The 144,179-nt window shown below is 42.6% G+C and overlaps 3 protein-coding genes across 7 annotated transcripts; 1 reads left to right on the top strand and 2 right to left on the bottom strand.

The window, feature by feature from the left end:
* The first annotated feature begins 11,517 nt into the window (after positions 1-11,517).
* SMAD9 (SMAD family member 9) lies at positions 11,518-54,792 on the top strand. 2 transcript variants are annotated; one of them, XM_074859803.1, is made up of 7 exons: positions 11,518-11,613; positions 26,074-26,697; positions 33,260-33,517; positions 36,349-36,486; positions 38,262-38,483; positions 42,892-43,148; positions 47,520-54,792. In XM_074859803.1, exons 2-7 carry the CDS (start codon positions 26,286-26,288, stop codon positions 47,661-47,663), a joined length of 1,431 nt encoding a protein of 476 aa, XP_074715904.1. In that variant the 5' UTR covers positions 11,518-11,613; positions 26,074-26,285; the 3' UTR covers positions 47,664-54,792. The 2 variants fall into 2 exon arrangements, with proteins under 2 accessions (XP_074715904.1, XP_074715905.1); XM_074859804.1 differs by having other exon boundaries at positions 36,349-36,459.
* A 1,413-nt stretch (positions 54,793-56,205) lies between these two features.
* RFXAP (regulatory factor X associated protein) lies at positions 56,206-64,004 on the bottom strand. Its single transcript, XM_074860787.1, has 3 exons — positions 63,417-64,004; positions 60,658-60,765; positions 56,206-57,829 (listed from the first exon to the last, which is right to left on the bottom strand). Exons 1-3 carry the CDS (start codon positions 64,002-64,004, stop codon positions 57,719-57,721), a joined length of 807 nt encoding a protein of 268 aa, XP_074716888.1. The 3' UTR covers positions 56,206-57,718.
* A 57,858-nt stretch (positions 64,005-121,862) lies between these two features.
* SERTM1 (serine rich and transmembrane domain containing 1) lies at positions 121,863-140,431 on the bottom strand. Of its 4 annotated transcripts, XM_074859808.1 has the most exons (4): positions 140,090-140,190; positions 132,888-132,986; positions 127,574-127,662; positions 121,863-123,037 (listed from the first exon to the last, which is right to left on the bottom strand). In XM_074859808.1, the coding sequence occupies exon 4, from the start codon at positions 122,859-122,861 to the stop codon at positions 122,538-122,540; it is 324 nt and encodes a 107-aa protein (XP_074715909.1). In that variant the 5' UTR covers positions 122,862-123,037; positions 127,574-127,662; positions 132,888-132,986; positions 140,090-140,190; the 3' UTR covers positions 121,863-122,537. The 4 variants fall into 4 exon arrangements, with proteins under 4 accessions (XP_074715909.1, XP_074715908.1, XP_074715906.1 ...); XM_074859807.1 differs by lacking the exons at positions 127,574-127,662; positions 140,090-140,190 and adding an exon at positions 140,413-140,431; XM_074859805.1 differs by lacking the exon at positions 127,574-127,662.
* Positions 140,432-144,179: the final 3,748 nt, after the last annotated feature.

Raw genomic sequence — 144,179 nt, forward strand, 5'->3', positions numbered from 1 at the left:
ATCCGGATACCAACAGTGGTACAGCAAACCCTTGCCCCATTCATATCGGAAGTGTCACCCTTCTAGGCAGCCCTTCATTTCCCAGGACTTCCCCACACAACCTTCAGAAACCAAGTAAACCAAAAATCACACACCCCCAGGAAGCCTTTAAAATCTGGCAGCTAGGGCATACATTTCCTTAACACCTACAAGGTGTGCCAATTCCTTAACACCTACAACCTAGTTTTCCAACACAGCTGGGCTGCCAGTGGTCTAGATCACTAAATGACCTAGGTGCCTTAATGCAGGCACATGTCAATACAGGCCAACATACACTGAATTACACATACACTCCTTGGTACAGCAAGGGTTAACTGAGTTGTGGCACTGCTGCAGTGTATATTAAATATAAGGCATCTTTGCCTGGGACCTGGTATTTTACACAGTGTTGTGATTTGTTATCCACACCAAGGCAGAGATGCCCAGACCACATCATATTTTCTCTCTAGTAAGAGCTTAAGAACTCTGGCTTCCCTAAATGTAAATGGAGAGTTTGAGGAAACACAAGCCTTTGATGTGTGTGGGGAGATGTAATGCATTTAGACAGAATATTTTAATTATGTGAATTACAACAGGACAGCCTGCTCTTTTTCTTTTTTGCATGCTGAGTCATTTCCACTTGGAGTCTGCAAACATGGACCCATGCACTGAGTGTTTAAGTATTTGGAATAAACTATTAATGCTGTGCTCTAGCTTTGGCAAGCCTTAAGCAGAAAAAAGAAATCACTCCTTTTCTTCTTTATTTCCCTGCGCTTGTTAGTGCCTCCTTTGGAAGAGACTGGAGCTAGCTGAATGTCCCAGTTTGAGATACACAGTGCCAAGGGCCAGTATGCTGAAACTATCTCACCCAGTTCCCAGGGACTGACTTCTGAAATGTCTCGGAGGCTTTCAGTTGCCATCCAGTCTCATTTGTGTACAAAATATGGAGAGATGAGTCAGAGTAATTTCTTGCCCTTTATGAAGAAAACCTGATACCTTGTGCATAGTTGTGGTATTTCTATACACAGTTTACATACTTGCCACCAACCTAGTTTTATTTTTCTTTTGAGTCTTTTGATTTTTTCATACAGTAATTGTTCTGCTGAAGTCTGTAGCTAAATGAGGTGTTTATTCAGCATCTGTGCCTTCTAAATATTTACTAATGAAGATCTTTTTAAAAACTTTTTCCCTCAGTGTGTTCACTAGGCAGTGTAACTTTTTCCATTTCTTTGATCCTGAAGCCCCCCTTATTTTTAATTATTCTTCCCTTGGCAGCTGAAGGAAAATGTGGCAATATATACCAAGCCCTTCCCCACCCCTCCAGTTAACAAAGATACCAGTTGTAGATCAAAGAATCCATCAGGACAAACTGCTTCCTATGCAATAAGCCCTCTGTCTCTGAAATAAGCAAGTTTATCTTCATTGTGCATTCCGATAAGATGTTATTATAGTAGTGACTTTAATTACATTTCTCATTATTACATTAGTGTGCAGTAACATAGTGTTTCACTGAATCTAAATGTGTTAGTTTGTAGAATATGGTGCCCTTAAGTCTTGTGATGAAGGGAAGTAAAACTTCGTAAGCCACAAAACAAAAACCAAAATGTTCATTTTACACTTAGTTGGGCAGATGTCCCTGTGGAAGAAATGAGGAAATTTTTATGGAATATGAACTGGAAGGTGGAAAAAAATGAAGAGACATCATAAGAAGGCAACAGTGTATACACCCCTGTACATCCCTGTAATGCAAATGTGGTAAGATTCTAGAAAATGAGTAGCTGCTTTATGACTTAAGGAATAAATACTTTTTTGTCTGAAGTGATATACCTAGAGGTATATTTTAATGGCACATCTTTAAACGTTGATCTATTTTCCTCCATAGGAAAACAGTTTCTTCTCCCCCTATATCTTTTTTTAATGGCAAGACTAATGCGCTATCTCAAAGTATTTCATCTTAGGCATTGAGTGGGTTAAAAAATCTTTGTAGGTATAAAAATATTCTTTAAGGTATGTACATTTTAGATATCTAACAAACAGTCACTGAACTGATACTCAGCAAAACAGATTTTCATGTAACTCAGTTTCTCTGATAACTTGATTAAATGTGAGGCCTGGTATTTGGTGCCAGGTGATTCCCAGGGGAGTGAATTTATCACATGCTTAGTCTTGCAATCTTTACTCAATAACTGCTTGATCTATAACTTACTGAAAATGGTGGTAGTTCCCATGAACTGCAGACAACTTTAAGACAGGGCATAAATTACCAAATGCATCTCCCTTGCAAAGGCACAAGACGTCCAAACACACCATTGCTGCTGGTCCTACAGAGTCGTAATAACTTCATGATCTCCAAGGCAACTGCTATTAATGTATTTGCAAGGAGTGGATTGGAGTGCAATGGTTTTCTTCTCAGAACCCCTAGGCAAAATATTCAGTCGGTCCCCAACTTGTTTTAAAGCAAACACATGGTAAAATGATGCATTGCTTGACCCCTATTGCTTGAAGCAACTATAAGTTTATGAGGCTCTTTTTACTTCTGCCAGATAGTGAAAATACAGATAAATCTGATCCATATAAATCAAGTTTTAATTAAAATACAGTGGGTTTTCTAATACAAATGGCATTTTCCCTTCTACTCACTGCATCCTGCTTTAATGCCAACACTGAACAAATAAACTGTGCTTATCAGTACAATGTTCTTGTCTGTCAAATATCATTAAGGTTTTTTTTCTCCTCATTATATTTCGAGTTTTAAATAGTCTAGTTTATAAAGATGTCTTTTTCCCTTCCCCAGAACACATATATACTGTCTTTGTTTAAACCATGGGAGTATTTTAAAATAAAACATTATTAAGAAGATGTTTGCCATCAACACTAATTGTGAACATCTTTTCATGTTTTCATCTGAAGAGGGAAGTCGGAGGACACCATTTAGTGAAGAGAGCTTCAAATGACATTCCAAGATGGGCTTTCTCAGAAAGTGAAACAAACCTTTACAGTCTCTGTTTTGAGACATTTGTTAATGAGGTAGCAAGTCCATGAAAAAAGGGGAAAAAAACAGTGTTAACTGGCCTGTTGTTGTGACTGTTATTTTCCCTTTCTACAGCAAGAATATGAAGAAACCACATAAGCATGTGAGGATCCAAATAACCATACCTTCTAAATAAACACAACATGCAAGGGCTTTTTAGGGATCACTGCTGCACTATGGCTGTTTTTTGAAGATAAAACATAGTGAGAACTATTAAGCAGTTCACAGGTGACTAACATAATGCTTCCATATGCCCATCCCTTAACATTATAAAGAAAAAAGTTTCTATTTTTGCACCAAACTTCTGTAGATGAAACTTTCAGCTGCATTTCAAATGAAAAAAAAGCCAGTTAAGAACTGAAATTAGCACATTAAGATGACCCCACTCTTAATATTTCCAAAACATGATGATCTTCTTCATACCTCTTCTTCACTGATAAGATGACCAAGTGAAAAATCTCTACATGTACTTTCAGGAAGGGTCAGGAGGAATATCCTGTCTGGTCAATAATTTGTTTTGAAAAGTTCTCCTCACTAAGGATGGCTTCCCTAGCCCTAGAAATTCTGCATCTAACCTGAAAGGAATATGTGTAAGACTCAGTCTTGACTGGTAGAGAAATCTGTCACTAAATTAAAGAGATTGCTTAAGTGCAAGGTATTGTGACTTGACTGCATTTGTGATGTGTGACCAAAAGATAGTTCAGGCAGCTATGCAAGTTCTTGGTCATTTAAAAAAAAACCCAACAATCCAGTCTCACAATGCTGAAAACAGTTAAATCAGCTGAAAAGAAAGAAAATAAATAGAAAAGGGAATAATAATTAGGAACTGCTTAAAACATTCTAAGAGATGCTTTAAAAACCACAATCCAACTGAGAATGAAGGCTATTCTGGTTAACAGAGAACAGACGGACTCAGAAGGGGTATGAATACAAATATATTCTATAAAACATGGGAGACAAAAAAGAAATAGAGATTTTAGAAAAAAATATATAATAAAAAAAAAAAAAAGGATGAGAAACCCCTGGCTAGCAGAATTAACAGTAAGAAAGGAGTTAAGCATTCCAGAAATTAAAGTAATTCAAACAATTATTTGTATCTGTACTAGGTGGAAGTGGTAGAACTGTGAATAAAGGAAAGACTTCAAAAAGCATCTGGAAAAAAAAAGTTAAATGTTACATTACTTATACTACAAAGTAAAAACTTATTTTATATTTTAACAATAACTGAAGATGATGTTAAAAAGCAAATCCTAACTTAAGACATTTTGAAATCATCAAGTCCTGACACCTTGCTCTCAAGAATTTTAAACGTGAGCACTGAGAAGCTCTCTGACTGATGTATGCTGCTTCAACAGATTTTGGAAGGCTAGGAGCATTAAAGCGGAAGACAGCTAATGTTATGCCAGCATTTTTAGAAATATATGGAATAGGTGGTGTAATTAGAGGTCTTTCAGAGCTAAAACCAATTCCAGGTAAAACAGTGGAACAATTTACATAGGTCATAGTCACTAAAGAATTAAGGGAGGACAATGTAAGTACCACCAGTCAACAAAAATGTCTGGTGAAATTAAAACTGAATTTAAAATTTAGCTGGTAAAGGAAATGGATTTGATATTACAGACTTTTCAGCTTCATGCTACCTGACATTTTAATTAGGAAACTAATGCAAGCTGTATTGAATTTGTATTATTCTAAATTGATTAAAAACTGACTAGTTCCTAGGTCTGAAAATGTCACCATAAATGGGGAAAATTTTATCTACTCGATGAGTTTTTAATGAGGGCTCAAAGAGATAATTTTTTGACCTCGCAGTATTTAACTATGTTTTTAACAATGATGCAGAACAAACTATGAAGTTGTTACTGAGAACTTTGCCAATGACACAAATTATGGCATTGTTGAAAAGGAGAGAGAAAAAAAATCAAGGGGAAAATGTAGTTAGATTGTCAACAGGGCAGGTGAGAACCTCAAGGTCACTCCATCCCTCCCCATTTCCAAGGAAGGACCAGCTGTTCTGACAGATTTTTGTCTAATCTGGTCTTCCATAGGGAAGTTATTCCGGTATTTGCTTGTAAACCTGGTGCAAGAAAACAGTGCATGTTTCTGCACACTCATTCAAATGTAAGTTGACATACAGGAATGAAGAACATTTTCAGGCAGAGGTATGAGAAGATGGGGTGTCTAACCTGGAATCTAAAGAGTTCTTGGGCATCATCTCAGCAAGAGCTAAAGGTATTAAAATGCTAATGTGATCTCTATAGATTGAAACACAGACATAGTAAACAAAGCTAAAAAAGTTGGCTGAGCTCCGTGTATGTTCCCTGATGTCTGGTAGAGCTGGACAACCCTGGGTTCTTGCTGCTCACAATTCAAAAAGATGTTGAGAATTTGGAAAGGGCTCAAAGGAGAGCCCAGCAACTCCTAAGATGATTTAATCACCTGATACTTAAGGGTCATTCTCAAGTGTGTGAAGGAAAAGGTAGCGTAAGCACAGGTTGTAAAGGAAAAGACATATAGCAATAATGAGGTTTTAGCTTCATATATGAAGATATAAGATCAAATTGCTGGAAGCTGAAGCTAGAAAACTCCAGAGCAGAGAAAGCCATTTGTTTTTTAACGACAAGGATAAATGTAACCATGGAACAACACAGCGAGGCTTGTAATGGATTTTCCATCACTAAAGATTTCAAAATCTATGTTTTTCCAGAAGATTTTCTCTGGCTCAACCATAGCTATTGGCTTTGATGACAAAGTTCAAGGAAATCGTGGGACCTTTGGGTATGTGTGAAGTCAGAGGACAGTAGTTCATTCTTACTGTTTATGAATCTTTGCATACTGTTTCTTTTCCATACTGTTTCTTTTCATCCAAGCAAATCCTCAACAAGAAAACTGTTCAGGATAGTAAGATAAAGACTAGACTCAGATGAAACAACTGACAGTTCATCTGATTCTTTCCAAGTTTAGGGGTGAAGATCAGAAGGTGAAGTGAAGGCAGGGGATTACAGCAGTTCTTGAACCAATGACATCTAAGATGAGGCACATAAATATTTCAGCCAGGTCAAGCAAACAGCAGGGAGGTCATTTCTTATTACACATTTCAGCCAGTGTTGGCCAAAAAGAATGGAAACAGAATCCTTCTAGAGTTTACCTTCTAAGGTTTACTAAGTCATCAACACTGTTATGCAAAATGAACAAGTGCAAAAGCAGGTTGTCTCTGTCCTCTTCGTCCACATAGTCTCATGGTTTTGAGGAGGAAGTAGTAGACCCTGTCAACTGGAAGATCTTGTACAGCAAACTAACCCCAACTAGTCTGGGAGCAAGCCACATCTCTTGGAATAAAAAGACATCCCAACAGTCATATTGATCTGAGTATCTCAGAGTCTTATTCTCTACAACAGAGAATAAACTCAGCACAAATAACAAGACAGGTAGCTGGATCTCAATGCATTTAAAACTTTGGTGGATTCAAGTCTTTGTATGTGGACCAAAGAAAAGGAAAAAAAGTGGTGAGTCTATGGAGTTTTGGTATAATAAGATGATGACAAATTTCACTGGAATTACTTAAAATTTATGTTCTTGTAGCTCAGAGCAGAATTTGCCCCCAGAATCTTTAATCACAAATACTATGACTTCATTCTTGTGCAGCTACTTCAGCAGGTACTTACATACACACGATAACAAAAATCTTTCATTCAGTTACAGTGCTGGGTAGAAAACTATTCTTTCCAGTGCTAAAAACTATAATAACCTGACCAGTTGAAATATTCTCCTGAGTCTTTTTTGGTTGGTAATTGAAAGGTAGCAAGAATGTTTTAAGTTCATTTGTCTGTATTACAGTGTGCCCATTCACTTCTTGACACCTCTTTCAACTCTGGATGAAAAGTGTCATGAAGCCAAATGATGAATTTTAGCATTTACTGGTTGTCTGACCCAAAGGGGACAGAATCCACATTCTGGTGGCAGTACATGAAGCCACTCAGCCTGCTCACTTCTATGTCTCCCAGTATTTCTGAACTACTGCTTTACAGTCTTCTCAGGTGCTCCTTGTTACATGTCCACTCTACTGCTGATTCCCTTTTTTCCTTCTCTCCCTTTAGGCACGCATCTCCAAACCTGCCTGCTTACCTCCTTCTTCTGCCTCTTTGAATTTATAGCTTCACTTTCAGAGTCTGAAGCAGAGTAGTGAGATGAGCAATTCTAATGCCTTTGCTGTGAGGGAACAGAGAACCCAGCTGCCCAGCACAGTCTCTGCAATGCTGCACTCACCAACATGTTGCACAAGATTGCAGCTGCTTTTTCCACCTGTTTTTCTTCTGAGAATTAGCATCTTAAGCCACAAACATGCAGGAAATGGATGTGAATAGCATGAAACATGTTTTTACGGAGCAAATGTTTTATCCTGCTTGTGCTGGAAAAGCACAGAAGACTCCCTGATGGTTCAAGTGTTTATTGCTAAACCTGATACAGATGTGTCCAAATTGTTCAGACCATAGTTAGGATACTGAGATACCCAAACTGCCTGTGAGTAAGAAGCAGGGTAAACTGAGAAAGCTCCAAGCTTCTAGACAGCACAAGCAACGTCAAACTCAGCCAAACCCGAGGGTGAGGGGTTGGGGCTGGCCCAGTCCTACCCTGGGAAGGGGAGCAAAAGGCGTGTAGCTAGGCATCCTGGCAGGGTTTGGGCTCATTGTCCATGCACCCACTGAGGGAGTGAGATAGTGATTGCTGCTGCTTGAATAGTCAGTGTCTCCTTCTCGGCACTACTGCCCTGCACATCCGACTCCACCCTGCAACACAGGGACAGCCCTCACTTTCCAGGGCTCTGGCACAGGCAAAGCGGGCAGCAGAAGCACAGCTATGCTGCTGTGCCCAAGAATCTGCTGCCAGAAGCAAGTGCTTGTTGTGCCTCTGCCTAGAGAAAGCCCATGAGGAAAATGCAACTCACACAGTAAATCCATGATACTGCAGCTAGAAGTCTTCTAGTGCCCGCGCCAGCACACTTGGAGCCGTTAGAGGCATCTCCCTCGTGGGGCGCAGGACACTGCTGTTGTAACAGCTATTTCTTGTTCAGTGGTGGACAGTGCCAATACTTCACTGGAGCTCTGGAGCAGTACATACTGAGTCGATGTATTTAGAGCTCTTAGGAACTTGCAGTTCCCTCCAAGTGGAAAATTCATGTTATTCTATGTGTTTTACACAGTTTCAGTGCTACAAGAAATTAGAACCCTTCCTTCCCTTTTACAGCTACATCCAGTCTTTACTATTTTATACATATCCTTTTATTGATTATTTTCTTTACAGAGCTATCCAGCATAAAAAGACAAAATACAGACCAAAAAAAACCCACTGGAGAATACTCTCATTTCAGGTTTTGGTTTATGAGTAAAGAAGGCTGGTCCGTGTTTTATGGGATGGGTTTTGAGAAAGAAAGTTACACCGTGTGCAGGCTAAGGGAGGGCGTTTGCACTTACAAGGGGCAGGATGGGAAATGAGGCACTCGAGAGGCATAATGGCAAATGAGAAATGGAATTAGCAGAGCCCAGGCGGTGCAGAGGAGTGACAGGTGATGAGTCACGCCAGCGGGAGGAGGGGAGAGCAGAGCCTTACAATGAGGACACAGGCTTTGAAATCCACATGGATGAGGATTTGGACTCAGGGATGGGTCTGAAAGTCTGTGTGGAGACAGGGGAAAGGAGAGGTGGGATATACGAGCCCTGCTCCTGAGAAGATACATAGTTCAATAGGTTTAGCAGATCACAGGTAACGCCAGCATATATTCAGCCATTGTAATAAAACAGCTATGCACACATGCCACATGATCTGAAATACAACTGTACGCAAAAAAAGTGTTCCCTGGTGTATAATCTGTACTATACAAAACTCTAGTAATATATATACCATGTGATCTCTTTTAGCTAGACTTTTCAAAATGGTGCAGTTAAAATTGGCACCACACAACTATGAATGCAATGCAGTCATTGCACAAATAATTTATGCCTATTTAACTTGAAGCTACTATCAAAGATTTAGGAAATGACTGATAAATCTAGGCAGTGGCTCTGCCGCTATCCCCCACCAGTTGGGATCGCTCCAGTAGCAGAATTGCATTTTAATTCACCCTACCAATGAAGATGGGCTGGAGATAGCACAGCAGGCTGTGCACCAGAGAAGTAAGAGTACAAATCCACCTTCTCTCGCCACCTCTTTGCTGGCAACAGCAACTGTGAGCAGAGGCATGAGAAACTGGAGGTTTCAACACCTGAAATAGATGCAGTGAGACCCAGCAGAACTTGGGTATGAGAGCCCTCAGATTCATGATCTCGAGCCATGCCTCAGTAAGCTACACACCACACCTCAGCCGAGCCACCCTAACTGTCCGCGTCTATAGCATTCGCAGTAGGATGTCTTAAGTGCGTAAGTTAAAAATAAACAGCATTATGGATATAAAATCTCCAGTCATGCTGAGTTAGACTGTGTGATTGGCACTTTATAAAGCTTTACAGTGACTTATAAATAACAGAATCTCTTCTGCCACTCATCTGTCGAGAAGTCTCCTGTAGGAGAAGGGAGACAGCAGTGGGGAAGCCGCTGGTATTTTAAGACCAGCCAAAGCCAACGACAGAGGTATTTGGGGCGTTACTTTGTATCTCCCTGCTCCACCACAACCCTCACACACACATGCCCTGATAAATTTGCCCTGTGGAGCTGTAATTCCATTGTGGCTTTTTGACGTCTACTCAAACAACATTAGCTTTTCTGTCATGTTTTACAATGTAAAAAATTTTGGCGAAAATGTCAGCAGGATGGTATCTTTAATCATATTTATTGATTGACCTCAAAAGGCTCAGTGCAATTTAACTGGAACCCTTCAATGCAATGAGGGTCAGGTTCAGCCCGTACCTATTCCCAGCGCTGCCCAGAGCCCCAGTTTCATGAGTACCTTTCATTCCTAGTGCCCTTGAAGCCACTTAACTTCCCTGATACTTCTCTTTAAGCCCCTCCTTACTACAGCTAATACAGTATGCTACGTGGCTAGAAATGGTTACTCATAGGTAATATGAGGGTTTAACAGGTAATATCTAGAGCAGAAAATACATCTGCTCACCAATAACAGCTGCAGTTTGCTGTCTGACCAGTCCTATAAACTGATGGGACCATTCAAAAATCCTCTGCAGGTATTACTAATCCTATTTACTTTTTTTTTTTTTTTTTTTTTTTTTTTTTTGCATTGCAGTTAAAAGCTAAATGGAGGTCCTACAAGCCTGGCTCATGAAATCTCCAGGAAGATTTTCAGGACAGCCAATTCAAGACGCTGACTCTGCAGTCAGTGGGAGCCCAGCAGCTGCCTGCCGGGGCCCCACACGCTGGTGCAAATGCCGGGCGAAGGGGATTTTCAGAGGACGCCCCACGCCAGTGACAGCCCTGGTGTGGGGTCCAGGCGGAGAAACCGAGCGCACGCCTGGGGAGGGCCGGTGGCCTCTGCACAGCCCGGTGTAGGAAGGCTCAGCCTGTCTCCCAAATCTCTCTGGCTGCTGTCCAGCCGCCCCAGAGGGACATCTTCTCAGTCCCTCCCCACAGCTGGCGTTTGCCCCCTGTGCCCGAAAGCCGGGTCAGCACCACCCGGAGTGGTGCAGGACGGAGGAGATGTTGCCCCACGCCTCGCTTGGCCACCGTGGCCATCCTCGGGTGCTCGGAGGCTTGTGTGAGGGGCCACAGGCGAAGGGCTGCTGGCTGTGAAGGCACCGGGCAGAGGCTCGGCCCCGGGGGTCACATACAAAAGCCCCGCCGCCCCCCGCTGCCCCAGGCCCAGCCTGGGCTCCACGCCGCAGGGGCAGGGCAGGGATCGGGGCGCCCCCTCAGCGGGGAGCCGCGGGGCGGGGAAATGGCGGCGCCTGAGGCGGCTGCTCTACGGCGGGACGCTGGGCTGGGGGCGAGGGTGCGGGTGTGACGGGGGGCGAGGTGGAGGGGGGGTGTGTGTGTGTGTGTGCGCGCAGCGTGGGTTCTGCGCGCGTGGGTGTGTGTGTCCGTGCCGCGGTGAGCTCCGTGAAGGGGTGACCGCGTCCGTGTGCTGGAGGGGGTGAGCTCAGCCCCTGCGGGGGGGGAGCTCGGGGAGGGGCGGGCAGCCTGTGGTGGGGGCGCGCTCTGTCCGTCCGTCGGTCCGTCCGTCCGTGTGCGTGTGCGTGTGTGTCCGTCCGTGTGTGTGTGTCCGTCCGTCAGTCCGTCCGTCCGTCCGTGTGTGTGTGTGTCCCCGTGTGTGTGTGTGTCCGTGTGTGTGTGTGTCCCCGTGTGTGTGTGTGTCCCCGTGTGTGTGTGTGTGTGTGTGTGTGTGCCAGCGCGGGCGGCGCGGCGCGGCGGGGGGGGCGCAGGGGCGGGCCAGCGGCAGCGGCGCTGCTGGCCGCGGTCCAGCCCGGCGCACTAATACAGCCTGGCGGCTCCCGCCTGACTGACGCCGGCCGGGGCTGCTGCTGCCGCTGCCGCTGCCGCTGCGCCCTGGCCCCGCCGCCGCCGCGCAGCTGCAGCCCCGCTCCCGCCCGCGGCGCGCCGAGACCCCAGCCCGGTGGCAGGTAAGAGCCGGGGCTCCCCGGCCGCGTCCCGGGAAAGGCGGGCAGGGGGAAGAGGGGGGACGGGGGACAGTCCCGCCGCCGCTGCCGCCGCCGCCCCAAACTTCCCGCCGGGGCTGCTGCGCATCCTTCCCTGTGCCGGTGCCGGGGCGGCGGCGGGCCGCAGCATCCCCCCGTGCGGCCAGCGGGGCAGCGGCGGCGGCGCCCCGGGCCGGTGTCCCCGCGGCCGGCGGCCCCGGCCCCGCTGCGCCGGGGCGATGTGCGGGCGGGGGCCGGGGCCGGGGCCGGGGCAGCAGCGAGATGAGACAAACCGACGCCAGGACTGCAAGAGAAAGGAGGAGCGCGAGGAAAAAACAGTTTTATGGATGGCTAAGCGCTGACAAGTCTTCCCGCTGCTAGGATTTCTTTCCTTCTCGTTTAAGTAGGAGGAGGAAAAAAAAAAAAAAAAAGAAAAAAACAAAACCCCACATGACACGTTTGGAAATACTTTTCCTTTCAGAGGTTATTTTCTGTTCAAGAAATCCCGCTCCTGGACACGCTCCCTAGCAAAACGGAGCAGAATTGCTGGGATTTGGGTTTGTATTCAAGCTACAAACGGGGACTCTCCTTTTTTTTGGCTCCGGAGTTAAAACGTTACTTGTTAGCAAGTAACCAACATTTCCAAAAACAATAGCCCGTGATATGGCAAATTATGAATTATTGTAATTTTATCTCCATGCCCGGGCAGCTCTAAGTGGAGGGAATTCAAAGTTCGGCTCATTTGTAACAATTCGGATATTGTGCGGTAACTTTGTGTTTTCCTGCTTTGATTTTATGGGTAAATTTATTTGATGCTAACCAGGTCTGCCTTAAAAGAGGCATTAGTTGGAATAAAAATAAATAACACATACACGGACCCATACGGACACACATACACACACGTGCTGTGTTAATTACTTGCGTTTATAAATTACTGAAAAAAATTTTCAGCCCAGAATGGTCAACTTTTCAGTGAATGAGCTGTTCCTTGGCAGAAGTGGGAAATGATGTGCACGGCTCGGGAATGTATTCAAGTTTGCAGTGGTTTGGGAAGGACACTGCAGATAACGCAAGTTTCAGTACTTTGTATCTCAGATGTGTGGAAATGTGCATCTTTATACACGCGTGTATTTGTGCAGTAGGAGTAATATTCTCATCCTGAGGAGTATAAGCTGAAGAAAGCGCTGCAAAATTCTTCCCCTCAGCGATGGTAGGACAAATGTCATCACTCAAACAAACCTCATCCGTTTTAATCCAGCCAGACAACTCCCTTCTTTCAGATTTGATAAGTACCAGTGTCTGGCTGGTTCGTGTTTGCTTCCTGTTAGGTTTTAAAGCAGAGGCTGGGGATGTTTGTGGTTTGTTTGTTGTTTGTTTTGGTTTGTTTTGTTTTTTAATATTGAGTTAATTTGACATAGTAGCTAAAATAAATGTGCCCCAAAATATATTTGAAGTGAGTTGTATCAAGGATAATTTGTACTATATTTACTGAGTTTGTCAGTAGTTCCCATTCTCATCTGTCCTTTGTGATGGAGTTAAAAACATTTTCTTCTTCACTTTAACTTGCACATAAGCTGATAAACAGTAATTCTGCAAAAATTACTGGAATAAAGTTTAAGTGTATTTTATCATGAATCCTTATGATAAGCAGGATTTGTAAATTGATCTGAGTTGGAGATAGAAGCTTTTATTTACGTGCAGCAACTGAAACGATTATGCACAAAGCTGTCAACTGCACAACTTTGTGAAGAAGTTGAGTATTAATATTTTATTAACACACTTGCCCAAGGCTAAGAGGCGTGTAGACATGTGCCAAATATCTGCAGAAGGTGGGGACATGTGTAGAAGAACTGGGTAGCACCTCAGGTTTGGAAGCTGCTCTCACAGAAACTGGTAGTAGTGCCTCATGTTGTCTTCAGTGGGTACAAAATGAGGCCTAACTCACTAAACAGGAGTGCAGAAGTGTCAGTGTAATGTATCACGTAATATCTGGACAGTTAATCCTCCTTTCTCTCCTTTTATTCTTTAACAGACTCTGCATCTCGCATTTGAATCCTTAGCTATCTGCTGTTATCAGCCTGGGAGATAGTGTGTCATGTAATCCTCCCTCCTGAATGCTAAAGTGCTGTAATTTTGATGGCCAGGCTAATCTGTCTCTATAAAGTTTTTTTTTTCCATTGTTAAATTCAAAGGACAATGACTACTAATTACAAGTGACCTCTAACCAAAACACTAGCTAGAGTTTATCACCGGTGCTGATACTGGCTAACAGTAATTCCAGCATCAGCAGTACTAGGCACCCCATTTCAAAGAAACTTAACAGAATAAGGGGAGCCAGAAGGAAAAAAAAATATATGCTCTGGGTAATTTGTCTGCCGCAAAAAATATGGTGAAAGTGTACAGAGATTCCATTTGCTGTGCAATATACCCCTTACAAATAATAAGTACATGGATGGGGAAGAAAGAAAAAAAACACATCATAAATATTTTAACTGAAAACAGCACAGCAAAAACATACATAGGAAAGGTTGTTCTGGTAGACTGCCTGGTTTCCTGCTGCAGGCAGGTATAAAGAATCATTAGGGTTATTGTACATTAACAGCAAAAGATAGTAATAACTATGACAATTTGAGAGAATCATTGCTGTCCTATTACTGTCTTTGAGAACATTTATTGTAAGGCAGAATTAGACTCTGAATACAGTATAATAAAATTTTTCAAAAATAACCCAAATTATTTCCCATCTTATATTTTGTCTGTAATGTTTGAATGGTTAATTCTGTGGGAATTCTACAGCTGAAGAGGTGCAATAAAGAGTCTAGGGGCCTGTGTATTTATTATAGTCGCTGAAAACCTTGCTGTGCTTTTGCAGATGAGTGGATCTAACAGACCGTGGGATCAGAGCCCAGACTGAGATCTTGACTAATACATGTGTGCATTTAAATCGAAGCAGGTGAAACATTATCTGCCCAAGTTTTGTGCAGATACCTGTGATTTTTAGACAATCGTTCCACAGGACCACTTGCAGGTTTCTGCAAGAACTATTGCAACATCTTAGACAGATGTAAGATGGAGCAGTTTGCTTTGAGGTTCAGCTTCTCTGGACAAGGGCACAGCAAGGACACGGTGGAGGTGGACACAGAGTGGAGTCAATTTCCCAGTTTACGCAGTCGCTCCTGCATAGAAACACAAACCAAAACAGAAGAAGAAAATCTGATAATTGATCTCTATTTTTCTGAGACAGCATTAAGATCAAGGTGTGTTTCTGACTGGGAGGAGGAATGCCTTATCTTTTCCACATCCTTCTCTCCAGAACTTGTTTCCTTCCCACTCTTTTTCCTTGTCGGTAGCATCACCATCGTCCCCTCTGCCAAACTTAGCATCATCTTTGACTGTTCTGTTTCCTCACAGGTCTTGGTACTCCCAGATATCTCTTGACACTTTTTCTTCATGTTACTTCTTACATTCCTCCTTCCTTTTGTTTGCAGCTGCCAAAGCATTAGTCCACACTGTGGCAACCTTCCAGCTTGATACTGCAACCTCCCGTTTCCCAACAAGCCCTTTTCTCCCACCTACGTTGTGCTCCCAGTCAGCATGACCCCTGCCAAAATCATGCGTCTTTTTCTTTTCTTTCTGGAACGTCTCCATGCAGACTCCCGTTCTGGAGTCTCTCAATATGCCTGGTCTTTGTTTAGGCTTTGAAAATGTTCCCCACTTCCAGAGTTCCCCAGAACTATTGGCCTCAAACTCTCTGTCCACTGAAAGAAAGAAATGAGGAGAAAAGAAAATTTAACAGACTCTTGGGTCATTACAGTTTGTTCTGCTTCAGGCTTCCTTTCACCCTCATTACCTGGCTACAATAGGAGGCAGATTGGCCATTTCTTGATAACGGTTATTCTGTGTTTGTTCGGTCTGGTGGTGTACTTGGTCATGCAGCTGTGCTGTGAAGAACAGCAGGCAGAGAGCTGGCGGTGGTAGTATCCTGTCCAGAAAGTGGTGTCTGCTAATAGCAAAGCTCCGTCTAATGAAGAATCCTTTATAACGCAAATAACCCTGCAAGTGAGGTCAATACATTTCAACAATACTTAATCTTTTTTGTGTGTGTTTTCTTGCCGTGCCTTTCCTTAACAAAAAATCCTTCTTTTTTTTTAAGCATTCCTGTGCAGGATTTCTCATCAGAAGAGTTCATAGTGCTTTACAAAGCTGTCCCCATCAGGGTACCTGTATGACAGATGCAGAAATCGAGGACCTGAGGGGAAAACCATTTACCCAGAGGCCTGTGGCAGGATGCGATCCCACACACTGCCCAGTAGGTGCAGAACTGACCAGAGGCACAAGCAGTTCACATGGCTTTTCAAGACTCCCTTACAGTTACTTGCTGGCCTGGCCTATCCAAACCTACTTGTCTCCGTCAAATTACTTTTGCCCAGCTGCCAACGTTCAGTTTCTTACCCTGCAGCACATATGAGGTAGCTAATTTATCTCTCTCTCATCAACAGATCTTGAATTACTTCATACAGGGCATGAGGCCTCCGCAGGGACATCTAGAGTAGAGAAACCAAAATTTATTCCTGTGCGAGGCAGCAGCCTGTGGCTCCCATGCCTGCCCTGCTGCACGTCCTACAGGACTGATGGTGGGACCAAGGCTTCTTGGTGGTAACCTGCTTGGGACTCTTGGGCTGGAGGGGCTGCATGGAGCAGACCTGAGTGCTAGGAAGGGAGAGGAAGGGGAGAAACAGCCCTGGAGAGATGGGGTATTCCTCAGACTCCTGGGTTGGGTCTGCAGAAGAGACATAGGTTTCTTTTAAAGACTGAGGGCCCTATTTCTGCCTTTTGCTCAGTGTTTTCTGAAGCTGGTTGTTAGCATGGCATGCCATCTTACACGCTAAAGAGAATCTAGCCCTCATTTTATACTCCCAGGCTCAAATGTAGGCATATGATGCCTGTTTAATCTTATAAGCAAGTGTTCTGGTTTACAGAGAAGCTGAGCACCCACATCTTCAGCTGAAGTCACTGGGAATGGCCAGCCGTCTCCTCCTTTCCCTCCACAGGAGGGAACTAGATAGACAAGTTCTTACTCCTTTTGTTCTTAGTCCTGTTGTGAAATAACTTCCACAGGGAGTCCAAGCATATCCAGATATTTTTCATGAAAAGTGCCTCAGTGATGTTGCTTGGGAGCATTGGCCCCTTGACCAAGGCAATCCCTGCCACTGAATCAGATCTTTAAATGGATAAAACACACTAATGTTAGTGCTTACCTGACTTCCACACTCTTTATTTTTTGCAGTTCTTCAAGACGTAAGCCCTCTGGATGCTCCACCCTTCCTCCCCCCTGCAGGGTTTCACAAGCCACTGAGGGCTCAATTAGCACAGATTACTGCGGATGTTCATGCAGGAGAACCTCTATGTCAATCTTATTGCATTAGCAATTTCCCACAGTGATGCAGAATGAAAGCCTTTTAGAAAAAACAGCTTTGAATGTGATATGGTTTGAACACGATGAAATGCTAATGTGATTCCATGGAAAACTGCTAACATGTTGTATATGGAAAGCCTTTTGTATGTGACACATATGCCCCCATATGCACTTGGTCAGGCTTTCTCACCTGGGAGGAAGGAGAGGTGGCCAGCAGGACTGCTGCTCCCTCTCCAGGTCTGCTGTCAGTCAGAGAGGAAGCACGTCTGGAAGTTCTTCCTTTTGAGTATTTTACTGATTATCTAAATGATCTATTGAACTATATTTTACTTGCCAAGCTGTGTGATGCTATATGTTCTGCAAAAGGTGTCTGCTGTGTTAACACTGTAACTGAGTTAGTAACCCTTCAGGCAGACCTCCCAGATGTTTCTCTCTGGGACCTTGGGTGTTAGGCAGGGAGCCTCCATGCCAGGCTACAGCTAGGAACATGGCTGGTGGTGCCCTGTCAGCGTGGGGTGCTTAGAGGCAACAGACTCCCCAGCTAACTCTCCATGTCACAGGTTGTCTCTGACTTTGTGGCATTAGATACCTGGCACAACTAGACAGCAGATCTCGAAAGCATGAGTCCTTGCATGGGGAGAACCAGGTACCAAAGTTTCCATCACTGGGAGCAGACCTTGCAGATCTGCCAGCTTCCTGTCAGTTCTGTGCATTCCCTCAGGAAATGAAGGTATTCAGCACTGTGCTGAACTTCACCCAGCTGGCCTTCAGGTGTCCTGTTAGGTAGATGGGATGTGCTACCATACAACACAAGAACATTTGCTTTATCCTTTGTGCACTGTAAATGTACAACCAGAGCTCCAAAAGTGCATTCCTTTCTAACAGTTTAAGACACTAAACTTTCAGGATACGTTCCCATCAGACTTGAGCGCCACATCCTTGGTGGAGTAGTTGTTCTTTAGATGTATCCTTATTCACAACATTCTTAATGTCTAACTCTAAGCAAATCCTTTTCCTAAAATGGGTATTTGGGAATGGCTCCAAGAATGCCAGTGATTGATAACGAGGATTACAGGATCCGATTAGTGTGGATATAAACTTTAGGCTAGCAATGAAGCTGAAATTCTTTTCTAGTCCCCTTCTTCCTTTGTGAAGTGTTTGTTCTGGAGGCACTTGGCTACATGCTTTGTATTAGAGACGAGTCAGCGTTTATTTTAAAAGCAGGAATTCTATTTTTTGCGTATTTCCAACCGTTCCATTTTTAGAAACACTGATGGGCTTTGCTACAGTTTCTCTGGGAATGGTGGGTATGTGAGGAATGCAGGACCGACTGTCTATAAAATGGGGATAACCAGAGCCATGAGAAGACATTTTGGCTCCCCAGGGCAGGTTGATGCACCTCCTCCCCATCATATCCCACTGCCTCCTGCCTTCTCCCACAAATATATCCTTGTGGTCCTCCATGGCAGGTGTGTGCTCCTTAGCTTCTGGCTCTGTGGGAGGAAGGCAGCTGGGAGAGGGGGTCTTCCTCAGGGCTGCTGGTCTGAGCCTGAGCAAGGCAGCCACAGGAAAGGATAAGGCAGGGAATGGGTGCATGGGTCTTCCTCCTGCCTGCGGGGAGCAGGGTGTGGGGCAGAGAAGAGGATGTGTCCCTGTGGGATTGCATCTCAGAAATTTCAGTGTGGCCCAGCCAGGGAACACAGTGCAGTTCACTCCATATAAACATCACAGTTGCTGGTTTCCTTTAAAAATTAATACCAAGGAAGGAAGTGCAGTCAAAGAGAGATCACAGTGATAAATTGGTCCGGTTTCATATTTTTGCACAGACTTTGATTGTGGTAATTTTGTGGGGTGTCTTCAAATATTGTGGGAGATTTTCAAAGGCAAAAATCAGTGAGAACGTCTAGCCCTCTGGTTTGTGTTTACCCTGAGCAGCAGCATGCACGTAACCTGGGAGCCAAAGCCAGTGTAGCCACGTTAGCCTAGTGCTGCACCTGAAGAGAGGGGCTCTTTTGTTTGGTCATAGCAGGGGACATAGGGTCAGAAGGGCTCATCTCAAGGGGTTTTCCAGTCCCTTCTTCCTCCCCAAGGCCAGCACAGTTATTCTTGAAGAAAGCTGTGTAATTGGCACTCACAGACCTCCAGCAGCAATAACTATCCCAGTGCATAGCTACCTTATACCTATGTCCCATTTCTTCAAGTGGACATGAAAGACAGATTGCCCCTATCCTGCTTGCAACAGCCTTTTGCACATTGACGTACTGTTACCATGTCCATGCCCCTCTGTTCTCCCCATCTTAAGTCACACTAATAAAGCTTTGTTGAAGCATCTGTCAATGTGCTCACCCAGAGCGGTCCCACCGCAGGAATTGGTACATCCCTTCCCAGTCAGGCATTGTGGGCATACCAAAAGTGAGCTGGGTACTTAATTTTCTTTTGTGATGGAATTAACGCCTCTTAAACACATCTGCAAGTGTTTGATCTGTGGAAATTTCTGTACCAGTGTTAAGGTGTGCAGCTTATATACTTGAATCTTTCCTTCTTTATATCAAATGAGAAGGTGTTACTACTGTCAAGAGAAGCTGAACAATGCTGAGTAGATGAGATAAGATTTGAATGATTCCACAAGCTCAGATAAATTATTTGGATGTCATAGATTTTTAGGCACTGGCATCAAATTTTGTCCTTATTTTATCTGGGAGGCAGTAAGTTTGGTGAAGACTCCACAATGTGGACAGATGGCCAGAGAGGCATGAAGCCTTGTGAGATTTGCCCTTTGATATTGATGTCTTCACATAAAGTTCAATGTAGAAGGGCTTTCAGAACATACTTGGAAAAAACGGAGAAAATTAGTTTCAGAAGTTTTCATTATTCATTTAAGCTTATAGGAATAAACAATGAGATGTTGCCAGGGCTGTGTGAAACATGGACAAATTTGAGTCTCATATACTTTACCTCCTATCATTGCAGCTGTTTTCAATTGGAGCAGTCCAGGGTCAAACCAGGAAGAAATTTAGTTTCTTAATTAAAAAAAAAGAACAACCTTCTTTACATCCCATTTAATTAAAACCTTGGGTGTCAGGTTTTGTGGTTGTGGAAGAACTTGGTAACATTGTAATGAATAATTCATTCACTGTATTTTGTTGAGTGCAAAAGACAGTGGTTTCAGATAGGTTCATAACAGCACCCTTGTCTGGCAGGTCCCAAGCACAGCAAGAAGCCCCAAGGGATCCCAAATGATATTGTGGGTGCCACGAGTGGAACATGAGTCTTTTCAAGTGATTTACATGCACCAAGAGTAACATGTGGCCACCGTTCCCAAGCCATGAGCTGGTTACTGAAGCACCAGCAGTAGCTGTGCAGCTCAGGCGTGCACTTCCACACTGCTCTTTCGGAGTGAATGCACGTGTGAAACCTCTCCTGCCCAGCTCTGATCTACTGTGCCTGCAAAACCCTGGTGTCAGGGTTGGTGCTTTGGGCTCAGGGTGTGGGAGCAGGCCCAGAGCAAGGCTGGTGGGATCCCTTGCTCATTTGAGGGCCAAGTATTTGTAAACACTTTTGTTGGTTTGTTTATTTATTTATTTTTAAACCCTTTCCCCTGCTAAGGTGTGGAAGATCCCCATAGCGAGTGGCAGTGATGATGTGACCCAGGAAGTGCTTTGCCAGCCCTGGGTGCACACTGGCTGCTGCCAGCTGGGCACTTTTGAAACCAAATCAAGACTCAGTTACACTGAGAAAACTCTCATGCTTCTGTCTTTCATAGTAGGTAGAAATAACCAAGTCAATGCTAGGTAAAAATAACTAACCAAGTGCATGTTCACAGCATTCCTCTTTACGTTGTTTGACTGAAATAATTTTCTCCTTTCCAACTCTGTTGTGATTTAGTCATCGAGCGGCAGACTTCCAGATATAATTGTCTTACTACTCCATTTTCCAGCTGCGTGCATCTCCAAGAACTGCACAGCTTATGTCTAGACGACCCTCTGAGAAATGTCCCTCTGTGGCCTTACTTAGCTGTTGCAGTGACAGCAAGACTGATGATGTCAGCCATTTTCGAGACTGATAGCCACTCCTCTCACAGCTCAGTTAGCCAGGGCAGGCACTCTGAGGGAGACAGCATCTTGGAGGTTTATTCTGAGATGAGATGCACACACACATCTACATACACCTGTGCTTACACACATGTGCACACATTCGCTTTTGAGGGAGGATGGACACTGTGCTTTTACCCAGTTGTGTTTTACGCCTGTTTTCACTAGCATCCATGCAGTCTTCCTTTTTGACTTCTGCATAAACCTTAGAGCGAATTGTAACTAGGACTGGTACAATTTCGCTGCTGTGCCCATGGGAATTGAATTAGAGGGACCTTCATCAGCATGTTGGCCTGCACAGACATTCTGCTGATGGGTGATGCAAGTCTTCCCCGACACAGTGGATCCTTTTTACATCAAATGAATTCTAAATTTCCTAAAATCTTTCCATAGTGGAGGCATCAGCATGCTGCCACGGGAGACACAGAGGAGGACATGTTTAATTTCCATGAGCTTTGGAAACCCTCTTACTGACTTCAGCAGGACCTGGCTCCAGTTAGGAAACAGTAAGCCCACAGTGATGGTGTTCCATCTGCTTTTCTCTGCTCTCGGTGTGTCAGGCTCTTTAGTAGCACAATGGAAATTACTGTAGTGAAGTTCCTGGAGGAACATACTCCTGTTGACCTGAGGACCTGCAAGCTAATTCTACACTGGAGGGTGAAATATGGACTTAGGAGCAGGAGAAGGTATCCTAGTCCCTTTCACTTTTGTGTCCATGTTGCTGGGTCATAGCCTAGTAGTCATTCAGACTTGAGGTGAGACTCATCTCACTCAGCATGAGCTGTATGCAGTGCCTGATTTTGCTATTTTTTTTCTAGTTGTTTCCTTTGAGGTGGAATGGTCCATGCCATGTACACACCTGTTTTTCTCAAGTAGGTATTTAGGGACTTGAGTGTGAGTAGGTCAGATATGAGTGTCAACAATTTGAACATGTTTATGTGGCCAAGTAAATTCTACTGAAAGGCTGCTTCCATACTAATAGATTAAACATGCCAAGTACTCTTCTTGGCCTTGAGGCCAACTGGGATGGAGAGGTTCACTTCCATAAAACGGCTGTCTTGCGCTCCAAAACAGGGTGGCTCTATGCAGACTTCTTATTAGGAGTTACCCCATGTCCCTGCTAACTCCTGAACTAAACACAAGAGTTATTTGGGAGAGTGCTACTGGCACAGACCAAAGCCGTTCCAGATACTGTGGTAATAATTTATGCTGTAGATAATCAAGTTTCCATACCCAGAAATGTTCCCCAGCAGTAGTGTAGCCATAGCTAAGGCAGACACCCTGTGTTTAGGGAGAATGGAGCCAGTGAACTGGGCTGAAGCATTTCCAGTCCCACCTTATCCTGCAGACCACAGAAACGAAAGGGTGGGTTCATGCTCACGTGCCATAACTCTTCTGCCTCTTCCCTAAAGCAAACTTCAGACCTTAGGCTAAACTCGGTGATGGAATAAAGATTTACAGCATGGAAGATTGACTGTGTTTGGTGTTGTCCAGTCACCTGACAGATAGACAAAGCTTCCTTGTAGTCCCAGAGGAGGCAATCATGTTAGGGATGTACCCTGAATGATGCCTGACTTACACTCACGATAGCACATCATACTGTCACTGAGGGAGACACAGGTGATCAGACCAGAACTTCCATCATGGTATGGCCCAGGGCTTGATACGTGTGCTGTGGATATGGATCAAAACTCTAACACTTCCTTCCCCGCTGCTACTCTAAAGTGAGGAGCATCGAGAAACATGATGGATCATCAGCACAGAAAACACATCAAACACGGTTTTGAAATGTTTCAATGTTGGAAGTTTCCAGTTGGGTAGGCAAGTTGCCTGTTACAAAAGGCATACAGCTTAAGCAACTGCTGTCCTGAAAGATTGTTAAACTGTGAATCGACACCTCTATGATTACAGCCATGGAGGAGAATGGCTGCCTAGGTGTTTCATAATGGAGTATCTCAGCCTAGCAACACAGGGCTTATTCTGCTGAATAGTGTGCAGTATTATGTAATTTAATAACATTAAACTAGGATGTTTTGATAATATTATTTGAAAGCTGTTTAGTTTGTATGTTAGTTAAATTTGGGGAAAAAAATATTTTAGAAGAAACTGGGGGGATCGTGGTAGGAAATTGTGCAATGTACTTATCTGAGACTACATCACATGGTCTGCAAAGCACGGCTTTTGCTTTTATACACATAGTCTTGGCAACTCTCCCACTAGCAACAATAGTACTCAGACTCATACTGATGTCACTGTTGAGTTATTTAATTTGACTAAACGAGATTAATGTGTTTATTTAAAACCTTCGTCAAAATGGAAAAGAAAATCTCAGGACAATACTTTTATGTGAACATGTATGTTTTCATATCTGATGATTGTAATGTTGCATTAACTTATCAGGAGCAGTTGTTTACACATGCTAACACCCAGGAGACCCCCTCAGATAAGAAGTGTGAGCCATTTTCCCTCTCAGCCTGGAGTAGAGACTTTTACACCACTGCTGGTCCTGTGGGCTTTCATCCCAGGCTCTCCTTGCTTCCTGTTTCTACTTTCAGGGCTGATCCACAGAGATCCTGGCATTGTTTCATTTTCTCGTGTGAGGATGGGGTTTGGTGCCACCAGGCAATGACAGCAGTGCCGTGGTAGATTCTCCACAGGTTCTAACTGGGACAGCAAGGGACAGACACCTCCACTGCATGGGATGCCTAGATGGGGCTGGTGCTGGGCTCTGTAGTCTGAGCCTGCTCCCACAAAGGCTGGAGGTTGTCTGCTTAAATTTTATCCACATTATGTTTTACAAGCAGCTTGAGGGTTTTTTCCTGTGATAAATCATTCTGAACTTACTTCATTCTCACATGTACCCTCTAAGTGTTTGGAATAGACTTCGGTTTTGACTAAGAGGCATTTGTAACTATCCAGTTAAGTGTTCGAGGTCATTCAATTTTTACTAATACAGAGTGAGGAAAAAATCTGGAATCTGAAGTTTCTCTTTGCATGGTGGGACAAGTTTGAGCAGCTCTGTGGAATTGATCACTGATTGTTGAATGGTGCGAGTGAGGGGATTTCTGCTGTGTTCTTGTCAAGACCCTCTCTTGACAGTTGAGGACAACTGGATGTACACATAGATTGATAATGTAGAAATTGCATAAGCCAGAGCTCAGTGCTGTGATGGGTGCCTGAAGCAAGGTGTGCCTGCTCTTCCAGTTTTGTAGTGCCTCCATACATATTTTCATGTAGCCTCCTGTTCACTGGTGCTTGGAATATGAATCTCTTGGGGTAACAGCAGCTGCTGCTGGGGCTTGTGACATGCCAAAGTGTCATTTTTATGCTTTCTCTTCTGTGGGACCAAGTGCTTCTATCTCCCTGGCTTTGTGGAATGCATTTTGGGAATTTGAGCCCCTGCCCTCATCATTGCTGCTCTCATGGAGGAAGGGAAAAAGTGCCTTATGTTTACATGTATCTGCACTTCTCAGGGTGCTGGGCATCTTAAAGGGTAACGCAGTGGGGCAGAGGAATAGGCATGAGAACAAAACAGAAGGGCTAGGAGGAAGACGGCTCTGAGTGGTCATTGGCCCTCAGCAAACACTGCATGTTGTCTAGGTGGCTCTGATGCCCTGGACCATGTGTGCTTACCCTGTGGCATGCTCCAGAGCTGTGTGATGCTGAGGGTATCAGACTATGCCAAGGAACCAGTCTTTTGGATTGACCTCCTGTCTCAATATGTTGTGCCTGTGCCTGCTCTTGGTGTCCCCAGGTGCCCTTTGAACTCTTACAAGAGCTGTGCATTTAAGGAAACTGCAAAATAATATGGTTTGTGAAGCCCTGCTGCTCCCAACACTAGGCAACATCTGTCTCCTCAGTGGCTGCATATAAGCAGTGCTGAGGACTACGTCCAGGCCTTTACTGGTGGAGGGCAAGAAGGACCCAAGTCCTTCAACAAGGGTGGAGTAGGGCAGTCATCGAGCTGCTTCTCTGGAGGCATCCATTTAGAAACTGCCCCCACCTTCTGCTTTATGTGCCATCTGTATAGTTCAGACTTTTGGGCTTGGTATGTACAGGGGGCCCATGAAGTATAGTTAAAGCAGTAAAGAGCTTGACATACAAGGACGTTTTTCCTCAGAGTTCCAGTCAGTGGAAATATGTCATTTTTAGCTAAAATTAGACTGGCTCCAGCTACATTTAAAAAAAAAAATAAAAAAGAAAAACCCTCAAGAACTAAACTCTTTCTGTTGGACTTTGTCAGATGTAGCAACTCCTAGCAGAAGTAACTCAGGATCCATCCAGCACAAACCGTGTCCAAAAGTCTGTGATTTTCATCCAAAAAACTGTGAATTGTTAGAGAGAGCAAAACAGACTGGCTAGGCAAACAAGGTATTTCTCTTGCATGTCAGAAAATGTAAATAAGCTTAGAGAACAGTGATAGATCTTTCAAAGTCATTAAAGGAAGTCTGGGAGTAGCTGAATTCTAAATTAATTTTGCAGTTAGTATTGTACAACTCTTGACAGTAGAGTGAGATTGGAGGGGCAGAGAGGGAGTTGAAATCAGAGAAATATTCTACTCATTACTTCCATAAAATTTGATATTACAGATTTAATTTCATAGAAGATGCTTGAGCTGAACCTACAGCTATCACCATAAAAAAAAGAGTACATTTTCTTTTATAGTAAATATAACCCCAACAATTTGCCTAGTTCATTAAATTCTAAACAGAAATTGAAGTGACTGGACACTTAATGCTTTCTGAGGTCCAACTCTAAAATGACTGTGGAGGGTAGTGGGGAGAAGAGGCTTGGACCCAAAATAAACAGCAAAAACCAAACAGAAAACCATTGAAAATTAAATGCACATTTTTAATAATTTCTCTTTGAAAAGATTTTATTGAAGGAACAATGAAAGGAGTGTGTGAAGCCTAACTAAGTATTGTGTTGTTATTCCAGGCTTCATCAGCAGTTTCTTGATGTTTGGAAAGTTCTGAGGCCCACCCTGTTGGACTACTTGTAACCAGTGGCTAAGACTACAAAAACATATGTGTGGAAGAACCTTTCATTGAAGGAAGCATCCATCTCAATATTGAAACTCCGTGCAAGCCTTGCAAGGCAGGAGAGCAATTTGTGCTTCCGTTGACGCTCGTGTGTAACCCCTGCTTCTTATGCACTCCAGCACCCCTATCAGTTCCTTGTTCTCCTTCACCAGTCCTGCAGTGAAAAGGCTGCTGGGCTGGAAACAAGGAGATGAAGAGGAAAAGTGGGCAGAAAAAGCTGTTGATTCCTTGGTGAAGAAGTTAAAGAAGAAAAAAGGTGCCATGGAAGAACTGGAAAGGGCTCTGAGCTGTCCAGGTCAGCCCAGTAAATGTGTCACGATCCCACGTTCCTTGGATGGGCGGCTGCAGGTGTCTCACCGCAAGGGGCTTCCCCATGTCATATACTGCAGAGTGTGGCGCTGGCCTGATTTACAATCTCACCATGAGTTGAAACCACTGGAATGTTGTGAGTTCCCGTTTGGCTCAAAACAGAAAGAAGTGTGCATTAACCCCTACCATTACCGGCGGGTGGAAACCCCAGGTAATTATATCATCTGCAAATGATTCACATTTCTATTAGCTCTTGCACTGGCAGGTCTAGTCTTGGTGCATCCTACTGAGTTGTGCTCTGAAATCTGAAAAGGCAGATTTTGTTTTGATGGAAGGATCCTGGATCTTCCCCTGCCTGGTGGCATCACAGCTCCATCAGTCAGCAGTAAGAGGGGAGTCAGGAGCGCCCGACCCGTGGGGTCTGCTCCCATCGGACCCCCAGGGGCACCTGGATCTTGTCCAGGGTGCTGAAAGCGAGCCTCGCCCCATGGGCATGGGTGCTGGCTGCCCTCTGAACTGCCCCCCTGCAAACTGGTGTCCATTTACATGAAGTCTAGGCACCATCGTAGACTTACCACCCTGGCTAGATTTATGTCTCGTTGTCTGAAAACCAACAATCGACTCATTGATCCACAGGAAAAATGTATCACTAGCTCTCTCTTTGCAGATTAGAGTTGCAGTAAGATAGCTTATTTTGCTGCGGATATGAAGCCAGGTCAGTTGATTCTACCTAAAATGCCTGGTGGCCTGCCTTCAGTGGGATTTACTTACCTAAATAAATAGTTTATGTGAAATAAACCCACCAAGTTCCCATAAAACTCTGAATTTTTTCCAGTGATGAACCTCTTTAGACTGGATTTGATCAGCACTGAAAACTTATGACCTCACTGAAGGGTCGTTTAATTGGGCTTTGTGTCAGTGAAACAGCTGTTAAAAAGTTATACTGTTCAATCCTGCCTTCTATAGGGATCTTAGAAAGTAGGGCTGACAGAGATCTTGAGCAGTTATCCTGTTCTCCTCTGCCCCTACTCCCAAACCAAACCAAATTACCAGGTACATTCCTGACAAATCTTTTTCTAAAGAGCTCTAAAAATCTCATGTGGTAGAGCCTCCACAACCTCCCCAGGCAAGTGAATCTATTGCTTTGCTATCCTTACAGTTCAACATGATTTCTAATGTCTAACCTAGCTCTCCCTTGCTGCCAAAAATCACAGTAATTTAATTTACTAATGGATATGGTTGGTAAGTATATACTTATTATTCTGTGATTAGTCTTTGTCTGGCATGAACTTTACTCTGTGGTGACATTAGGATCAGAAAAGTGAACTGTGGGATGCTTCTTTTCACACAGATGAAATAAGGGAAGGACATTTGTTAACAATTGTTAAACAGGGGCTGCTCACTTTTCTGATCATCCTTCCACTGCAGCAGAGCTGTCATTTTGAAGTTGTATCTCAACTGCTGTAAACATTGTCACAACTAAAATTTTACAGCTGCAGTGAGTGGTGCTTGTTGTCAACAGTTTTCACTGGAAAGAGATGATCTCCTGCCTTGCTAAAATAAACTCTTCAAGAATCTAAGAAAATATGCTCATAAAATATCCCATTTTGTGTATCTTTCTCTTTGAAGGCTTCAGTCTTTAGTGTCTTCTCATTTCTTCTGGTGTAACTCTGGTGTGGTTAATGGAGTCTTCTCAGCGCGGTAGCTGATAGCACTGCACAGTGCTGTTTTCAACCCTGGTCTCCTGATCTGTTCAGTGCCAGCTAACAAAGGCTAGTACTGGGGTAATCCAGCAGCTGCTAAGTGGCTGCCAAAGCTTGTTGTTCTGACCCTGAAACTTAGAAGGTTTCAGCTGTGAACATGTCTCTACCATTTGTCTCTGCAGCAGACTGACTACATCTCTGCTAGTGAATGAGATGGGGCCACAGTGCAGGTCTGAGTATTGCTGAATTGGTAGCATGCTCCTGGGCACAGCTTTGACCCATGTGGACTCACATGGACTAGCATTTCTCAGGGTTCAGGGGTTAGCCCACAGGAGGCACCTGGGGCACTTTGGATGTGACCACCTTGTTTTTGAGGTCAAAGAGAGTGCAGCTGTGAGGATGGAAACTGTGCTGTGCCAGTTCCCCACAGGACCCAGGAATTGTTCTTGGGCTGTTGTATTCATTCCTACCGCTGTTCTTATGGGGACAGCTTAGAAGCTGAAGCTCACAAGTGAGTCTCCTCCCTGCTAAAGATGAGTCAGTGCAGCAAGAAGTATAACCTATTCAGGTGTGCTGGGGCAGCAGCAGGAGAGATAACTTACAAGTGGCAGTAACGCAGCTCCAGGCCAGAGGCAGGCAGAAAGCAGTGCTGTGAGGAGGCGGTAGTGAGGCAAGAGAAGAAGGTGGTAGCAGTGAGATCACCACAGAAAAGGCTGGGAGCAATTGATGTAGATGCCAGTCTGTTTAAACAGTCCTCTTTTAACTACAGGAAATCTTCTGCATCTTGGCTGTTGGTGATCTTTGGCTTATGTGAGATTCTCCGAGTCTCATCCTCTGGAGCTAAAGAATCCACCCATGAAATTAGTCAGCAGTGCATTTTTTTATAATCCCCAAGCCAGTATTATTTTCATACAAATGTCCATCCTTTTGGGGCTCATTTTCCATCACTGCAGTCTCTCTTACTGAGTCAACCACTCTGCAACCAGATCAGTTAACTTTTATTCAGAATGAATGAGTTGGGTCAAAGATGGGAGAGCTTCACTCGTTCTTTAATGGCCTGGCAGATCCCTAGACTTCTATTACTAGAGAGCAGCTTTAAGCTCTGGTCTGAGATTCATTGCTTCTGCTGTGTCCTCAGTCTGCCCAGCCACATCCTAGTCTATGCTGACCAACACTGCACAGTTTATGCATAGCTTTTATTGCTGCTGTCAGTGTCCCCAGCAGACTTCAGCTCAGGTCTGCTGAGCAGCAGGTGCCATTTAGAAAAAAGAAGCAAATATTTCCTCTATTTGTGCAAAATCCTACTGCAGAGAGGGGTTAGGCCACCTAGCCTAAAGGAGATAGGTATGGTGGTTAGGCTCTGCTGATCCCTTCACTGTTTTGTCTTGAAGAGCTGGTCAGAAGTCTCAATGGTTTGTTGTCAAGAGAAGCTGCAGTTTCAGAAAAATACAGAAGCTGCCTAAACATGTACCCTGTTATTTTTATATGAGATCATTCATGTGTAGATATTGCAAATTCTAGTGTGCACCATTGATGTAGACAGCAGGAGCCTAAATGAACTTTTGACTTAGACTAACTGATTTCGTCAAGCCTGAGTGGGACTAAAATGCAAAATTGCTTCCCAGTTGGCAGACCACCTGATGATCTCACTGTTGGCCATGTTCTTGGTGTTTGTGAATGGTCATGGATACAGGGAACAGATGGATCTTACTGGAGGGGAGGTCTCCAAAGGTAATAAAGTCTGCAAAGATGGGCTGTTATGTGAGAAATCGTAGTGTGGATGTTGTACCTGAACTAAACTGTGAGGCAGATAGTTTACTTTCTAGCATCTGAAGTCACAGGCTCTGGGCACAGACAGACTTCCAGCAAGAACTTTTGCAGCTAAAAGGAATAGGAGGAAGCTTAGTGCAGAAAGGGCAGTGGCAGGACTTGGGATATGACTGTATTTGTCTTCAGTTGAACAAAAATCATCAACACTTGGGCAGGCATAGAAGGAAGGATCCACCCCTGGCTTGGTGGAGAATTGTAAGTAGAAAAATAGAAAGCAGAAGAATAGTAGAAGGATAGAAAGTAAAATAATAGCAAGTAGAATAAAAGGACCCCATTGAGTGCAGGCACCGCAGGTAGATTATGAGGACAGACAGGTCCCAATGCGCTCAGTCACCCAGTTTTTTGCCTCTGGTCATACTTCCTTCAGAGTGATTGAGCCCTGGAGAGTGACATCTGTTACCAAAAGAACAAGGCCCTCTGGGGAACTTTTTAGCCACAAACAAGAAAATCTCTGAATTCCTCACCACCACAGAGGCTTTAGCCTCTAGGCAGCCACAGAGCAGTCAGTGGAAAGATTGAGTGAGGTGGCAAAAACTGTACAGCGGAGCAGAAATTAAGAGTACCCTGGTCAGAGCTGGGAAGGAGTTCAAGGCTTGAAAATTCCTCTTGCTGACTCACTCAGGGCGAGTCAAAGGCTTTCCCTGGCAAGTGCTGTCCATACATCCAGATTCTCAGCTTTCATTTAGAGAAAGAGTTGCACTGAGTTCTGACAGGGCTGAAGAAAGCTGCTTCCTTAGCAGTGGTACCCACAGCGAGGTGCCAACCTCCCAACACTGCACGGCATTGCTGTAGCACAGCTGTCCCTTGCTCAGCACCTATGCTGGGTGGAAAGGGATCACCACTTCCCCATTTTCTAAGGCTGCTGGTCAGAGCTGGCTGAGCAACAGCAGACCTGGCAAGCATCATACCAGTTTCATGGAGCAGCAGAGGCAAACTCCAGAAGCAGCTCACAGGAGCATGGGATGTGAGGGATCCAGCTCACCAAAACCACATCTGCAGTGGTGGTACTGGTCTTGTCCCAGGATAGAGCAGATGAACTGAGCAATAAAAGAGTCTGTTTCTCTCCACTGGCTGTGAAGAGATCTGTGGGGGACTGGGCAATGCATTTCAGATGTGAATACCTGTATTGCCTGTATGAGTTCTACCGGGAGAGCGTAGGAAATGCAAAAAGCTAAAGAAGCGGTAAAGAAGCAGATTACCTTTCTCTACCAAAGAACTTAAGAGGGTGGCAACAAAGTCTTCATCCCACAGGTAGCGGCATATCAGAAGCAAAAGGAAAGAAGGTAGTCTCCAAAGTACCATCCTTGTGCTGGCCAGAATATAATTAGAAATGCATTGGGCCAGAGAAGAGTCTCTTAACAGATGTCCCAGTGCCTGTGTTTCCAGGCAGGCAAGATGACTTCTGCAGTGAACCCCCTGTCATCAGTCTGATCTTTTACATGTCTTTAGGGCTTGGTTCTTCAGTTCATGGGTGACTGGCAGGTTCCCAAATGGTATATGCCAGTGGGTGGGCAGGAGCATGGTTTAGCCCTGTCCCAGCTTCAGCATAGTGCTACATCAAGCAAGAAGCTGTAAACCTGCCGTTGGTACCAGGCACTGGTCCTCCTCCTCCTGCTTAAACTGCCCCAGCTCTCTGAGCAGTTGATGTGCACTGAGGGTGCACTCCAAGGAGGGTGTTCCTACAGCCTCTTCTCATGCACATGTTTTGCATTATCTATATATTATTTACTTTATAGCAATTATTCCACTCTTTCATTATGCTGGATAAATGAGAGTTAGCTGTAATTAAAAGCTGTTAGCTAACCTACCTAAAAAGAATTGGCCTTACCTAGACAGAGCTTTTGGGCCCAAACAATATGTTAAAACACGTTCAAACCATATATTCCTGTCAGCATTTATAACCAAAAGCACACATTGCTATTTGTTTCCATAAGCTAGTAAGGATAGACTGAAAGATTACATGCCGCTGGGTTTTAGGCCAGAGGAACTGTGGACACTAGGTCAATCAATACAAGCCTGCTGAATTGTTCCCTGTGTTGGGACAATTTATCCTTGTCACAACAACTCGAACTGCCTCCTTATCTTCTCTGGTGGCTTTTAGATCTGCACGATAGCAACTGGGGATTCATTCTCCCTACCTGTGTTTAAGGCCTTAACTAAGATAATTAGGCACTATTTGAGCTAGTAACTAATAGAGATATTTTGGATCACCCATTGTAGGTGCTGTTCCCCCCCCAAAGACCATGGAGGACCCAGTTAAAGCCTCAAGTTGAACTCCCATATGCAGAACTATTTAGCAAGCCTCTTTGTGTTCCAGCCTAAGGGCTGCATCTTCATAGGTAACTCACTAGTCAGGTTTTTTGAAGTGTTTTGGCTCCAATTCTGCTCTTGCTCCTGATATGTCAGAATCCAAAATAATTTGGGTCAACTTTAGGTTTCTCAATTCAGCAGTGCTGTTAACAGCACTGACAGTATGAGATGTACGTGAAGACAGTTTGTGAAGAGAATTGATATCTTTTATTAGATCAGTTTTTACATGGATGAATTTGGATTTCAGTTTTCTGACCTGCGTTTTTCATGACTTAACAACCAACCATTGACATTTGCCTCCTCATGCTAGATCTTTTCTAACTATATTGCAAGAGCTAAATTAATATTGCTGCAATATTTGAATTGCTATTTACATTTCCTTTTAAAGATCCCACTGTCTATCTGGCAGCATTTTCAAGTACCTGAAAACCTTTTAAATCTGGTGTCTAGATTCAGGTCTGTGCTTCCTTTTGACCATCTGTAAAACACTGATAGTAAAATATGCAGTGCATTGTGGAGCACTATTAATTATTATTAAACTTGTCTGTGGTTTTGGCAAATCCTGTTGATAATAATTAGCAAACTCCTGACATGTACAGTCTTTCAGGAAGGAAGGAATAGGTAATTTTGAGATGGAGAAATGTGCCACTTGCATTTCTGTAAGACTCTGTGCATGTGAACCTTATGGTATCTTGCTCAAGTCAGGAATGAGTCCATCTTTTGCATATGGAATTGCTGCAACTGGCTTCAAATCTGGAAACAAAAGGTCCAAGAATCAGCTTTTGGTTCTTGGTTTTGGACGGGTTTGTTGCCCTTCAATGACAGCAGTATTTGGGCAGCATGGAATATGCCTTTTTTAACTTACAAAGAGATATAATTTCAGGAGTGCAGTTTTAACCAGATATTTTCTGTTCTTGTTTTTATTTTCAGTCCTACCTCCTGTACTCGTTCCAAGACACAGTGAGTTTAACCCTCACCTCAGCCTCCTCGCCAAGTTTCGAAACACTTCTCTGCACAGCGAGCCGCTGATGCCACACAATGCCACCTATCCTGATTCCTTCCAGCATCCTCCATGCACCCCTTTTCCGTCATCACCCAGCCACATGTTCTCCCAGTCACCTAACAGCATCAGCTACCCCAACTCACCAGGAAGCTCTTCTGGACCAGGAAGTCCCTATCAGCTCACGGGTAAGAATGAGCTTTCCTGACTGAGGCAGTCATGTTCTTGCCAGGGCCTGGGGTCAGGTGCCAATTCCGTGTGCTCCCCCCAGGCTGTAGCTACAGATTGAACTGTTGGACAGGATGGATTTGGAACATGATTTCTTGTGACTGTGTCCTATTGTCTTCCAGTCCTTGAGACAGATGCTGAAGGGACTAAGTGTTATAGTCATCCCACTCCTAGAAGTATCTGGATGAGATTTCATGATTACTGTAAGGGGAAAGTTGAGGAGAGGAGCAGGTGAACCAGGCCACCTTCTGCCTAAAGCTTCCCATCCAAGTTTCTGATACAATGCATGGAGAAGAGCAATTGCAACACCTAAGTTAAGCGCCTCTAAAAGAGATGGTCAGGGTAGGGACTTTTAGAAACTCCATCAAGAGAGACAGGATAAAATGGGAAAATTGGTATACAGAAATATTTTTTAGTGTATGGTGATCCCAGACGGTATAAACTTCAGGAAAGTAAGGTGTTTAACAATCTGGCCCAACACTTGGTGAAGCCACCAGGCAAATTCCTATGACTTTGGAATGTGTTTCATCAGCTCCACAGTTCTGAGGTCGACAGGGTTATGTCACTCAGATTGTTTGCATTTTGAACTCCTTACTTAGTACTGCTCTAATTACCTGTGAATTTAACTATGCTTTTGCTGTTAAATATACCAAGAAGGCATCATGCAACACAGCTGAGAGCTAGCTTTAATATCAAAACATGGTTCAGATTCACTTCTGCACTTTGTCGTAACTCAAATAGATTCAATGATCTCAGCTTTTTCACAAAGATGAATTCAGGTCAGAATCTTGTAACTTAATGTTTTAATGTCTCAACTACAAAGCATTTAAGTTAATGTCCTTAATGATGTGCCTGTTGATTTTAAGTGCAAGAAAGGTGTTTATTTTTACAAGGTATTCGTAGTTTTGAACTTCCTTTTAAGCCGGACACTTTCAAGACAGTGTGATGTTTTTCCTTCCCTCTCTATTCATTGAATGGACCTTCATTCATTTCTTCTCTAGATCTATACTTCAGATTAAATCACATTTGGCAACATTGAAACATTTCAGCAAGTAGTAGGACTTGTTTGTCTTCTCCCATCTTTTTCTTGCACCTCTGTGTAACCAAGCTGGATTCAGTGGAGCTGGTCCTGACAGGTAAATCAGGTCCATTGTAACTACGTAATGACTCTGGCTTGTGCATTTAACCGAACTTGGGACCTTGCAAAGCTACTTAAAAATGGAAGTGGCTCAACCTGAGCTTCAGTATATCACAGCACACAGCATGCTGATAAGCATAATTTGCCTGTGTAACAATCAGGGATGGAAGACTATCTAAAGCAAACTGGAATGACATCAAGAACCTTGAGTGGGATTGTGTGACCAAATATAGATGTCAACAATGCAAATTTCTGCATCTCATGCAATTGTCTATACTCTCTCTGTAATCAGTGGAGAAAAACAGGCACTCCTAGAACAAGATTCATTGCATCTTAAGGTGTATGTCTAAAGTAGGTGAGATGCACCATGTCTGCAGGTGCCTATTTTTCTTTAGTGGCTATAAGGAGACCTTATGGTGACTAGCTTGGGTGTAGACATCAAAAATATCTGTATAACCACATTATATTCTTTTCTGTGACTTGTATTCTCTTCCACTCTTCCTTAATTGTGTTTGACTGTTCTTGCTTGTTGCATTTTCTTTGGGAGGGTTATGTCATCTATATGTTAGAAATATGATATAGTGTATGACATTTCTAAATCCTGATCAATCCTTAAATAAAATAAAATTCCTTACTTGGAAGATTCAATGATTGTCTTATGAGACAGTCCACATTTATCCACTCTGAGTGAAGTTGCTCTCTTTTGAGGGCCAGCCAACAGATCTCAAACACAAGAGGAAATTTCAGCCCGGAACCAAATTAAGCCCTGGTCTTCTTAAAGAGACCCTTAGTCCTGCAAGCTTGTATATGGCTGTAATTTACACATAAGCCCACTGAGTTTCTGTTTAAATGAATGAAACTACATGCTTTTAGTGCTTATGTAGTGATTTTCGACATTTTCTAATACAAAAATGAAGTCCCTTTTTCTTTGGCTTTCTAAAGCCTCCTGTCTTTCTTGAGAATCCCCACTATAGAGTCACCTTCTGTTTTCTAGCTTACTGTACCATAAATAAAACAAATCAGGAGCTGGGTAGGTTGTGAGTTGATACTTTTTCTCCATAAATTTTGTCACATTCATTGCTGTTTGATGTGAGACTGAACAAACCAGAAGAGGCCCAGCCTTCCCTTGTAGGACAGAGGTACAAAGGACAAATCTGGAGGGAGTTTTGCCAACTCTGGTTTTAGAGTGCTTTAAAGGCTTTCCGTAGGCTTTTTTTATAAACTGTGAAGAAAAAGAGCTTTCTCCCAGAGGATCAATTAAAGTTAGCTTCTGTTCTTAAATCATCCTCTTCAAGTTTTAAATTTGCAAGAGAACTCTGGAACTGAAGAATCAAACTGCATTACTTTCTTAGGGTAACAACTGGTGTTAACAGAGAGCTTGACTGGACACCGCTCTAGGCTTGAGGCCCAGTTGTGACTGTTCCTCTCTCTTTCAAGTGCAGCACTTCCTTCCTGTCCTTCCTGAACATGTAATGGTCTTAATCTGGAGACTGAAGGGCAGTCAGGTTCAGATTTGTGCTCTGTTTCCAGCCCTTCTCTAGCTAAACAATGATGAAGAAGTTAAGTATTCACCAGGAAAAGCCAGGGAGAAATTACCAATGTATTGATTTAGGTGTTTTTTCTTTCTTTTCTTTCTTTCCTTCTTTCTAATAGTGGAAACTCCACCCCCACCTTACCATGCAAGGGAACCTCCAGGAACCCACAATGGGCGGTCAATGGATGCAATAGCTGAAAGTCAACTAGTGCTGTCTTTGCCCAATGGAGGTAAATCTGCCGATGGAGAAGCTGAAAGTAAATAACCATTTGTACTATTCTTCAAAGAAAAACTGTTAAGCAAAAAAATTGTTATTTGAACAAGAAGGCTCAGTGATCTGTAATAATAGGTTTCAGAGTTTTGCAGTAAGGCTGTGTCCCAGACCCATCCATTAGCTAGCAGAAAGGGTTGATTTAAGAATTCAGTGAATTATGTGTGAAGTTACAGAGTTTAGACCTTATTTGCATTCATGGACTATTACAGTTAGAAGGCTGTTAATGAAAGCAAGCACTGTTATCTATGTTGTAAAGACAAAGATATCAAATCAAGGATGGTGAGGCAACATAACACACAAGAGCACTCTCAATATCAGAACTGATTTCTTTATCACCTTCAGTTCTGGGTTTCAAGTACTTTAAAGTCTTGTGGTTAGGACCTTTCTTACTGCCATCTTTGTATTAATGTTACATTACTGGCTGGCTGGAAAAGAAAGGACGTGTTCTAGTGAAATACAAGAAGATTTGTACAGAAGGCCAAACTCTTTGTCCTCATATAAGAATGCTTTAGTGGGAGAGTGCATGGGTGGTCAGAGTAGAAGGGTCTGGGATCCTCCTTGCTCCCCGCAAAGCACCTTTATGACCTCTCCAGCATGGTCTCTACTACCTCCAGACTAGTAGAGGCAGGTGGTGCCTCCACCATTCAAAACCCATTGCTGCAGAGCAGCAAGGGGAAATGGAGTTCTTCTGGGTTTTCCTTTGGCTTCCTGCTACTGCTAGGGAAAAATCACCAGTGTTCTTTTAGTCCAGCATATTGTAGTCCTAAACAAATGTCCTTTATGGCGTGAGGACTGAACACTGTGCACATACATGCACATTAAAAAATATTAACAGCCTTCTGAATCAGTGAGGAACATGTATGTATCACAGAACTGGAGCAGGAGGATGAGGGTTATAGTGCTGATTACAGATGGGTACACAGAATGGCCAGATAACTAGTTATCAGACACCAATACTTTTAAATAAATTGTTGAGATACTTTAATCTCTTTACCATAGTTTACCATCCTTGATCACTGCCCTAGTGAATATTAGTTGGAAGTTTATTAGACGTTATGCACAGAGGTTCTGTGGGGGCAGGGGGGCTCACATGCCTGTGGTGGGCAGGCAGGATAAGGTTCCCACTAATTCCTGTAGGACGAATGAGGATCAGAGATTCTGTTACATCTTTGAGTCTTTCTTTGCCTCTGAGTTAGAAAACCTGGGCAGGGGTAAATCCAAAAGAAATGACCTTCTGACATTTCTGTTTACAGTCCCACATGGAAGTGGAAAGCCCCAAAGCATGCAAAAAATTGGGGGGGAGTGATTGATTACTTCTGAACTTCAGAGTTTGGTATTAGGCTGAAGGCTTGGCTCAGTTTTGACTTGCTTTGAGCCCATCTGTTATCCCTAGTGGCTGCTGGTGTGCAGAGCAGATGTATCCCTTACTATTTTCAGTGTAGAGATTGGGCCCCAGTTCAGCATGGAATGTCAGCATGTGCTTAATTTAATGCAGTGGAGTTATCACTTTTAAGAACAAGTGGGACTCCTCAGAGGCTTAGAGTTAGGCTGGTGTACCAGCCCTCTGTGTGTTTGGGGCTTCAGTCATAAAATTAAGAAGAAACAGAAGCTGCTGTTGAGATAAAGCATGACCTAAGTGACTCTTTAGATGAAGAGCTGAGTGGGGTGGGAGTGGGAGGGAGAGAGGAAAGAAAACAGAATGATTGTTTAAAAAATATTCCTGAGACCTGAGCAGCTGATTAATTTTATTTCCTACAGGTTTCCGGCCTGTTTGCTATGAGGAACCCCAACATTGGTGCTCAGTCGCCTACTACGAACTCAACAACCGGGTAGGGGAGACTTTCCAGGCTTCCTCTCGAAGTATCCTTATAGATGGATTTACAGATCCCTCAAATAACAAAAACAGGTTCTGCCTGGGACTGCTCTCAAATGTAAACCGCAACTCTACTATAGAAAACACCAGGAGACACATAGGAAAAGGTAAGAGGAAATCCCTTCTCCTCAGGATTATTCAGAGCTTGAAAGAACTGTGCATTGCTTTAACAAACCTAGCTGATTTGTCAGATGTGCTTGCCTTAAAACCAAAGCTCTAAGATTACTTCTGAAATAGAAAAGCGGCTGATTCTTTTCTGACTGGATAACGATCAGCAGAGTAGCTCCTTACAAAAGCTATTTACTTGGCCAGCAAAGAGAAAAATGTTGTTTATAGTTGTGTGTTCTAATTTAGCAGTATGTATTTTCATTTTATTTATTAGAGCTTCTGGCAACTGGGAATATTGCCATTGAAATGCCACTAAAAGGATAATTGCTGGTGCCTCAGGGCTGGTTCTCCTCCCACCGAATAACAAAGGGAGATGGAGTTGAGTTACTTAGCTGAAGAGCTCTACCAGAGTTGCCTTTGTAGCTTTTCCCCCCCTACCAGTCTCATTCCCTGCCTTGTCAACTTCTCACCAATGAAACGAAGTCATGGATTCTCCCTCCAGCAGTTCTTCTGGTATTCGCCACTTTTGGTGTACGTATACCCTGTGCATGCAGGATCATATGCTACTGGTGACAAGTACGAGGAGACCACACCTGGACATGCATGGCTGCACACACTCCATCCCAGCTCACTAGGGCTGTGTAGGGGCTGATATTCTTAAAACTTACTGTTGTTTGTGACGGTGAGTCAGAAGTCCTGTACCGGCCACTTCTCTGTGCAGATGGAGCTTTGCCTGTTCTGGTATATCCAGTCTAGACTCATTATCTTGCCAAGCTAGCCTCTCACCAGTAGCTGCCTGGGAATGGATTTCCCACTGGACTAATTAACTCTAATTGTTCCACTCCTATTATCTTGTCAACCTCACCTCATTTCCCAGGCCTAGAGCAGTATTTTAATTGGCTCTTGATAGTCTAGTGTTGAATGACTGAATATGAGGAAGCTCTGAGACAAATGTGACATAGTTTTTACAAACAACAGTGAACCTGAAGGCTAGCGCAGGAGATGTTCTACTTAGCTCTTGCACTTTTCTCCGGAAGGGAAAGCACTTGTGTTGCAGATGCACTGTGTGAAGCCAGCGTGATGCTGTCATGACAAGCGTCTGTCATAGTAGTTTGTTGTGAGGGGTAGAAATGAGTTGTCCATCTAGTTCTAACTTACTCAGAAAATAAACCAAAGCTTCTCTATCAACATAAGCTGTCAGAGGGGTGTAGATCAAAGCTGAGCCCAGCCCTAAAAGAATGACAAAAGATCCCACTCAAAGCTGTCATTTGAGGATGTTACATCCTGTGACTTTCTGCCCAAAAAGAGGAAGAGACAGAACAGAAAGAAAATGAGGTAAATGCTAATGGTCCTCATGCATTCAAATCTGAAGATCTGTCTTCATTGATTAAAAGTCCTTTAAAGTCTTACACTAGGAATCTGCCCAAGGGAAGGGAGCAGGTTGCCCAGAGAGGAGCTTAGTATATCAGAGATCCTTAATTTTACTGCTCTTCCCTGGTTATGCAAATCTTAAAAAAACATGTTCAAGTGGAGTAGAAGTGGCACCAGTACAGGCCTGCAGAAGAGCACAGAGCAGCTCCAAAAGCTGTAGTTCAAAGGCATGCTGGACGGATGAAAGCTACTGAAATGGATACAATTGTCACATGTTAACAGGGGAGAAAAAAGAGTGAGTAAACAAGATTAGCTCAGTAGGATAAGGATATGTGATTGAATTGTCATCTAGTGTATCAGCGTGAAACGGTTTCCTGGAAATACCACATCAAAGCTAAAAACAATCCAGAACACAATGCGACATCTACTAGCAATTGGACCTGTTTCAGCAGTCAGACTTCAAGGACAAAAAGGGGACTTCTGATTGGAGTGTCAAAAAGATGTGGATGCTTGGAGACTGCTGAATTTCCAGTTTCTGCAGAGAGCAATGAAACCCCACTAAAACATATGTACCCTTGATTTGGTCTTCTACAAATATGTATTCAGCTGCTTGGCTTCCTTGAGGGTGCTTGTCTCTGGTGATCGAATACCAGAAGACTGAAAATACACACTGACATTTCATTACTGCTGTATTTATTGTTTTTAAAAAGTCCACAAGGAAAAAGCAAATTGTAGCCTTTGCTTTCAGAAGTGACTTTGGTAGTTTTGTTGTTACAGCACACAGTTTGCACAATGCCTTTGAAAGCATTAATTTTTTTCAGAGGTTGGGTTACTCAATATACTCTGAAAATCCACCTTTAAAATTTTTCACCATAGCGCCCAAAAGTGTGGTCACCCTAAACCAGTAGCCACACCTGAAGATTTGAAATGTGGAAAACATTTATGTCCTTATTCTTCTCTCCCTACCCTGTGTTCTCACTCTATTTCAGAAAGTTATAGGGACTCCATCAAGGTCACCTAGGACCTTCGTGTTTTTAGTCTCTCCCTTTTATCCATCTTCCGCAGAAGAGAAAGGAGACACAGGTCAAGTAATAGCAGTCACAGTGTGCAACACCCCATAATGTCTGGTGCAGTTGGACCGGAGCTGACAACTGATCTAATGGAGCTGTCATCTCACCCATGTTCCCAGTGCAATGCTAGTGTGTGATCAGAGCCACACCCCCCACAGCTCACATCTAATTTGAGATCTCGTGGGTGCATAGAAGTAAAAGTCAAGTGATGGCTTGAAGACAGACTTTAAGGTTCCCGTCTGAGTCATCCTGGAAGTCTATGGGAGAGCGTATTTTTCCCAGATTCCTTTCCCACTCAACCTGCTTTTCCCTGAGCCTTTCCCACTTCTGTTTAGAGGCTGTTTTTGTCCTAAGGATGTGCTGCTGCCCCTTGCTGTCATGACCACAGAATGATGAACAGACTGGGAATATGTAACCAGTCTTTTTTGTATGAAAGACAGCAGGAATAAAACTAATTACAACTGAACTATTAAAGCATAGTTATCACTGGCTTTGCAGACACTCCGCTGAGACTCTGTGAACATGTGCATTTGTATGTAAGGGTTTGAATGCCATACCTGGGAATAGAGAGGAGGATTTTATTTTTATTTAGTGGTGGTTTTTATGAGAACAAAGAACTGAGTTCCTCCACTTCTCTTGGCCATGGGAGGGGTTCATTTCACCTAATCTAGCCATGGGAAGGGTGAATGTCTAGGCATCTTCACAGGATGACTTGGCCCCCTTCAGGGTGTGGTTTCATGCTCACGTTTAAGCAGTCTGGATCCCCATCACCGTGCTTGCACTGATGAAGATCTCACTGCAAATAAATATTTTGGTTTGTTTTGTTTGTTCTTGAATTTATTAGCTGGTTCGGTTCCCCGGTCTGGATAGCTGCCCAATCCCAGCCATTGCTGCCAGCGTGAAAGCAGGTTGGGGGAAGAAGCAGCAGGGGCAGGGAATGAGAGAGCCTTTTCAGCACCTGCACAGACTTCTATCAGTTTAAGCTGGCTGTGAGCCTGCACTCTGTAGCGGATGGAGTGAATCATCTGGTCACAGTGCCTCTCATCATTTGTCAACTAGAGAAGGCATCTACACAATTAGCTTACACAAGATCCCTAACTTTAAGGTTGCTGAACTGTGCCAAGATAAATTCTCCCACCAATTAGGTATATTTTCATGCAAGCAGATGTCCTGGGAGGACCAGAGTCTTTGAATGGATACAAATGCTTCCATCTTCATTTCCCCAAGGCATGGTAAAAATTGGAGAGTTAGTATTGGTAGGTCACTTGGGCACTGAAAAGTCCAGAAGGAAATAAGTCATTTTCTTGCTAAAGGTCACTTTGAACAGGATCTGATGAGTAAGTCATGTCATGTAAATGCAAATACATGGTTCTGACATGGTGGATAAAGCAAAATACCGAAATGCTATTTTAAGTACACACCATGCTGTGTTTGAACTGCATGAGATAGGATCGTGTAGTAAAAAAATAGCGTGCAATGAAGTGAGTCTTGGTCAGCATGCATGTGCTCAACAGTGAAAATACATTTAGATGTGTAATGCATAACAGATTTGTCAGTTCTTTGGCAGTTTTGATCCGTGTTTGTATATGGTTGACATATGTTTGGTATTTATGTGTGTGTATATGTATGTGTATGTGTGTCTTCTCATAAAGTACTATGCCGTTGGGTTAAAGAAGTAAACCAACTTTCACTAAGAAACAAAGAAAAACATCACGTGCCAAGCCTTTTTCCTTCTAGACTAGTACCTCAAAATAGTGTTTATGACAATTTCCTCTTAAGGTTGGGGGATCCATTTTACAGATATGCACACAGTTTACTGTCTTTTAAAAGGCACCGTATAGGCACTGAGTGCCTGGAATGATCCTGGGTTTGTATGCCCACACCAGTAAGATAGTTAAAGAATTACTGGTATAAAGTGTGTTGTGAACTATGGAGAAATAATACACATTATTTTTTCTTTTTCGAGGTGTTCATCTTTACTACGTTGGTGGAGAAGTTTATGCTGAATGTGTCAGTGACAGCAGTATTTTTGTGCAAAGCCGCAACTGTAACTACCAGCATGGTTTCCACCCAGCCACTGTCTGCAAGATCCCCAGTGGCTGCAGCCTCAAGATCTTCAACAACCAGCTCTTTGCCCAGCTGCTTGCCCAGTCAGTCAATCATGGTTTTGAAGTGGTGTATGAGCTGACCAAGATGTGTACTATTCGAATGAGCTTTGTTAAAGTAAGGATTCTTGGTTTTCTCTTGAATTTGTGAAAAGGCAAATCCCATCCCTTGCTAGCTTCGGTACAAAACTAGACCACATCAAATCCTTCCCAAGTGGGGATTTAGACACCCAACTTGCAAATAGCAGTTCAGACTACCTGTGTTCCAGTATTGCCTTAAACTTCTAGGTTCTTAAAATCCCTAGCTTTTGTGGTCAACCTGGAAATTTCTTAGATTCAAAAACTTAGGTATTCCATAAGTTTTTTGTGGAAAATAAGCAGAGATTGCATGGAGATGTACCCCCATTGATTGCATGAAGAGCTTAGTTTAGAGGGGCTTAGCAACATGTAAATGTTGTAGCACACATCTTAAGCAGTTGTGATCTCTCCTATTGTTAATAGTTTGCAATAGAGCTTGGCAGAGCCATAGATCTGAGAAGAATATCCTTATGTCTCTAGACTAATTAACAGTCTCACCATTACTATAGACTGGTATATATGGTCTCAGTCAAGAAACAGTGTCCTCCTTCAGCCCCCACTGAGCTTGCTGGGAACTGTTGTTGTTTGCCACCTGTCTGATCCCTGGTAAGAGATTGTCTTAACTTCTGATGACATTCACTCTGGCCAGCCACACGACCAGAAGGGCTTCTTGCAAGCAGAATACAAAACCGGAAAGAACATCTGACCTTCCCCCTGTTATTTGGAAGAGACAGGAGGCCACAAAAGCCGTTATTGTTTCCATATCTTCAATATCTGAACTTTGCAGTCTAACTGCTGTGTGTGAGATATATTAGTCTTTGTGGGAGTTTCTTAAATCTTCTGAATGGCCTTCTCACCAGAATGAGATCTCTTGACTCTTTTTAGCACTTAGGATTTACTTAGGTGCCTACTGTAGCATCTAAACCCCAGAGAATGGTGAGTATTTCAAGACTGTTTACAGATGTGATAGAATGACTTCCTATAGTGCTGCTGGGTAGAGCTGACAGCAATGTGTTCAGCCTGCAAACTAGAAAATTTGCACCATTAGAAGCCAGTTGGTCCTGCTAGGTACCATTAAGAAGTGGCTTCAGTACATCCCTTTGTCTTGCAAATTTGGTTCTATACAAATGACTGAATCAAGTTGATTGAATTCCCATCTAAGATACTACAAAACTGCTTGAGGTTCGAGCCCAGTTCCCATATGTTCTGCAAAGCAGATGAGTTAAATCCCACACAGCTTTCTGGTCTGACTGTTTCCAGCCATCCTTGGGGATCCCTCTCCTTAGCTCTCTGAGAGTGTTAAGAGTGCCCAGTAACTTCTCCCAGGAGTCCAAGCCAAAATCTCCCTGCCTGTGACCACACTGTTGCTTTGTTCTTGGGAAGGAACTGATATCTTGTTCACACGCAAGCATTAGGGGGAAGAAAAGAAAGCAAGAAACCCAACAAACAGCATTTTCTTTAATGAAGACGTGAATGGGCATGTTGTTTGTAAAGGCAGTGTAGCCAGTTACGCAATATTTTCATTATCTCAGCAACTCAGGGGCAGTCTCTTTGATGTGTTATCTGCCTCCATGCCCAGCAAGGCAGCAGAAATGGTGGTGCTGATGTAGTAAATAATGCTGTTGCCATATTATCACCTTGCTTTGTTGAAACAATAGCAGCCACTATCATGCCTCAGGCACCAGAAGACCAGTGCAAGGAGGTTATTTTGAACCCTTTCCCATGACCTTTGGAAAACGGCTATGCAAATCTCATTTAGGTTCTTCCTTCCTGGCCTGTAAAAACCCTTTCCTGTACTGGAGTCTTCTCAAATTATTTCTCTTCCAAGGTGTGAGCCCTGGTGTGTTCAGTCTGAGGACGGGAATGCCCCTGGGTGTTGGGTATGCAGTGCACAGAGGAGCATGCTGTTTGTCAGAGCCACACACCAAGAGTCCCCAGGTGCAGGGCAGTCCTGTGGCTTCTCCCCTGATTCATGTCCAGATGCTGCTGGTCACCTACAGCCCACAGGGCAAGCAGAGCCAAAGGGCTGGAGACCCCACCAATGCTGGAGCTGGGAGGCAGGGATGGGAAGGGACCAAGACAAGAGAAACTTGCCAGGACTGTATCATCTTCTGGAAGCAGGAGATGCGACAGAGGGAGGTGAAGGTCCTGCCCCCTCTGATACTCTTCATGTGCCCATGGAGCAGCTGTGAGGAGCTCAAACCTCAGGCAAATGTGAGTGTATCATCTGAGAGCAGACAGCAGTTTCCATCCAGTGAGCACTGCTGATAACCAAAGCAGGATGGCTGTTGTCTCCTCTCCACAGATGAGGCAGCTGTAGCACAAAGTGGGGAGATGGAGAGTTTCTCCAAGCTGAGGTCTGAACCCAGCACCCTTCCTCCCACATTTCCCCAGGTCTTGGGGCTGCGGGGATGACCCAGCAGACTTGGCCGTGCTCCACTGCACGAGGCAACTCAGCGCTCTGGGACATGGCTGGAGCCTGGACTGGACAAAGCTGCTGCCCACAGGAGGTGGGAAGGGCTGGCAGGTGCATCAGGACCCCTCAGCTGATCTCCCCAGTGCTGGAAGGCTTATTTCTGGTACCCCCGTGGGTGTATCGATGTCCTCTTCCCAACATCTGCGCAAAACACCACCACAGCTTTGCAAGTTGTTCTCATTTAATCCTGCCCTTAAGAGAGCTCCACTCCGGGTTCCCTTCGGCCCCGGGGATGTAAGGAGGCTGCCTGCGGCCCGGGAGTGATGTGCGGGAGGCAACGGGGTCCTGCCCTCCTGGCGAGTCCCCTGCTGGGAGCTCCAGCCGGCAGCCTGGGCCAGCAGGGCGGAGTGGCTGGGAGCTGCCAGCAGAGGGAGATGGCCAGCCACCGCCACGCGCGGCCAGGCTCCTCCGGGTCGGGCACCTTGTGCTTGCAGCCTGCCATTCCTATTCCTCCGGATTTTCCGTCCTGCCGGTCAGCAGAGGTGCACCGACCACTCCGACACTTGCCCTTCTGGCCGTGTATCTTCACTGCAGCCGAGTACTTAAGACTTCACAGACTCAGAAGTCTGACTGCGTTGATATAAAGAGTGGTATTTTATGCAGACATTTCCAGAACATTGATCGGAGCTGCCTGCGAACACAGGCCCTTTCTAGCCTGATAAATGCTCTGCAGGTCAGAAAAATGCTGCCTGTTTAAAAGTACTCCTTGGGCTTTGGTGGGTCCATATTGTACTCTTCTGCTTTCTTCCCCCTTCTCTTCATTAAGTAGAAATGAATTTTATCCAGATCACTTATTATATCATCTAGTTTTGGTGTTGATCCTAGTTTTGCAGCTGCTCATCTAGAGAAGTGGCTTCTAGCAGCCTCAGTTGTCCAAGTTGTTCAGCACTCTACAATTCAGGTACCTTTGGCAGGCATCAATCTTAATATACCTCCATGTTCTTTTTTATGACAAGAACATCAACCCGCCTGACTAGCATAACAATAGGTAAGGCTCAGCTTCTCTGACCAGTGGCTCACAAATGAAAAGCTACATCCTGCAGTGGGACCAGGTTTTGCACATTGCCCTGTGGAAATCTGAGTTCAGTTCTGGCAGTAAGACAGCCGGTGAGCTTTGAGACTTTGGGCTGTGACTTGGATGTCTTGTGTTGCTGTGAAATCAGGCTGCCTGCTTAACAGGCAGACACTCTGCCTGCTTGGTTCTCTTTTCTTCCTGCCAGCACCACATCCTATCGTCTGTCAGACACTCCATATCCCTTATCTCCCTGAAAGAGCTGGAGAAATTACTGCATGACTTCCCACAGCAGGCAGCTGGGAACCCCCATGGGAAAAGAAGACATGTTCAAGGATAGAACACCTATGCGAAATGTCTAGATATAGATTAGATATGGTATATAGGAACCTTGCTGGAGGTTTCCAGAGGTTCAGATAAATACCTAGAACTTCTAGAGTCTCAGACTCATAAGATGCATCTCTACCAATAAATGAAGCAGTGCCCAGGATCATTCCCAGTTCCTGTTAAACTGTTATGACAGGGCCTGGCCTGCTTTTCATCTGCACCAGACAGCAGTCTGGCAGACTTCCCTGCGCACGTCTCTGGGGTGCGAACAGCAGGGACCGTTCCCCATGGGCAGTTTGCAGGCAGCCAAGCTTGGAAACAGACCTTTCCATGCCAGTTGGTCTCAGCACCTGGAAGTGTGACTGAGCATTTTTAATTTAATACTATAGGGTCCCTGAGAACTATGATAACAATGACCTTAAAGGAGCAAAGTTTCTAGAGATTATCCCTAGGACAAAGCATTAAATCTTGGGAACTTGGGTGATGGACTACCTGTAGTTGTGTTAGACTGTCAGCACTGGAGTTGTGATTTAATGTTTTTTAAAAAAAAAACAAAACAAAACAACTCACTTTTCGGTCCTTTGATGCTTTTATAGGGCTGGGGAGCAGAGTATCATCGCCAAGATGTTACAAGCACGCCCTGCTGGATTGAGATCCACCTGCATGGACCATTGCAATGGCTGGATAAGGTGCTGACACAGATGGGCTCACCTCATAACCCCATCTCCTCAGTCTCTTAAGAATCATCTCTAGAATTCCATTAGGATGGATGCTATTGCAGGCAGTGGCTTATAGGATTTCCAGTGAACAGAAGCTTCTATATGTAGATGTATGTAGATGTAAATATATCTATACATAGTCTACTCTCCTTTTTTTTTTTTTTTTTTCATGCTACGTTTTGTGGTTTCTAGTTATTCTGATGCCAGTACAATAAGTTTAGAAATTCAGGTATAGCCTATCTGTTCTCTAGTACAAAATAAGCCAAATTCCTGCAAAAGTGTCAAACATTTCCTGTGAGCATCTTCATTCCCCAGCCAAGCCAGTAAACGGTGCGAATTCTCAGCACTTTCACGTGGATTCAGAAACCTGGCTGTAGCTATTCCTAGTAGGTGAAATTCACCCCTCTGCAGGCAACCAAAGTCAGATCTCTACACCATTTATATCCATTTCACATCCTAATTTCAGGTCTAAAAGAGGACCTTAGGTGGTGCACAGGACTTATGCATAGAGATGACTTTTATCCAGTGAACTGAAGGACTAAACTGCAATTCCAGTCTGTCTCCCTACTGCAAAGCACGATGGGACAACAGATCGTCTGAGGAGCTGAGGCATCCCTGTCTCCCCTAGGATTTGGCAGGAGGAGAGAGCCCTCAGGACGCGTTCAGCACTGGAGCCTTGTCAGAGCATTCTGGACACATCCGAGTAGTCTGATACTGTTAACAAAGTAGTGTACAGTACTGCTGCACTGAAAAGCAACAAGCTCCTAGGAAAAAAAAAAAAAAAAAAGAAAATTTGAAATATATGCCTATAAATTTAAAAACTAATTAACTTCCAGTGCTTTTCTGCAAAGTACATACATACTTGCATATGTATCCGGCATGTAAACTGAATCCTATCCATTATACAGTATTGATGTAGTTTGTTTTAAAGTTAGGACTGTCTGTAGTTAGACTACTGTGCTGATATCAAGGGTACGTCTAAAAGGGACTTGAACTGTGATTCAGAAAAGGGAAATGAAGTGTGCATTGAAGAAACGAATAATTACTTTATCATTTATCTTGGGATAGTCTCTGTACTGGGAACAGGAAGCCCCACGCTCACAGGATGCAATGAGAGGGAGGTGGGAATCAGCCATGTCTATCCCCTGTGCTGGGTCAGTCCTCAGGATCTGTCTGCAACACTTGGGTTTGACAGAGAGGGCTTTCCTGCCAGTCACTTTGTACATCCCCATGGATAGTTTCTCATCTTAGATACAGGCTTTATCATTTGCAGCACTTTTGCCTCGCCTGCACCGCAGGATGGTGAGGCAGCGTAAGCCATGAACAAGCGAAGAGTGAATCTACGTGCAGAACCATTTTTAAAAGCTCCTTGTCTGCGGTCCTTCTGTAAGCAGAGAAACCTATTGCCCATACTCTCATCCACAGAGCCAGGCTTACAAAATGCTGTTCACTTGGTAACCTCTTCTGAGGAGGCAAGAGAAACTTCTACTACATTTTGATTGTTCCTATTACCTTGCTGAAAGGTTAGAGGATTGTTTCTTTCCAGGCATAACAGTCCACTGAAAATTGTTTTGCTTTAAGGGTCAGAAAGAGTGATAGCTTCTCCAATCTCATTCCTCCTTAGAACATACCAGAAGTATCCTAAGGAAAAAAAAAAATTTACAGAATGTTTCTTTTCTTCTCACACAATATCTGGTGACACACATTTTACTGCATAATTGGAAGAGGATGCCTGAAATCTTCGGCTACATCACATACGCAAAGGAAATAACATTCACTGGAAAGACTTTCCATGTGTTTTAGATGCTATGTAATACCTGTTACAGGGTTGTAATTATGAACAGAGCAGAAGAATCAGTAAACTAGCAGGGTTACCTCGTTTGAATACATCTTCAGCTGCCTGCAGAATTCTTAGGGCACAGAAGGATAAATTACTGTTAAGTTTGAGCAGTAATAGCAAGTTGTATAGGAAATTTGTAAATGCAAAGAACCCTATTCTGTCACCATTTGATGTCAGCAGTGTCACTGTGGGATAGGAAAAGCTTTACAGTCTCCTGCAGCAATGAAATCCAATAATAATGTTACACAGAAATTCCAGGTGTGCCATTTACTGTTTAGCAGACAAAAGAAAGATTGGTTTGGAAAATCAGCTCCCTCTGTTATCGGTGTCACTGTCCCGAGGTACTGGTAACACGGGTTTTAGCATGTTTATTGCACCCTTTCTCCAATAATTTCTCAGTGCTTTTCATGTTGCTCATTCCTTTCTTAGCAGTGAAGGACAGAGAAAATCACCTCTCCCGTCCAGGATCTAGCTGTCTTTTATCCTAGATACTTCCTTGCCTTTTAGGCTGAAACCTCCTTCCCTCCCAAAAAAGAGAGAAGCCTACGGGTTGCTTTTAGACATTCTCAGCATTGTCATCTTGCTCGCAGAGAGCAAAGGGGGACATTCTGAGGTGCATCTGCTCTTGGGCAGCTCCAGAACCCACTTTCCTGCCAGTGCTGCAGAGGAAAATTGAATGGCCGGTGAAGAGAAGCAGGTTCCTCTGGGGCATCATTTGTTTCATCAAAAGGCAGATATTTCAAGCAGGTGAAATACACTCTGCTCTGAACATGCTTATGCCTTCCCATTGAGTATAAGGAGAACTTATAAGGGTCACTAGCTCAAATGTGGACTGTTACATTGAACATATCCAAAAGTAGGTGAGGTGGGCCATAGGGAAGATGTGGTGGCTTTCCCAGCCTAGTAATGATGCTTGCTTAGTAAGTGTCTGTTGTTTAAATGGAAGTTGGGAAATTCAGAGCAGTTTGTCCTTTCCTGTATGTCTACTTCTATAGTAATCCTCATACAAGGATTTGGCTTCAGTGCAGTCCACACATGCATCTCATTAGTCACCTTAATACTCCCTTACTAGTAAGTTAAGAGGCATTTCTGGAGCATGATTCTTCTGACCTATTTAAACTGTCTGCATTAGGATGAGGTGAATTTCAGCAAATTTATCTGTTTGCTGAAAGTTGGATTGAAGCACCTGATTCTGGGCAATCAAAGCCAACAGCCATCTCAGAGCTGTTAGCCTTTGGGAAGGCTGGTATCACTGTGTGAACTATTTCCTATTTTGGTGGCCTCTACGGGCCTACTCATCTGTATGAGATGCTGCGCAAACACAAAGCAGCTGACAGCTCCTTGCTGAGAGAGGGGGAGAGCTCACATCACAAGGGAGAAGTGGTAACAGTAGATGAGGCAAACAAGTAAAGAGGAAGATGACCTCTGCCCAGATGCAGTGATAAAAAATAAGGCTAATAAACCCTTTATTTCCTTTCTTTTTGAACAAAGTCTCTTACAGACTTCTCTATGTGAATTGAGCTCAGTTAAAAATTCAGGTTTCTCATAATTTACAGCAGTGTAACTTTGTATCTCAGTCTAATGTATCCCCATTTTGTAAGGAGATATTTTCTGTTGAAAGGTCTTCATGAACCTATCAACCTGTAGTCAATTTAAAGCCTTTAAATGTACTCATTAATACTCAAGCTTTGAAGATGGGCTTCCTGAGAGATTTAAAACCACTTATAGGGAGAGTACTTGGTCGAAGGCAAATTTTTTAAAACGTTTTTGAGTCATCAACAGTTCAAACCCTCTTGAAAGTTTCTGTGGAGAAGTACCATGCATCAGCAGGCAGCAGTGGGAGTTTCATCAGGCAGAGGCATAAAGCACATTCATCATGGTACATAGACCACTTATTTTCCTATTAAGTGGTCAAGAGAAGATGACTGCTTAATTGCTGCCAGTTCTGCAGCAGCACCAGTGTTAATGTGCCATCTTCATCTAGAGGTGACAGAAGCAAATCTAGCCACTGACTGCATGGAGACATCCAGTGGCACTGCTGCTCTGACGTCTCACTCCCATAACCTTGCACTGTAACAGCTGGTCAGGTACGGTATAGCAATGGCTGTAGCGTTCAGCAGCGTAGCATGTGCTTTGCCTCCCCACCACAGGCTACGCCACAAGCATCTTTTTACACCTTATGAGAGTTTCATGTTTTGCCATCTGAAAGATAATGTATCAGCAACACGCAGGCGAACTGTGGCCCCAGGTAACATCAACTGGAGTCAAGGAAATTCCTTACATTTCTTCAGCAAGTACTGTGTCAAGACTTTCACTGCCCTGAGCAGCCTTCTCCAAGTGGTCCCTGCCTTGAGCAGGGTGTTAGACTTGATGCCCTGCACAGATCCCTTACAATTTACATTATTCTGTGGGTCTGTGCAGAGATTCAATGATAACTGGTTGCCACAGGCCAGAGCTCTCTGTTTGCAGAGACAGTTTCAGGATGAAGCATGTTTATCCTTAGCTATTTCTGCACGAGTTCAGTGCAGGACAGAGTTACAAGATATTAATGTTCCCTCAGCATAAAATCAACACTGCAAACGTCTCTCACTGTAAACATCATCTCTACTGCACAGCTCTTAAAAATGGAGAAAATCAAGCATTTGTGACTGTAACTTTATCTAATCTGCCCTTGTTTTTCCTGGCTTACAACACTCACCTCTGCCTATAAGCTCTAAGAACCAGAAAGTCTCACTAGCAACTGAGGAGTTGCACAAACAGCTGGATTTACAGAGGCAGCTCAGGCAGAGCCTGTTTGCTTCTTGCCTGGATGGAAATGATTTATAAAGAAGCTTGATTGAATGTAGTAACTTTGAAAGGGTCTCAAGTATAAAGCCAGTTTTCTTGGCCCAGTAGAGACTTCTCTGGTGCAGCTATAGCTTTCAGGAATATTTGAGCACTACATGGTGCTCAGCACAAGAAACATTACATCCTCCGTACTATTCACCTTTCCTCCCGGCTCCCCATAATCTAACTTAGTAAGACCAAAACCAAACACAATAAAGAAAGATTAATGAGTCATAGTGTAATTAAATACCATTTTTCAAAGTTGAGAATATAGATTTATATCATCAGAAATGCACCAACCATAACATGTCCCACGTGCTCTCCAAGTCAAAGGCAAGAGTTCCTTGCTCTGGAGAAGCCTGGAGAGCAGGCTGTTACTTCAACATCTGAACCCAAGCCCTTCTGGGTGAGTGAAAACCCCACTGAAGTGGCTGAGAGATTTTTTGTAGAGGACTTATAGTTCATGGTTCGTTTCAGTAGCCAGAGATGCACTTAGAGAATGAAGGAACTGGGGAGGAGGGAGCATATGACCAGATATGGTCAGAGGTCATCGCTGGAGGTATCAAGGCAGCATGTGCTTGGGCAGCCATTGTGTTCACTGGAGCTTTTTACATTCATATCTACACTAAACATCAAGACCTGTTTTAGGAGCAGTTTGGAGTACCACAATCCTTAATCTGGTGCTTCTTGTACACACAGCCTGGCTGAGTGTGCCAGCCTCCTGGTTAAGCCATGAGATATGTTAGGGCAAATGGTGTTCCATGTGATCCAGGGAGTATGCTCTGGTTGTATCTTGGAACTGCACTTGCAAGATTACCCTTTGCCTCGCTGAAGGACTAATGGGGAGTTCAGTTTTGGGGCAACCATTCAAGGACACTACAAGCACATCCAAGTATGTGCTTCTCAAAGAAAACTGCAGTCTGAAACAGAAACTGCATGACTGAAAGACACGGATATATAATCTACCTGGGGCAATAAAGCAACTTGCTTCATGTTTAGGTAGGAAATTGCAGTGCCCAAAGGAAGGTGGAATCAGCAGGAGCCTTCACAGGGACTCCTATGAAATCACATTTATAGCAGGAATTAAGAATAGACAAGTGTGCTTCCCTGAGAGCAAGTAAGAGGTCGGGTCACCATCCAAAAAGAGCCTGATAGAGTTGGTCCCATCTTGCAGCCAGAAGAGAGATTATGTGAGACTTTAGATCTGTGAATAAAAAGCTTCTCAACCTGGAGGCTTCATTGCAGCCACTGAAACAGGGCTTCTTCCTAATGGCAGCTCTGGGAGTACAGAAAGCCTGGGGGGGCGGGGCATTTAGTCTTTGCTCAGCAGAGAGAAATCCCTTTCTGTCTCTAGTGCAGACGGACACTTTTGCATGTTGTGCACCAGCACAAAACACAGCCATTGGTTTGTACTGATCATCTACTCATAGGAAGCTCCAGAGTGGCCAGGAGCAGCCAGAATCCTGTTACCCGCTCACCCCAGGGCTTTCCAACAGCTTGCCCAGGTGTGCCTTACATTATATTGCCATATTGATGCCACACTTTCCTGCCAGGGAGGTGAGGCCTATGAGAGGCCCATCAAGAGGATGCCTCCACTTGCACCTGGGCCATGCTTGCAAACATGGTGCCTGTACAGATAATGAATCTAATTTGCAGGCCATGTCTCTTATGCAAGGTAGATGTAACCACTACGTCCTCCAGAGTCAGCTACTCTTCCATTATAGCCAATGTGAACATCTGCAGCCAATTGTGAACAGTTTTTAGGTCTTCAGTCATAGTGTTTTTATTATCCATGGATGCTGCTATTTTATATTCTGTGTTAGTATTCAAATAATATTGCATATGGATAGCATAGGAAGAAATAGACCAACCAGTTAATAATTTTAAATACAGACCTCGTCAGCAAAGAAAAGCTAGAAAAAACTTGGTAAAGCCTGGCCCCTTGCACTTTCACAGTAGTGAGCACATCACGTTTCAAAGTGATTTTTTGATGTTAAAGTGTGTGTTAAATCTTATTAATTCAGTTACATCCATGAGAAGCTTTGCAAACAAGAGCAAGGGAACAAACATAATGATGAGCAGAGATAATGCACATTCACATAAATTTTCACTTACTCAAGCAATTGGAGTTTTTAATTATTTATAATTCTTTTTAAGTTAAATGTACCACAGCATACTTTCTGCAGATAAATCAGTGTTAGCAATTTAATCCCTCATTTCAGTATCACCTCTGTGATGTAAATGGGGCTGAGAAGTGAGACAAGGTGGTGAAGGAACAAACCTTTTTGTGTGGATCAATGAAGCCATAAGGTTGTAAAGTTCTATGCAGTCCAGGGGCCAAAATTGCAGATTCAAGCAAGGTGCGGTTTTTTTTGTGTTAAGTACAAGCTACCAGTCTTGTGCCAAAAAGCACCATGAATCATACATAGATTTAACAGTGTCACTTCTGTCTATGAACAATTCTGCCCTCTCTTTTCCATCAGAATCAAAGCAAAACATCTGCACCATCCAGAACAAAGTATTATTCACAGCTAGTGATAATCTGTAAAACAGTGTAGATTGCTGTATAAAGAACACTACTTGGACTCTTGCCTCTTGAGAATGAAAAATCTCAGACATACTTAGTTTCAGGAGCCTGAGAGATGAGGGCAGCTCAGAGTCCTCCCATCAGCCCCAGAGTACTCTGTCCCATGCCCTGTCATGTCAAGAAAGATATAACAATTGCTAATCAAGTGGACATTTTCACAAGCATTCCTCCTGCTGCATTTGATTTGAGGCATGCTGAAGTCAACATATTTAGCCTGATGTTTGAACAATACACTTTTTAACACACTCCATTTTCTTTGGCTGGAATTATTCTATTGTAAAAGGGATTATTCACGTCTTGTGTTTTATTGTTAATAAAGATATTTCTGATTTAAGAGCTCTTTCCCTTGTTGTCTCCCGTTTTTCTCTTTGAAAGAGACTGGCCCTGGAAAGCTGTAGGGCCCAGTCTGATCACCAGTGGCTTTGGTAACCGCAGCATTTAGAAAGCCTTTATTCATACATCACTCTTAGGCAAGAGGAATCGGTGTGTTCACTGAGTAATGGGATGATGCAACACTCCCAGCAGAATGGGATGCTGGACACTATAAAATGGGTTGCAAATTAATACAGCATAAAATCTACATGTTACAAAGTATATGCATCCCTCACTGTCCTGTGGTAGATTTGAAGATGCAAGAGGATGGTTCAGCTTACTTTTGAAGGAGGCAGCCCTGATCCGACAGGCAGTTAACGAGCAGTGATGCCGCCCTACGACAGAAGCCCTAGCTGTGGACCAGATCAACATTAGTGGGCAGACAGATGTACTGCTGTGAAGGTCTCAAACTGCTCAAGGAAAAAGAGATACAGTAAGAATGTACTGTTACAGAGTCAGGTTTTAAATCTTCCTAAAATTCAGATTTTGTTCTGCAACAACAGAAGCAGGGGAGAAGACGACATAATGATCTCGGAGGCATGCAGTTCACACACGGCTTGGGAATCCCACCCAACACCCTGCCTGAACGGGGCAGCCCTGTTGCCAGCACATCTCCTGCTGTCTGCACCGGCCTGTCAGGCACTGCCATCACAGACCACCAGAAATACAGGATAGGTGAGCTGCACTGTGCTGAACATCTCTATGCACATCTTCAGCAAGTTTCATTTGTTTTGAGGTAACCAACTCGTTCAGCACTGTCTTATCACACATCCCCTGTGCCCCTTTTCTACCATGAGGGTTGGTCTGTTTTTTAAAAAAAGTTTAATCAGATCTGCTCACCTAAATGATTTTGTAAGATGACCATTTAAAACAAAATCAAATACCCTGTTCTACAGTTTCAGCCCATTATGTTTTCACAAATATTCCAACACACTGAAAACAGTAATCTGATTTTACTTAAAGCTAAAATAACCTTCTGTAACAACAGCCTTGGAACACAAGAGTTTTAAATGCCACCTAGCCAGAGCTAGCCATTTTAGTATAGAAAAAACCCAACATACAAATTTAACAGAACAAAGAAGGACAGGCTTTGTTTTTGTTTTTTAAAGAAAAACAAAGATTTTACTCAAATCCTATTGGTCCAGAACTGTTGATACAAAGTTTTTCATTTTCTTTTTTAAAGAACAACTTGCACAATGCTAAATACAATCAATCCCTACTGACCAAGTTCTATACATACACAAAGCACAGCTTGTAAAAATTCGCAAGACTAACAAATACTCCTGAAGAGAGATTATTTAGCAGATCAAACTGTCGCAGTATCAAAGTAGTACTTTAATAAGCACCTACACCATTCAGATAACCTCTATTCAGAAATGTGTTTTAATACAAAACTTTGTTTTAAAAACAAAACGTGGGATTCAACACATAACACAGTGTTTGGATTCTTAACCCAATCAACTGCAAATTCATCTGAATTGGCTGAAAACCTGAGAAGTCTAGCACTAGAGTTGATATCAGTTCTCTTAATAGAAGAATTTTAATTATACTTTTTTTAGAAGAAAAAGACTACATAAAGGAAAAAATGCACAATTACATTTTAGTTTTTGGATGCATTTGCTATTATGAGTTAAAAGCTTTAAAATTTAATGTGGTCACTTAAAAATGAGTGATATTCTCATCTGTAATTAAGTTATATTTAATGTATAAGAGGTTGGTCCTTACAAATAACTCCACAAAACAAGGTCCAACTCTCAGTTGCATACGTTTCACCCAATTCTTCTCTAAAGCTTTTTGCCATTTATCTCTTTTGAAACTTTTAAATGCTTTGCACACACAATGAAGCATTTCAAACCTACTCAACTTGCAGATAATGAATATATAGCAGGAGGATCACCTGATTTGCACTTTTTTGGGCCACTGGATCAACTTCTTGATGGCATGTTATCTTTGCCTTTAGTGCAAGATTCTACTGGACATAAGTTTCTCATATCCCTGAGCAATTGCTGTTAGGTCATGCCACTGGACTGGCTCAAATTCAGGACTTTATTTCAAAACTTCCATAGAAAGTAACTGACTTCAATGATTGTCATCAAAGAGTGACTTGTTTAACAGTAAATCCTTATATAGAAAAACGTTAATTTAGTGGAAGACTTTGGTAGGAAAAGGGTGTACAGCTGAATGTTACTAATATAAACAAATTTCTATTAAAAAAATTAAACATTAAAATGAAGTTTTAAAAACAATCAAAAAATAGACTCCTCCAGATTTGCTCACAAGTTTGCAGACACCCAAGCAGCTCAAAACCTCAAAAGTGCAAACAAGTAAAATACGTAACAGCAGCAACTTTAGTTTTCCTTTAAACATTGAGACTCTTTGTATTTATATAAAATACACATCCTATTCCTCCTTCAGCACCAGACTTATATGCAGGTCACTGATCTGTTCTGGTTACCCAGGTGCTCCTTGAAACTGTTGCTGCCTTTGTTCCAAAGCCTGCTGACTTAACAGTTGCTGTTGTTTCTGTAGGAACTGCACTACTTCTGGACTTCTGAGTAGGGACTGCAAAAAAGAGAAAGCGGACTTTAAAGAACTCACATATATTAAATTGACACTATAGTGATTATATTTATATTACAATATTTTTTTCCATTAAGTCAATTTGCACATTACCCATTGTTGCAGTTTAACCCCCATAGGCAACTAAGCATCTCACAGCCTCTTGCTCAATCCCCCACCAGTGGGATGAAGTACTGTTCAGCAATAACTAAAACATCACTGTGTTATCAACACTGTCTCCATCACAAACCCAAAACATAGTCCCATACAAACTACTGTGAAGAAAATTAACTATCCCAGCCCAAACCAGTACACCCATATGAGAGTTCAATTAAATGCTGAAGAATTACAAAACACGCTCACAAAAAACATCTAGAAACTGTTTCAGGACATCAGCAGGTAACCAGAAGCAGCATTAATACACATCCTGAAAGCAGATTCACAATGTAAAGAATATACAGTATTGCAAAAAACATAAAGATAGCAAACAGAACTAATCTACTGACATATTGGAAACAAACACTTTTCAATCGTGCTTCAGTTTTGAGCCAATTTCTACATTTCCCACTGCAGATAGCTCAAAAATACTATAATAAATAAAATACTGCAATTCTACAGAAAAGCTCATGTGCCTGTCAGAGTTCCAGCATCTGGACAATGCTGTTAGTCATACTGTTATTTTTAACGTCCTGTGAGCACGGAGTTTGACTCAATGATCCTTATGGGTTCCTTCCAACCGAGATACTCTATGATTCTATGTTCACTGAGTGTTCAGTAATTCTCCAACATTTTAAAAAAAAAAAAAAAAAAAAGCAACCAACCCTCTGCCTTCAGTCAAAAGACAAAAGTATCTAAAACTATGTGCATCTGGCTCCTGGCCTGAACAGCTGCAGTCTGTGATCCAGCTCCAGTTGGTAACTCTCATTCCTGCATGGTGGCAGCACAAGTGTTTGTAAGGTCAAATGACAAATCAGGCTGGGAATGGATCCTTCCAAAAATTAATGCAGGAAAAAGGTTATTTTTCAGTTGAATTAATTTCCAAGACTGCTTGCTCATTATGCACGGTCACTTCACTGATGCAACCAAAGAGGTACTGCAACTCTGTAATATAGGTTTACGTTCAAAAGGTCCAACAACTTCTAGGGTAGGGTCTAGAACTTTATGCTATTAGGGGCAATTTTGCAGAGATTATAATTGAAAACAACCATTCTGCATATACCTCACACCTACAGCAACACTGAATAGCTAAGGTTAGTGAATCGGCCACTAAAAGCAGTTACTAACAACAAAGAGGCTCACTGAACAGATGTGCAGCCACCTTTTCCTTAGGGCACATTAGCTTTATCAAGTCACTTCACTGCACAGGGTAGTTCTGCAGCAAGCAGGTCTTTATCTGCTGCTGTTTTATGACATTAAGGTGCTTCAGGCTCTCCATCCACAACTTGCTGCTTCTCAGCCCCTTGCCTCTGCTTTCTACATCTTTATCCAGTGCAAGCTGCACATCCAGGCACACATGGGCCACCACAAAAACCTGTCCTCACAGAGATTAACCATATGAAAGGAACTTATATGCAAGCACAAATGACTTGGCACTTTAAGTGATAAACCTGCAGGCAGCTACCAATGACGTGCAGTCACTTTCAGGTGCAGAAACGTGAGGTATGGAACAGCCTTGGATGCAACAGGCCACGAGAGATCTCTCTGGGTCACCACGTAACCCTCAGGCCTTGTGTTGTGTAGATATGCACAAAACAAAGAAGAAATTCTTGAAGAAATAATGCTGAATGAGAGAAACCAAGTCAGATCTGAGAGAGAGCGGGAGAGAAGCAAGAACCAGATCAAGGAGAATCTGAATGTCACTTGACCAGAATACTGCAAGGAAACCTCAAATCTTGAAGAACCTTGACATAACCGCAAAAGCTCTCAACATCTATTTAAAAAGCTTCTGGTTGTTGTATTTCTAGAAAAAATAATGTTTCATTAATATACCTTTCAAATTTAATTAACAGCCACATAAATAGGAACAGCCAGGAAAGGGGACAATTCAGTGAGTGGGGCATGAAGAACAACAGATAACATGAAAGATAGTCTTTTCAAATTTCTGAACAAGCACTACAGCACTTTAATGAGGACTGTTAAATTGCTTTGCATAGCTAACAGAGAGAACAGGCAAACAGTCCCACTAGCTTTTGGATAATGGAGATTGTAAAAACCAGTAACATAGAAAGCTGTAATGAAGAAGCCGAAGGAACACTAAGTCCTGAATTACTTACTTTCATTGGGCTTCATTCTTTAAAGAATCAACAGAAGTGTTTAAAAACTTACAACACATGCCATTCATGCAGCCTACAAATATTACAAGTCATACTGTTTGCTTACACAGTTCACTTTATCAACAAATATATATGCAATATGAAGTATGATATGATAGGTCTACAACTTTTAGAACTGACTACAGTAATTAAAGCTTACATCAGCTCTAAAGTCCATGCACTGTTCTATCTAAAGCTTTACAGCAAAGTTGGTTTAACAAGTCAAAAACATCTCAGTTAGAGCATAAGCACTATTTGCCCCAAAGAAATAACGACATCTATTTACTACTACCAAAACACTCAACTTCCGTTAATGTGGCAGTGATTATTAAATTTAGTCACCTTAGTATTCTTCAGAGGCTGAGACGCACATCTGCTCCGCAGCCTATTTCAAATTTGAATATATGCACATGTAGTGTATGACCATTAAACTGATTTTCATCTTTCACAAGGGTGACAGTTGAACACTGCTACACTGCCTTTATTTGAATTCAAAACCTCTAAGAAAACAAAACTTACCAGCCTCTTTTTATTCAGTACTTGTTCTAAAAGAGTAGGTCTTGCTGGGCGATCTCCAATGGATCCTGTTCTCTGTTTTGTAACAGAAACTGAACCTTCAACACTATCCTGTATGTGAAAGAAAATAAAAAATAATTGACGAGTGAGACTATAAACCCTGATAAAATGATACATTTACTTTTCACCGCAGAAAGTCCCGAGAGTAAAGAATAATTTGCCTCATTAATCCACAGAGGAAAATAACAGCACAAAAATGGAAACATATCTATTCAAGAACTGGCCTCTTCTTTCCACATTATTTTCACTCTTTCATCAGTCACAGTGAAGCGATGCAGCTGAGTTAGTCTTCTAAATTGCAAAACTAACCCAGTTGCTATGGCTAGTTAATGGCTTGAATTTATTTGACTGCATTTCTTAAAAATTAAGTCATTCACAACAGCTCAATCTCCAGCTTGTGGAAGTGAATGATATTTAACATTTGCAACTGAGTAGGAATGTCAATAATACTTTTAATAGAAAACCAAAACATACTTCAGAATACTATTATGAACTTGTCAAAGCCACAGGCAAGAGACAGTAAAGTCTACGTGTTTTTTTCTTTGCAAGTTTATTCTGTTCCTTGCACAATCACCCGTCACATGAATTAGACTGTCTTCTAAACAACATGGTCTACAATCTACTGTAGAGAAAATATTAATTGTTTGGAAAATTTCAACCAGTGTCCAATTTTATGAGTATTAAATTCACAACTTACTGATGCTTCCATTTACCTGAAAGGGTTCAAGCAAGAACAACAACAAAGTATCCCAAGTATCTCTCACTTCAATCCTGTCCACAGAAGTGAAAAATGAAACTTCTATTAGGAATCCCCAGTGACAACTTGTGGGGCTTTGATAGACACTACTGCAAAAAAGCACCCAAAGTTTAGCACTAAATATGCTGCTTTCTTCCACAAGTTCACGCCTTAATTTCTTAACATTCAAAGCAACCTGCACTTGCAGAAAACGGGAAGCAGCAAGCCTGCTCTCTTCCAACATGCAATAACCACTATTTCATGTTACAGTTCAAAAAGTCTTAACCAATCCCTACATGAAATGCAGCAATTTTACCCTTCTCCCACACTGTCCCCTTTTCTGAACTAGCACAAGTATTTGTGTAGACACATCATGAACTGAGTATGATGAATTATTAGGAAATAAAGAGAGGATAAATCATGCCGGTATATAAATCTAAAATTCACCCACATCTTGAATACTGTGTGCAGTTACTGTTCTTTAATCTAAAAGAGAAGTAGCTACTAGAACTAAGAGAAGGTTCACGAAATGGCAACAAGGATAAAAAGTACGTAACTTTTTACTTGGAAACCAGCATGCTACACCTTTTCACTGTGGGAAAGAAACAACTTAGAGGCTAGCCTACCAAGTAAGTGTCACAAACGGAACAGGAATCAGTTGTTCACTGTATCTTCTAATGTAAACACTAACTGGCAAATTAAGTTAACAGCAGCCAGGTTCAAAAACAAGGAGATCATTCAAACAAGGTAGCAAACCTGAAGAAACTATCAGAATGAAATGGGTGCTGAGAGTTTACAAGGGTTCAACAAAAATCTGAAAAAGTACACCGAACAGACATCACTTAAGAGTTACAATATATCAGAAAACCCACATCTATCTCAGCAAGTCCTTTGAGCCGAAGGAGAAAGCTGGGAGAATATTCCCTAGCAGCATCATTGCTATTGACATACTTGCCTTGTTCTTATGCACCTGCTTCACGGCAGCTTTTACAGCTAGACAAAAAGATTCTTTGGTGCGACACCCAGTATGGTTACTATTATACTTATATGAAGAAAAACAGAAAAAGTTTTTTGATGGTTAGCTTGCAGTTAGATCAGCTCCCAGTCACACAACTCCAGAGACAGCTGTGCTGACAAAAAAGAGTTGCCTTGTAGCAGGAGTGCTGGGTAAGATTTTTTCTTCTGGCAACCACTATTTTATACTTGTCCCTTCAAGCACAAACTAGCCGGCACCTTCAAAAGTAGAACCATTTCCCTCTTTCTACATCACCTAAATACAAGATCTTAAACGGTAACTCAGTATAAGTGGCCACTAGGAACTGTGTTATCCTGGCTGTAGAAAAAAAAACCTATCTAAAAAGTTGAACGTTAGCATCAGTTCTCCCACTGACAATATTTCCCCATCGAAACAATGCACGTAATTTTACAAAAGGAAGTATGATTAGTGGTCTAAATGTTTAACTGCCATTTAATACGAAAAAAACTCAATTAGTATCTTGAAGAACCTACACAACTCGTTTTTATATACAATATAATCTGATACCCAATGGCCTTTGTGACTTTAAAACCAACTGGGCAAGAAGACTGAGATCTCTCTCAGATCTATACTTTCATCTTTCCTCCTGTGAAATAAACACATGCTACAGAGCGAACCGTCTTTTAGCAAGACCTTTTCTCCTGGAATCTTCTGGTACAGTTATAACTCGCTGTAATTTGTATCAGAAAAGAGAAAAGAAACGGGGTTTGCTCTGGCACCAGAGGAAGAGCAAGCTCTAGGACTGTCCTTAGTTTTCTTCCCTCTCCTCTGGACAGAAAGGTCCCACTCCGTGTTTCAGAAACCGATGTCCCAGGGGAAGCCCCTGCTCCCCAAGGAAGACACGGCAGCCGGGCTGTCCGCCGACTTCGTCACCGGACGAGGCCCCAGCTGAGGCCCAAGCCACGGCCACCCGCCCTCCCGGTGCCTCACCTCGGCCCGCGGGCCGGCCCCCGCAGCGGCCGCCCCGCCGCCCCCCAGGGCCTGGTCGCTCTTCTTACGCTTGTACTTGTCCTTGTAGATCTTGTTGCGGTGGCGCTTGCACATCCAGGGCTTGCGCTGCTTCACCACCTGCGTGGTGGTCTCGCTGCAGCCCGCGTAGGTGCAGCTCTTGCAGCCGCCGCCCGCCGCCGCCGCCGCCGTTTCGCCGCTCGAAGCCGCCGCCGCCGTTGTCGCCTCCTCCTCCTCCAGCTCCTCCGGGCTGGCCGTGCTCTCACCGCCCGCCGCCTCGGCCTCCTCCCCCGCCTCGGCCTCACCGTCGCCCCCCAGCTCGTAGAATAACATGAGGCCGCCGCTACCGGAGGGAGGCAGCGGCGGGTCGGCGCCCGGCAGCGGCAGCACGGCCCCCGCCGCCGCCTCCTCGCCGCCGCACGGCTGCATCACGAGCAGCGCCAGCTGCGGCGGCGGCGAGGCGGAGGAGGCGGAGGGAGCGGCGGCGGGGCTGGCCCGCAGGGCGCCGGTAACCGAGCCGCCCGCGCTGCCGCCGCCCGCCCGCGCCCCCACCCCGCGCTCACCGCGCATGCGCCCTGGCGGTCGGGGGGGTGGGAGGGGGGGAAGGGGGTGAGGCCGCACGCACCATCTTGCCAGTCGCAAGGCGGGACGAGCGCGCATGCGCGGGCTGAGCACGCGCGGCTGCTAGGCGCGGGTGGCGCGGTGACGCGCCTGGGGGGGCTGAGGGGAAGGGGGAGCTATGGGTCCCCCGTAATGGCGGCGCAGCCTCCTGGGCAGGTCTATGGGACTTCGCCGTGAGGCTGTGCCAGCACCACTACCATGAAGCCCTCGTGTCTTCCCAAGTGCAAAGAACCCCCTTGGGGCCATGGCAAAGGCACCAGTGTGGTTTGGCCCTGTCAGCCTGCTCATCCTCCTGTCCTGCTGCGTTCCTGTGATGGCTGTCCGGACCAAAACTGTCCTGATGATGATCTTCACAAGCGACGTCCCTGGGCTGTGCTTGTGTCCTTGCTCTCCAGCCACTCTGCTGGCGAGTGGGGATGTGAGGGTGCAGTTTGGTTTCCTCTCCCACTTTGCCTTTTTCTTGCCTTCAGCCTGCTATTGCCCTTGTAGCTTCCCACTTGCTGCTCCTTGCCCTTTCTTTCTTTCATTTGGGTATTGATTCTCTCCTTGGCTCACATCTGCATGGCTCTTTGGACACCTTTTCCCTATTACAAGGTTCATCTGAGCAGCTAAAACCATCTTCACCTAATTTGTGCTGTTACAAATACATTATTCCTATCTTTGTGATATAAATGAATGCTGTATCCGTAATCTTAGCCATTGTTTCACTCTTCAGTCCGGTCCTTTCTTCCACAAAGGTCTTACCTTTTATTCCAAGAAGAAAATTACTTGTAATGCAACTATCATGGCTACCTTCAGTTTTTCTCCTACTTCGTCTTTCAGTGTCACAGGCACTGGATTTTTCTCACTCCTGCAGAGACGTCCCACTGACTTCCATCTCCTTGATCACCTGCTGTTTGCCCTTCTTCATTTTTCTTTCCTCTTTACTCTCCATGGGTTCTTGCCTTTCTCATTGCACACATCAGTTTGTCCTGTATTAAAGAATGGTGCTGACCCCATGTGTTCTCTGGCAATTACCACAGCTCCCCTTTCCTGTCATTAAGGTAAATGATTATGCTGTTTACAGTTGTAGCCATTCGGTTTCACCCTTGATCATGTTGCAATACAGTTCTCCCTCATTTGTCAAAATGGCTAATGATGTCCTAGACAAATCACAGTGAACTGAGTAGCTCTGTCCTCATCGCCTTCGACCCTCCAATCACCTTCAACATGGGCGAGATGACTCCCAGCTCTACTGTTTAAACTGGAATTACAGACTATTTATTTTTTGTCAGTAGGGACTTACTTTCCCCACACCTGCCTCAGTATCTTTTTCATCTCTGCTACAGCCATGCTGGGACAACTTACAAGACCCTCTCTTTAGTACTCAGCCTTGCATCTGTGCCAGTAGTGAAACGTAAAAATTACGTGTAACCTTGTTTTCCTGCCTCTTACCTCTTTAAATGTGAGCTCCTTGAGGCAGAGGTTGCCAGTAAATGTTTGGGTTTTTCCATATTGTGGTTCCATTGAAATAATTCTAGTTTATTTCTTTTGCTTTAAATGCATCTTGAAAGAATGCCTACTTAAAATTTTAAGTGCTCCTGACATTAATTAAAATAAAATTCAAAGTAATAATGAATCAAAAACAGTAACATCTTTCTCCAGCCACACTTCCTGCACAAATCCATGCTATAGCTAATTAAAATACAAATAAGAAATGGGTAACTGATACCCTTTAAATCCCGGGAAGAAAAGTTGCTTGTGTCCTTCCCCACTACTTCTCTGAAGCCCCACTGAGACAGCTAGGTTTGTTGCGGTCCAGTCAGACCAGTAGATTGAAGCAGTTCAAGGCTAAATGAGAAAATTATTGCCAGAGTGAAGGTTTCCAAGCAAATGCTCTGCTGAAAACTGCCTCTCTTTTTGAATCGGTTGGGTTCTGCCCCAGACACCCTGGTAACACACAGGGATCTCATTGCTCACTGGAAGCATACTCAACTCCTTAGTTGTTGTTTTCCTCATCTGAGGAAAAAAAGAACAGCACACCCCCTGAAAACTAACAATACCTTACAAAGATATTGAGGGGGTTAATTAATTAGCAAATCGATTTGATATTTAATAAGCCTATTACTGGGCTGCAATGTGAAGTATTATCCAATTCTTTTTTTACCCCAGAATCTTATCATCTGCTTGCTTGAGGGCACAGAAACATAAATAGGAATTAAGTTAGTGACAGCTAACAAATGAAGCCCTTCTTAAAAAGCTGCCATTGATGCTCTTTTTTTCTGCCTGGTTTGCTCAAGAAAGAGAGACATTGTGATGGAAAAGAAATCAAGCAAAGTATTAGTTTCCTTGAGCTGCACTTCTGGCAATCCAGCTCTTGGAGAAGGAAGGTCATGTTTGGAAAATTTTGTCCCTAGTCATCATTGCCATCCAGCCAGGAGCAGCTGCATCATGTTTTGCCTTCCCAGGTGCAGTTAAGAGGAGATGCCAAATGTGATTATTGAAATCTAATAAGTTCATTTGTCCATAGGCTGACAGCTTGTTGTTTAAATAGATTCTGTAATTTTCTGCTCTCTCTTTCATTTGTGTTTGTGAAATTGTTCATTTTAATGTTTTAGATTTCTGTTCCAGTTCTTAATTGCCTTGGGAAACAACATGTATTAAAAAAACACATAGGATAAGGTTAAGGAAGGTAGTTGTCTTTGGAGAGGCTGATCTGTCCTACTTACAGACCAAGATAGTACTAATGATTATAGCTCAGTAATATTTTCAAATTGTGAAAGTTATTTCAACATTATCCTATGAGTGATGATATGAATTCTGTTGACTCATTATCTGTCTGTCTGTCTATCTATTTATCTGTCTTTTACACAGAAGTGCATTTACCTTGATCATGTGTTTTAAGAGCACAGGCCATACTAAGAACTTCTGTGAGAAGTGGGACTGTGAAATTCATACATCCAGTGTTGATTTCCCTACAAAGAAAACATAATCTAAATGCAAATTGCAACCTTTTTGCTGTATTACAAAACAAAGAGGTCTAGTCAAGGAGTTTTAAAACAGCTATGTGTTTTAAAACAGTTGTGAAAGGTACTTGAAAGATACAAGGGAATGAAGACTGCTGGAGGAGGCTGAGAACTAATAATTTTTAAAGCACATCTTTTTAAAAACTTTATTTGATGAGGGAATCAAAATGCAAGTATATAGCCAAGAGATTTTTCTACTTTATTGTATCTCTTACTGCTTAGCAATCTCCCTGTTTATTCCTCCTACCTGCTCTTGGGGTTCAAGTCAAATTGCACAGTGATTTATACAGTCACTGAAAGGTTCAAAAACTCAGCAGCCTCAGAACAGACCTCCCCTCACAGGAAGGTGAGGTGCAGTGTGATCAATATGCTCACTGATATGAATTTCCAGGTAACAATGAGTGTTGAAGTCTTACCATGAATAGCAAAGCAAATGATTTTAAGCAACTGTAGTCAGTTTGTTAAAACATGGTTTTCGGATAAGTGTACAAAAGTTTGATGCCAGTTTTATCAAATCTTATAAACATACCGTTTTACACTATTCACGTATTTCTGTTTCCCAACAATATTAGGAAGTCAGAAACTTACTAGGTTTTATGAATTACAGATGAATTAATTTTTTCAAATCATGGAAATAAAACCCAGAAGTCTGATTTGCGTTATGGATATGTATTCTGGTTTCAGTATATGTATGACATAAAATGGCCATCAGAAATGGGTTTCTTTCTCCAGGCCCTTCTCATTTTTCATGGTTACCTTTGTCCCATGGCAACAGATAAATAAGTGCTGAAAGTAAGTCTCCCCTTTCATCTATTTACATTTAATTAGACATAAAATAATCAGCTTATAAATAAAAATAGCATTTACAATATAATAAAAACAATCACAAATAGAGCTGAATAAAAGTGGGCAGGAGAGGAGTTAGAATATCCCTTGAACCTCACATTGAACATTTATTATCCCCTGTGCTCTAAACAGCTTTAATTACTAGAACACTTCTAAATCTCAGAACAGCATTTCCTTGATGCCCTTTTCAATTGCTGAAGTAGACTTTATCTGGAGCCCATTTTGTTAGCCTAGGTGATTTCCATTCGCAGTGAATGGATGGGTGTTTATTGTTTTTAGCACCTGAGCAGGATCAGTGTCATTCTGGACGTTCCCTTCCCATGCAGAGCCAGCATCCTTGAATATGTCCTGAGATGTCTCCTGTTCTGTGTGAGTCATGATATACGCCTTTGTGATATGGAACAGTTATCACCTTGGCAGAGGTCAGTAACTGCTAATTCTAGTTATTACTGTTTCACAGATTGATTCTTTCTCAATTTAAATCATTCGATTCAGGCCTACTTTAAAATAACATCTCTCTCCTTATAGCCAAGAAAGCGTGAATAACAGAGAAGAAAATTGCTTGCTGTAGCAAAAGTAGGCATAGTCACTCTGCTTAATGAAGCAGTAAACATAAATAATGGGGTAAATTTACAAAAATAAAAAAAAAAGAAGTAATGAGCTGAGTTTTAGACTATGAAATATTCTTTTCTGGTAGAAACAGAGAGCCTCACTTATTAAGAAAGTTAAAACTAGATGGAAGCAAAGCTCTAGGTAAAGGAAGCAATCCTCTGTTGGCAGGGAAATATGTCATATTAGCTGCTCCGTCAGTTGCTAACATCTGTGACTGACAAATATAACGCATACCTGCATTAGAAGGTCAGCATCTTTTCCTTCCTTTCTTATAACAATTCGTAATGTTGTTCACATTTTTTGATCTTCGTGCTGACATTCTTTCATGATCTAAAGGAGTTATGCCTTGGGGTCACTTCTACCATAGAGTTACTCACACAGGTTGTGTTCTGAGTAGTCTTTTCTCAGTCTAATCAAGCAGTGAAGTATTTCCTGTATAGTTCTCATAAATAGGTTTTACGTGTCATTTCAAGTGGGAAGATTTAATTCTGGCATAGTTATCTGGACAGCAAAATTTGTGTTTTCTATTTTTGATTTAATGCCACACAGTTCTCACATAGAAGTGTTACCAAAGGTGTCTAGTTTTTCTGAAAGATGTATTTCATGCTTGAGAGTCCCCTTCATAGATGAGAATGGCTCTAACCCATTAACAGGAATTTCTTTCTTGAACTGGAGCTATTTTTGCACACTTTTCTCTCACTTTATTGAAGCCGTGAAATAGCAGCTTTGCCAATTCTTCTACATAGTCACAGAGTTTTTTCTGTTTTGTTTTTTCAATATGAAGTCGGGGATTTTTGTTTTGATTTGTTCTGTTTAAGCCACCATTCTTTAAAAAATAAGAGAATCACAATCCCTTTGTCTTCTTTGTACTGCAGTGATGGAGAGTGTACCCATTCTTGGAGAAAGGACAGAAGTGTAGAATGTTCCTGACATAAGAAAGTCAAAATGCCCTGGTTGATGAAATTGCATGTTAAAAACTGTCAGTGAATAAGATTTGTAGGCTCCTCATTTACATGCTTTGCTAGCCCGCTCTTCTCCTTTACAGAAAGTCAGGGAAAAAGCAGTCAAATTCATGGCTTTTTAACTCTTTTCTTGTATTCTGCTCAATAACTTGTTCCTGTTCTCTCTGAAATGCTTGGCAAATAGAGGTACAAAGGAAGTTCATATATAGGGACTTCAGTATTATCAGATTCAGACTATCAGAGATTGAAACGGACTCATTTTTGCAGGAGGGAGGGTATGGAATTAGCAGGACTGAAGCACGGCTTGATCTTCAGAAAATAACGAACCTGTGCCTAAGAAGCTATTTCTTCTCTCCTTTCTCAGACTGGTGTTACAAACTTGTGTATTTAGGAACAGGAATAACATTTTCTAGACAAGTGTACTGTCTTTGTACTGTGTGCATACACCTATTCTCTGCCTTTCATCTTGACAACCAAGAACATGTCTAATTTGGACCTTAATGCCTGCCTGTAAGCATCCAGGATTAACAGCCTGTTGGAAACACCTTGGGGACCCACCTGTTTTCAGAGCCATTCTGTTAAAGCTGGAGGTTTAAACAGCGTAATTCTGGATGAGTCAGGGCCTAGACCTACAATTGGATTGAGTTAGTTCCACATACAGGAGGCTGAGACCAGCCCTCAGAGAGCTCAAAAGGGAGTCATTAATGGGCCATCAAAGCATTAGTCATTTGCTTATACCTCTTAATTCTGGTTGCCTTTATCCTTCTTCTCTTTCAGACATCTAGGGCCAGGTCCTTGGTTAGTTACCGTATGCTCTGGGACTGCTACTTCACACAAAACATTTTTCTCAGACATGGAGTTTATTGGCCCTGTCACTCAACCTCACCACAAGCATTCGTATTTACAGTCTTTTTACCACATTGGCATTGCAGCTACATACACCTGATGCACGTATTTCTGGAGGCATATCACCAACTTTTTTGTACTTCAGTCTCAAAAGCCATTTCTAGGCAAAAGAACTCCATGTGTTTTTTCAGAAGCTTTTTGTGAACCCAGAAGTCCCTGTAGCCTGTCAACCTGTTTGGCTGAGGCACATCTGTTTCTGCATAATTCTTATCCATTGCAGCCAGAAGGATGAATGTTTTGAATCATGAGCTGAACCTCTCCCAGTTGGGATCAATGGCTGCCACTATTCAGCAGACACTCAGACTCTATCCAGATCCTGGTTATTATTTTAGAAGCAGCTATTGGCATACAGAAAACTAGAAGTTAATTTGGTCACTGCAGACTTAATGTCTATGCTGAATAATACTACTGGTTGCATATTCTGGTACAGGAAAATTAGTGAAGATTATGTTGCCTTGTACATTGGAGATGTTCAGCTTCAGATCCAGAATTTTTCAAAGAAGCGGCAGATATTCATGGAGCTTTGTGAAGGAGTTACCGTGTTACTTCAAGCCATAGCACTCAGAGGAGACCACCTCCTTAAAGAAGCAGAGCACAATGTTCCCCTTTGAACAGCGTCACTGTGACTGCTGAAGATTTTCAGTAACTCCATTCAGCACAGGGAAGTCAAGCTGTTTGGACTGCAGTGGTGGAGTGTTGTGTAATGTTTTTAATGAGTTGGCGATAGGTAATAAACATTATGAGTGGTATGGGGTAAGTGACTTGCAGAAAAGTAGGATTCCTCACTTCCCAAGGGCCATAGGTACTGTCCTAGAGGAGAAAATGAGTTGTTGAGTCTGAAAGTCTGCCTTACAAAGTAGAAGGATTAATGCATAACTATACGGGAAACATGGGAAAAGCACTGAGACATCTTCACATATTAAATGATGAAAGTAAGGACAAGTCCTTCCTAAGGACTTTATATATGTAACTATGAAGTTTATTTTGTGTTCTAAATAGACATCATCTTGTAGGCTTAACAAATTGTTAGCATTCAACATCCTTTTTTGTACTGTTTTGTGAGCAGTCTTACAGCACTCTGTGCCACAGTGAGACTCTCCTGATCATCCGTTGGATTGTGTTTGGAAGGGAAGGGAAAAATATGCAGCCTAGACTTTTCTGCCCTCCACTCTCAGTTTTCTAGACCATTTTGTCCATCCTATATAGAATTGGGCATTTGAATTACTGAAAGCAGAGTTGGGGGTTTAAAATGCAATTTGAGCATGCATAAACCATTGAGGAATTTTGTTTAGCTCCCCATATATTAACATAAGGATAATAATGACTTAGCCTCTCTTCAACAGAATAGTTTGTATAAAAAAGTTCTCACTACTTCTAAATGTTCCTCCTTATATTGCAGCTGTCTTACAATGCTATGAAATAAATAAAGTGTTTCCCATGGTATTACTTTCTTATTATGAATTATTCTTCACACAAGGGTTTTAGTGAAGACAATTTTATTCCAAGTAATGTGTGAAAGTTGACTGAGGACCAGGTAATCCTTGCTCGGCTTCTTTTTCTCTATGAAGAATTATAAGTCATGTTTAGATACATGTTAAAGTCTGAAAACTGTAAATCTATTCCTCTTTGCTTCTCTTTGGTGCTGCCACTCCACCAAGAAGTTCCTCTACTCTTCTTTATCCTGAAATGTGGAGGGCTGGTACCTCCAGGCCAGTGCTTTGAGGATAAAGCTAATTGACCGTCTGCAGTGTAAGGAGTACACAGATGCAGATTTTGGACTTCATTAGTGGTGATGAAAAATGCAAATGCTGTGTTTTAGATAATAAACACAAGCTGGAAGTTTAGATCATTGTGCTTCTCTGAAACTGCCTGTGTTGCAAAAGATTTTTAGATGCAGAGAATCTAGATGTTACAGTCTGCCCTCTAATCTATTTTAAATAGGCCCTATTGGTTTGATTGTTTTTGAAACAGTATTAATAAAGTGAACCTATGCCTATATATGTTTGTTTACTATCTAGTATGAAGGACTGCTAATTGCCAAATTCAGCTCTGATTTAAAGCCTGAGCAGCCACACTGAAATCAGTAAGAACAAAGTCAACCCTGCCAGCTTCCACACAGCTATGCAAATACTACTCAAAGCAGAGTATGGACCTACAAGCCATTTATTTGTTGAGACTCTCTTCCACAAGTCCAGCCTTACTGTCAAGGAAGTCACAATGCCTTTACTTATTCAGGCGGTGTCTGGAAGATCCATCTTGCTTGTAGAAAAAAAGAAAAAGAAACATTAACATGAAAATTAGTCACCACTACTGACTGCAATGATATCCCTGAAGGCGAATAATTTATTTTACTGTGTTTAGTCCTCCTAGTTTGCCCATGACCTGGATCTCTTGTTACAAGGGTAAATGTGTCAGATGTTCGCAATGACGTGACCAATTGCAGCTGTGTTTGGCTTATTTCCACTGGCATCAAACGTGAGCTTGTATATAATATCCTTAATTTCTTGGTAGCTTGCCGACAGGCAAGACAGCCAGCACTACTTAGTGTATTAATGTAATCCACGAGAGTTGCTCTTTAACCTATGTCTAGCCTTGTTAGTCTTATCTGCTTCTTTACTCCCACATAATAAATTGATTGTGCTTAAAGTAGTGGTCTTTCAAGCATGTTCTAGTCAGGCAGATCAACAAAACTTTTGATCTTTTAACAGTTTATTCTATAACAAAAACATCACCCTATTACATTAAAAGTGTAGAACACCAAGGAGGGAGGACTCAGACTGCCAGTGCTAAGACATTGTTAAACTTTCTAAAAATTTGAGAGAGTAATTTTCTTACATGAAAGGTGCTGCACTGGTTAGTGCCAGATGATGAGAAAGAAGAATTAATCACAGAGTGGAAGACTGGTGGACCAGTAACCAAGACTAATTGCAGTTGCTGTGGAAAAAAAGATTACCCTAAACAGTAATTATAAAAATACATACTACACATAAACATGCACAGCATGTGTATAAAGAGTTGATTTTTAAAACAGAAAAAATTGTGAGCAAAATTCTGTAGGAAACAAAACCAATGAAAATAGTTACACAGATTTTCACAGAATCATCTAGGTTGGAAAGGACCTTGAAAATCATCTAGTCCAACCGTTAACCTAGCACTGACAGATCCCAACTACACCATATCCCTCAGCGCTATGTCAACCCGACTCTTAAACACCTCCAGGGATGGGGACTCCACCACCTCCCTGGGCAGCCCATTCCAACGCCTAACAACCCGTACTGTAAAGAAAAACCTCCTAATATCTAGTCTAAACCTTCCCTGGCACAACTTGAGGCGATTACCTCTTGTCCTATCGCTTATTACTTGGTTAAAGAGACTCATCCCCAGCTCTCTGCCACCTCCTTTCAGGTAGTTGTAGAGGGTGATGAGGTCTCCCCTCAGCCTCCTCTTCTCCAGACTAAACAACCCCAGTTCCCTCAACCGTTCCTCGTACGACATGTGCTCCAGACTCTTCACCAGCTTCGTTGCCCTTCTCTGGACACGCTCAAGTAATTCAATGTCCTTTTTGTAGTGAGGGGCCCAAAACTGAACACAGTAATCGAGGTGCGGCCTCACCAGTGCCGAGTACAGGGGCAAGATCACTTCTCTGTCCCTGCTGGCCATGCTATTTCTGATACAAGCCAGGATGCCATTGGCCTTCTTGGCCACCTGGGCACACTGCTGGCTCATGTTCAGGCAGCTGTCAATCAACACCCCCAGGTCCCTCTCTGACTGACAGCTCTCCAGCCACTCCTCCCCAAGCCTGTAGCGCTGCTGGGGGTTGTTGTGGCCCAAGTGCAGCACCCGGCATTTGGCCTTATTGAAACTCCTACAGTTGGCCTTAGCCCATCGCTCCAGCCTGTCCAGGTCTCTCTACAGAGCCTCCCTACCCTCGAGCAGATCAACACTCCCACCCAACTTGGTGTCGTCTGCAAACTTACTGAAGGTGCACTCGATCCCCTCGTCTAGATCATCAGTAAAGATGTTAAACAGGAGTGGCCCCAAAACCGAGCCCTGGGGCCACCACTCGTGACCGGCCGCCAACTGGATTTAACTCCATTCACCACAACTCTTTGGGCCCGGCCATCCAGCCAGTTTTTTACCCAGCAAAGCGAGCGATTATCCAAGCCTCGAGCAGACAGTTTCTCCAGGAGAATGCTGTGGGAAACGGTGTCAAAGGCCTTACTGAAGTCGAGGTAAACTACATCCACAGCCTTTCCCTCATCCAATAAGCAGGTCACCCTGTTGTAGAAGGAGATCAGGTTTGTCAAGCAGGACCTGCCTTTCATAAACCCATGCTGACTGGGCCTGATCATCTGGTTGTCCCGCATGTGTTGTATGATGGTACTCAGGATGAGCTGAGTTGGTTTAAAAGGAGAATTTATTAGATCGTTAAAAAAGACGGTTCAAATCTATCAGAAGGGACAACTTTGTCTTGGAGCCAGACTTGGCACAGTAATGAAACCAGGGCAGGATTTGTGAATAAAAAATTATATGTAATGAAAAATAGGTAAGGAGCCATATACAATCATGAAATGTAGAACAATCACTAAAGAATGTTAACATCATATATTAAAAATGAGAAAAATTAGATTATTAGAAAAGAAATTCTTCTTAGGCTCACTACTAAATGGAGATGATAAAGGAAAAAAGGAAAGGAAAAAATATTTATTAAGGAAAAAACCAGAAGTTTAATAAATATTTCTGTTAATTCATTGGAAAATGTACCATGCTTTTTTTTCCATCATAAGAGGAAATGAAAAGTATTTTCCAGTTCCGTAGCAACTAAGGAGGATATTAAACATCTGCAAAAGAAAAATTTTATTACGTCTACAGCCCTGTATAATTTGTACCCAGAAACCTGAGGAGCTGGCCAGGTAGACCTCTTGTCTGTTGAAATTTAGTTTTAATGAATCTTGGAACACCACAGCTGTTCAAGAGACAGGAAGACTTTTAATGCTGCAGCAATATTCCAAAGACAGGGATGATGGCTCAAAGTAGTATATACCGGTTATCCTGATGTAAGTCACAGTTATATAAATCTTCAGTAGTGAAGACTAGACATGAATTATAGCTATTAAAGAGTTAGATATCAAACATATAATAAGTGCCAATGAAGATTATTTTAATAGGAAACAGGCCTTTTAAAGTGAGTCTGATTTTGGTTTTGTTTTTAAATTGTATTTTTAAGATAGTATATGTTTGTTTGAGAAGAGTACAAAATGTAATTTATTCAGGCTTTGGCAAGAAATTTGGCAATATACCAGTGCATTCTGATAAAGTTCAGTATTGTATATGAACAGTAATCACGGGGAAGTGATTATTCAAACAGATGCCAGAGATGAATTGTCCACATAGTCATAACAGACTATGAATGTCTGTAGTGGGATTTTACATAGAGTTGTACTAATCCTGTTATTTTTCAACATTTGAATTAATGATGTGGAAGTAAATACAAAGAGCTGAAGAAATTTGGAGACCATATGAAGTTACATGGTATGGTAAATTACAGTGAGGCTGTGGCTGTGTCCCTGGCACTCTCAAAAAATCTAGTTTACCACAATGCAAAGCTAAGAACATGAAATTCAGGCCAAGCTTACAGAATGGTGAACTTTTACTGCAAGAACATGGTTCTGAAAATGATTTAAAGTTCACAATGTGCAAGCATCTCACCAAAAATTCCCACTGTGCTGATCAGGTAGAAACGTCACTTGCAATACTCACAGTTGGGGAGACAAGTTCATTTTCCTGTGGAACACTGGTGAAACTTGAGTCTGAAATACTACTGAAATAGCATTTCTAGCTTTTCTGTTTAAAAACAAATGTATAGAAAATGAAATATATGCAAAACCCCCTTCACAATAGAGATTTAAGGAAAGTGCAGGGATGGCCTTAGATGGAGATAGGAGTTCACTCAAAAAGAAGATCTGAGACATGATACATCATTATAAGTACCTTTTTGAAGAGAAAATAATAGTAAGGGACTTGAATTAAATAGAGAAAACCACAGCAAAAAACAGTTTCTGGAAACTAAGGTCATACAGATTCAAATGGGACATTGGGCATAAATTTTTAACAGTGAAGCTGATTAACAACTGGATAAAGGTGATAAAGCAGTGGTGGATTCTCCAGCTTTCTGTTTCTTGGGTTCAAGCCTAGCTAAATTGCTGGAAAATATGTTTAGCCAAACACAAGGTTGCACAGTAAAAGGGGAACTGGATGATGCATCTGTGAAATGGTCTGTGAAATGTTAGAGATTCAAATCAGATGATCCAATACCCCCTTCTCATTTTAAAATCTGTAAACCACCTTCAGTTCAACTATAGGTACCATAAATCTTACTTTTGATAGTACTCAGGTTATTAATATCAAGGACCATAGAGCTCAGTCTTACTAACTAAAATAGTTTGCAAATCTGTTTATTGTTTTAATATACTGGGTGAACCAAATCTAGTGGAAAGATGTTCTGCAGATATTTCCCTGTATTCTGGGGAAGGATCATTCCTCTGTTATGTAGGGCCATGTCTTCCTCACTGTGGCAAAGGAGAAACTTGTCTTCTTTTCCACGTCTTCCCTTTTTACCTATGAGTTGTTCCCTATACTCACTCCCAGCAGTTTCCTTCAGCAAGACAATGGTGAGCACTGCTACCTGTGGTGTCCTTCTCTCTAGAGCACTGAGAGGGGCAGAGCTGGGATGTTGACAGTTGGGTATCTCCTCATTTATGGAGACAGGCTCAGTGCTGTTGGAGCAGCGTTGCACTCCTGTGCAACTACTGGGGCTTTCCACAGGGTTTTCAGATTTCTTCACATTAGACAACAGTTTGGGAATTTGTATCTGCTCTCGCATCAGTTAGATGGAGCAAAGCATAGCTCCTGCAAAGCTGCACTTCAGATAATGCTGCTACTTCCTGCTTCAAAAGAGACCCAGCAACGAAAGGCCTGGTAGCTTCATATACAACTAATTATGTATTTGAAACAGTGCCAGCAATGCTCCAACCTGAATGATCTTACAAAGAGGAGGGCTTTCTTACAGACAAGTTGCCACTGCAGTAACTGTCCAGTAGGCTGAGACCACAGCAGTACAACCAGGGTGAGGGCGAAGTTTTTCAGGTCATGTGGGGACAGTAGAAGAAACAAGTAAAATTTTCTGTCTCTACCTTTCCTAAGAGTTTCAGCATTGTAAGCAGGTGAACACCATGACACTGATAGTTCTGGCACCCTCATCATGGAGGGACAAAGCAATCTAGAGCAAAGGTCACTTTTGAAGCTTTTTAGACCTCAAGTTCCCTTACCTCCTAAAAGCAGCATTTCATCTTACTCTTTCCATGTGTATGCCAACAGAAAGTCTTGGCTGAAGAGTTTATAGTTGGCAGGAACCAGCAAGCATAACATAGATTAACACAATTCTCTGTCCCCTGCAGCCTATAATTTCTACCTTTCAAAGCCATCCCCGGACTTCTGGTCCAGAAAAAATAAATTGAACAAAATAATACTTCAGAAAATTCTTGATCTGAGCTTTCCCATTCAAGGTTTTATATGAAAACTGATTATTTTCTAGTCACACTATCTGATAAGAATCTGTACTGGTATTCATATAAAGAAATAAATATGTTCCAGAATCAAAGATTAAAAGCTTCTTGCTTGAGGAAAACTGTTTCTACAGCTCTAGCTCTGAATATTTGAAGTTATTTGTAGAAAAGATACCTGTACTTCACAGAGAAGAGGGAGGGGAGGAGAGGGGAGTTATGAGCCATCAAGAAAAATTTCTTGAAAAGAAAATGTGTTAAATTCTCACTTCCTATTCTCGTGTGGGTGAGCTGCATTTTACCCACTGGATGGTGTTCTGTCTGGTACTTACCCAGAAATTCTTGTGGCACAGAGACTGTCTGTCATTTGCCGTGCTGCACCTACCAAGAATCCCAGAATCGTCAACTGGCATTGCCAAGAATCATCATAAGAAAAAGACATAAGCTAAAATTATCTAAATAAGCTAAAAGCTGTTAAACAGGCTAAATAAGCTAAAGCCAAAGACATACAGCTGAAAATCTGTTTGTTAAATGCCTGAAGGAAAAAAAAAATCTAATAAATCAACCCTTCTCACCCCTCTCAAAACACATTAATAAAATTAGAAAAGTGGAAATGTGAGAATACCAAGGAACCATTGCTTTCCTGCTGAGAAGAGTATGCTCTTCTCATAGATTGTGGGGTCAGGGAGTGAACTACAGTGCGGTAAGGAAGGAAGGCCATGCACAACCCCTGTACGACCAGAAACTCCACCAAGGCTGATTGCATTCAGTAGGTTTAGTTTCCTTCTTTCTCACCTCATTCTTTCAAAGTCTGAGTGCTGTTTCTGAGATAACAAACTCTAGTCTTGATCTGAAATGGACTTAGTTTCTTGATTCAAGGATAAGGGAGTTAGATTTGTCTTCAGACAATTCCATGGGGTTCTGCAGTTTTTACATGGAAATGTTCCAGATTTCATCAGAAAAGGATGCATGAAATTGTGAGTGCTGCAGGATCCTGGTGGAGCTGTGAACATTATTTTAGTGAGTCTAAGTGTAGAATAGCCTGTGAATAAGTGAATAGACTGTTAGAACTTTTAATTTTTTCCATTTTCTCCACAACAGATCTGTTCTGTAGATGAGGCCCAAGAATTGAAAGTGTTCCTTTCAGCATCAGCATCTCTGAATAGCTTTACTTAATCAAGTTGAACCTGGTACTGGAAATGTTATGGATCACTCACACCTAGTTCTAAATCAGTCCTCTCCCCTTTGGCTTCTTTTTCCTTTATTGGTCATTCTCAAACATCAAACTTCTCTTTTCACAGTTTTCTTATGTATGCCATAAAAATTCTCAGCATTTCTCTGCAAAGCTCTGATAACATACAACCATGGCACTTATGGTTTTGCTCTCATTCAGTTGATGATAATCTGTCTCTGTTCTTTTCTTTGCATATTAATTTTCTTGTTTTCCTGATTAAAATTCTGTTTGTCATGACTCAAAATTCAAACCCGAATTACTTGTCAAAGCCATGAAAACTCTGAGAAGAAGCCTCCTCATGGTGCCTGTCCTCCAAATGGTGCCATGTGTTTGTGTTGACTCCAACCAAATCTGTATGGAAAACACTGAGCTAAGAGAATTACTTAGTATTCAAAGGCCTTTTGCTTAATCAAAATTAAATCAGTCTTGGTCTTTGTAATTATAAAACATAGAAGTAGTTCCTCCCAAATGCAAATCCTGGCATTGCTGGCAGGAAGCAGTCCCCTCACAAGTCCCAGCTTCCATGCCAGGTAATTAAAGCTCTTTAGGAGGATGTCCCCATCTTAGAACCCATCTAGATCTCCTTCTGGACTGGTAGGTTATGAAATACTGCTCAAATGCTGGCCCCTTGGAAATGTCATAGCCTTTCCACAGAGTCATAAATGCTGGCAAAAAAAGCATGAGGTTAATCAAAGCATTATTTTTAATAAAAGCTCTCATTTAAGACAGTTCCTTAGGGTTCAGTAGGAGGCAGCGGTCTTTCTATGAGTTATGAGCATATGTGTGACTTCTCTGTACCCTTAGCATCTTTGCTGCTGTTGCATTTGGTATGCCAAGATCAGTTCATACCTCATTAGTACTAAGGATAATCTAGGTTACTTCCTTGTTATTTCTCTAATATATTATTAATTGTTCTGTTTTTAAGCAAAAAACAACTAGTGTATTAAAAATTATTAGGAAAGCAATAGCAAACTAAACAGAAAATAATATGCACAGTGTGCCTCTTGGAGGTGCTCAGTACAGTTCTGTTTCTATCTCAAGGGCGATAGCAAAACTGGGAGAAGTACAGAGATGAGTGATAAGGACAAACAAAGGTATGGAACTACTAAATAATAAATAGATAAGTGAGTAGACTGTCAGAGAGATAACTGAGAGGGTAAAAAGGTCTATGAAAATGAGTGGCTAGAGAAGACAATTATAAATTGTTATTATAAGCTGTCTCATCCAGTACAAAAGCAAGAGAACTTCAAATGAAACTAGCAGATGACTAGATAAAAGCAAACAAAAGAGGTGAATTTTCATACAATATTCAGGCAAGCTGTGGAAATTTTCACTGCAGAAAGTTATGAATGCTACAAGTTTACATAATTCAAAAAGTGACTGGACAAATTCATGAAAGAAAACTTCAACCAAAGTAAAATGCAATGTATTGTGTTATGTGCAATAGTACTATACACAGTGGTACACACCATATATTTTAAGTATCCGTTGTGTACACCACAATTGTATTAAACAATTGTATAATACATAGTGACATTATCTCTGACTCAGGGAGTCTGCGAAGGATTGTTTGTTGAACAGCTGCCATGAGAGCATTTGGAGGAAGCACTACTGTGAGTGTACTGTTCTTATTGCCTTTATCAAACATGCTAACCACTGTTTTCCTGGGGGTTGTTGGTTTCTTCCTTTTTAATTTTTTTTTTTTCCCCTCAAGAGAAACTGGTCTTACTGAATTGGGTGCAGAAACTGCTCTCTGGAGTGTTTCACCAAATGTCCCTTAACTAGAGGGGTATTACCATCCATTCCTGCCACCTTTGAAGTCTGGCTGCTGCCATGGGCACAGGATTGGCCAAAGCCTTGCTCCACTCCACTTGATGGTGCTTTTGTCAGTGGGTTGGAGAAAAGGGAATAAAAAAGTGGGAGGTGATGGGGTTTCAGGGGGTCTCATCTATCACTGCCCCTGTATTCCGATTCTGTGCTTTCCAGAAGCACCAGTCCTAGTATCAGATGTTGGAGACTGGCAGTTACTGATGGTCCATGCTCCTGGGAAATGGAAGGTCATTGCCAAGAGGAGCTTAGCTAAACTGAGATGTCTGAGGTCAAAAGTGCCACATATCAAGTGCTACCTCTGACAAACCACCTAGTAGCTCCTTTTGAAGGCTGAATCCTGAGATAGATGGATCATTCTTCTGACCCTGTCCAGCCAATTTAATTTTCTTAATAGCATGAGGAGAAGATTATTCCTGACCATACCACAGTTTCTTCTTAAGCCAACTCTCATAGCAGTTGTAGGATATTTCATTAAGACTAATAGCTAATATCCTGGTGGATACGAGGTTTAGGAGACAAGTATCTTGAAACAGACAGTTGTATTGGTTTGGAGAGGGCATTGTAGTTCTTGTAGGCTTGTCTTGCAGCCTGTCTGGCCATGGGTCCATATCCATTTACAGCTGAATCAACAAGGAATAGGCTCCAGACTTGTGTCTGTAAACTAGGCTTGAGTTCACAGCCTCAGGTCCACAGCAGGAGACTTGACTGAACCCCAGGGGTCACAATCACTCTAATCAGCGGGGTTCGCTGTAGTTATAACAAAAATATCACAGAATGTCAGAAGCTGTATCTTTTTTTTTCAGAAGCTGGAGAGGAGGAAGAAGAACAAAACAGTTAATGCACTGGCCATTATGAAAGTGGTACTAGGAAATAGTGCTGTGGTGGCTTCCAGAACTGAATGTAAACTAAAATGGGCACTTCTTGCACTAAAATGGCACTTCCTGATACCCTCATCTGATATATAAAATTATAGGAGGAAAAGACTTCCTTGCAATATTTTGTGTTTTGTTGAAGCATACAACTAGAACAAAATTGCCACTAGAATTTCTTCCATCTGCTCCCTTTGGCTACAGGTACAGGGCTGTCAATTCATCATACACAAAAAGAAACCTGCGGCCAACTTCTGTGTTGGCATAACTCCACAAAAGTCTTGGACTTGGCCTTCCCCCTGAAGAATTGATTCTGAAAGATTCAGTGGAAAACAAGAGAAAAATAGAAATAGCAGTATGTGACCACCTTTTCTCATAGTTCATTCAATCCTGTAAAAGACCCCATGGAACTGTTTACTGCAGATTTCTGAGGCAAATATCTTCAAGAACCAAACACACCAACAAAATACTGAAGCAGTAGACCATGCTTATTTCTACATGCAATAAGGAGTGGATGGCATCATATATGTAGCAGATGCTGGATACATTGGGTGCATTTTAATACTTGGCCATCCCTTTTTGCAGATCGCTGCTCTCTCCATCAGGAACACATTTGATCTCTATCAGTTTGTGAAATGCTTTGGAATAGAAGATGGACAAGTAACTACCTGATAGGGTCCATATAAAATATTTTAGAAGAGGATAATGTGCCCTCCATTGTCTTTTGGGCTTGAAGTCTATTGTGTTTGTCAACTATAGTATGAGAAGGTTTTCCTCAATTAAAACAATTTGAAGAAGAGGTTCTCATTGGTACAGAAAAGACTACAGAGAGCTGCACGGCCAAGGCATAAGCAGTACTTGGGGAGGTGGGAGGGAGGGGAACCACAAATGTCAAAGGCCACATGGGGTACCTTAAGACCTGAGGGGTTTGTGTGGTCAGGTCCACCTGTGTCCACAGTAGACAAGAGATTTTCCATTATGGTCAGTGCTGTCTCATCTCAACAACTTAAAGCAAACCACATGGCAAATAATATTGGCATCGAAAAGAACATTTCTATACAAACACTGTCCTATATCATTGACTTACTATTATCAGTTACGGTAAATATTAACAGTGTCTAAAGCACAGGCAAGACTTGAGTCTGTATGAACTATTTGTGAGAAAGCAGAACATATGAAAATTCCAGGAAAACCATTCTGTGTTCAAGTGCTGTTATTTGGATTATGAATGTGTACTATAAACTGAAGTTCCTGCTTGGCTTCTAGCACCAGATCTTCCTGCACAAGAATGTACATATTTGTGAATGGCCTACACTGAGAAGATGGTGCCATCTGACCCTGTCAATTCAGGAAACATGAAATCTATCTCAGGAATCGTAATTATTGATGTCACTGCAACACTAATAGGATCGGTGTTTCTTTAAAACTGTAAATAGTTAATTGTGCACAGCATCTGGCTTGTCATGACTCATGATTGACTTATAATTTTCTTGCAGATACAGCTGGCACCAGCCCCAGGAGAGGTGACTGGTGGTAAGAAATTAAGAATCTTGGCATGGGATCATAGGATTAGTAATGGATTTAAAAGCTGAGAAACATGGATTTTGAAGGACCTGTGACACAGGTCCCAGTAGCAGTTAAGTATCTGCCTTATATTGACATTTGTGGACATTAGGAGTTAAACTACTACAGGGAGTTTGGACTGAAGTTGATAAGTGCCATGACCAAAGCCAATGAGGCTTCTGGTTTTCAGTTAATTTTAAAAAGATCCACAATACCTGCTGGTATGCCTCCCACATAGGTATTACAATAACTAAGAAGTAGCCTTATAGCCTCAGCAAATGAGCCACAGCATGTAAGTTAGGAGCCAAGGCAGACAGTGTGAAGAATTAAGACATGGAGCACATGAGGTGATGCAGGAGTCTCAGCTAGAACCATCATTAGAGTAAGGTGGTGGAACCCAAAAGCAGGAGAGCATCCAGCACTTCACTGTTTTCTGCACATAGCATAAGCATGTCCTGGGGCATCTCCAAAGAGCAATCTAGAAAGCCCAGGAGTTAGTCCATGGGAAAATGGGAAGCTGAACTCCAGTCCTTCACTACTGTTAGACATAGGAACCCACATCAACTTGAGTGCTACATCCAGACACAAGTACTTCACAGAGCAAAATTCACATCTTCTTAGAGTCTAAATCATCCAGAAAATGTGCAAATTGGATTCAGCATCCTCATCAGTCTCGGAGGAGGCAAGCCATCTACCTTCCAACAGTGTGTTGACCTCCAGGCTGTATGTGTGAGAGGGGTAGGTCACCCCACAGCACCTCCCTCCAGGTGAAGTCTCTAAGCAGGCAGGAGGGCAAGCACAATGGGGTCAAGAGGTGAGTCCCCAAAGAGACCCTAAGGCTCACAGCTGAGAAGTTTATAAGGTGAAGACCTGGGTTCCCTCCTCTGAAGTGATCACACAGCTTACAGAATCCTTGAATAAAACCAGAAGGCACCTTGTGAACAGGAACCACAATCCCCAGCTCCCTACATCCCACAGCATACTTTGTCTATACCACATCTTGTGTAAAGTGATCCTTGTCAGTCAGTGCCAAATTCTGGTATGGTAGCTTTCACTGTCTGGGGATTTATATTAAAAAACTAGGCATCTAGGTCCCCAGAGGAGGCCACACTGAGGAAAAAAAACAAAACAAAACATACATACTCAAGTGCAGGGTCCTGGGGAAATGTTGGGATAACAAGCTATAGGGACCTCCAGATGAGGCTGTAATTGGAGTTGGGGCTTTGGGATTACCCTTTGACATAAGTTGCAAGCCCATTCACATTTAGATTCAAAAGCGAGCAAGCACGTGTTCCAAGATACTCCTAAAAGTGATCGTTCTGACCCATCTGGCCCAGATCACTAGCAATGAAGAATTTGAAGGTGGTCTGTGTTGAGAGCAAATTGTCTCAGTCTTAGACCTCTTGTCTTGCTGTGTATGTTAGCTATTTCAACAGAGAAAAAAAATGGATTTATAAGGAGTATTTGGTTCTCTCTTGTAAATATAGATAATTCTTTCAAATTAGGAAGGAAGTAGCTCAAAAAAGAAGTCTGAGGAAACTTGGAATAATTTTGCTGTACCATTAATGCCTGTTAATCTAGCTACTTACATAAGACCACATTTCCTTATTAAGAGGCAGCAGTGATCACTCAGGGAGATGGCCAAGATCATGGTAAGCATCAAATAGCATCAAGGTAATAACAGGAGTCCATTTCAGAGGAAGATGATGATGAAGCAATAGTTATTGGACTCACTGTTCTACAACAAATGTAAGGATGAAGACAGTTTGTGTTCGACAGTCTGCTAGCCTGCCACTGCACATCACCACATGCTATCATATGGTCACCCAGCACCGTTTAGCGAATGGAGCCATCAGGATTTCTTCCCTAACAGAGCTGCTGGCGTGTTCCCTGTCAGCTCACACACTCATGCAGTGGCACGTACCTGGCCTGTATCAGATATGAATCATGATGATGATGTCAGACATCAGTGGGGAGAGAGCAAAATGTCCTTCAACTTCAGAAAGGTCCTCATCAGCTGAATGCAACCTTCAAGGCTTTGATTCATGCCAAGGGTTCTGCATGTGCAGCAGTTTTGTGTGCTGCTTGATAACGCATGTCAGAGGCATTTTATTGGAACCCTCTTTTAGGGCATGCCAGCTGTGTGATCAAGTACTCTGGAAAGTTCAGTGATTACCCTGCTGCAGGCTTTCAAGGAACCAAGCTGTCAGGCACGATTTACAGCTCAGCTCTCTCTTTGCTGCCAAGTTTTGCTCTTCATGATACAGAAAATCCTTGAGGGCCTGGTCTTACACCATGTTAGTCAGTAAAGCTTTAAAAAATTGATGTTTTATAAAATCCATTTAACTGATAACACTATCCAGTCACCTTTCAAGCTTCCTTGACTGTATTGCATCTCTCATTCTGATTTAAAATGGATTTTTGTTCTTCAGGAGTACACAGTAATTCCCAGTGGTGATTGTTACTGATAGCTTATAATAGAGCTCAGCTGTGTTGCTCCTGGATTTCTAATCAGTTTAGCAATGATAGAACTCCTGTTGGAGAATTGCACTAAGCCTATTCCATATTCAAAACTGGACAAGTAAACCCCCTCCCCAAATATTTTAATATACTTTATCACAAAAAATGAGGTAAAATAAAAAGAGGTGGCCACTTTTCACCCATGGGGCACGTCTTCTGCTAATCCTTGGAAGTTAGCAGAAGGCATGACTGACTACGTGAACAAGTTACCACAAGGCAAGTTTACACCACAGTGGCAATTTTGTTGGGAGGGCCTGTGAGAATGTTTTCACCCCACAGCAAAGAGGAAGTATCTTAGCCTGTACTCACTAGGGCACAAACCGCTTGACACTTAACCACAATTTAAAGAACAGTCACTGCAGAGGGATTAGTACTTTGCAAAGTCACAGGCTCTCTCACCTGTTAGTAAGTTGTGTTGCTGCATTTGAAGTATCAGAGAGGTTATCATCAAAGTGTCTCCTCGGGATTCCTAAATGCTGTAAGCGGAAGTCAGAAACAGTGTTTGGTTGTAGTTTTGGATTTGTATCTATCAGATTCAAGCTCCTTTTCTGCAGTGGTCACAGACTTCCTGGTGACCTTTAGCAAATCACTTTGTCTCTGATCCTCAGAGATAATTAGTCCCACTCTTCCACTGAATTAATGATTAATCATCTTTGAGGATCTAGGATTAATCCTTCATTTCCTCAATTGGGGATCAAAAGTAGGAGTCAATAGGTGTCCTCTTTACCCTTTTTGTCTATACAGCCTGTAGTCTTTTTGGGTATAAACCACAATTACTGCAGTAACTGCAATGTAGTGTAGATCTACCTAGCTTTGAAGTAGGTGTTTTTATGGGTTTTTTTGTTCCTCAGAGTGATAGCTCCATGTTGGGAAAGCATACTATGATGTTTTGTATAGATACGAAGTATTTTCCTCTGATGACTGTCACTTTGAAACCAAACCAACTTGTTTAAAATTGGTAAAAAATGCCAGTTACTAGTCGCCACATTCACGTTTATTCAGCTCTTTGCCCAAGAAGGGATATCTGCCACATTTGGTCAGTGTTCAGTGAGGAATGAAGCTCTCTATGACACTGATTTTGTATGTTCATGGCTAAAATAATGAACTTAAATCTCCTGAACTGGATGTGTAGCTACTCTGAAAGAAGCTAACCTTATTTTCATTCTAGTCACAGTATGGGTACCTCATACCATTTAACATTTGTAAATCAGTGAGAAGATTAATTTAAAACCTGAACTGGATACACTTTTTCTGTCTGTAATATCTGTAATGAGCCACAAAACTGCATTTCAACATGACAAATTGGTTTCATTCATGATAATTATCTATATAGGGCTGAGACACCTTCCCATTGGGTTTCATCTCTCTCTGAAAAGGCACTAACCTTTTGTGAAATAAAAGTTCTGAATGCGATGTAGAATTCCTCACACAGGAGGGAACCATTTCTTCACAGTTCCTTTCTAGTCCTCTGCTCTCGGTGAACTTCATTCTCTTTTTTGGTTTTCTTAGCATTTTTTGCAGTGAGCAGTATCCTGTGTTCGGACTGGGGGTGTTTGAAGGGTATCTATGAAAGTGCAAGAGATAATGGTTAGGATGTTTATACCTGCCACTTTAGGCTTCCCTTTCTGTCACTGAAGTGAATAAGTGTATTAATTGTAAAATAGCCTGTTTCATCACTGGTATTAAAGATAGCCCTGGGTGCTCTGAAGTAGGTACCTGGTTGTGCTGGGTTTGTGTGGCAGGGTTTTTGGTAGTGGGGGAGGGGGCTACAGCAGTGGCCCCTGTGAGAAGCTTCTCAAAGCTTCCCTAGCTCCAAGTTGGACCTGCCTCTGTGCCAAGGCCAAGCCAATTAGTGATGGTGGCTGCACCTCTGTGATAATGTATTTAAGAAGGGGAACCTGGGAGGAGGGGTTGGAGGAGAACACCTATGCGGACAACGAGGTCAGTGGAAGAAAGGAGGAGGAAGGGGGGGAGGTGTGCCTGAGCAGAAACACCCCTGCAGCCTGTGGTGAGACAGCAGGGCCACCCACCCTGCCACTCATGGAGGTCCATGGTGAAGCAGATGCCCACCTGCAACCTGTGGAGGACCCCATACTGGAGCAGGCGGCTGCTCCTGAAGAAGACCGGGACTCTGTGAGAAGAAGCTGGGAGGACTGCAACGTGGCGGGGTGACCCACCCTGGAGCAGCACAGGAATGGCTGAATCCTGTGGGAAGGACTCACACCAGCAAAAGTTCGTGGAGGACTGTCTCCTGTGAGAGGGACACCACACTGGAGCAGAGAAGAATGCGAGGAGTCCTCCCCCTGGGGAGGAAGGAGCAGCGGACTGACCGCAACCCACATTCCCTGTCCCCTGCACCACTGGAGAGGAGGACGTAGAGATCAGGAACAAAACTGAGCCCTGGAAGAAGGGAGATCGGGGACAAGGTGTTTTTAAGATGTGGTAATGCTTCTCACTATCCCACTCTGTCTGTTAAGTGGCGTTAGTTTCTGAATTAAAGTTTTCTTCCTCTAACGAGTCTGTCTTTTGCCCTTAACCATAATGGGTGAATCTTCCCTCCCTATCCTTATCTCAATTCCTGAGCCTTTTTCTTCATTTTTTCCTTCCCAGTGCTGGGGGGGAAGGAGTGAGTGAACGGCTGCGTGGTGTTCAGTTGCCCTCTGGGCTCAAACCATGACACTAGTGTACAAGGTAAGGCAAGACCAACTTCACAACTTTGGGTTATAGAGACTAGCATTTATTTGTATCATCCAACACTGTTTTTGTTGTCTCTCAACTCTCTCACAACTTCTGGCATTGCAGCCTTACTAGGCATCTAGCTATTCCTTTCTCATACTAGCTTTTATGCTGCTCTCAAGATCATTGCTTCCTGGACAGGCTCCAGTTAGCATTCCAGGTGATGAAGGGTTGAACATATTATAAGCAATTGCTGCTTTTTTGAGCCCCTTTGCTGTGGAGAGATAACCACACTTCTCTATAGGTTACTTTCTTTTTACTTTCAAAAGTGAGAAAGCAATGTGACCAACGACAGCAGAGAAAATGGCAAATGTTTTTTCCTCATGCAACTGAAGAGAAAGAAGAGGGAAGGTTCATGCTGCAGATGCATTCTTTTCACTGTGCTGGTGTCCTGACATAAGGTCCTTCAGAAAAGGTTAATTTTCTAGGGAAATGTAGCTTCTTCATTAAGCAAAATGAATACAAATTTTAATTGGCATAAAGATGAAGATATCTTGAATGTAGAAACACATAATTAAGGCCTCCTATTTTTTACTATTGTGTAGCCCAGTTACTAAAAACAGAGTTTAAGATGTTATCAAGGTGACAAACAGTATAATTAATCACTGGCTCAATGTGAATGCAAGCGGTTAGCAGGGTGAAAGCCAGAGGTGTGTGTTATGGCACACTGTGGCATAGCTGTACTATCTTTCAGTGTTTCGGTGTGTTAGTAGACTTGGCTTACTTTATCTGACCCCTCTTTTCAGATAGTCTGTTGGTTACTCTGGGCTGTTGGATTGGCTGCAGAACCCTTCCTAAAAGGGTCCTTGACATCAGCTGTGTCAGAAGCAGCTCAGGTATATGAGCTGTCCTAACACCATGGATATCATCCTGCATTTTGGAACATCAAAGGAGAGCCAGGTCATGGGCACATGTAGCCATTAACTTGTCATGATTGTGTCATCAATGCTGTGGTGGTTTAGTCCCTGCCGGGGTCTGAGACCACGTGGCCGCTGCCCCTCCCCCACAAAGGGAGTGAAATACAAAGCCCCGGGGCTGAGATAAGGACAGGTTTAATACAACAGTGCAACAGCAACACAACAAACAACAACAACAACAATAACAGTAATAACAATGAACAAAGCAAGGTATGTACCGATACAGCAGTGAGAGGACCGACTGCACAAACCCACGCGCTCACCGAATCTTCCCGCACTATATCGCCCGGAGGTGACATCAGCATGGTATCTGAATAACCCGGCTAGAGCTTCCCCCCACTGCTGGGGAAACTTAACCCTATCCTGGCTAAACCGGGACAAATGCTATGTGATATGTTATGATAATAACACTCTGTAATAACACTCAGCAGAGAACTGGCCTGACAAAAAAAAAAGGTAAATTGCTTACTGCCAGAGCAGCAAGTCCCTTTGGATCAGCAGGACGGTCAGGGAGAACAAGGGGCAGAGCTGTGCTGCAAGGGAAGAGGAGCCAGGAGACAGGTTGACAACAGGGCAGGTAGGGCAGAGACTCTACAGCCCTGTCCCACAGTAGAGGAGGGAGGCGAGCAGAACAGACCTTGTGTTCAGCCAAGAGCCCAGATAACCGGGCAAGTCCATAGTGACAGGATAGGGCCTGAGGTGAAACCATGGCCATGTCAGTGAGATGAATTGCCAGGCATAGGCATGGCTTCAGCCCAGCTCCACAAAGGACCAAGAGCATCACCTTAAAAGCCTCACCTAAGCACAGGGCATTTGACTCCAAAGAGGCACTTCACAGCTCTTTCTCACTTAGTTCTTGAAGGCTGGGCAGCTGTCTGGTATCAAAGCTGGTTGTGAGCACAGGCAAAGGTACTCCTGGAAGTGAGGTGAAGGTGGTGATGCAGTACCCTCACATGGTTGCTGCATGGGAAAGAGGGAGAAGCCAAAACTCTCCCTTTCAGCAGCAAAATGTTAGACTTGGCCATGATATTTAATTTCACATCCAGATTTTGATGCTGAAGTCAATGTGATCCTAATGGAAGAGCTATTTTCCAAGTAGTTCAGCTAATTCTACCTACTAGAATTAAACAGAAATACTAAATCTTGATTTTCTTCTGTATGAAGTACGAAGTTAAAGATACTTTATTCATCATCAAAATATTCCTTGAACAGAGGAGCCTATCTTTTTCTGAGGAGCACTGGTAACTGCTTTCAATGGGGTTGACAAACTGCAGGCTACTTGCAGTAGTTTCTAACTAGCTTGTATTCTTAAGTCAGTAACAGACAACTTACTGTTACATAACCTGGCAATCAATTCACCAGTTGGTTTGCATATATCATCATAACTTATAGAAGCAGTACTACAAGTTGTACACTAATTAAAGACCTTAGTCAAAGGGCACACGTTTGAGTCTGTGGTTCAATGGTGCCTTAAGGCCACCAGGCAGTTCCCCTACAGTTGTGCTGGCAGGGATGTTTGTGAGGATATGCCATGAATATGATAAAGAACTCAAAACAAATTCAGAAAGGTACATCCTTGTTCAGTTGCCTTGTCCAGTCCACTAGCCAAACTGGAAGAGTGAGCCTCCAGCTGTGGGGAAGGGAGGACCTTAAGGAGAACAGTGTTTGACTTGGGGAGTTCTTCAGTCAGTAACCACATCTGATGTTTTCCTGAGGCAACACCACTAATGCCTTTTTGACTGTAGAAATACCGAGTAAGGGCATCAGGATTTAACTCATAAAACCTCTGAAAGGGACATTAAAAGTCAAAGGAAGCAGAATATTTTACAGGAAATTAATTCCCATGACAGAGTTGTTGTGTTGATTTGATCATTTTGTCCATGCAATCTCCTTTGTAAATTATTAATACTTTTCAATGCTAATTTAGTCTGATCTAAGAAGATAGAGTGACTTTGGACTTAATTTTGGTTGATGATATCCTAGGAATATTTGGATGAAAAACAAAGAACTTTAGTATCCTGCTCTGGAATTTCAATGATGTAAATACAATGGTGCCTGGTTTGAATGATCTTTTTAAATAAAAATGTGAGGTTGTCACAAGTATTTGTGACCACTGTGTACTGAAACTTTTATTACTCAGTTTTTTTTCTGAAATTGGTTTAAAAAAAAAACGGCTTATCAGACTTCTACTACCTGTTCCATCACTGAAAGACAGGATATTCTTTGTCAGGATCTTGTTTTGTTCTTACCTGTGGCAAGTCAGCATGAAATCCATGACAGGAGACAATTTGGGCTAAAAAATTTAAAGGTATACATAGTGACTTTTTTTGTCTTATCTAATTATTTTTGCACAAAGAGACATTGCAAAGCAATGAAAACTGAAAGTAGCAGGATTTCAGATGCCTGCCTGACAAATGGCAATCCCAAAGTGGCTTGAACCTTTAAGACATAGTGTAGTATATTGAACTGGCATTTTGTTAAATTCTGCATCACCATGTCCCCCTCAAAGGAACTGACAGAGATTCACAGGGCTTTTCTGGGTGCAAATCTATTTAGAACCCCTTTATGCCACATAGTATCCTATTAAAAAGATACCCTGCCAGTCTTAAGCATGCTCCTTTGTCCTTAGATATATGAGCAAAAAGAGGCTGTGTTTCATGTCCTGAAGGTCCAAAATTGGTTTTAAAAAATTATCAAGAATATCTGAGGCCTCAGCTTCAAAGATCTCTCCTGGTTTCTATTAGCTGTGTGTCTAGGTCTTGTGTCATGCCCATGCTGACAAGATCAGAGGATATCAGGCAGCCGGTGAACTTGAAATTTTTCTCGTAGTGACCTACCTCCCCAGTAGTTTTAACAGAAATAGTAGTTTTAAGTTAAAAACTGGGCAACAAGGAGTCAGTGAGAACATGTCAGGATCTGCATTTTGATTAACCATGATACTGTAATTTCCTTAAGAGAAGCTGGCAAATTCCCACCCAAGGGAAGTGTTGACAACCTTCATCAGTGATGGGCCCGTTTCTTCCTCACTAGCCCATAACTAATTTCACTTCAGTACCAGGTTTCTCATCTCTGTTAGAAACACAGTTGAGAGTTGTTATAGTGGAGATTAAAATATTCTACATATCTACAAGGTAGAAGAACCCTAATCTTTTTCACCTGGCATTATAGAAGTCAAAAAGAAATGTAGAAACAAATCTGTAAATTTTTTAGCACTAGGTTTCTGTGGCTCATTTTTGTTGCTGGCAGGTAAAAGAGAAGAAGATGTAGGTATTGTAGTCTTGCCAAAGTTTTCTTATCTGCTCAGTTGGAAGATATGTTAAATGATAAGGCTAAAGAGTACTTATTAATTTATTCTTACATTGTGTGAATATGATTAACTGATTTTTCCCATCTCACCAGCGGTCTCTCATAACCCTGCTGGTAAAGGCTTCACTTTTAAGAATAAATCTTTCAGTGCCAAAGTGTTGGAAAGTGTTACTTCAATTAAACATCTCTAAAGGTCTTAAGATTCTGTTTCCACTTACTCTGATTTGCCTACCATGGATTATCAGCTTTAATGAAAGGATTTCTTTTGACTTAACAGTGAGAAATACAGCCAACAATCTCCTGCATGCTCTTGTGAAAAGCTCTGCACAAGCTTACCAGTGTACGCTGTAACCTTTCCTGGTCAATGCAATGCAACAGTGGTGTTAGAGCATACCTGGAAGCACAGTCAATCCCAGGGAAGTCAACAGGCAAGTTTAAAGTTAAGCATGTATGTAGGACTGACTCGGCCTAATAGCACGAAGTTGCAGAATTATGCAGGGATGTAGGCAACAACACTCTGCAAGAGAAATAGTGAATTTATGGCTCCCTGGCCTACCCTGAAGGTACTAGGATGACTTATCTTCTATTAGTGTCAAACGTCAAATTCAGAGTGATTCTACTGCTAGAATACATTGATGATATGTCAACATTTTCTGTCTATTTGATGTCTTTTGGTATGAAGTAGTATAGGGTTCAAAAACTTATGAAGGTAGACTGATGGAGTATGAGCCTACGAGTCTGCCAAACTGCCAAGCCATCTGCTTAGTTTTTCAACCGTCCAGTGCTCCAGATAGATCTCAATTTTGGTTCTCAGTGAGCCGATAGAGGATTTACCTTCATTGTCCATGTAGTTTCAGAAATGATTACTCCTTAAAAAAACCCTCAGGGACTTAGAAGGCAAAATCAGATGCTTCTCCATTTAGAAAGGAATTTATTGACTCAGGAAGATGAAATCAACATTGTTTCCTGGACTGAAGGCATCCAACAAAAAAGGAAAGTGAGCAAGACATGCTTTCTCAGCAGACAACTCATTCTTGGGTTAAAAAAACCAGCTAGAATAAATGCTCTTAAAGTTCCATGAAGGATTTAAAATGACTGTGTATCCTTTGTGACTACTGTCACACAGAACTTAATAACTGACATTTAAAGAAGCAGGACACTGTAAACAAATCAGTTTAGTAGTTGTACACATATTGATTCTTTGAACAGAGTAATTTGTCTCTTTCTATAAAAGATCTGCCATCTTTTATCACAGAGGAACCTTAGTAATTTATTTCATTTTTTAAAAAATTTATAATTCATTAACCCACAAATCACTTTTTCCCAAAGCCCTTGAGACTCTACTTGAACTAGCAGGAGAATGGACAGGTTCTCGCTATGAACTCCCTAATTCTATAATTAGCCACTCACTGAGTTTTTAACAGCAAAGTGCTGCTGCTCTACCTGCCATTACTCTGGCTTCATTAATTTTATAGAAGATATCAGAGTACGTTAGTCTGATGCATTGTCAAAAATAATTATAGTGTAGTCATACTCTGGAAAGCAGATATGTAAAAATGCCATCTTCTTATCCAACAGATCACTTCCCTGTGCACAGTCAGATCTGCCTGTTTTGTGACAGAAATACTCTTTTTTGTGTTTCAGTTCTGCAAGTACCTTGTATACAGAATATCATTAAAATTGAATGTATTGAATCTCTCAAGGGCATTCTCAACACAGTGGTCACCAAACCTAGGGTCATGGAGTTGTACACAAGTTCTAGAAAAGCACAGCTGGAAGATCTTAGGGCTGATGAATCTTGAGTGAATTCACAGCTTGACTTTCTATAGGCATCAAAGCAGACATAATGAGAAGAGAAGCTAGTCTATGTTTGAGAAGGCAGGCAGAATTTCCAAGGCTGGCAGAGCACATCTCTGGGAATGTGTTTGATCTGAAAGTAATTAACATATAACAAACATGGAACCCCAGAATGCCATTTTACATCACTTTTCATTTTCAAACAACACTGTAAAATTAAGCCATAGTTATCCAGTGTTACGTTTTCTTGTACAAGAACCTTGTTTCAGCAAGGCTACTCTCTTCATCACATTGCTTCATTTCTTTATTAATTCACATAACCTTATCATTTTCAGTGTGTCATCGACTCAACCATGGATATAATTCAATCTTTCTTATTAGGTTTACAGGCCCATTTCAACTTAAAGTAATGTGAAAACGTGGAAGTTTGGTATAATGAAAAGTGATAGTGCAATAATTTATAAATCAGTTCTCCCCTTCTAAAAAGTCATGTACTGGACAATTGCTCGTGAGCCAATAAACATCATCACTTCAGGTGACATTTTTACTGAGCATATGCTCTTTAGACATGTCACAAAGAGCCATTACTGAGTCTTTCAATACCTGTTAGCTGTGGAAGGCATATATAGCATAGAAAGCAGAATGTCTCCTCACTTATGCGTTACCTGCAGAGTACTTCCCTAAATTGCAATGGCAGGACAATATTTTTGTGCTAGATCCAGTGGGCTAGCAAGAGTTGAGACAGGTGAAGATCTGTTCACCAGGGGAAGTTCTGTCCCACTCTTCTTGCTTGCACCCTAAATGCACACATAGCTGCTGTTAAGGTTCGGTTTGAATCCTGTTTTTACTCAGCAGCTGCTTAAACACGAGGCACATGTGCTTTGTAGCATGCTTGGTTTTCCATACACTGTTCTCAATATACCTAAAATCATGCTCTGTTCAAGCCCAAAAGCACTTTTGTTTTGAGTTGCTTATCTGCTAGATGCCTAACTGACTCCTAAGTCCAGTTGGGAACAATAAATCAACTCATTTTTCATGTCCTTCCCAGATAAAACCCAACACAAAATGAAGTGCCAGCAAATGCTCTTTTCCAAAACCGGGGGAGCAAGTTTATCTTCTATGTACTACTGTATTGGGTTTGCATGGTACAGTTTTGGTAGCCAGGCGAGCTACAGAGGTGGCTTCTGTAGGAAGCTGGTAGAAGCTTCCCCCATGTCCAATAGAGCCAATGCCAGCCGGCTACAAGATGGACCCACCACTGGCCAGGGCTGAGCCCATCAGCAACGGTGGTAGCACCTCTGTGATAACATATGTAATCAGGGGAAAGAGAAAAACTATGCAACTGCAGCTGGAGAGAGGAATGAGAATATGTGAAGAGTAACAACTCTGCAGACACCAGAAGGAGGAGGAGGAGGAGGTGTTGCAGGTATCAGAGCAGCAGCCCCTGGTGCAGCCCCTGGTGCGGCAGGCTGTGCCCCTGCAGCCCACGGAGGTTAACGGTGGAGCAGATCTCCACCTGCAGCTCGGGGAGGTTAACAGTGGAGCAGATGCATGCACCAGAAGGAGGTTGTGACCCCATGGAGAGCCCACACTGGAGCAGGACCTCTGGACCCATGGAGACAGGATCCCACACTGGAGCAGGTTTGCTGGCAGGACCTGTGACCGTGTGGGGGACCCACGCTGGAGCAGTCTGTTCCTGAAGGACTGTACCCTGTGGGAGAGACCCACGTTGGAGCAGGGGAAGAGTGTGAGGAGCCCTTCTGCTGAGGAGGAAGGAGTGGCAGAGACAACGTGTGATGAACGGACCGTAACCCCCACTCCCTGTGCCCCTGCGCCACTGGAGGGGAGGAGGTAGAGAAAATCAGTAGTGAAGTTGAGCCCAGGAAGAAGGGAGGGGTGGGGGAAGGTGTTTTAAGATTTGGTTTTTATTTCTTCTTACCCTGCTCTGAGTTCTAATTGGCAATAAATTAAACCAGTTTTCCAGAGTTGAGTCTGTTTTGCCCATGACAGTAATTGGTGAATGATCCCTCCTTGACCTTATCTCAACCCATGAGCCTTTCATTATATTCTCTCTCCCCTGTCCAGCTGAAGACAGGAGTGACAGAGTGGCTTTGATGGGTACCTGGTGTCCAGCCAGGATCATACCCACCACAACTACCCTAACCCGCTTCTCACTTATCGAGCAAATTACATGCTTCAGTTCAGTTCCTTGCTACACCTCAGGGAGGACTTCAAAACAAAACCATCAATACCTTGGATTAATGAACTGCCTGCTCATCAGTTGCTGTTGTTGTACATTACTAGGAATGTAAGTGATTTGGCTGGGTGTCTGAAGATAGCTGGGATAGATCTGGGTTTCCCGGAAGAGTAAAGTCAATGTGGATTTCCTATACAGTCATCAGAGACCACTAAAGAATTGAAACACTCTTTTTGGGGCAGCAACAGGAGATGTGAAGGTGTCTTCTAGACCATTCCTCCTTTGCAGTCACGTTGCAAAAAGGGTCCTCTGTTAGGACACCCCTCAAGCCCTTCCTGTACTACAGCAACTGCAGAAGTCATTCTACACGCCATCCTGTTGGGAACAGCAGTTAGTGTCATTTATTTAGGTTTTTTCCATACTTGTGAGTGATGTTGAATGAAATGTTGCTCAAGTGAGAAAGTAAAAAATATACCTGTATCACACTTCAAAAACTGCAGTTAATGTGAGTATTTGATAGTGGTGGTTCCATAAGATCACACTGTGGAAGCATTGTTTTCATACACTAGCATTTTTATTAAATAATCCTTATTTTCCCCTAAATATTATACCAATATCAATAACATATACAATGCAAATATTGAAAATTACCTCTGTCAGTTAAGGTCACGTATGTTCTGTGCTTGTTCACAAAGTCCCAGAATTTGAGTAGCTTCAGACTAACTTTTTTGCTATATATTCCAGTATAGGCCCCAGGGAGAATTCTGTTATGTGTAGGGGCCCACCTGCAGCACATACACCTCTGGGATATCTGCCCTGGATGCTGAAAATTTACTTTGGAGAAAATTTATGCTGCAGAGAAGCAGTGATTTAACTGCAGGAAGATATAGCTGACTACATAGACAAGAGTGTCTAATTTGCAATGCTGAGCATATCCTAGCTCCGTGTAAAATAACAAAATAAAAAAATAACTCTCCTTGCAGAGAGAAGTCCTTAGACTAACACACCTGGAACCCCATGCTGCTGGTTTTATAGCATTCACAGAAAATAATTACTACACTGCTTGCTATAAATTTTTTAATTATCATTGCCTATGATTTTTTTACACCAGCTGTACATTTAATACTGCAGAATACTTCCAGAAAGGCAGTTCTTTCTTACTTTATATATTTTTTGGTGTCAGGTTTCACTCCCAGATCTGAAGTGGTACCAAAAATGCAATTATACTTTTAATTCTGTTTAGTTTTAGACAGGTGAACCTGCTTTCATTTTTATGTTTCCAGTAAAGAGAACCATGCTGTGCTATGCTTTGGGGTAGAGAAGTGGGAGGACACACTCAGACTCCTTGTAGACATTTATTTTAAGTGACAGACGTACAATTAATTGTACACCTCTCAGCACCCCAGTTCTGGCTGGATTATCATGTTGAAATATCCACTATTCCATAATCCTAGTTGCCTTCATCCACCCAACAGAATTTGGATCTTCCCTAGGACATAAGTGAAAGAAAATAATATAAGAACTAGATCACACCAGGCGGCCATTGAATCTAGCAGTATCTAGCATTGAATCCAGCAGTAGTCCTAGGTAGGTACCTAGGGAAGAATATGACATTAGGACAACTAGATATAATATCCTCTAATATTCTCTCAACTGCCAATCATTTTCAGGTCACAGACCTCCTGAGCCAGATGTTGTTTGTATTTATTTAGAAACTTTAAACATGTAAACTTTTGGCATCCACACTTTTTGTCAACTACCCTTTGCTTGAGGGATCAGCTTCCCTGCTTTGCCTTTTGTCTGGCTCCTGCTAGCTTCATTTGCTGCTCCTTCATCCTTGCATTGCAAAAAAGAATTAACAATTGATCCCCATCTGTTCTCTCCATGAACAAATAATTTTATACACTTTCTCTTTTTCAACCTAGAGAGTCTTACCTGTTTCGTATAAATGACATTTCATATCTTAGAATATCCTACTTTCTTCTTCCTGCCCTACTAAATAAAACCTTTCAGTGATGAGGGGAGCAGAGCTGCACACAGTTTTCATGATACAGGTAAACCATGGATTTGTATAGTGACATGAGGATGTCTGCTGCTTTTTCCTGATTTCCTTGTTTGCTTGACCACAACTGAGAACTATGATGGGACTGTTGTCTTCACCGGGCTATCTATCATTACCCCAGGAGCTCACTCCTGAGTGGGGATGAGCAGCTGAGAACCCATCAATTCAAATGTCAGGTTTGGATAGATTTTTTTTGAAGTGCATCCCTTTAATTTACCTACAGCAACTTTCATCTGCCATTATACCCTGCCCAGTCACTCACTCTTGTAGGATGTCTGTCTTTCTTCATTGTTGACTTCATCCTTGCAACCCTAAGTGATTTAGTTTCATCAGAAGTATCACAACTGCCTGTTACCAGCCCCTCTTCCAGCTCATTCACAAATTATGTCAAATAGCAAAAAGATCCCACACAGCCCCCTCCAGTCTGAAAAGTGAACAATTACTCCTCAGTTTTGGTTCCTATCTCTTCACCATTTATTCATCCATAAAAGCACTGTCCTGCTTGATCCATGACTGTTTAGTTTCTTAAATTATATTTGGCAATGGGCTTTGTCAAAAGTCTTTTGGAAATCCAAGGAGACAGGATGATCTTGATCACCTCTGTCCATATTCTTGTTCAACTGCTCAGAGCTTGCTCATAAGGCAGGATTTCTCTTCACAAAAACCTTGCTGATTCTTCTCAAATAGACCTTTTTTATCCAAGTGTCCACTAATTCTAATCTTCATTATACTTTCAATTAATTTGCCTGGTAGAGGCATCAAGATTACAGACCTGGAGTTCCTCAGAGCTCCACCGCAGTCCTTTTCAAAATTAGCATCACACCAATTTGCAACTCTCCAGCTTTCTGTTATCAAGACAAGCCAGTACAACTGCTTCTCAGACTACTGTGATTTATTTATTCATAGAAATGTAACAAGCAGAGAGAACAAGATTACAACAAGCAGAGCCTTTATGTTAGCCCTTCCTTGCCAGCTCAGTTAACTTTTTCTAAAATTTAGGTTCCTTGAAGACTTGCCCAAGCAAAGTATCATATAACTTATTTTTCCAGTGTCTCTGCTGGTCTTCCTGCAAGCAGTTGCTGGCAAGTTACTTCTTTCTCTTTCTTCGGGGATGCCTGTTTAAGTATTTATTACCCTTGGATAGTAAGTTTTCAGTCTTGGTAACACTATGGTTTAACTTGGTTAGGAGCGTTGATATTCCCATTTTGCAGATAATAGCTGTCTGTTTTCTCTCAGTTTCTTTTTCCCCATCTTGGGCTGTTTCTCATCCAGACTGCTGCTCTTCCTACCTACAGTAGCCTGTTACAAAACAAGCCAGTATTTGATCCACTGTGCTATAGCTGTACTTTGTAAATAGCTAGGCAAAATGTTTATAATGTCACCTGTGCATTCTTCTTGGGCTCAGTCTTGTCCTGAGACAAAGCTCTGCAAAGGAACTTCAGGTGGCTTGAGGAGTCAGGGCTGGCACCCCCAGCATGGGTTATGAAGCCAACAGGACAGGACTGGGAGATGCAGTCTGAGCAACCAGCACAGGTGGGAAGCCAGCCAGCATAAAGTAAAGCATACATGAGATTCTGTTAGTTCCTGTAGTGCTACCAAGGAGCTCCAAACCAAGCTTAGGATGGCAGGGGATCAACAGGTAGCAGAGTACAATGTTCCCATGACATGGGCTAGTTCGGGTGTCCCAGGTTCTCAACAGGAAGCATGAGACACAGGTTTATTAAGGTCAGGTGAGGCTGCTCTTTCCCCTGAAGTTGGAGCAGATCCCTCCACTACTGTAAAGAACCATTCAATCTGCTGAAGAGGTTTCAGTGGAATTTGACAGCCTGTACTGACTTTGTGTTTAACGTACCGTGGTACATCAAAAGCAAGGGCAAGCATGGAAGCAAAGGATTCTTCTGCTTCCCACTCTTTGCTCAGTCTGCTAGGCTGCAACAAAGCTGATGGATGGTCTCTGTGCTGTATGTCTTACCAACAGTTCAGTAACTCAGTGTGCTGGGCATGGCCACAGTTGTTTTTTCTTGTATAATTCTCAGAAGCTACAATATGCAACCTTTAATCCAGTGGCAGTGCCACTAATTTTGCTTAAATGAGAAACAAGTGTGCAGGTGAGTGTGTAGTTTCAAGCATCCACAAAGAAACCGAACTAAACTGTAAACTACATTAAAAAATAAAAATAACCAGGGAAGAGATGAATATTCACAACACTTCTAAAAAGAACTGTGGAGATGCTCACACAGCCCACCCTTGGCAAATGGCCTCAATAGCAACACCTGGTAACACAGGAGTGTGAGGTAAATAGTGTCTGTGTGTGTGTGTGTGTGTGTGTGCGCGCGCGCGCACGCACGTGTATTGAATACACAAAGCTGTCTGGAGGACATTTGTCCATGTTAACTGATCATGTTAAAGACGAAGGTGATCATCAGCCCACAGCTGATGGTGTTATAGGGGAAGAGAAACTATCAATGGATTAAACAGTAGCCAGGGAACTTCAAAGAGAGCTTTGAAACAAAAGAGGAGTCAGCCTGAAACAAAGTGTGAAAATTGGTAGGGTGGGAAAAACACCTTGAAGGATAACCAGCAATAGTCAAATGTGTTTTGACACGGCCAGAATCTGCCCTGCCAGCATTGCAACCTCCACCTACATCAAACAGAGCATCATCCCTGTGGGATGTCCTGTGGAGCCTGTGCTCAGTGGGTGGCATGACAGTATGGGGTGCAACAAGTGGGAACCCACATCCAGGGTGCATGTAGTGGGGCTTGTGGAGGGACATTTCTTCACCTGAAGGAGACGTGGTTTATCTGTTATATTACTGATATTGATCCCGAATGTACTGCAGGTGAGTTATGTGTCATTAACAAATCAATAAACTGCTTCAATTTGGTTTAAATTATGAGAACTGAGCAGTTTTCCCCTGCTACGTTATTTGTGCAGTGGATGGTAATACAAGAGGAGTCTTTCCATTGGAGAACACTGATTTGCTGAAGAGGCTTGTTATTTTCAATTGTCTAGTGGCTAATTTCCAGTTTGTATGAAGTGAATGAAGTTGCTCCATCAGACATTGATGAAGAAGCTCAAAGGTGAATGGTTTTAAAAAAATAGGTCTCAAACTTTGTCTACACTAATATTTTCAGCTATTGTGCAAAAAGATAAGTCTTTGATCTTTGTTTGGTGGGGATTGATACGTCCAAAAAAGGGAGATGCAAAGACAATGCATTACAACTTGCCTGTGATAGTTTTGCAAGCAAGGCCTTCAGAGAGCAGAGGAGTGTGTAAGTCATCTGCCCCAGGGTAAACCTCTGCAGTAGCAACACCTGAGCTGGTCAGTCTAGGCTCCCTCGACTGCCAAAAGTCAGTTCTAAATCATGAAACACACCACCAGAAAACAAGTCAGGTTCTTCCGATCTTGGAAGGTTTGGTTCCATTAACTCTGTTTCCCTCCATTATTTGTCCAGGGAGTCTGGAGTAGTTGCCTCAGGAGTGGGTATCTACATTGTAGATAACTGAAGTGGGATTCAGCTTGCAGGTAAAGGGTCTACATGTAGGTATGTAAAAACCATTTCAGTGCCTTGGCACCCATTCCAGCTGATCAAAATTTGGTCAATACCACTGATGAAGCCTGGAGAGTTACTTAGTTGCCATATGCAAGAGTGTTTATGTTTAGATTAATAGCTCCTGTATTTACCTATATATCTTGCCTTCAGTAGGAGATGCTTATTCTCTCTGGATTAAATAGGAGTTAGTAACAAAAAAAAAAAAAAAACCACCAACAACAAACAAACCACAAAACCAAAACCAAAACCCAACCAAACAAGAAAAAACATAATGAAAATTGAAATACTTTGGAGTCATTTTGATAGTGCAGATGCACAGCTTGAGCCTCTTTTAACACTATAAAGTTTTGTCACATTTTAACAGCTGATGTGTAAAAGAGGTGGCCCCTTAGCACTGACTCTGTGTAGCTTTTGTTTGCTGTGTTAGAAAGAGAGCTGAGAGACACAAAGCATGTCTACCCTCTAACTGAACATTCAAAGGAGGAGAGCACCTTCTAGGTGGAACCCTGGCTGAGGATCCAAGATACTGAGGTCCAACTCCCAGCTTTGTCATATGCCTCTAATATGACTTTGGAAAAGACATTTCGTGTCCCACTTGAAAGACCTAATCGGTTATCCGTAAAGGACAAAAATAGCTGGGTTTTTTCCTCTCTCATTGTTTCAGACTGGGCATGGTTTGGGGCAAGGATTGCCTTATGCACTATTGCAGTTTCGTTTTGGGCTGCAAGTATGATAAAATAAGTCCAGAAGTCTGTTTCAGGGGTAATGCTGGTAATCCAAAACAAGGATGTCTCCATTGAAACTCATTGCAAAGGTATCCTGGTCTAGTACATCTCATGGTGGGTCTAACTGACTCCTGGAAGCTGGTGATTTTCATTGCCCAACCAGTGACTCAGCAGAGGGTGATGGCTGCACAGCCTGATTGCAGTAGGAGAGACCTTCTACACTATAAAAAATTAGTGCTTTCTGAAATGGATGAGCAGGGAAACAGGGACTGCAAAAATAATGCTTTGGCAAAGGCTTTCAGTTCATGCAGCATACCCAACACTTCTCTAAGTTCAATGACCTTCTCACATTTCTTTTCCATTTATGTAAATGTATTCATACCTCAGATCCATGCAGAAACCCAAGCTGGATTGTGAAGTATTCCAAAAATCCTTCCAAGAAGATTTTGCTTTTATTACTATTTCATAGAATTTGCTTAAATTAAAAATTATCTACTTCTTTTAAGAAGCAGCTTTGCAAGTCATTGCGGAAGATACTATAGTTGACTACTGAGATTAAGAAGTGATGAGCCACATATTTGAAAACACAACTTTGAGTCCTTTAAAATAAAACTAAAGCTTTTTTCCCTCCTTGAATATTGCAGTCAAGCTTGAAATGTAGTACCTAATGCCCAATTAACTTTTCCTTTAGGGAGACTTAGATACTCCCTATTTTAGGTAGTTCTTTGTCAAAATCTTTGTGTTTAAAACAAAGGAAAGTAAACCACAATATTGCTGTACTCAGCTACCTCACAGGGCATGGCATTTTGTGGTAAGGCAAATGCCTCTGAGATGGCAAAATACCTTGAAGTATTTATTTTCACTGTCAATTTAGGTAGGACAGACTTTACTGTAGCAAGTAAGTCTAACACCTTGGAAGTGATGAGGTTGGTTGAGTTTGTGATTCTGCAGAAAACAAGGCCCCTGCATGATTTTCAAACTTTTTCAGCCACTCAATAGCTATTTCAGCAAATATTCCCTTTGAATAAAAGTTGAGGTGTGAATTATGCTCTGATACTGTCATGCTTAGAGGTTGCGTGCCACTAGCTGGGAAGCTAAGTGCTTTCAATGGCATTAGCTGTAGCGCTGCTAAGCCATCCATACCAGAAAGCACTGCTCCTTTTATGAAGTGTTTAATTTTGTGCTTAAGGCTGAGATCTCAGGAATGCTTTCTATTTTACTTCTTCCCCACCACCCTGATCTTCAGGTCTAGACTAATGAGCTCCGCAGAAGAACTGATATTAAAGAAAATCTGTGACAACAGAACAAAACAAAAAGAATTGGCTAAGGCTTTTAAGGAAAAGGTATAACTAGAAAAGCTAGGAGAAATGTAGCTAGAAGTGATCAAAGGACAAATGAAAAATGGAATGCATTTTAATGAAGGCCACTTCCTGCCTGAAAAAGGCTGCCAGAAAGGAAAACATCCAGAAATCGGTGAGGGGACTAAATTCTCACAAGAAGAGTTTTACCTGACTCTAAAGAGGTTATGTCTGTAATGAGAAAGAAAAAGAAGAGCATTTGGGAAGTAAAGAAGATCTAATAAAAGACCTGTTAATTGCTAAACCAGACATGGACTCCCGGAAAAGATAAACATAAAAAAAGCCATTGGATTCAGGTCACATGGGGACTGGGGTATTTATGCATCAAATGTAGGGCTTAATTGGGAGCAGTCACATTGCCAGTTCCTGCAGAGCCTGAGACAGCTGAGATGGTGCCTGGGAGAAGCCATCAATCCCAGGTAGCTTCAGCGGCACTCCCAGAGCTGGATGTGCTTCCCGGCCAAAGACTGGGACAAGTCAGAAAAGGCACAGTTTGCAAGAGACTTCCAACAGTTGTTTAAAGTTTGAACCAGGAAGAAGTGGATGAAGAGCAATGAAGCAAACACAGTCACTCTATGTGCTGCTTGAAGGGGAGGTCTCTTACAGGACCTGTCTGTCAGTTGATGGATTTGACCTCAAGGGTGCAGGAAACTCCCTAGCAAGGCATCTCATGCTCTAAGATGTATGTGAACAAGAAGAGAAAATCAAATGTAGTTTGGTTTCCCCGGAAGGGAGGAATGATCCTGGCAGTTACATTTGGATGAGGACAAGCTCCCATCCCTCATCATGCAACAGAAAAAATTCTGAGGGAGGAAAACCTCAGAGATCTGTGAAAGGAAAGCAGGAGCCCCAGAAAGTCCTGTAGACTTTCCCCATCCAGTGCAGCAGTCTGTAACTCTCCCAGATGTATCTTCAAAGTATCTCATGGCTCCATGCAAGCACTGCCCACTTCCCTGTCGCTCCTAGGCCTTGGGTATGCCTCAAACAGGCAAATTAGGGAGAAGAAAAGCAGAGGAGGTAACAGCAGCAGATCTTCTACAGATGTAACGTGCCTAATCCTGTTGATAGCTCTAACAATTTACACCAATATAATTACATTTTAGTAATGCAATAGATAGAGTCACTTATGAAATATTGCTCTCATAATTGTCTTGGTAGGTACTTTGATTGGGATGAAAACTCCTTGAGTTGTAAACAAAGGGTAATGATAAACATTAATGTATCAAGTTGGTGCTTGGTGGTTTACTGCTGAGACTGGTATTACATGCAGCCTTATTTAACATCTTATTTAATGATCTGGATGAAGGAGTAAACAGACTATTAAAAGAAATCCCAAGGGTGAGCAAAACTGGGACAAGGTGAGCACAGTGGAGGCAAAGAACTGATGAAAAAAGATGCTGAGGGAAAGGATGGCTTTGGGGTTAATGGAGTGGGCCAGGGTTCAGTTTTCTGATTATATCACGCACAACTTCGCTCTGACCAGGCTTTCAACAGTGTCGATATTGATTTCAGACTCACCCAGATGCTTTGGAGGATAGGGGTGATGGTTTCTCTGTACCTTATATATCCATGGATTACACCACTGATAAGTGCACTTATTCCTCCATTTCTACTTAATCTGAAACACTTTGAATATTGAGTGTAACACAGAGAGGGCCCCAGGCAATAGCTTTTGTGGCCTTATAGCATCATGGGCAAATAAATAACAATGATTCTTGAAAAACATGGGAAGAACAAAATGAAATGAAGTTCCAACTGAAAAATGTATGACACAGCATGTGGGGAAGTTCAGCTGAGGCAGAGATTCCCAGTAGGAGCATGAAACCAGGGCAACAGTGTAACAAGGTTTAGTGTGATGAGGAGCAAAAAAATGATTAAATGTGAGGTTGCCACATTAATTAGGGGCTATTTATGCAGGGGCACCTCCTTACAAAGCGGGGTAATCCAGCAGATGCTCTCCATGCCTGTGTGGTGACAAGAGCTGCAACATTGTGTGGGATGATGAGCATCTTCCCAGAAGCAATTGACAAATTCAGAGAAGAACGACAGAAGCGACTGGGAGGATGGAGGCGTTTGGTGGCATACACACACGCACACAAATACATAGAGGTGTATGTGAGAGTGAGAGAAGGTAAAATGGACTCATTTGGCACTGTCAACAAACATTTGCAGGATGTCAGACAAATCTGTGTTTCATACATATGGTCTGAAAACCATCATTGGGAGGCTTCTTTTGGTCCATAGCTTTGTGAAATCATAGCTTTGACAAGGCCAAAAACCTGCACTGAAAGCATTTCTTTAATGTTTTTAATCCAGACTTTACTACTGGATATTGCAGGGGAGCAAAATAATCCCTAAATAACAAGGATGATCTGTTGATTAAAATATTGTAATTCAACCCTGCAAAACCACATATCTTTGGACACTTCCAGAAAACTAGGATGCTGTGTTGCAGAGGTCTAACTAATCAGATGGTGGTCTTATGAAAACAAAATGGAAAGTATCTGAAATAACTTAGAAAATAATGTTTTCAAAATGCATATTATAGAATAACACCAGTACTATTTTAAGAGAAAGAAAGAATTCTCTCTGAGGTGATCCCATTGCATAAAGCCTGGCTTCTAGGAATTTATTTAAATCATAAAGTGTATTAATGTGCATTCAAGAACATCTGGCAATTATTTCATTTCAGAAAAGGAAAACCATACCATGAAACAAAATCTTTGCTACTGTATACTTATGACCTATTAAAATTCATGGACATCCTGTACTAAAGGAAATTGCTTTTGAAGTGATTACTTAACAATCCTTTCACTGGATTTAGTCCAGAGATATAAATTACTCAGAATTTTACTTCCAGATTATGGATGCAGATGTTTCATAGAAATCACTGACACTATTTCTTTAGCTCTTGTATTACAGCTGTGGCCAGTAGAAAAGTCGCAAAAAGTCTAATGCCCTCAAGGAACCATGACTATTGCTTTCTCAAGTGTTAATTGTGGTAAGCATATTCTAATTCTTTAACTATGAGCTGTTATTCATTTTATCATACTGTACTTTATTAGGATTATGTTGTAAAACTTCTATGAAGATACATCTGATATAGCACCCAATTATTATTAATGTAAGTAACAATGTTTTTCATTGCAAAATCCTGTTTACGCTTACTGTTGTATCACCAGATTGTATTTATTTAGGCTGAGAGTTCCTTGCTAGGTGTTCAATTGAGATGATTTTTTTCAGGGTTTCAAGAGAAAAAAAATGAGAAGAGGAAAAAAATGCAATACTTTTTTCCAAGTTCCCTTTTTGCTAAGATTTTTTTTGTGCCTTCATGCACCGAGTCATGAATTTTGGATAGTCCTTTTGAGTTTCCCATGAAAATTTGTCCAGGTTTGGGCAAGTTATAAGGCCTAAATATTGAGATAGCACATCTGGGTTTATTGTGGGCTTGCTAGAATTAGGCAAATTCACTTCCGAAGTCTTTCCGTACTATGCAAGACCCCATGTGCTGACTTTAATGTCTACAGGGCATTTGGTAGAGCAAGTTAGCACTGCTGCTGTGAGGCTTGAAGTGCTGAGCTGTATTTGCCTGGCTATTCCTTCTTCTGGCTGCCAGCTTTGCTGTGACACTGGACACCAGCCTTCATAGCACAACGGACAACTTTTTCATCCTTTGAAGGAAAGGTTGGAACTGGTTTTAGTGTCTAAGGGAAAAAGCCTTTTTCCAGATCTGAGTTCATAGGTGTGAATTGTGAGAGAAAGCAGTTGCTTCCCTGCATGCTAGCACAGGTTGTCCAACACTTAGTACAGGGAAGGAAAGAGTTCTCCATCCCCACTTCTCCTAGTCTGAACAGTAATCTGCCAGTTTCTGAGAATCTCATGTTTAATCATACATCCTTCATAGTGCCTGTATATAGGAAATGGGCCCTGTATATACCCTGGACTGAGTATTTTTCTTTGTAGCAGCCACCCTGGAAAATCTGCTATATGTAATAATGATTAATATAGAATTGAAGAAATTAAATAGTCCTGGTGAATCGTGATAGAACATGTAGTAGTGATAAGAGCATTTTCATAAAAGGGCTTAGAATTGCAGCAGCACCACCTTTAAGCATTGAAAGTAGTTGATCATTATCTTACCTAGCAAACATACTGCCCAAAATGGTGTTTACAACGTTTCCCTATTTAACTGTAGAGACTTTTCACATTACATGCTCATCAGATAGGCACACTGATTTTACTAGGACTCAGGAGATGCTTGGTGAATCATTAATGTTACAAATCCAAAACCCAAATGAGGTGCTGTATATTGATATCCAGATGAGAGGTATGTGGCTAAAAATACATCTTGTCAGCTGTGATTTTTGTTATACACCAGCTCCACTTAAAATTTGCTACAGACAACCAGGATGAGCAGAGTCTGCCTGCAAGAAGCGCTTGCTCCCTACCCTTTTGATCTAAAGCAGATGTTACCTATTATCAGCAGAAGGCCTGTGTTGCATGCTAAAGGAAGTTGGTAATATTCAGTAAAGGGCATTGGTAAAAGTACACTTGAGAGGGGATAGGCACGTATTATTTACTGCTGTCAAGTTACCCTACTGTTTCAGTGCAGTTTTTATTGCATAGGTTTTCTAGGCTCAGTAAATCAACAGGAGGTGAAGTCGCACCTAGTTACTACACTGGAGGGTTTCAGATTGCTTACCATGAAGTGCCACATACGTAGGGCAAGGAGTAATTTTGGAAAAACTAAAAAAAAAATAGGGAAAACTAAAGAAAATAGGAAAAAAGGGGCTTCCTGAAATACACGGCTTCCTGAAATACAAGGTGAGCCAGCTAAAATCATTGTCATGTTTCATCTGAAAAAAAAAGTACTTTCTTTGTGTCATTGCTAGTGATCTTGAGTCACTTCTTTCCCACCTGTAGGCTGAATTAATGAATAATGTGATTAGATCCATCCTGTGGACAACTCACAAATCACTGTCCTTAATGGAGATGATCTAGTCTTCCTCTTTACAGCTCCAGAGGTCTCTGTGTGATGATGCACATGGTTTAGTTATTGACACTCAGTTTCTCAAAGCAGATGTTTTACACGTTTTCAGGGATGTGGTTTTTCTGAATACAAATTAGTTGAAGTGGCAACGGAAATAGAAATCAGTGGTATTTGTAACTCGAATGAAAACATTCACATTTACCAATTGCTCTGTTTCTGGAGCTCTAATATAATGTTAACCATTTTTCTTATCTGATTACATTCTCATTCCAGTATACATTTCTTTTTCCCATTAAAAGTCAGTAACTTGGGCTCTAAACAGCGGAAAAATTAAACACCAATTAAAGCAATTAGAAAAACACTAATTTTGTCTGCTGAGTCTGGTTCTGCATACCCTTTACATGCGTAACTTCCATGGAGGTCAACAGGAGGTCTATGTGCAAACATGCATTAGGATCAAGTCATGAAAGAAAATTAAATTAAGGTTTTATAAATAACTGACTTTTTGGTTTTTTTCCGGATGAATTAAATAATTGAAAAAATTAATCACAGGTCAATCTGATGTACATTCTCTTCACAAAAACACAACCCTGTGTTTGAAAAAAAAAATCTACTTTTACATTAAACAAAATTTTCATTTAATCTGTACAGACATGTTTTGGATACTTCTTTTAAAATCAGAGATATTTGAATGACTTTTAAATATAGTTCAAAACAATCTTTCAGAAGAGTGCTTGTTTCAAAAATGTTGTAATGAAACATTTCAATTTATAATGTGTTTTATTTAGTCCAAACAGTTTTGACAGAAATACATGAAGCTCATTATAGTAAGCATTAACCTGCATTTTTCAGTGAACAGAGAAGATGGAATAAGATAAGAAATATCTGCATAGGGCTCTGCTGCAGTTTTGGCTGCTTGCCGGTTAATTCCACTAGAATCATTGCCCGCTGCCTGCACATAATTTGTTTCAGAAACACAACAAGTATCTAATCTTTTTTCTGCTGAAACCAGTGCCTCCTACCCTGCTTTCTGAGCTGCTAGCATAGAAATTTTAAATCATCTTTAGCTGTAAGGGTGTAGTAGAAGATAATAAGGTGAACAGTACTGAGTAATAATAGGATCTCCCAATGGAAATAATGACCAAAAGGCACAGTGGCCGTTGATGGATTTTAAATGGAGTTGAGACATGAACATGACTTAAGTGAAAATTGGTTTTGACCAAGGTGATGTGGAGATGGGCAGAGCCCCATATTTGTATTTCAAGATGCCTATTACAGTGAGGCATCAGTCACCTTGAGTACTATTATAATACAAGTTACAAGGGATAATGAAGTCAGTGAAAGCTAATCATTTAACTGGAAAAAATGTCATTGAAAGTCATCCTCGTAGTGTTACTCTTTTCCCACCTCTCTCACCTGCAATATGGAGAAATACAAACTGGTGCATTAATACTCCTGCAAAACATCTTTTGGAAAAGAGAACAGGCAAAGTGGTAGTGTATGGCAGGCTGGGTTTGTGTCCCACCTCAAGAACCAGAGTGCTGGCACACCAAAAATCCACTTCTGCACTGAAGGCTTGGGGTTGCTTTAGGGCCAGTGATGCTCAGGGCTCCAGGAATGATGGTGGTCTCCTTCGCAGACATGGAACTGTCACTTTCCTTGCTTTGCCCTAGAAGAAGTGTGTGAACTATCACAGCTTCTGCTTTCAGTGGGACTTTTAAAGCATTGTGAAATAAGAATATCAAGGATAACCATAGAAACTGCTCAAATCATAATAGGATCCATATTATGATTTACACCAAATTAGACTTTACTAGGTGTAAATGCTGGTGTTACAGCCAATGGCAATGGACAGTCTTTGTACTTCTACATTAATTTCTTCTCTCCTTATTCAGTGTTGGTCTCAGATTATCTTATATCATGGAATCATAGAAACATCACATTGGAAGGGAGCTACAATCCAGCCCCCTGCTCCCAACAAGGAAACCTCAAAGCCAGAGCAGGCTGCCCAGGGCCCTCCCCAGGTAAGTTTAGAGTATTTCCAGGGATGGTGTTTCCACAGTCTCTATAGTATGTACCTATAATTTATTGGCTGATATATATATCAATACAATAGAAAGAGGATTGAAAGCATGTGTCTGAAGGGATGGATATGGATAGTTATGAGCTTTTCCTGCTGATGCTCTGAGCTAGATGGACAAGAGGAGTTCTACTCTGGAGGTTATATAGGGCTTACAGGCTCTGGACAGCACTACACTGACACAGGCCCAGGTCCAGGGAGCAGATGCAACCTTGTGTCTTCCTGCACCCACTTGTGCAGTCACAGCCCTGTGGGCTAACAGAGCACTGATGAGGGGTGGAGGGAACAGCTGGGCTACTTCTAGCATCATTTCTTTACAGTTTTAATTTTGAAAAAAGAACAGATTAAATCAACTGTAATCCTAGGATCCTTGGGAATGATGTATGGCAAAGTCAGTCCCTCACTTCTGTACTCTGCCTTGCTCTCATTCTGCTTTTATTTCTTTATTCCCTTTGCCACAGTCCCTGTAGTAGTAGAAAATTCCGGTTTAACAGAAGTCAGTATCTTCAGATACAAGTGAGGTCTGCTTTTCCAAGTTACTTTTTTATGTCTTAGTTTTAAAGAAAACAACAACAAAACAGAAAAAAAAAAAAAGAACAACATATAAAAACATTTTTTCCAGGCAAGAGATAGGCCAGATAATTGCTTTAGGTGGTCGTGAAGCTGTCCTAAGGCATTTATAGCTGGTCAGTATGCAGATGTTCACAGGGAGTCATGCTATCTCACAGCAGTTCCTTCAGCGTCCTGGCTGCTGGGGAGAGGAGAGGTAGAGGCTGGCACCCACCAGCCGTGGGCACCTGAAGCTGCCAGGACAGTCCCCGATGATGTCTGGAGGGGGTGTAGGTGGAAGCAGATGAGGAGCAGATCCTGCCTTGCTTAAACCTCACTCAAAGTTCACGGATCCTGCTGTTACTGAAGGCAGAGGCCACCTGCCCATGATTTCTTGTCTGCAGAGGTGACTCTTATTCTCTGTTCTCTCTGGCACATTTCCTGGAGCAGCCGAACACACGGGCAGAGCAGATACCATGCTCCCCAAACACATAATCATATCAGTTTTCCTAATTACCCTTCCACTTGTCCATTTTGCATGGTGGGTTTCTAGTTGTAAATAGGAAATAGCTGGTGGGTGCTTTGCCACAAAGCAATATTTTTTCTATTTTTTTTCCTCTTGTCTTTCTGCATCCATTTTTTTTTTTTGGAAGATAGAATTTGACTGAATTTGCACCTCTTCTGTCTCTCTATCTACACATATTTTCCAACTCCTTTTTCTTATTCTCTATGTATTTATTTGTATACCTCTTTATTTATATATCCAGTTCTATTCTCATTAAAACTTCCTTGGTGTTTACCTTTCACCCTGCTGGATCTGTCTTTAAGTAAGCAAACCAAAAACTATCTGAGAAGACCATCCCAGAAGACCGTCCCAGCAGAGTTGCTTTAAGAGGTCATCTACTCAGGTGGAATAGGGCATGGGAGAGAGCAACAGCAGACCTCTGCCTTTTTGATAGTCATTTTGAACAAATCTGGATGGCAGAAGCTAGGAGGACCCAAGCTGAGCAAAGGTATTTATCAGCCAGTCTGTCTGACTTGCTATTTTTTCTACTTTGTCTTTCTCTCTGTAACCACCCTTGTATTACAAATTACAGTCATTTTTGTAATGCAAAATCATGCAAAGCTTTTTTTTCCCCTGTCTTCTCTTCCAATTTAAATGAAGCACTCTGACTCTACTACCTAACTAATTGTTTTTGATCTTGCCAAAGTTCAAGTTATTGTATCTGATATTATTCTTCATTGCAGCAGCCTACATTTCCACTTAATGAATACTCATGAGTTAGACACTAGAAAGAGCCTTTGGTCAAACAGCTTGCCTTGTCTGAATTCTCAGTAGATCCAAGCAATTATAAATCTGTCAGTCCAATCTACTTTCAACATTACTACAATGTTTTCTAATACAATGTAGTTTACCAATAGTTTTTTCTGGAAATTCTTCTGGGGAGTGGGCTTGATTATGTTACATACAGCTGCTGGGTCCCTTTTCAATACATACATGTAGCTTGAGCTACTGAGGCCAGCTAAAATGTGCATCGAAGAATTAGCATTTTTATCTACCTGCAACAGTAGGTTGAAGATTTTATGATATTGAAACCAGAGAAATATCTACATCCTAGATGAAAAAAAGAGAGATTCAAGAGGAGGTGGCAGAGTGCTTTAATCAGTAACATTTGACCCTACGTGCCAACAGCCACAGTAAACCACTTGATGACAGCAGCTGGGCTGACAGAAGTGTGTCTCAGCTGCAGTTATGAGAAACATCAGAGGATGAGATGTTTCTCTTTTCATTGGTTGTGTGTCTCCAGAACACCTTTGCTGTCCTCACATTTGTAACTGAGAATGGAACTTGGGCAAGGGTGTGTGATACTTGCGAAAGGGGCACTTTACTGGGCTTGCTCTTTTGAAAGATGTGGAGGTTACTGGAGTCACAGAACCATCAGAAACATGCAGTGTGGACTTGCCCAAGCCAGGACCCTGGACACGGTCCTTCCAGAGCATCTGTGCAAGGACCAGGTTCATCCTGGGCCACCAGCCTGTGCAAGAGCAGGGGATGTGGGAGAATGTGGCAGTGTAGGAGGGAGCCTGTGTGGTAGATACCCATTCTGGGTGAGGATGGGACCACAGGAGCTCACCTCATCCACTGCAAAGCACAGACTTGGCCCTCACTTGGCATCATCAGAGCTGGCAGTTTTTTCCATGCCTCCAACAAACACCATGAAATTGGGACCACCTGGGTCTAACAAAATTGTCTGGGAAAGCTAATCCAGCCTTTAACCCACTGTTGGGATCAGACATTGGTGTTACCCTTTTTCCCCCACAAGCACTTGTTTTCATACTGATGGCCGAAATTGCAAATTTGGCCATTTCTTCCTGAGAATAACATAGGGGTGTAATCTGGAATAGCGTATTTGCAAGTTCCTCAAATATAGAAAAGTTAACAAAGGAAAATTATTCCTGCAGATACAATGACATGTTCACTCAGGAGTTATTTTCTGAATAAAACCAACCTCTTAAAGCATGAATGGAAACTGAAAACAATGAAGCAGATTTTATTTTAAAGAAGCTAATGAAAATTTATGTTACTCATTCTTCAGGCATCTTACTCTATAGACTAGGCACAGTCCTATGGGTTTTCCAACAATATTACAATAACATGCAAAATTACTGTGAGGATAGAGGTATTTTTCATCAAAAAGCCCACTCTGGACATGTAAAGAACAGTTTTTGAAGAGCAGTTAGTTTCACATGTGCCAAAGTGTGCAGCTACACAATGCGAGAGCTGGGGTACTGGCAGGTGATAGGACGGGAAACACCAGCTCAGTGTCTCCAGATGAGGAAGGACCTGTCGGGTCACACTATTAATTCCACCTGCTTTTGGTGAAGCCACACTTCCCCGTAAAGGTTATGGCTGTGTGCTAGGCACACAGGCCAGGCTCTATGTGCCATTGGTCACATCCATCCCCCTGCCTCGTCAGTGGTTCTGGGTGAACAGAGGCTGCAGACCAGTGGGCTGTGTTAGGGGGGTGCCCTGAGGCAGCTGCTCTGGCTCCTGCCCAGCAGCCCGGGCTCTGTGGAGAGGCATCACAACAGCCTCTGAGAACCTTTTGATGGCATTCCAGATGAAATGCAGTTTATTGAGCAATCCTTTGGAGCTTTCGGATGCAACAAGACAGCAAAAAAGCATTAGAGTAAGGGAAGAAGTAGGACTCTCGTATGCCCTGAGCAGAAAATGCTTTGCCAGGGGCAAAGGATTCAGGAGCAGAGCAGTGACAGCCAGAGCTGCAGCAGGAGGGGAGGCCCTGCAAGGCATGCGACCAAGGCTAGGGGGGCTTCCCATGCATGGGCCAGTGAAGTTACCTGCCCAGGTACTAACCTCGGTTTCCCCCTGCCCATTACCTGTCCCCATGTGGCCCCCAGCTCTGACACTGAGGACAGGAGAAAAAGGGACTGTGTGCCTCGTGGGGGGTGGTAGCCCTACTTACCTTTTTCTTGAAATATTGCCTATTTGTGCCTAATTCAGCACCCCTCTCTCATCAGAAGATGCTTTTCTGTCACTGCTGGCCATGTTTCTCCCACCACCAGTGGTCCTTTTTCAGTCCACTTCTGCCTCAGACACATTAATTTCCATGCTTTTCAGGCTGCATCTCATTTTGCTCCTTGCCACGCTTCTGTTCTCGCTGGGTGCCTTTGTATCATTCCTTTGTCCTGGCAGGTGTTTGAAGCTTGTCCTAGATTAATATCATCTGCAAGCCTCCATGTTTACTTCTATCTTTTGCATCCCAAAGCTGTTTCAGAAAAGGGGTGTGGTCATGGGGGTACCTTGGCAGACAGCCCCTGGCACACAGGTCCCAGCACTGGAGGAGCATCCAGGGAGCTGAAGCAGGATTTGCCCTGAGCAATCCATGCAGGGAACCTCTGACATAAATGTGTCCTTTGCGCTTATTTCTTGTCAGCAACTGCCCAGGCTCAGGATAAAGCCATGCAAATGATTTATGGGCTATAACTTATATTCTAAGAAAAAAACCAAACTCATCTGTGTGTTGAAGGGGCAGCAAGGGCACAATTCATTAGCTAACGGCTTAGTCTCCATCTTATACTTTACTAATAATACTTTATGACAAAAAAAAAAAGAGACGTAAACATATTCTAGGACCTGGTCTGTATGACCAAATCCATATGCAGTATTACAAGTGCAGCTTCATAAATAAATATGTGTGGCAAAATTGCTCTGACAGATACCTACACACATTTATTGAGGATAAGGCAGAAAAATAAATGGATGGGGTAATTATATGTCCCTTTAAACAGTAGAATGTCTTACCTAGAAAAATGTGTGGACAAAAATATTTATGTCAGCACAGCTGGAATAAAATGCTCCATTTTTAATAATTCAACCAAACAGTTTTTCCATTATTCTTAAGAAATAGATATTTTGGCAAAAATATAATTTTCCAAAGAAAACTTTTGAAGTTTGTAAAAAATTATACATTAGATTATACTTTTAAAAATAGGCTTTTTTTTGCTTTTAATTTTTTAACTGGAGCTGCTCACAGAGGTTAATTTTATTGAAGCTGCATCTTTTGGCAAGCATGTTAACTGCTGAAACGAATGCACCCATTGTGCTGCTGTCCATAAGGAACAGAAGGTGAACTTAAACCATGCAAAGAAGCCCAGTCCAATTTCCTGGAAGCTTGTGGAGATCCTAGACATGCTGATTGCCACCTGCTGGGATTTTCAGACTTACAGTGGGTGATCAGCTCCCACTGATCTAAACCAAAGAAAACAGAAGTGAAAAATAGCTCATCTCACCTGGTCCTGCTTCACCATCACCTGCATAGTGATTACCATGATTACACTAATGCACTTACCTGGCCTTGATAGCAAACACACAGAAGGCTGATGCTGCTTTTATTTCCAAAGCACAGACCTGAGAGGAGCCATGAAAACACCTTCATCTGGCATTAGCAAAGTGTCCCTGACCAAGCCCCAGCCTGGGACAACATCTCAGCCACTTTGAGCCACCCCACTTACAGGTGATCTGACAAAGCCAGGAGCTTTATGGACCTATGGTGTGAGAGTGGGGCTGTGATTGCAGGTGGGTCCCATTTGCACATCAGACTGGCTGGCATCACATAGTTCACGTAGTGTAAAGCAGCTTGAGGGCTGCTCTATGTTATGCCAAAGACATAGTCAAGAGCAAGCCCACATTTGATGGAGGGTAAAAAAAAAGGACTTCAGGCTACTTTTTCACCCTGAATTTGAGTCATGTAATCCTCTGCTGTAGCCACAGAGTGGGGCCATTGTCTTTGAGAGCGTACGAGGGGCTGCAGACATGAAAAGGTCATTCAGCTGGGGAAGCAGCTGGGCTGTAACTCACAATGTTTCCTCAGACAGCCATAACTGATGCAGTGAAAATGGTCTCGTCAAGAAGAATGGGAGGTATATGGACTTTGTAAATAACCTTATAGGCAGATGCCTTTCCCGGTGATCTCAATGAAAAAAAAAAAAAGGCTCTGAAGGAAAAGAGCTCAAGTACACCAGAGCATGATGCTTCATGGTGATTCAGCCTCACCAGAGTACCACAGGGTGAGACAGTAGAGAGAGGAGGGTGGACAAGCTTCATGGAAGAGGAGTAAGGTTTGTTCCCACGTTAAAAGATATTTATAGGAAATCCAGGCAAGACTTTAAGCTTACAGAGACAAACCTTTCTGGTAAGCTGGCAGGCAGAGAAGGGCTGAAAGCTGAGAATTAATTCAGTAAACTCTCCACAGAGTTGAAGATTTGCTAAGTGAAAAGTGTGACATTGTTTCAGGATGGGACTACTTGGGTAATGCTGAGGGCAGATGAATATGATGGGTTAATTTGACAGTAGTGCCAAGGTGGCCAGGCGTGCAAGAGACTCTCTAGATACAGAGACTGCTACAACCTTCACCAGGTACTGTTTGATTAAATACACTTAAATGGACCGTATTTGTTGAGTTAAAGAAAAATGATTTTTCTGTGCGATCCAGGAACTCCATACTTTATTGGTATTTTTCTTTCTATAGCTTTCCAGGTATACTTTGCACCTACCTGAAGCCATGCAGTCTTGGAGCCATATATTACCGAAGCTAATGGCACTGTTGCAGTCAGAGGGCTTAGTAAAAACAAAAGGGGCTCAGGGCAAAAGCTGGCTGTGAAATGTGAACCCATGCCACAAAAAGGCAGTGGAAAAACTGGAAAAGCATGTGGCTACAGGCAGGAGGAGGAACAGAGCAGGTCTTTACTAACAAGTTATTGAACAAATCATTCCCTAGTAAAGATATTGTTTACTCAGCTCCAGAGATGAGAAAACACATCAGGAGGAGGCAGTGAGCTAGAAGCCACTGAGTTTTTTGCACTGACATGAATCATGGAATCACAGCATGGACAGGGGAACTCCAAGGATCATCTGGTCCAGCCCTCCTGCCCAAAGCATGGTCAGCTGCAGGCAGGTTGCCCAGGTCAACACAGCCTCTTTGGGCAACCTGTGCCAGTGTCTGACTATCTTCACAGTAGAATGTTTTCTTGTGTTCAGATAGAATTTCATGTTTCAGTTTGTGCCCATTGCCTCCACTGGGCACCACTGAGAAGAGTATGGGTCCCTCTTCTTCCTCCCTCCCATGAGGTATTTATACACATTGTTGAGATCCTCCTGAGCCTTCTCTAGACTAAACAGTCCCAGCTCTCTCAGCCTCTCCTCATATGAGAGATGCTCTGGTCCCTTAATAATTTTAGCAAACCTGCACTGGGCTCACTGCAGTAGTTCCACATCTCTCTTCTACTGAGGAGCCCAGAACTGGACACAGCAATCCAGATGTCCCAATGGTGCCTGAGCAGGGAGAAGGATCATCTCCCTCGACCTGCTGGCAGTGCTCCTTCTAATGCAGCCCAGGAGGTTCCTGGCCTCCTGTGCACCAGGAGTGCGCTGATGGTCCATGTTCAATTTAATGTCCACCAGGACCCCCAGGTCCTTCTCTGCAGAGCTGTTTTCCAGCTGATCAGCCCTCAGCTTGTACTGGTGCCTGGGGTTACTTTCCCTAGGTGCAGGACTATGCATTTTCCCCTGCTGGACTTCATGAGATTCATCTGTGCCCATTTCTCCAGTCTGTCCAGGTCTGTTTGGTGTGTGAGTGACATAAAGAAGGGGAAACAGAGAGGGAGAGAGACAAAACACAGAAATTTTATGAAAATTAATCTAATCTGGTTTTCAGTTTACCATGGTGGAAAATCCCTGCAACTCCAGAATAGAATAGAATAGAATAGAATAGAATAGAATAGAATAGAATAGAATAGAATAGAATAGAATAGAATAGAATAGAATAGAATAGAATAGTTGGAAGGGACCTACAATGATCATCTAGTCCAGCTGCCTGACCAATTCAGGGCTGACCAAAAGTTAAAGCAAATTATTAAGGGCATTGTCCAAATGCCTCTTAAACACTGACAGACTTGGGGCATCGACCACCTCTCCAGGAATCCTGTTCCAGTGTTCTCAAGTTAACTCAATCTCAGGTTCTCAGGTTGGGGTTTTTTTTCTTTTTTTTTTTTTTTCTTGAAGAACTAGTAGTTAGTAATCCTTGAAAATGCCATGGTGCTTTTTGCCTGTGGCTTCTCCTGATGCTATTCTGTGGGATCCAACTTGTTTCTACTCAAACCTATCCTGACAAGAACAGGTGCAACTCAGCTGAAATCACAATGACTATACAGTTCCATATGTCACTGCTGAATGGGAAAAAATTAATAGCATCTAGTAAACTACAAAGCAAAACCAAATGTGTGGTTTCAGTTACTTTTGCTACTTTGTGCAGTCTGAAATACACTTTTTGCTCTTGTGAAGTTTGACAACAGCTCATTGCACAAAGCCAATGGGTTTTCAACGGTCTGTATTTAATGTTAAATGTCTTTATATATGCAAGCATAAACTAGTAAATGTGAATCATATTGTTGGGAACAAATACCCATCTCAACCTGTGGTCTCCTCTCTGGTTTTGATTAAATTCCTACATTTGCAGAAAAGGAAACAATAAATTTACAACTTTGTCAGTAAGAGAAGATAGTTGAATGGTTGCTCCATCTTGATTTACAGTTCATATATTTTTATCTACCAGTAAATGTACAAATACATTCTGTTACAGGTTTGGGATTTGGAAGAGCTTTCAGAAACGAAATAATGCTTCCTGATCCCTTTTAAATAGTTAACTCTTTTCCCAAGGCCTATCACCAATTACAGTGAAAAGTGAGTTACAAGAAATTTTCATCTAGATGAGTAAAATATTCCAGAGACTACGTATATTCATCAAACCAGTTCGGCTCAGAGAACCTGCAGGCTTAAGTCCTTTATTAGTCAGTAAGTTCTTTGTAAGAAGCTAATCACCACCATTAAGTCATTACCACTTACCATACTGTAGGTTCACTTTTAAAAATTGAAAACACCGACTCCAGCATTATCTGTATGTTGTTTGGCACTGAACAGCTGTGTTTCTAATGATTATATTTACACTGGGCTTTCCAAATTTATCTTTTAAAGCCCATGTAGGTAATGGCAGAATGTGTCTTGTTGATGCTTGACAGCTCAGCAGGATGGTATTTGCAACAAATCTGGTCTGGAGGTCTTCTGCAGCTCGCTAACCTGCTGCTCTGCTGGGCAGTAGCACCGTGCGTGGGGAGAGCAGTCACCTGTGCTCCCATCACCCGGAGCAACGCGTGCTGTCATGCCAGCAGCAGAAACGGCAGTGACATTTCCATACCCTTCCTCTGGTCTCTCCAGTGACCCGGTTCCTGCCATGAGAGCAAAATTTGCATGGACTTGAGTGGCAGGACTGGGCTGTGCTCACATAGTGCAGTAAGGATAGCAAGGAAACACCGCACAGTGGGGCTGCAGTCCTAGCAGGTCACATGTGGCATTTCAAACCATTTCTTTCATTGTTTGCCTTGATTTAATTCACAGCTGAACACAGGATCCTGTTCACAATGCTGCTAGTTATTTTGCCACAGAAATTGAGGGCTGGGTTACATTTTGGGCAGGGCGAAATCATAACCCAGACTATGGCTTTGCAAAGAGGAGTGAGATTGTGAAATATTATCCATTTCTCATCCCCTCATCTCTGGCCTCTCCTTATGCTGATAGGAAAAGGGGCAGAGCCACTGATTTTTTCCGTCCCATCTTTACCTACCCTCTGAAGGTAACCTTGAACCTCCTGAGGGTCAGAGCACAGGTCTGCCTGGCCTCTGATTACACAGATCCTTGTGTCCCCCCTCCACCCCAGCGTGCATTATGAAATTACAGGACAAAATCTGGCCCAGAAAGTCCTCACCAGTACAAGCAATTTCTGCTGTCCCTGTGCATGAGTACAAACATCTTGTGCCTAAAGGACCATTTAGGAGCCATTCAGTTGCTAGCTGTAGTTGTTGTATGCAGATCTTTTAAGAGAAACCACTGGTTTGTACTGGTATCCAGTAAGAATAAGCTACAGTATCAGCGAAGGATGCGAAGGAGTTGTGTGGTATTTGTGATTCAGTAGCAAAAGCTGCTCCCAGGAGGAATGAGTCATTGGGCAAATGAGATGTAACGGGGTCCAAACATACCTCCACACATTCAGCAGTGAGCATCGTTATTGTAGTTGCTTTACTAAGTTAAACAAAGAGACTCAAAAACTGAAATACAGAGACTCTATACAGAACAAGCTGGGAGTACAGATAAACAAAAGCAACATTCTTCAAGAAATGGATTTTAGTTGTGTTTTATAAACATCAATACTGAAAAAGATGTGAAAATTTTTAAAAAAAGAAACAATACCAACAACTTTAAATTGTCCTAATATTCATCATTTAAGCTGATTTTTTTATACTTTTGCAATTGGGATTTCATCCAGAAGTATTTATCTAATTAAAAAAGGGGAAAGAAAAGTAGTCAGCATATTACTGATACAAAACCAGGGAAGGGGTCACAACTAGAGCAGAAAAATGGCACATCCAGTTAGAACTGTATTACAGTGTGGCAAGAATACTCTTAATGAACACCGTATATGAGTGAGAAAAGGACAGCATCACTATTACAGGCATGAAACGATGATCAGGTGTCATTATCCACTGTCCAAAATGAAAAAGAACATTAGTAAAAGGGGAAATGAAGACTAGAAAAGGAAAGGAAAAAAACTAAAGAAACTTTAAAAGCCACCTCTTCATAATAGTCTTCTAAGGCAAATGTTGCATGCACTACCTCCCCAAGAAACTAGACAAAGCTCTTCCATTCCCCATGTTTTTCCTTTCATTTAGTTTCATGAAGAAAGGTTTGAGAGAGCAGAGCGCTGGGAAGAAATACTACAAACCTCTAAATTAGTGAAAGAACTTCCAGCATCACTATTATATTCTGGGTAGGAGGAACTGGAAGAAATTATGTTTTTCAGCCTCTGAAGTGCAATGATCAATAGCAAAAGGAGAAAAGCTAAAAGACTAAGGAATATAGAAACATAGACATAGACATTGGATAAACGGCCAGGTGATGAATCTACTGAAGTTGAAAGGGATGTGGGATACAGCTCCAGAAAAGTCCCGTTTTCCATGTTTCCTACAAATCCAGATGAAGGGTCGGGTTCTGACATTTTTGGGTTTGTGTTTTAAAAATCACAACAGATCTTGGATTCAAAAGCAGTTTTAGCAGCATAACAAAGGGTTTATTTTAGGCGACCATTTTTCCATCACAACGAAGAGATGACAAGTCAGGCAGTGATCAAATTTATCCTTTGTCCAGGACAATGTAAGATTGTATCCTTCAGAACTGCAAGGAAAAAAAAAAAAAAGCAAGATTAATTTACTAGCGGATAATGTGATTTACTGTGCACCTGATACAATCTAGTTCTTAAGAGTTACAAGTTCTTATTCATTAGCACTAAGCTGAAATTCTTAAAGCATTAGCTAACAATTATCTTTATATCTTTATTTTCCAAAATGCAGGGATTAGGAAAAATCCTACCCATTGATGAATTAAAACTGACCCTTCCCCACCATGAGTTGTTTAATGGAGGAACAGCACAATCAAAAATATACTTTATATGGGACAGACATTGGAATCCAAATTTGTCTTGTGGAAAAAATCTAGTCAAGGAATGAAAAAACCCTCTCAAGACCTCAGCTCCTCAACCTAGATAAGCAAGGCAGCTCAGCACCGTGAGGGATGACAAATCCATTAGCCACTTACTCCACACTGTCTTGCCAGAGGTACCCAGAATGAGAAAATCTGCCAGACCTGATTTCTTACTATATATTTATAAAATGGATCAAATGGTTTCAAAGATCAAAATGCATCTCGCTGTAATGCTGCCATAGGGACCTCAATGGCAGACATGGTTTAGTGAAGTGTTGCAGCTTCTGACTGCAAAATCAAGCATTTTACAATTTTACTCAAAAATTTTACAAGCAAAATCCTGAGGAAACAGGCAGCCCTGGCAGCTCAGCAAATGCGAGGGGACTATTTAAGTGCAGCAAACACTAACAGGGAAGAGATCCCATCTTTGAAAAAGCTTTGCCTCCAGCCACTTTGTGTTGGAAACTGGAAGCTCAGGTGCTGGCAAGGGTCAGAGTAGCACAGGACAAGCAATCAGGATATGCTAAGCTGCTTTTCTTTAAACAAATGTAGTTAGTCCCCAGGTGCAGTCTGGAAGCATAACAGAAGGCTTGGTGATGGGGAATTGCTTGTAAAAAGCTGACGTGCTGTAGCTGAATTACATGGTGTAACCCATTGCCTCCGTTTTGATGTAAAACAGATAATGCAAGGTACAAGTGGCTAGGAAATGAAGCTCATTTTCTGCATATAATCATCCACATGCAATCTTCCTATCCATCCATCCATGGTCAACCTCTCACTGCAGATACTCAGGCACCACAAGGAAAGGCGACAAGCTTTCCTCCCAGGAGGAAGACAATATCCATACAGAACTACATTCCCAGCATCTCATCCTGACCTTGCTTTTGGCCTCATCCTGTGGTCCCAGTTCAATACTATTATCTCTAACTCACAGTTAGAGGCTTTGAGGAAAATGCCACGGATTTTCATGGTGACAGAGAGAGCAGACACTGTCAGCATCAGCCAAAGAGACAGAATCAGCCCCTTGAAGTAATGATGCACCAGTCTGAGGTCTCTCCTTCTGTATGTCACACAACTGCCAAGTGTCTCTGTGTTTCCATGAGAGTGTCTCAGCACTGTTCCCAGCAATGGTCTGCCTTATAATTTTCCTTTAAACATGCTACCTCTGCTAACTTAAATAAAGTACCTTTCTTCAAGAGGCTGATGCTTTTTGACACTAGGTGTGACCACAAAAGCCCCAACCTGAACTAAAGATGCTTAAGAAGGGTAAGGTACTTTTCTGCTGGTGCTGTTTCTTCTCTGAGAACACAGAAGGCTTGCAGACACCCACTGAAAAATGCTAAGAAGTTTGCTTTGCAGCCACTGAAGTTATTTGCATAGTTACCCACTGCTCTTCTGCACTGTAAATTAAATGTAGGAGGTTATTCTATTGTGGCAGTGTGTTCTCCCCCACCCCAACCTTGCCCATAACCTTGCTCAAGTGCTAACCACCAGTGGCGGTCGTAAGGGATGTGTCTGGTCGTGATGGCTGCATCCGGCTCAAAGTGGATTTGGGGGAGACAGATAACACCACAATAGCTGAGGGCTAGTTGAGCATGCGCCAGCGAAAATACGGCTGGTATGCAAATATGACTGTAAGTCAATCATCTTACTCCATAAATAGTGGACAGCCCAGAGCCTGTTGAGCTCTCCTGCACAGCAGCGGGCTGCACACCAGTATCTTCCCCTTGAGTAGGGACACCTCAAGACTGAGAGATTCCTTGCCACAATACATTCTCGGTAAGTGATTAATAGCATGCTAAACTTTGAAATCCTAACTAAGTGATATAATGGATTGATTGTGCACATATATAATCCTTTAGACATAAGCCATTCACTGATTCTTGGACTAGGATTGGATCCTAGGATCCAGCTCCAGAAAAGTCCCATTTTCCATGTTTCCTACAAAGCCAAATGAAGGGTCGAATTCTGACATTTTTGGGTTTGTGTTTTAAAAATCACAACAGAGCTTGGATTCAAAGGCAGTTTTAGCAGCATAACAAAGGGTTTATTTTAGGTGACCGTTTTTCCATCACAACTTCTCTAAACTGAGGAGTTTAGAATGCAGGGGGTTCTTTCTGAACCTCATGACTCAACGGGAGGGTCTCCCTGACAGTTTTGTCTGACCCTGTCCTCTATGCAGTAAATATTCAAGCGTACCTTGCCATTGAATCTTGTTAAACCACTGTCACATTTACCAGTGAACTTTATTAACTCACTGTCTTATATCAATAAAACACATTGTTGCTTCTCTCTTATGAGTGAAGTGCATGACTTCATCCACGACAGCTACATGTCGTAAAAAGCCCTAAGTGCCTGAGTAAACAAGGACTACATTAAGCGCTAGGTTGAATCTAATTCTATGTTTTTAAACGTTACTTTATTTCCTATACCTCAGAACTACATCTATACTGCTAAATAAAACAGGTCAAGGCTATTCTCTGGTCTAGAGGACAACTTGTGTGGCACACTGCGTCAAGATGACTAAACTCCCTTTTATTCCCATGGACAGGATTGCCAAATCACAGCTGCCTTTGGGAATGAATAATGGCCAATCCTAACCCCAAATATGTCCAGGAATTGCTTGGAGGGTGCTAGCTGGCCAAAACCATGCCAGGAGGTGTGCTTGCTAATTCAGCAGGAGAGATGATGATAGGCCTATGCCCTGGCCTGGATTAATTTACTAGTACATACACATCCATCATGTTTCCATGGATAAAACGTTACATTCCAGATGTTGTTTTATTGTTTATTTATTGCATTTATTCTTTTATTGCTGAGATTTTGGTAGTCTTCATCAAGCATCCTGATAGTCTACAAGATTTGCAGCAGTATGAAACGTCATCTGCAAATACCAGATAAAAATATTCTTACCCTTGTGGTATATAACTCATATTGATGCATAAAATATACTAAACCAAAACTATTTTATAACCCTAATAGTATTTAGCCCCACAAGAAACAGTATTTATTGCATGTTGTGAAATCAATCACAACAGACTGAACAAAGAGAGATCCTTATAAGATTATACTTCTTTTGAACTGTCTTTAATTTAGTGATCCAAAATTAACTAATGGAACAATACATGTTCATTTCAGGTTCTGGAGGTAGTTAAGTGCATTATAGCTAATTTATCCTTTTTAAAAGATAAATTTTGATATAGAAGATGTTTATCCTTGATTACTTGTCATAATGAAAAGCAGATCCATTATTAAATGAATTGCTCTATAATAATTTAAGGAATTAATTCACATAAATTCTTTAACATGGCAGAAGTTAAAAGCCTTTAAATTCTTCACAAATTTGAAATCCACTACGTTCTACTTTTATCATTAATAGTTTTGGCGCTGGTACAAGGAATAACGTTGGTGTGGGACTTTCTTTGAATTTAGTGAAAAATTTATGGTCTTAAATAGGACTAATCAGAACCTCACAGTTACGCAGAAATGTGAGTGCTTTGCTAGATCAGAGCCTTTATAGGTCTTACAATGTCAACTGGGCTATTTTTAACTGAGTATTTTGTAGTGAGATCAGAGACGCTGTAGACTCTGATTCCAAATGACTATGGCCCAGATTCTAGTTGTCTCGCTTACACTGCGTAGTGATGTGATGTGTAAAAGAATCTCACCATAAAATATAGCTTCAGCTGAACGGGCTCTTTGGATAATATTTTAGGAAGAAAAAGAAATTTGTGTTGTTTTAATCACACATTTAAAAATATGGACCTAAAGTGTAAGGTCCTACTCAGTCTAAAAGGATTTTTACCAACCATCTGGACCATGTTGAAGTAAAATAACAAAATAATAAAGTGTGTGAACATATCTGGTCCTGACATGGGAGCAGTATTCATAGGAAAGGTACAAAACATGTACAGCAATAAAATGGATCTGGTCCTGTTCCCTGACGGTGTTCCCTGGTGCTGTTCCAGCGTTGCCATCCTGACAGAGAACAGCCAGGATGGCTCAGCCAGCGACGTGGGGCAGGGGTGCAAACACCATTCTGGTCTGAAATGTGGCTATAGAGTCCTAGGGCTGCATGAATTTCTGCCATGCCACAAATCAGACCTCCCAGCCTTTAAGAGGGGGATCCACATGTAGTTTTATTCAGTGCACCACAGCTACTGATTCAGTTCAGGTTCCTGCTTCTGCCGGGAGAAGGTGATAAGTGCATGAACCATTTGTCTCTCTTACCCTAATCCTCCAAAAGGAATGACTCCCAATAAAACCAGCTGTCATCTTCACCTTCTTGTTTGGTAATTGGTTTTGTGCATTTCTGAAAACTAAATAGAACAACATCATAACATCTAGCCCAAACCTAGTCCCACAAAGCCCCCTCACTACAAAAAGGACATTGAATTACTCGAGCCTGTCCAGAGAAGGGCAACGAAGCTGGTGCAGGGTCTGGAGCACATGTCGTACGAGGAGCGGCTGAGGGAACTGGGGTTGTTTAGTCTGGAGAAGAGGAGGCTGAGGGGAGACCTCATCGCCCTCTACAACTACCTGAAAGGAGGTGGCAGAGAGCTGGGGATGAGCCTCTTTAACCAAGTAATAAGTGATAGGACAAGAGGTGATGGCCTCAAGTTGCACCAGGGAAGGTTTAGACTAGATATTAGGAAGTATTTCTTTACAGAACGGGTTGTTAGGTGTTGGAATGGGCTGCCCAGGGAGGTGGTGGAGTCCCCATCCCTGGAGGTGTTTAAGAGTCGGGTCGACATAGCGCTGAGGGATATGGTGTAGTTGGGAACGGTCAGTGCTAGGTTAACGGTTGGACTAGATGATCTTCAAGGTCCTTTCCAACCTAGATGATTCTGTGATTCTGTGAAAGTGACTGGGAATGCTGTCAGTGACTTCAAAGTATAATGGCAAAATTGAAAGTGGTTAACTGCAATAAACCCACTGTCTTTGAGAGCTATAAACCAATCAAGGAATTCAACTAAGAAGCCAAAGTTTTCAGATTCTGTAGTGGTCCCTACCTTTCCCTTGTCTGTTTTTGGAAAGCTGAGTTGGTTTAAGGCAAAGACTGAATTTAAAGCGATGCCGCTGAATGCCTGGAGATGGAGAGGAACTCTGACTCCAACAGGAGAAGGCTTTCAGAATAACCAGTCCTGAAAACTCCTGGGACAGGAGAACTGGGACCTGTCTGCTCGGGCACTCAGATTTTGTGCTGTAGCTGAATATGGATTACTTTCTCAGAGGCACCTCTGCAATCCCAGGACAGGGATGCATGTCTTGAGGAGGCTTCCTGAGTCATTGAGTCCAGCCCCACTGCTGAAAGCCCCAGGTCATACTCTGCCTTTCCAACACCGGCTGATTTTCCCACTATTACTCGATAGTTACACAGCCTTGCTTCTCTCTTGGCCAAACTGCTTAGAAAGATTCACACATTTCAGTAAAACAACTCACTGTACCAAGAAGGCACAGACTCCGCCTCCACTCTCTGCTGGTTTTAAATATACAAGAGAGCAAAACCTTGTTCTGCTACTTTAGTCCCCAAATGTGAGGGGTGGCACACAAGGAAAGGCTCTGCTAGACACATTGTGTCATTTGTACATCCTTGCTTTTCAACCAGAATGACTATTTAAGTATTTTCCTCCAGCTTTGCATTGTTCCACCATTCACATCTTCAGTATATCACAAGTATGGACAACCACTCTTACTCCAAGGTGTGGTAGGTTTGTGTGAGGTGGGGTTTTGGTAGCGGGGGAGGGGGCTACAGAAGTGGCCCCTGTGAGAAGCTTCTTGAAGCTCCCCCAGCTCCAAGTCAGACCCGCCTCTGGCCAAGGCTGAGCCAATTAGCAATGGTGGCTGTGCCTCTGTGATAACATATTTAAGAAGGGGAACTTGGGAGGAGGAGTTGTGAGGGAAATACCTATGCAAACACCAAAGTCAGTTGAAGAAAGGAGGAGGAAGGGGGGTAGTGCCAGAGCAGAGACTCCCCTGAAGCCCGTGGTGAGAGGACAGTCTGTCCTCCTGCAGCTCATGGAGCTCCACGGTGGAGCAGATGCCCACCTGCAGCCTGTGGAGAACCCCACACTGGAGCAGGTGTCTGCTCCCAAAGAAGGTGAGGACTCTGAGGGAAGCCTGTGCTGAAGCAGTCTGTTGCTGGGAGGACTGCAGTCCATGGGAGAGACCCATGTTGGAGCAGTTTGTGAAGGACTCTCATCAGAGAAGTTCATGAAGGACTGTCTCCCGTGAGAGGAACCCCATGCTGGAGCAAGGGAAAAGTGTGAGGAGTTCTCCCCCTGAGGAGGAAGGAGCAGCAGAGACAGCATCTGATGAACTGACCACAACCCCCATCCCCTGCCCTCCTGCTCCCCTGTCCTGCTGCGGGGAAGGAGGTAGAGAATTTGGGAGCAAAGTTGAGCCTGGGAAGAAGGGAAGGGTGGGGGGAAGGTGTTTTTAAGATGTGGTTGTATTTTCTCACTGTCCTACTCTGTTTGACTGGTAAATTAGTGGTGGTGGTGTTCAAATTAAATTGATGTTCTTTTTCTTCCCCAATCGAGTCTGTCTTTCTTCCGTGACCATAATGGGTCAATCATCCCTCCCTGTCCTTGTCTTGATCTCTGAGCCTTTTGTTTTATTTTCTCCTACCCGTCCCTGATGGGGGAGCAGCTGCGTGGTGCTCCATTGCCCTCTGGGCTTAAAACACCACACAAGGGTAGGGCTACCTGGCAGATACTGTAGGCAGGCTCAGTTAGAGTTTTTCATCTTTTCTTTTATCCCATGGTAAGTGGGAGATAGGCACATTGGCATTCATCAAAACCAGGACAAACTGGGTAGGCGAGGGATTAAGCAACCTATCATTATATAAGAGGTAAATCCCATGTACCATGCAGTATCATGCCTGGATAGCCATGCCAAAACTATCAACTGTTTGCATCTTTGATGGCACCTGTCATAAACCCTATTTTTTCAGAAAATGGAAATATGGTCAGGAGCAGAGGCCTCATCAATTAGTATATGCCCTGCGTGCCAAATTATGTGTAACATACATAATTTAATCTTGAGCATCACTGAGACAGTAGTAGACTCTTCCAGTTCAGTGTAAGGTGAATGTTAAATGAGACTGCAGCACTCTCCAGGATGGCATACAGTAAACAGAGAGCTTTTTCAGATTCCCAGTGTCATAAATCCTTTACCACTCAGTTGCCTGTATTGTATTTCTCCACATATCTTGATGCAACAACTCTATTTCTCCAGGCTCAGTGAAATATAATTTAATGGAGCATACTCACAACCACTGAAGCCCTAAAAATTGAGGAATAGGAAGCAAAGATAAGTCTGGTAGATTCATTTTCTTGGGAATTTATCAGCCATAGATAAGCACTTTGTTTTCCTGGTCCTTCCTGGCTTTTTGTGACTTCAAACTGAGAAATATCTTGACTGTTTCAGAGGCTTCAAAATGTTTAAGCAGAGAGAGAAATTGACATAAAAGAAAATCAGTGGGTTTAGCTATATAAACTAATATTTTGGTCATAATCTCCCATAAACTCTTTCTTTACAGGTAGAAGATATTCTAAAAAGCCTTTATTGTAAACAACTCCTAACAGCGGAGAGCTTAATTTGCCTTCACCAGTTCCAACGGTGAAGTCACTCATTCTGTCAGACATCAATATGCTGTTAATTGTATCTGCCTTCCTTCCTTATAAACTTAAACCCTTTTGGCTGATTTCAGACCAACATATACAGAAAGGCAGGGGATGAGTACAACAGATGGCTTCTTCAAAAGAGAGGGCTCTCTGAAGCAGAGCAGGAAGCTGCTTGCTGACCCAGTGCAGGACAGCTGAAGAAGCTTGCCCATGTCAGATGTTCATGGATTCTGGCAGAAGCAGCCTCTGGCCACCAGGCTTTGTTATCTTGTGCACACTGTACTTCCTGCGGATCCAGTTTCCATGCTTGCACACACGTGTGCCCAGGGGACACGGAGATGAAGGTCAGAGAAGCACACCCACCCTAGTGGAAGAATGTGTCCACAATGGACGACTTGGGACTGTCCTCCTGGTGAGGGGGATCTGGTGTTTAGCAGATCCTAGATGGCACTGAAATTATTGGCCACTAATCTGGCTAGGAAATGGCTGGGAAAGGGAGATGAGTTGCAAAATGGTACTCTGTGCAAAATTTGCTTGCTCCGTATGAGGCAGACAGCTCTTTGGAGTAGGAGAGGGGAGGCAGAGGACATTAATTAAAGATTACACTGATAATCTCTATTAAAGAACTCACATGTATGTTCCCTACTCTCTTTTGCTCTTTTGGAAAGTTAAAGCCAAGAGTGAGCAGGCAACATCATCCCGTCACAACCTGAAACGGGAACCACCTCTCCTTCATTCAGCATCAGGGCAGGAAGAGCAGGAGGAGGATTGTGCAGGTTCCCAGGCAATATGGTGATGCCAGTTCCAGGATGAAACCTCCTCACCCCGAAAGGTGTGTCACCCCGGCAAGTTCTGTTATCATAGTGATTACTTCCAAAAGCTGGCAGCAAGTTTTAACTAGATCTATTAAAAAGATTAAGGTTTCTCATGACCTTTGCTAATTTGATATATACACGAAGGTCAGCGAGTTTCTGGTTTAATTCTTTCATCTTCCCCCTCACTGCCTTCATTTTCTACAATTATTTCCTTTAGCATATAGACTACATCACCACATATTGTCCTTCCAGCTAATATAACATATAACACAAAGCATTCAATGCCAATAAAAATATGCTTGCATGCTCATACTAAAGGACTGAATGAACTTTGCATACAGGGAACCCTTCAGCCTTGAAAGGCAATTTGCTCTAGACTGGAAAAATATAGCAATTTAACATCATGCAACTAAATTAGATAGTAGCCCTAGACAGAAAAGAAGTGAGCAACATTTTGTTCCATTGAAAATGTCATAGGAAAGGCAAAGAATGACTGCTCACTTGGAGTTTAGCAAGCATATGATCCTTAACTCTTATTATTCTTGCATAAATGCCTTTGGCAATTAAAAGACCACAAGTGAGTAGGATGCTTCTTTTTCCTGTTACAGATGGACCCTCCAGGAGCAGAGAATCCCTTTACCCATTCTGCCTGGGAAACAGGATCAGTCATCAACTGACACAATAAAATAATGCACACAAGGAAAAGGAAAAACTATTTCCTGCTACCAAGCAAAGTCTTCCTTTGAATTTATGATATAATTTCATTTTTTATTATGATTTAAATTTATGATTTTTAAAATCTAAGAAGACAAGTGCCCAGATGGTTTGATTGCAGGTTAAAATCAAATTATATTTTGTTTGGGGTTTTGTGTGGGGCTGGGAAAAGGAAACTCTCAGAGCCATAAGGATACTTAGATTAATTCAGATAGGATCAAATGCTTGTATCATTTACATTTCCCACGGATCTGCAGATTATAAAGTTATTTATATCAATGTAAAGCAAAGACATCATGACCTGGGATCAGACCCAGAGCCTGTCAGTTGAATCTGCTCTTTAAAAGTAAGAGAAAAACAAGCCAGGAGAATGAATAAAATACTTACAAGCAGGAAGATACAGGGATGCAAACCAAACGTCCAACACGCAGGATGTGGTTAGTTGTCACGCCCAAATCTAAAGGGACTGCATGCTGGGAAAAGCCCCTATAAAAAAACAAATCATAGCTGAAGAGTTTAGTAATAACTACATCAATAAAAAACAGGGAAGAAAAGTGCTGATTTTTGACTGCTCTTAGTGCCAGAAATTTCAGAAAAAAACACCAACTGGAATCCTGGCTTGTGTTTTATTTCTGCTAGCCACAGCCTTCTGCTGTCCAGTTACAGCACTGTATGTGTAATACAAAAAACCATGCCTCTCTCTTGATCTCTGCATTACAGCCATGCCTTGATAACACCTTTCTCCTCTTCTTTTGCAGAATGCTCCAAGACCAAGACAGCCTGCTGTCCCCTGGCACTGCTTTAAGCACTGGAGCACTGTATCTGCACTCATTCATTTCACATTATCCCCTAAAGACTCCTGCCAGGAATCGGGTCTTTCTGGATTACACACCATTATTTATTTATTTTCTTTATTTCAGACAATTTGCAGTTTAAGTTCACTTACCTGAAATCCCCAAACTGAATACTGTATATGCACAAGGACAGCTAGCAGATTTTTGTGTGCTACATTCGTTCAACTCCTAAAATAAAACATGGCCCCTGAACTGTTTTTAATTAAGCAAATGAAATTGTATATGAAGAAACAATCCCAGACGATGCACATTAAAGCAGAAGTAGGACCACTTTTAAAAAGATCCTCCCCTCTAGGAAAGAAAAGACTCCTGCACAATCATTATACATCTCAGAGCTCCATCCTTTCAGCATATTTGGTTTGAACTGCATTAGAGAAGCAGATCTCTGGGGATGAATGTTAATGCATTGTTGTGTTGCTTTCATCCCTTCAATCATTGAATCACTTATGGTTTAAGCCTGTCCAAGTTCAATAAAGAAAATTATCTAGTGCAGCTGTTAAAAGTCAGCATTGTTGAAATCCAAATGTTTTGATAACATCGATTATACTAATGTTCCCCCTCAAGGGAGCCAGACAGCTTCCTTACCACCTCCCAGTGCAGAAGGAGGCTGCAGGTGAACCTCGAGGTTGGCTTCCTCAGGGATGGACTCAGCACACCCTCTGGATGTAAGAGCATGCACCCCATCACCTCGCCCAGCAGGCTGAGGCAGGTGGTGGTACTGGGATGGAGAGGGGGATGCAACAGCCCCTATATACCTTTTCTCTGACAAATCTGCCTCATGTAAGAAAGAGCTTGATCCTACGCCCCTCGGTATTGTCTGCTCGTAGCAGAGACCCTTTCCCTTCCCTTTGTTTCTTTCAGAACAGCTCTCTTGGGGGAAGGAGGCACAGATCTCTGCAACAGGGACTGTATCTTCAGACAAGACAAATATAAATGATTTTACTTCTTTTTCAGCTCTCTTTTGTCTCTGCAGGATCTTCTTTAGTCCCTCTCCCCCCAGATACACAGAGCACTGCCCTTGCCGGTTTAACCCTTGTTCAGTACAATGCCTCAGTCCCCGGCGAGGCAAAGGGAAGGAGCCTACCAAATCTTGAGCTGATTAAACACGCCAGAGATGCAGTGCAAAACACAATACATCCTCAAGGCTCTTTAAATGCGTGCATTCATATTCAAATGGCAAGTGTACACAATGAGATGGAGAGGTCTGAGCTTTTAATTACCTTTGAAGAACACAGAAATATTTGGATCAGAACATCAAGCAGCTTATCTACAGGAGAGCCCTTGGCATACACAGTTGTATCCTACAGTCCTTCATCCTTCTTGCACCAGTCTAAAGCCCTTCACAGCTATTTTCAGTGTCTCGGCTGCAACAGTAGCCCACAGCCGAGGCTCACACTGACCATGTTCTGGCACAACAAGATTTGGCTCAAACACTGTATTCATTCCCATCGCCAATAAGATACACAGGGATCAGGGATGTATCTGTTCCCTGTATCTCTCAGGATGTGAATGGGGAATGGAGACTCATCACTGCACACCTGGGACCTCAGATGGGGAAATGGGGCCCTCCCTGGTCCTGCTTCCTATGGGAGTGTGAATCTGAATCTCACCCAAAGGACACGCAGTCACCAAGGAAATCAGTCTCCTGATTTGTCTGTGTTAGCTTGCTAAAAATATTTATTTCCTAGTTTTGTTGAAAATTTCCAGTGAAAAATTACAGGTTGCTGAAAAAAACCCCAAACAACTAAAGCTCAAAAGCCTGCTCTTTGTTGAGCATAGTGACAGGACATATTTGATTTCTCAGTGTCCAGTCTCAGATTTATTCCCTTTACTCCCACTCCGAGTAACTTTTGTTTCTGTTGGCCACTTTTAGCCAATTCAACCCCAGGCAGAAACCTCAAAGACAACTGAGCTCCTAAAGTTTAATGACAGCAGATGATCAGGAAGAGGAGACACGAAGGTTCACACAGCCATTTGGTTCCTCCTAATACCTTTAGATCTCAGTAACTGACTTTTAGAAACACAGTCGCTAAGATGTCACTGCCAAAGTAGCAGACTGTTGGTGCCTGTGGGGAGGAAGTAGGCTGGAAGGAGGTCCAGGGCAAGGTTAGCCAGGGAAGAGGAATTAACCGGCAGGCATCAGGATGTCTTAATTCTGCATTTTGTGGAATGACTTCTTGTTTGATTTCTTGAAATCCCAAATTCAAAAGTTTTGTTTGAAGAGAAAATTTACTGTTGGGTGGAATGGCTGCTTAATTAGAAATGTACTTTTTCACAGGGCAAAAAGAAAGGAAGCTTAAAAACAAATAAATTCAGTTAAAACCCATTTCCCTCAGTGGAACAAGTATATGAAAGTATTTCAGCTGCTTCTGTCTTGCCATCTCCTTTCATGGTTGAGTCATCCTGTTCCTGCTAACCCTCTTTGCAGAGGCTGCAAGCGGCTGTGCGGAGCATCCCACCAACACTGATAAGTTTCTCAGGAGAAGATGCCCCCCAGCATGTGTTGGGAGAAGGGGGGGTGGGGTGTGTGTGATGCAATTAATCTCAGAACAAACAGAAGTTAATTAAGCTGTGTTAGCTCATGCCTGACTCTTAACATGGGCTCCCAATAAACACCTTTTGTATTTGAGACAAGCACACCAGCGCTGGGCTCCATGCTTGGGGGCAAATGGAAGGTGCAGCAGAGGGCTGTGCACTGTGTTTGCTCTCCCTGAAGCCGTAGGGACTTCTCATGGGGCAGTGCTCCAGCTCCTCCACATCGTTTACTCAAGAGCAAAACCTACCAGATAAAATATCAAGCCCCAGGGCAAGCAGTCCTTGTTATCAGAGCTTGCTTTCATTCTCCGTCACACTCATCTGTGAAGCTAACAACTTCCAGGGCTCAGACCCTCACGTTCAGCAACCCTCCAGGTAAAGGGGCAAAAATCCTCAGACATATCAGGCACTACCTCCTTCACCTACCAGGAATACAGTTTTAGGACAAAATATGGCTAAATCTGGAAGTGAATGGATTCAAGGTCTCTATTGTCCCCTTCAGTGGTGCAGCACAGCATCCTGGCTGATGCCAGACGAGGTGGCTGCACACACAAGCGTAGCTGAGAGCCTCCATCTCTCAGACTCCAAGGGGGCACATCCACGCCCATCTCGGGAGGACTCCCTGCAGACTTCAGTAAGGTGCTCTGCTGAACAGTAAGCAGCCCTTAATTTTGCTAGTCAATGGGGTCATTAGTCCTTAACTAATTAAGTTGTGACCCAGTTAAGTGGAGTCCAGAGTAGTAAGAAAACACTTTCTTAATGGTAAAATTCATCTGACACACTGGCTTCAATATATTTTATAAAAACAAAGTATGTGGTCCATATCAAACCTGAAAACGCCAAACAGATTTCATTTTAACCTCCTTAGAAATCCAGACACAATATAAAGCTAGGACAGAATTTTGTACACTTGATTCAACAAAAATCTCTGTTAATACATCATTTTGTTTCAGAATTTTGTCTCCCCAAAAAAGCAGATTCAGTACCAACTACGTGCTATGAACTTAAATGTCAAGGGAATTTTAGGCATAGATGTGCTATCACAGTTAACTCCTCTCGCTGTAACTCTGCTTCTCGACTCAGGTGCCTCAGTCTGCTTTATCAAGAGACATAAGAAAACAGCCTTCTCCTTCAATTCTCTGTTTTCCCCCAATGGTATAACAGAAAAGATCTCCCTCCTCATGCCATTCCTTATTTTACCAGTGCAGGCTGCATGCCCTCCCTTGACAAAGAGACTGTAGCATTATCATATCTGTATTTGTGTGCATAATATTTACCTATTGTCACTATTTGCAAAACAGCCTGCAATAACTTATGCAAAGATACAAGACTATTGCAAAGGGAGTTGCAGTGAACCACGCTGTATCGTGTAAGCATAAGGGGGCAGGGTTGCACCTGAAATGCCAAAAAGAGCAAGTGAGGATAACATAGACTATGGAAGGAGAGCTTCTGCTGGTGCTAGATAGCGATCTGTGCGACATTGCCTCTCAGGTGTCCTAGCTTTAGAGGACACTGTTGTGCTCAAATCCAGAGCCAGACTAACTCCAGTGACGGGGATGGTGGCAGCATGGGTGAGGGCTTGTCTCAGCATCTCACCAGACAGATACTGAGGGCATCACAGCAAAAGCAAACGTACTGGGACATATCAAGTAAATTAATGAAATGATGGACAAGACGCCTATACGAAGCTACAAGTAAGCGCAAGGCGAAGCTCAGGGAAATAATACAAAGGTGATAGCTTGAGGGAGACAGATGCTGAGAGCACAGCCAGGGGCTATGTCTTGGTAAAGCAGGAGAGGTGGTACATCACGTACGGGGAGACTTATCGAGGGCACTTGAAAGTGAAGCCTGTAACTGACATGTCCGATGCAGGGGAGACGGGGGAGCAGCAGCAGGAGTGACAAAGAGGGGAGATGCAGCCGAAGTGGCAGGCTAAGAGGTGGGTTTTTGCAGCAGTGCCGTGGATCAACTATGCTGTAACAGGATTTCCTCTGCGCAAGCCAGGAAAAGGAGGTAACCGCAGTCATGAAGACACAAGGGGAGGAGTGGTTGCAAGAGACAGCAGGAGGTAGAGGTGAAAATGTCTTGACTTTCTAGTATTTAAATTCCAAGTCTCAAACCTATCAGAGACACCAGATTTTTCAGTAACTTCTGGATGTACTCTATCGTTGAGCTAATTCATCTTCTGCTTCTGCGTAGATGGGGCACCAGGAGGAAAACTGCACTGCTTCCTGCCTCTGATGGGGAATTTACAAAATACAATTTATAATTTGCGCTGCACCAGTAAGACCCAATTATGATCCAAGCCACTTGGCGGACACAAGCTATCCCAGTCAGCCTTTTACGTCTGAAAAGGTTAACAAAATGCAAACAGCAATAACTTCCTAAGCCAAGTATATTCATACACATACATTCACTTACTTGGTGATAGTACTAGAGTAGACTTGGATGCTAAACTAGCCCAGGACCCCTTCCCCACCAGTTCAAGGTCCTGCGGCATTTCTCCTGTTGACAGCAATGTGCACGTACTGGATATAGCAAGTAGCAGTCTGCAGGCAGGCAAACCTGCACGCCGGAGCAGAGAAAAGCCCGGGAAACATGAGGAAGGCAGGGGTGACATGCCTGCCTCTCCTTCCCCCGCCTTGGGTGATGTGGATGACCCAGTCTGAGGAAGAGGTGGGGAAGGCAGGCAGTCAGTACCCAGCTACAACCAGCAGCAACCATCCCTAAGGGGGACAAGCCCTTGTAGGCGTTATAGCAGAAAGAAGGAGGCTGGTGGTTTCAGGTTGCCCGTCGTTTCAGTTTGTTCAGGCACAGAAAAGTCAGAGTAGGGTCAAAATGACTGCAAAAACCAAAATCATAATGAAACAGACATCAACCTTCCAGCTGGGTCCCTTATCAGAATAAAACTGCCAGCACTATGTATATCCTATATGGTCCAGATTTTATACATTTCTTCTACTCATCTTTCTCCCATTCTTCTGTAATTACCCGAGAATCAAATTTAATAGTACTCAGTATGCATTCCTAATTGTCTTTGCTTATATAAGTGTTAATCGACGTGGCAAATGCTCAGCCCTTTACCACTATTTTCACAGTTTCCTTCTAACTAACTGTTTAGCATTTGCAAGGGTAGGAAGAGTTTTCTTCACTTGCTTTCTGTCCCAAACTTCATTACCTCCACTGAGATGATATTGTAACAGCCTGCAGCTTTTAGCTAGACATAAAGTGTTTGGAAAGGGCACGTTTTTGTGCATCCATCCTGTTTTCTTTTTCCACGTTGTGCTGTCTAAGCTCAGCTCTTCTCCCAGTATATTGTACAGGCATTTTACAATTTATTTGCAGAGGGAGCAATTCCTTTCCTGTCATCTTCCCGCAAACAATGTGAAAGGGCACACGTGTGGCAATCTATGCTTATGCCCACAGAGCCAAAAATGTGCTTGCACAGTGATGACCCACCGCTCTGCACTATCACATTCCCGGTCTGCAGCATCTTTCAGAAATGGAAACCGACCTGTGCCTCCCTTCTCTCGGCATCCCTCCTTCCAGAAGCAGCGCACCCCCAGATGCTGTTCCCACGCTCTCCTAGAGCGCTCCCCTCTCTGCCTCCAGCAAAAACAATTTCCCCAAAACGAAGAAGCGGTCATGCAATTCCAGCACTCTGACAACCCACGAAGTCAGGAAGGGCAAAACCGGGTTCTTTCCGAAACGCATTCGGGAGCAAGCAAACTCAGGCCTAACACATACCCAGGTTAAACGCATATGAAAACCAAATGCCCTTGATTACGGCACACGGAAGGCTCTCCCGGAGCAGCCGCGGAGCCGGCGAGGCGGGGAGGGCAGAGCCTGCTCCCGGGGCGCACAGCGGCTTTCAAACCCTGCCGGGAGACCCGCTCGGCGCCGGGAAGGCACCGCTCGGCGCCGGACAGCGAGCGCGAGCGGTGCCCGGTGCCGCCGAGGGGGAGCAACAGCCCCCCGCGGCCCGAGCCAGCCGCTCCCCGCCGCGGCTCTGCTCAAACCGCCGGGACTTGGGCAGAGGGAGAAAAATCCCACCCCAACCCCACCGTGCCCACCTCCCTTAAAAAGGGAGACGGCCAGACCCCGCCGAAATGCTCCGGCTCAGGCGTAACCGGCAGCGCGGTCCCCGGTCCCCACCCCACCCCACCCCGTCCCGCCGGGGCCGGGGTCAGCCCCGCTCACCGCGCCCGGCTCCGGCCGCCGCTCCGCTCCCCCGGCCCGGCCCGGCCCGGCCCAGCGCCGCTCCCGCCGCCGTCCCGCGCGGCCGCCGAGGCAGCACCGCCCCCGGCCCGCCCCTCGCCCGGCCCGGCCCGGCCCGGCCCCGCCGCCCCCAGCCCCGGGCCGGAGCGGGCGGGGGCAGCCGCTGCCCTTCGCTCGGTGCCGGGGCGGTTCGCGCTGCTGCAGGGGCGGGGGGGCCGGGGAACACGCTGCCAGCAGCCCAGCCTGGGGGGGGGGGACCCCTCCGCCTTGCTGGTGCTGGGAGGGTGACAGTCCGCGGGATTTACCGGGCATCCCGCGGCTGTCCCGCGGCACACACCGCTGAGATGTGCTGCTCCCCAGCTCCCGAGGCCGCTCCTTTTCCAAAGAGAGACTGCGTGAATTCTACATCTAACGGGGAAATTCAGGCTCCTCAGTGGCAGGGAGGCTGCAGAGGGTCGGGTCGAAGCACCCCAACCAGGAGCTGGGCACAACGGAGTGGGTTGGAAAAGCAGGCTCCCTGGGAAGTGGACACTTGCAGGTGTCTTTCTGAAAACTCTTCCAAGTTTTCAGGACAGCTGCTGAGGCCCTCAAGGATGCTTTGACATCATTTGCACGGGAGGGAATTAATAGTCGTGCCAAGACCAACTGAGATAATGCCTGTACAGTAGCATAAATGAGAGCAAAATCTGGCTTCGCTAGTTTATTCAGAGAGTGACTTACCTATGGATATTACATACTCTGGAATCAAATACTGGGAAAATGCTGGCTGGCTGCGACACATTTGCTTCCGTGGACACTGTGGAAGGAAAGGCTCGGCTGGCTTCTGGTGCACTTGTCTCCTCCACTATGATTTTTTTGGCCAGATGACTTTACTGTGGGTTATAAATCAGTGATGAGCACTGTGAAGAGCAGATGGGGAGTTTAATGCACCCTCTGCAGCTCAGTCTTGTGTCTGGCTAATGTCCATGTGCCGTTCTGAAAAGGATGTTGGAAAAGGTTGTTCTTCATTTTAAATTGCTCTTTGGGAGCTGCGCAGTTCATAATGTGCTGCGGAGGCACTTCTGTGCGATGTACTTTCTTTGATGTAGTCTATACAGTTTCAGTAGAAGAGTTACTTGTGATGTCGTGAAACAAAGTCAGTTTTGGAGGAACAAGACATATGAATAAGCAATAAGAGACAAATCTTAAAGGGAAAATCATTCCCAAGGAATGAACCATATTTCTCCTTGATAATGACCTGTGAATGCAGTGGCATACAAAAGAGATGGGTTTGTCTTTCAAGGAGCAAAAATGCCCTTTCCATATTTCACGTATGAAAAAGGAAGTCGATGTTTTTGTGGATTTGGGGTGTTTTTTTGTTTAGGTTTGGCTTCTCGGGGTGGAAGTCATGTGTATGGTATATGAACACAAAGAGAATAGAGTATCAGTTAGTGCTATGATATCCCTAACCTGGAAGCAGATCACTGGCTCAGTTCAGCTTGCATCCACTGCAGAAAAAGGCACATTTGACAGTGGACTTGCTGATTACATGAGCTGTTGTGGCAATAACACACAAAACCTATTGAAACTGTAAAGAAAGAAATATTGTAGAGAGACACCTACTACGCTACTGGCGATGATTAGATTAGAGATGAAGAATCCTGCTGAAGCCATCAGAAAAAATACCCAGAATTTGCTATATCCTTTCTTATTTGTATGCTCAAACTAGAGGGCTTTTTGGTACAAGTCTTGTGTCTGGGATGTCACTGGATATAAACAGAGACGGATGGTAGATTAAAGTTCTCAACATTGATTTTGTCATATAGGTAGAGGACCAGGTACAAAACTTTGACTATTGAAAAAAGAAAGAAGCCAAGAGAAATGCTTCTCTTATAGCTCAATTATTTCAGCAGTGGAATTGCAAGCTAGAACAGAGCAAGAATTTCCCCCTGAGGTCAAGCAGGAAGAAGAGAAGGAAAGGCAAATGCAACTGAGCTTGAAGTGGCTGCTAAACCAGGCATGCAGTTAGCACTGGCCAGAAAAATTGATGCTTTCTAAAGAAAACAAATTGTGATCCCTTGGACTTTTCTCACTTTAGTGGATTTTAGTTCAAAGTCTAATCCACTGAGGAATGAGGCGTTTCCTAAGTGCTTCCTACTGATGAATGTGCTTACCCCACAGCACCAGGCATAGTCTCTAGTAATCCTTGGCTCTGGGAGAAACTCAGAAGTCAGATCCAGATCTATTCAGTATGTCTCACAATCTCAACCTATGTAATGTAGGTTAGGTCGTATGATCCTAGCTTGTAGAGCTACAAAAAGATACCAGTACTTTGGCAATGAGTGGGAATTCATTTTTGCAGCTGTGCTCTGATTTTCACTCTTTTCCCGAATAAAGCGCATCTCAAAGGGAGGTGAACAGCGCTGCTAGAAGAAGGTACACATTTGTTCAGCAGAGGAGAAGGGGGCAGAAAGGCTTTTGTGCTTCTTGGAGGTCACTGATATTTCCTGATTTTTTTTAGCTTGGGTTACATCACTGATGTCCTGCCGCTCTTTGTGGCTTGTTCATTTGATGTGAGCTGCTCAGTGACATCGGTTAAAGCAACACCAGAGGAGTTGTCAGCAAGATCATGCCTCTTGCAGTCAACGTTGGTGGCTGCGTCAGGACCTCATGCAGAGGCCATGGTAGTGGGAAGTGCTGCAGCTCCAAAGTAATTAACTTGTTCTTTTATTGCTCTTCCTCCTTCTCGCTTTCTGTGCAAACAGCACAGTATGAGCTGGCCTTTCCTCAGGACAGTGTCTTTCATGCAAAATGCATCTCAAAATGTTTTGCAAAGATAAAATGTTCCACTAGAGCATTAAACAGAGAAAGAGAAACAGTAAGACAGAAAAGATCTTTTTGGAGAAGGTTTAAAAAAAAAAATAAATGAAGGAACAGTAAAGCATAAAAATGCAGGGAGAGTCTTCAGATGGTGAGAATACAAAAAAGTCCTTACAAAGCCACTTTAATTTTGTTTTTTTTAATGCAGCTACAGCTAGCTAAGTACTGACTTTGCCTTGGAGTCAGAGTGGCAGTTTAAAGGCTCTGGATGGGTATGGTTGCCTCTGAGGTTCTGGTCTGGAAAGGGCATGTCGAGGAGACATGGCTTGACTGATCCTTAGTCTGGTTGGGCCTCCAGAGCTCAGTGTCATTCCTGCTGCTACTAGGCTGTCTATGAGACAGTAAGGCTTTAGTGGATTTAATGGCTTTTCTGCCTCAGAATACAGAAAGTTATAGGAAATTCTGTATTATTACTATTATTATTATTGTTACTGCATTGATGGTTCTTGATATGATTCCCTGTACCTGCTCGTAGAGGGTCGTTAGGTGTTGGAGTAAACAAGCAGCTTGATTCCCTCACTCTGCTGGAGCATCTGCCAACAGAGCTTCTATATCCATGCTATCTGCTTGGCTTCACTATGTCTTTTGTCCTTTAGCGTTCCTTCCAGGTGTACCACAGCTGGAAGAGCTTTGACTGAAGAAGCCGATACAATCCCAGTCTTTTGTGAGCTTCTACAATGTGAAATGCAGAACTTTCTCTGTTGCTATAAAATCAGTCAACAAAGAAATGTTTTATCCAAATTTCTCCCTTTATCTTTGTGGTTAGAATCTATACCTGGCTCTTTTTGTCCTCACCAAGACACTGCAATTTATTTATTGAAGTGCGTGGTTGGATGCAGCTCACCCAAATTATGCATCAAACTGACCCATGTTTTAAGGTTCTGAAGATGAGTCCTTCTGAAATGCTTAAATTCACTTTGTTGTCAACAGAAAGTGGTAGGTGACTGTGAAAACCTCCAGAGGGAGTTCTTACTCATCTAAATCTGAGCACGAGTTAAGTGTACATGACTTTTTTTGATGGCCTTATAGCCATTTATCTTTCTCCTTTTGAGTATCGAGGGAATTTAGGGACTTCCTCAGAAAGAGCTGCTTCATTACACTCCTAAAATATAGGCACACAATAGTTAAATGAAGTAAATCCCACCCTAGAAAATCAGATCCTCATCTGTCCAGCTGAGATCATCACTTTAAACATTTACATGTAAAGAACGCA

Source organism: Strix uralensis, chromosome 2 (assembly GCF_047716275.1).
Source record: "Strix uralensis isolate ZFMK-TIS-50842 chromosome 2, bStrUra1, whole genome shotgun sequence".
In the NCBI taxonomy this organism is placed as follows: Eukaryota; Metazoa; Chordata; class Aves; order Strigiformes; family Strigidae; genus Strix; species Strix uralensis.

Excerpts from the sequence above, each read along its gene's own strand:
- SMAD9 (XM_074859803.1), top strand. The coding sequence starts at position 26,286 with ATGCACTCCAGCACCCCTATCAGTTCCTTGTTCTCCTTCACCAGTCCT. Across the intron at positions 26,698-33,259 it reads CCGGCGGGTGGAAACCCCAG|TCCTACCTCCTGTACTCGTT; the intron begins GTAATTATATCA and ends TTTTATTTTCAG. Across the intron at positions 43,149-47,519 it reads TTCGAATGAGCTTTGTTAAA|GGCTGGGGAGCAGAGTATCA; the intron begins GTAAGGATTCTT and ends ATGCTTTTATAG.
- RFXAP (XM_074860787.1), bottom strand. The coding sequence starts at position 64,004 with ATGCGCGGTGAGCGCGGGGTGGGGGCGCGGGCGGGCGGCGGCAGCGCG. Across the intron at positions 60,766-63,416 it reads GGGCCGGCCCGCGGGCCGAG|GATAGTGTTGAAGGTTCAGT; the intron begins GTGAGGCACCGG and ends TTTCACATACAG. Across the intron at positions 57,830-60,657 it reads TACTGAATAAAAAGAGGCTG|TCCCTACTCAGAAGTCCAGA; the intron begins GTAAGTTTTGTT and ends TCTTTTTTGCAG.
- SERTM1 (XM_074859807.1), bottom strand. The coding sequence starts at position 122,861 with ATGTCAGAACCCGACCCTTCATCTGGATTTGTAGGAAACATGGAAAAC.